Raw genomic sequence first — 142621 nt, 5'->3', positions numbered from 1 at the left:
AGTTATGCGGATCTTCCCAAAGTTGACACAGTTCCTTATACAACATGAAATAAAAAATCACATTTGTTAATATCACTAATCTCATTAGAAACATTATTAAGAATTGGAAAGCTCTCAAGCTCAGGGTATCCACAGGTTTTCCAAAATTTTAGTTTTCCCTTGAAAGCTCCAGTTTAAAAGAATCACTGGTAACAGACACTATAAGCTATTTTCTTGAAGTGACTGGTTCATTTCATTCATTTTTGAGAAAATATCTACCAGATACTTGTGTCTGAATGGCTTCTCTATCAGTTGTTCTTTCCAGTTAAATAGATGTTCTGTGAAGAAAGCAGCTGGTACAGCTCACAACTTAAATAAAGCATTCCAGTCCTTTCTAAGTTCTTCTCCAGGAGACAACCATCTTACATGCGTCTGCAGCACAAGTGCTTTGTATGTGTTTCCATTTGTATTATTATATATATTATATAGAATATTAGAAAGATGTACACCCAAGAGTTATGATCTAATCAAATAATCAATTTTTACTGCTTTATTGAGATCTTATTAATGGACTTGAAAAAAGAAAAAAGAGTGCATGGTGGTGAGAAATAAAATCATCACAGTCTGGTGCCTCTGTCATGACTCAGGCTAAATTGTAAGCAGTTATCCCACTGTTGCTTTTGCATCATTTGGGCAAATGTTAGCACAGTGAGAAATATAACTGACTTACTATTAGGATCACAATTTAGATCTCATGGTCCCCCCCTTCCTCAGGGTCCGCAGACCATACCCTGAGAACCGTTGGTTGCTGCTAGGTTGCACCATCTTGTCTTAACCTCCACCTAACTTTATATTCATTGAGTTCTGATCTTTCCCTCTCGGGTGTCCCCAGGAAGAGCCCAGCACCTGAGCTGGCGGCTTCCAGTCGGAGCCAGATCCTCGGGGAAGGCGAGGTGGGGGTGTGTGTGTGGGTGCCTACATACGTGGCTCTGTGTGTGTGGGGGGGGGGCAGCAGGGCACCGAAGCTGTACCCAGCTGCCCTCGCCCCTCTTTCCCTTACCTCACTTCCTCTTTCCCTCCCCTAGCCCCTTTAACCCTTTGCTTTCCTCCAAGGACGGAGGAAAAGCTTCAATTTAAAGAAAGCTGCCAGAGTGAATAATTCTGGGATGAGGCACTCTGCACAGCACATAAACTACTGTGACAATTTGTTTCAAAATTAAAAAGAATCTAATTAGATCCCTAGATATCTTTTTTTAAAATAATTTATTATTTATTTATTTGGGCTGTGCTGAGTCTTGCGAACAGACTTTCTCTAGTGTGGGGCTTCTATTGTGGAGCACAGGCTCTAGGCACCCTGGCTTAGCTGCTCTGCAGCCTGTGGGCGCCTCCGCGCATGGCCCCTGGACCACCAGGGAAGCTCTATCTACAGATATCTGGATTGTTCTTTTTCTGGTTTCATATTTTCTTGTTATGTAATTGTCAACCACCACAGAACTGTATGAAGTAAAAATCGAGAGTCTCTGACTATACCCCTCTCCCAGACTGTCCTTGGTATCTGTGCCTCTAATTTTTCCATATATGCATGTATGTTAAGATAGGATACATGTGTGCGTGCTAAGTCACTTTAGTCGTAGCCTGTCAGGCTCCTCTGTCCATGGGATATACCAGGCAAGAATACTGGAATGGGTTGCTGTACCTTCCTCCAGGGGATCTTCCCAACCCAGGGACTGAACCAGTACCACCTCAGTTCAGTTCAGTCCTTCAGTACTGTCTGACTCTTTGCGACCCCATGGACTGCAGCACTCCAGGCCTCCCTGTCCATCACCAACTCCCAGAGCTTACTCAATCTCATGTCCATTGAGTCAGTGATGCCATCCAACCGTCTCATCCTCTGTTGTCCCCTTTTCCTCCAGTACCATCTGGGAAGCCATAAAACAGGATATTTATCTGCAACTTTCTATTTTCACTTAATATGTCACAATGTATTTTTCTATATCAGCAAATATCTACTTCATCCTTTCTTATTTGTTCATTTATTTATTCGGCTGCGCCAGGTTTTAGTTGCAGTACTCGAGATCTTTAGTTGCGGCATATGGGATCTTTTTATTCTCTCTCTTTTTTTTAGTTACAGCATGTGGGATCCAGTTCCCTCACCAGGGACTGAACCTGGGCCCCTTGCATTGGGAGTAAGGAGTTTCAGCTTCTGGACCAGCAGGGAAGCTCCCATTCTAAGCGTTTTATCTGCATGAATTTATTTAATCTTAAGAATCTACCTACAATGCAGGAGACAGCCTGCAATGCAGAAGAGCCGGGTTCAATCCTTGGGTTAGGAAGATCCCCTGGAGAAGGAAATGGCAACCCACTTCAGTATTCTTGCCTGGTATATCCCATGGACAGAGGAGCTGGGAAGGCTACAGTCCATGGGGTCGCATGCTAAATCGGACACGACTTAGTGACTAAACCACCCACAACTGCGGGGAGTAGGTACTGTTATTATCCCCATTTGCAGCTGAAGCAACTGAGGCTCAGATTTGAACAGGCAATGAGAGAATCATAACAAAAGATTTCTACAAACAGGGAGAAAACTTTATGCTCTGGGACTCTGTTGCTGCTGCTGCTGCTCCTAAGCCGCTTCAGTCGTGTCCGACTCTGTGCGACGCCATAGATGGCAGCCCACCAGGCTCCCCCGTCCCTGGGATCCTCCAGGCAAGAACACTGGAGTGGGTTGCCATTTCCTTCTCCAATGCATGAAAGTGAAAAGTGGAAGTGGAGTTGCTCAGTCGTGTTTGACCCTCAGCGACCCCATGGACTTCAGCCTTCCTGGCTCCTCCATCCATGGGATTTTCCAGGCAACAATACTGGAGTGCCGGGACTCTGTTACCAATAGAGTAATGAAGCATCTGGTTCTTTTTAATGCCTTTCAATCATTTCACCTTCCTCCAACTTTGGAACTCTGGTTTTATTAGGAAGTTTAAGGATTAATTTAAGTAATGCAAGAGAAAATTTCCTGAAATTAGTGTTTTACTGTCCATAGATTTATTTTACAAAGCTAAAATCAGAGTAGTCCTTCATGTTCTTTTTTTAGGAGGCAGGGGTCTGTTTACCTTTCAATATGATTCAAGTGTAAATGAATGTTGTGCCCCTCCCCCTTATCCCCAAGGGACAGTGCAGGCTTGAGAAGTTGAACTTGTACTTGGCCAACAAGGATGAGTTGGGTCTGTCTATTGAGGGGGGGTGGTGGCGGCGGCAGTGGAAAGGACCCACTTGATGGAAGGAAGGGACGGTGCAACTGCTCAGAGCCAAGGACTACTCAGGGGAATGGCTAAATCTAGGGTTTGTGTGGAGCAAGAAAAGTAGAAGAGAAGGGTGGAGAGGTAAGTGAAGGTTATGAATTGCTGTAAGCGCTTCAGATTTTATTGTATCAGGCGGTGAAGAGCTACTTCCCTATTTGAGTGGAGAGACTGCTCAGGCCTGTGCTTCAGGATGACAAGGCTGGAAGTGGCTGGCGGGGAGGGCAGATGGGAGGGGGAGTGAGCACAGACTACTGGCAGGGAAATCACTTTAGAGATGACCATAAATAGCTCTGCTATCAACACCTCCCCCACAACCCTCCCCCTTCCCATTTTCTGACTTCTAATAATGGCCTCACCATTCTCCCAGTGCCAGCGATGGAAGTCTGAGTCACTGTGCCTCCACCCCCGGCCAGCAAGCTGCAATTCCTGCAGATGCCATCTCTAAACCGCCTCTACCCTCTTGCTCCTTCTTGAGGGTCCTGCCTGGACCCCATGTCAGGCCTGTCTCTGGTTCAGGAACCCTGGCCTCCCTTCCCTAGGCTTGCTCTCCTACTCTCTGACATCCCCTCACTGCTGGGCCAGATGTTCCCGGATGTTACCCTTCTGCCGACAAACAGAACATGAAACAAACATAGGGTGAAACGAAACCCCTGCAGTGTCCACCTGGAGGAAGTGCAAGGCCCTCGCTCTCCTTGCCTGCCTGGTCAGCTTCCTCCCTGTCTTTTGTTTCTTTTTAATTTATCTATTTATTTGACTGTGATGGGTGTTTGTTGGTGCGTGGGCTTTTTCCCTGGTTGCAGAGAGCAGGGGCTACTCTGTAGTTGTAGTGCGTGAGCTTCTCATTGCAGTGGCTTCTCTTGTTGAGGACTTCCCTGGTGGCTCAGATGGTGAAGCGTCTTGTCTACAGAACCCGGGTTCAATCCCTGGGTTGGGAAGATCCCCTGGAGAAGGAAATGGCAATCCACTCCAGAACTATTGCCTGGAAAGTCCCATGGACAGAGGAGCCTGGCAGGCTACAGTCCATGGGGTTGCAAAGAGTCGGACATGACTGAGCGACTTCACTTTCCTTTTTCACTTGCTCTTGTTGCGGTTCACTTTCCTTTTTCACTTGCTCTTGTTGCGGAGTGTGGGCTCCAGGGCATGTGGGCTTCAGTAGTTGCTACAGGTGGGCTTAGTAGTTTCCATTCCTGGGCTCTAGAGCACAGGTTCAGTAGTTGTGGCCCAAGGGGCTAGTTGCTCTGCAGCTTGTGGGATCCTCCCAGACCAGGGATAGAACTGGTATCTCCTGCATTGGCAGGAAGGTTCTTTACTACTGAGCCACCAGAGAAGCCCCTCTCATGTCTTAAAGATCAGTGAGCACACACGTGATGGGTGTTTCTGCCCTGAGCTCACCAGGGTCTCCTCTAGCAGAGGTGGTTTTCTGTTCACCGGATGCCTGGTGTGTCGTCTAAACTCCTCTTGGGACACTTCACTTTCCTGTTATGTTTGGTTTGTGCTTGATTTGTGGCTTCCTAAGGGTAAAGACTGAGTGACATGCATTTTTGTGCCTCCACGGGGAACTGTGGAGAATAGCAAGGAGACATAAGAAAGGCTTCCTCAGCGATCAGTGCAAAGAAACAGAGGAAAACAGTAGAATGGGAAAGACGAGAGATCTCTTCGAGAAAATTAGAGACACAAAGGGAACGTTTCATGCAAAGATGAGCTCAATAAAGAACAGGAATGGTGTGGACCTAACAGAAGCAGAAAATATTAACAGGTGGCAAGAATATGCAGATCTTCATGACCCAGATAACCACGGTGGTGTGATCACTCACCTACAGCGAGACATCCTGGAATATGAAGTCAAGTGGGCCTTAGAAAGCATCACTAGGAACAAAGCTAGTGGGGGTGATGGAATTCCAGTTGAGCTATTTCAAACCCTAAAAGATGATGCTGTGAAAGTGCTGCAGTCAATATACCAGCAAATTGGAAAACTCAGCAGTGGCCACAGGACTGGAAAAGGTCAGTTTTCATTCCAATCCCTAAGAAAGGCAATGCTAAAGAATGCTCAGACTACCGCACAGTTGCACTCATCTCACACGATAGTAAAGTAATGCTTTACTAGCTTTACCGTAAACTTCCAGATGTTCAAGCTGGTTTTAGAAAAGGCAGAGGAACAAGAGATAAAATTGCCATCATCTGCTGGATCATGGAAAAAGCAAGAGAGTTCCAGAAAAACATCTATGTCTGCTTTATTGACTATGCCAAAGCCTTTGACTGTGTGGATCACAATAAACTGTGGAAAATTCTGAAAGAGAAGGGAATACTACCTGACCTGCCTTTTGAGAAATCTGTATGCGGGTCAAGAAGCAACAGTTAGAACTGAACATGGAACAACAGACTGGTTCCAAATAGGAAAAGGAGTACGTCAAGGCTGTATATTGTCACCCTGCTTATTTAACTTACATGCAGAGTACATCATGAGAAACGCTTGGCTGGAATCAAGATTGCCGGGAGAAATATCAATAACCTCAGATATGCAGCTGATATCACCCTTATGGCAGAAAGTGAAGAAGAACTAAAGAACCTCTTGATGAAAGTGAAAAAGGAGAGGGAAAAAGTTGGCTTAAAGCTCAACATTCAGAAAACTAAGATCGTGGCATCCAGTCCCATCATTTCATAGCAAATAGATGGGGAAACAGTGGAAACAGTGTCAGACTTTATTTTTTTAGGCTCCAAAATCACTGCAGATGGTGACTGCAGCCATGAAATTAAAAGACATTTACTCCTTGGAAGGAAAGTTATGACCAACCTAGATAGCATATTAAAAAGCAGAGACATTCCTTTGCCAACAATGGTCCATCTAATCAAGGCTATGGTTTTTCCAGTAGTCATGTATGGATGTGAGAATTGGACTAAAAAGAAAGCTGAGCACTGAAGAACTGATGCTTTTGAACTGTGGTATTCGAAAAGACTCTTGAGAGTCCCTTGGACTGCAAGGAGATCCAACCAGTCCATCCTAAAGGAGATCAGTCCTGAGTGTTCATTGGAAGGACTGATGTTGAAGCTGAAACTCCAATACTTTGGCCACCTGATGCAAAGAGGTGACTCCTTTGAAAAGACCCTGATGCTGGGAAAGATTGAAGGTAGGAGAAGGGGACAACAGAGGATGAGATGGTTGGATGGTATCACTGACTCAATGGACATGAGTTTGAGCAGACTCCGTGAGTTGGTGATGGATAGGGAGGCCTGGTGTGCTGCAGTCCCTGGGGTTGCAAAGAGCCGGAGATGACTGTGTGCCTGAACTGAACTGAACAGGGAATTTGCACATGACCTAGACTCAACAACTTAGTTGAAGTTTGACTAAAAATGTGTAAGGGTGGGAGTTTCCAATTCTGCTGACCCCAAACTGGAGGATCTAAGCACCTTTCCTTGAAACATCATCTTTCTCTGAGGTGGTTTCAAGGCTAGTAGTTATCACCACCAAAAATTCCAAACAAGTACAATAAATAGGGACTCTGGTTCCTCCTCTTCTTCCTTAAAAGAATGATGGACTATTAGCCAGGTATATGGATGTGAACTGGCACCCCACTCTGGTACAATTGCCTGGAAAGTCCTATGGACAGAGGAGCCTGGTAGGCTGCAATCCATGGGGTCGCAAAGAGTCAGACATGACTGAGCGACTTCACTTTCACTTTTCACTTTCTTGCGTTGGAGAAGGAAATGGCAACCCACTCCAGTGTTCTTGCCTGGAGAATCCCGGGGACGGCGGAGCCTGGTGGGCTGCCATCTCTGGGGTCGCACAGAGTCGAACACAACTGAAGCAACTTAGCAGCAGCAGCAGCATGGATGTGAACTGGCTTCCCTGGTGGCTCAGACAGTAAAGAAGTTACCTGTAATGCGGGAGACCCAGGTTTGATCCCTGAGAAGGAATGACTACCCACTCCAGTATTCTTCCCTGGAGAATTCCATGGACAGAGGAGCCTAGCAAACAAAATGCATATCACTCAGTCTTTACCCTCAGGGTCACAAAGAATCGGACATGACTGACACTTCAATTTCATGCATATGAACCAGAGTTCTGCTACTTCCCAGCTGTGTCTTTTTGAGCAAGTGTACTAACCTTCTTTGAACCAATGGAGCTGACACCAACTGCCTCACCAAACGGATACTGGATGGACAAGGCTGCCATGGAGCTGGAGCCCTGGCAGGTGGGGCAGTGAGAGGAGTTTAATCTGAAGATTTTGCCTTGACTATCCTGGGCTGCTGCTGTGCTTGCAAAGGACCCACGTGTTCCCACCCTGATCCCTCTACAGGTAAGGGCCAGACTCTGGAATATGCTGAGACTCTAGTACTGCCTCTTGTCAGGCCTCTGATACCCTGGTCCACAGTATAAAGAAACAATATGTGGAGAGCAATTTCTTTATAACCATTTCAGAAGTGGCAGTACAGAACAGAATCTGCTCTTTTGAGCCAAAAGGAGGCTAGGGGGAGGGCATTCTCCTAGTTTATAGGTATAAACAGTGAGCCCTTTGTACCTGATAATACTAGGATGGCATGAAAGCCAAATACCAGAGGCTTCCACGGTCTCTGCTTGTGGGTTTTTGTTTTTTTTCTTTTCTTTTTTCTACTTGGGTTTTGAGCAAGACAATTGGGAACAAAATGAAAGGGATGATGGGTTATTCTGGGACATGCTGGCTCGAGATCAGGCCTCTGAATAAGGCCTTAGACTTTGGGGGGCCCCAAACAGCCCCGCTTTGGTCCCAATCTACTAGATGTCTGGGCCAAAGCGGTAGCTCTGCCTGGCTGAGACAGGGAGAAGGAAACTTTGAAGTCAGTAATTCAAGGTCACTTTGCTGGCCCAGCTCCATCTGGCAATGTTGACTCTGAGGCAATGAAGGGGAGAGCTGGGAACACAGGGCAGAAAGAGGTGGCTAGCATTGGAGGGAGCTGGTGTAACTGGGAAAGTGGGGGACTGGCCTCAGATGTTTCTAAATAAAACCCAGCCCCAGCTGAGGCTTTGGTTGTTTATGGCAGAACCGACTAGTATTGTCTTTTGTATGAAAGCAGGCAAAAACGTGCCTGGTAGATTATTCAGCCAGGCTGCCTGAGTACTGCCTGATAAGCATCAGTGGTTGCGCAGGGTGTGTCAAGGCTTTAACATATGTTTTTTCACCCAAGTCTTCTGGCAGCCCTGTTACTGTTATCGCTCCCCTCTCGGAAGGGAGGGTACAGACTCTGGCTACGCTCAATGACTTCGATGACTAGCAGCTTGACCTGCTGAAGCAGTGGGACTCCAGTTCTTGAGTCGGGTCAGTCTACCTAAGGCGTAGGAGGATCTGGGAGCGAATCCGAGAAGATCCGAGGTGGCCATGATCTTAGTTCAAAAACGCGGAACCCGCACTGGTTAATGCGCCCGGAAATTTCAGCCCAGCCAATGCGAAGGGTGCAGCTGTTTGTTCAAATTTGCCTTTTTGGGCTTAAGCTGATGCGTCAGCAATTGACACTCTGGTTTAAATAGGGCATCCTGGAATGAGAGATATTCCTCGCTAACGGCTCCCCCAGTCCTCCAGCTCCCATCCCCTGCTCCCGGGTGCCAGTCGGTCTCAGCGTGTTCCAAGGTCTGGCCTTTACCTGTAGACGGATCACGGTCTCACTCGCCTCTCGCTCCAGTGGAGCTGAGCCTCCTCCGGTGCCCAGCGAACCTCGGGCTGGGTGTGGGGGCGGAGCCTCGGCTGGTGCAGGGCCGGGGGAGGAGTCCCCCCGGCCGGACTCCGCCTCCTCTCGGTGAGGCCCAATAGGGTGGCGGCCCCCGCAGCCCCGCCCCGGTCCTGCCCGCGCAGCCCGCGCTTCGCAGGCCTCCGCAGCCCGCCACCAGGCAGCCGCCGGCGCTCGGATCTCGCCTACCCGGGTTCCTTCGCTCGCTCATCCGCCAGTCCGACCGCCCACCCGCTCGGGATGGCTGGTTACCTGCGGGTCGTACGCTCGCTCTGCAGAGCCTCTGGCTCCGGGTCGGCCTGGGCGCCAGCAGCCTTGACAGCCCCCAACTTGCAAGAGCAGCCGCGGCGCCACTGTGAGTGCCACGAGGAGGGTCCGGGCGGGGTGCGCGCCCGACACCGCGACGTGGCGGCCTTCCGGGCGGGGACCAGCAAGCGCGACCCGGGACGCCCGCGGGCCAGGGACGGCGGGGTAGGGCACACAAAGAGCCGGCGCACTGGGGCTTGCTCCCCTGCCCCACCTTCCAGGCCGTGCCAGTCGCAGGGGTGGGGACTTGAAGAAAGGTGGCAACTGGTGGCCCGGGCGATCTCGGCCCTTGCAGCCCTGTGCCCCCAGATTTTCCCACAGTGGGGTTCTAGGGGTATCCCGGGCTCAGAGGGTATCCTGCCCGCCCTGCGCTCCTGGAGGGAGACAAAGCAACCGAGTGGGTGCCGGAGCGCCTGGCCCGCTCCCCAGCGAGAGGGAGGGTCGCGGCGCGGTCCCTGATCAGACAAAGGAGGGGAGGGAGGAGGCAGCCACTTCCCCTTCCTTCTCACCCTGGGCGCTAGGTAATCCCTGCTCGCTGTCAGGCGCTTGTCAGCTATTTTTGGAGCCTTTTAGGCTACAGCTGGAGGAGCGTCCTTTTTATTTTCGCTTTGTTTGGACGCCCCCGTTCTCCTTGTCGACGCACTTGAAGCTCCATCCTGGGGCCTGTCCTTGGCTTGACCAGCCTCTTCTCGCCAGCCGGCTCCCGCACCACTCCTGGGCCCTGCCCAGCTCACCCGACCAGGAGACCTGGCAACCGAGCCAAAATGTCACTTTCCCAAATCGTGCGTCATAACTTCTGTGGTACCCTTAGTCCACTGCTTCGGACAGACGGCAGTAGTCTTTTTTTTTTTTTTAAACCGTGCCAGGTCTTCGTTTCGATAAGGATCTAGTTCCCTTATCCGGGATCGAACTCGGGTCTCCTGTATTTGGAGCACGGAGTCTTAGCCACTGGACCACCAAGGAAGTCCCGAAACGAAAGTAGTCTTGATAAGCAGGGTAATAAGCAGGGCGTCCAGGGACGGGGGAGCCTGGTGGGCTGCCGTCTGTGGGGTCTCACAGAGTCGGACACGACTGAAGTGACTTAGCAGCAGCAGCAGCAGCCTGAACTTCCATTACCGAGGCAGGCTTGCCCCTCTAACATTGGTCTGCCCCCTGGCTCTCCTTCGCAGGCTGCAAAAGGCAAGGAACAATGTGGGTCCTGGCTACTGCCTGTTGCCATGGAAACCCCTCTCCTGCCTGGCCTGCACGCAGCCCCTTGGAGTGATGACAAGGGGGTGGGGCCCAGGCAACTTGGTTTTACTGCTGGAGTAGGTAATCTTTAACCTAGTGTGGGAGCAGCTGACCAGAACCTAGAAAGGCCCCAGCACCCTCCCTCTCCTTTCAAGGAGAAAGGGACATTTCTGTTTTTGTATACTCATGGAATTTGTCTTTAAGGAGCCAGCCCTGCAACTCAAGGTTCCATGGGTCCCCAGACCCCAGACAAAGTTTCCCATATGACACCAGCTTCAGCAAAATATGGCAGGAGTTAGATACATTCTCCACTTCTCCCTTTTATTTTTTCTTCTGCACATATGGTAAAAAATAAAATTTAAAAAAACCCCACATAAACAAGAAAACAGAGCCCCTTTGGGGGGCCTGAATTTTGGTAACACATAAAAAGAGCAGCCAGTGGCAGGTCCTTTCAGAAGCCCCTAAGAAGGGTTTGGTTATTAATGAGGAGAAAGCCTGGTGTTTGAGTTGGATATGCGTGCGACTGTACAGTTGTGACCTCTGCTAGCTTGTTACTTGGCAACGCTGCTGGAGACAGAATACTTGGCATTCCCCTTGATGACAAGAAAAGAATATGCTTTGGCTGAAATACTCTTGTGTTTTTGCTGCCGGGTAATTCCCACACGTGTCTCTTTCTAGTTTTGCGACTCATAGGCCTCCTGCGACTGCTGGTGGTGGTTCTGATAAGTTGGCCTGGGGAAGTGAGGGTGGGTGCTTCTCAACCGCTCAGCCGGACCTTTATCTGGCCTTCCTTAGCTCCTAGCCTGGGAACTTCTTAATTTCCTCACCCCCCTGTTCCTCAACTCTTCAGATCTCCGTGACCTGCTTCAGATCTTGGTGACTTGTTTGCCCTTTTAGATTTCAGAGGAAATTATTTAACGATTGTTCGAAGTTGTGCAGACCTATCAGTAGTGTTCTTATGTGTTCTCCACCGAGCCTTGTTTCAGCTGCATCAGGTAAGACCATAGCTACCCCATCAGACGTGGAGCTGCTGCTGCTGCTAAGTCGCTTCATTCGTGTCCGACTCTTAGCGACCCCATGGACTGCAGCCCACCAAGTTCCTCCATCCATGGGATTTTCCAGGCAAGAGTACTGGAGTGGGGTGCCATTGCCTTCTCCGCAGATGTGGCGCTAGGGGTAAAGAAACCGTCTGTCAATGCAGGAGACATAAGAGACCCTGAGTCTCTGAGTCGGGGTTGAGTCCCTGAGTCGGGAAGATCCCCTGGAGGAGAGCATGGCAACCCACTCCAGTATTCTTGCCTGGAGAATCCCATGGACAGAGGAACCTGACATCCATAAGGGTGCAAAGAGTTGGACACACTGTAGCGACTTAGCATGCACATACCCCATCCGGGGTGTTCTGGATGGTCATGTTTCGGCCCTGCAGGTTTTAAAGAAAAACTTCTGGAAGGGCCTGGGCCCTGTCCCCCAGATCCTTTATGGAAAGCTGTGGCCTCTTTTACTGATTCCAGGATGGGGTGTTGGAAATTGCTCTCTGATTACTGGAAGTCAGCCTTGTGACTTGCTCTGGAGTTTACACTTCTGTAAACCCATGTTTAAAATGCCAACAAATGGCAAATATTAAGACGATAAATTGTGAGCTACTCCAGCCCATTACCTGGCCACCCAAGTACATTCGTGATGGTCTGGTGCCATTTCGTGGTGAGAACTCACCCGCCTCTGTGTGGTAATGCATCCCGGGATGAGGGAGGGAGTGGAGTAACTTTCTATCCAAAGGGTAGGTTATGACAGGGCAGCCCTGACCAGACTGAACTGACCGTAGCTTGACATTCATTCATGGACTTCAGCAAATATTGTGCTTCTACTCTGTGCCAGGCACTGTGCCAGGGACACTCTGGGGACAGAGCTGGACATAAGGGACGAATATTTCTGCCCTTATGGAGCTTAAATTCTAACGTGAGGAAGGACAGTGGGCAAGGTAGAAGTTGGCTAGTGTGATGTACGGTGACAAGAGCCGAGGAGAACAAATAAGGCAGAAAGATACGGGTGAAGGTTTGGGTAGGGCTGCCGGATAAGGCCCCAGTGAATGAGGGAGAGTAAGTCCCCTACATACCACCTAGTTCTGTTCGGAGAGTACCTTCCTTAGACCCATTTGTTCGTAAGTCCAACAAAGTTAGCTTAGATACCCAGCTAACACAATGGGCTATTTAGTACTGTACTGTAATAGGTTTACAATACTTCTCCCATAAAAAAATAAAAACATTTTTAATCGTACAGAACAGTGGCTTGAAAAGTACAGGAGTACAGTACAACACTGGCGTACAGGTGCTGGCATCGAGCGAAGCGGCACCAGGAGTGACTGGCTGGAGGTGGGAGATGGCAGAGCGAAGGGTCGTCAGCAACAGGAGAGGAGGGCAGGCTGCGCTGTCACTCATGCCCGATGCTGGTGCCACGGGTTCCGGTTCCTTGCTGGAACCAGATGCGTGTTCGCATCTTGGAAAGGTTGCATCTGGAAGGTTCATATGTAGGGGACTCACTGTACTGAGGGAATAAGGGAATGAAAACAGGCTGTTTAGTCTTCAGGGGAAGAGGGAATGTCGATGCCAAGGCCATGATGCAGAAGGGCACCTTTGCTTGTTGGAGGAGCAGAAAGTCAGGCTGGCTCAGAGTGCAATATGGGAGATGAGGTCAGGGTTGGGGGTTGCTTGTAGGCCACTTTGGAGGATTTTGTCCTGAGTGAAAGAGGAGGCTTTTCAGGGCTTTGAGAGGAGTGTAACTTGATTTACATTTTAACAGGAGCGTTGCTAGCATCAGGGACCTGGTAGGAGGGTTGCTTGGACCTTGGTGGCAGTTGGATTCTGGGCTTATTTTGTAGGAAGAGCCAGTAGAATGTTTGTGATGGTTTGGACGTGGATGCAGGAGAAAGGAAGGTGTGAAGGATGACACCAAAGAAAATGCTAGAGCCTCTTCTGGGATTGCTGCCCAGCCTTCTTGAACCCTCAGGAATTGGGGGCTTCCTCCCACATTCTACTAGGTCTCTCTGCTGACAGGAGCGTGGGTGGGAATGTGGTGAAACCAGTTACATAGACAGAGGGGGGCGAGGGGGTGCCCGTCTTAGGAGGGCCCTTTAGCCCAGAAACTAGATCTCTTTACTCGAGCAGCAAGTAGATGCTGAAACCCGGGCTGGGTTTTGAAATCCTTACTCCATTCCCCGTCTGGGCCTTGGCCTAACGGACCTCTTGGGACTGGTGTAATTCCATCCCACACTCGGCCCAAGAGGACAGTGTTTGTGCAGCAGGTCGTCTGAAGCTTTCATGGTGACTATTACTTGGATTTCAGGTCACCTGTCACCACCTGTCTCCCAGAGAGGGGCACATGGTGGGGCTGTCTCCACCATAGTGGCTAAACAATAGGCAAGGTTTCAAACTCCAAATCCTTGGGGTGCTCTGGAGGGCACGTGGCAGGGCTGGGGTGGAGGGAGAGGCTGACCTCTATCAGCCTGTCCTTCATCCTTGCTGTGGGTGAGCAGGGGCTCAGTGGGATGAAGTGACTCTTTCTATAAGAGGGACTGGATTTTTATGTATAATCTTCTGTTGTTATTTTTTTTTTTTAAACTGGTTTAAATTAGGCATTAAAGCATTTTTAAATTTCTTATTTTTTACGGTGGTAAAACTGCACAACAAAAACTTCCACCTTAACCACTTTTATGTGTGCAGTTCAGCGGCATAAAATATATCCACCTTGTTGTTCAGCAGTCTGCACAGCTTTTTCATGTTGCAAAACTGAAACTCGGTACCCATTAAATAACTCTGCTTCCTTTCCTGCCCCCCAGCCCCTGGTAACCACCATTCTACTTTCTGTTTCTATAACTCTGACCACTCTAGGTACCTCATGTAAGTAGAATCGGACGATATTTGTGTTTTGTGTGACTGTCTTGTTTCACTTAGCAGAATGTCCTCAATTTTTTTCCTTGTTTAGCACGTGTCAGCATTCCTTCCTTTTCAAGGCTGAATAGGCTTTCATTGTCTGTATATGGCACATTAAAAAAAATATTCAGATTAAAATTTATTGTTCTTCTGAGTCAGGTATAGGAATTGTGAAAAGCTTAGGTGATATAGTTATTAAATCCTTACACTCAATACTGTTTCTAGTTTATTATAAGTTACTTCCCAAAAATGTTAGTCACGGCTGGACTGAAAAAGTCTTTCAGTAATACATAAAGTTTCCATAGGAGCAGGCATGTAAGGCTTTGTCATATGCTTATGGAGAACTGTTGTAGGTGTTACAGTTATGAGGTCTCCAGTTTGACTTAATGGGTTAAATAAGTCTCTGTTACTAGCTGCATTGTAATTTCCAAAAGTAATAATGCATGTAATTAGAAATAAGAAAACTTTTTTTTTAACTTTTTATTTTGTGTTGGGATATAGCCGATTGACAGTGTCGTTTAGATTCCACATATAAGGGATGTCATACGGTGTTTTTCTTTCTCTGTCTGACTTGCTTCACCCAGTATGACACTGTCTAGGTCCATCCATGTTGCTGCAGATGGCATTATTTCATTCTTTTTAATGGCCGAGTAATATTCCGTTGCATATACGTACCACATCTTCTTTATCCGTTCCAATAGAGAAGCTTTTAAAATTAAAGATCTTCTTCTCAAAAACAAATAAGTATTTGGGAAAGGTGGTGATGTTGTTTCTATAAGAACACCACATTGTAAGTCTGATCCAAAGGGAATTTACCATTGTGGAATTTGAAACAAAAGAACCAGTGGCAAAGGCTATTGAGGTAGGGCCAGATCCATCCCTGAAACTTGGAAGCGCTTCCTTTTTTAGTTTGAAAGCAAGTACATCCATGTTTAAGTGGTGTGGGTCCCTGTTTTGGAAAAAACTCAGAATCATGAACATAGTTTACCTTTTTGGCGGAAAGTTTTTTCTTAAACATCCTGGATTAGTTTCCAAAGGGTTCTTTTCTCCTCTTGAACGTTCATATCACACTTTATTTCTCCATTCATCTGTTGCTGGACACTTGGGTTGCTTCCACCTCTTGGCTATTGTGAATAATTCTGTTGTGAACATGTTTATACAGATAACTTTTTGAGACCCAGCTTTTAGTTATTTTAAAACATTTTTTGAGGAAGCGTCATACTGTCTTCCCATAGTGGCCCCACCATTTTACATTCTCACTAGCAATGTACACGGGTTCCAATTTCTTTACATCCTCATCAACACTTGTTACTTTATGGCTTTTGTTTTTGTTTTGATAGTAGCTATCTTAAGGGGTGTGAGGTGGTATCTCATTGTGGTTTTGGTTTGCATTTTCCTAATGAGTAGTGATGTTGAACATATTTTTATGAGCTTATTGATGTTTTTTTGAGAAATAGCTATTCAAGTCCTTTGCCCCTTTATTAATCAGGTTTGTTGTTGTTGTTGAAAGGGCCTGTTTTTTAAGCCTTGGTCACCAAACAGCATTAAAAAAAAAAAAAAAAAAGACCCACTACAAAATGACCCACCCCACAAACAAACAAACAAGAAGACCCACCCCACAAACAAAATGAGCCTCGGCTGCTGTGGCTCACACCTCCGATCCCTGTTCCCAGCTCCTTTGGGCAGTTGCTTTGAGGAAGGCTGACACTTGACTTTGATAATAATGCCTCTTGCTCTCTCTGTTATCAGTGGTGATAGTGATAAGGTTAGTCACTCAGTCGTGTCTGACTCTTTGTGACGCCATGGACTGACTGTAGCCCACCAGGCTCTTCTGTCCATGGGATTCTCCATGCAAAGATACTGGAGTGGGTTGCCTTTCCCTTCTCCAGGGGATCTTCCCAACCCAGGGATCAAACCTCGATCTCTTGCATGACAGGTGGATTTTTTACTATCTGAGTCGGTTTTCCTTTCCATACTCACTCTTTAAGGATAGGCACTGTGTGTTGAGGTGTTTCAGGAAAGGCCATTTACCCGTGACACCTGGTTGTAAATAAGCGGGCCCTGTGGTCTCTGAGGGTTTGACATTTGCATACACAGCTGGGAGGGCTGCCTGCTGCGGTCTTGACATTGAACTCCCCCACTGAGGTGTGCTGTCCACAGGCTGCTGTGCCTGAAGCTCAGAGCTTGAGTGGAGCCCAGGCTGAGGCCAAAACCTTTAGGACTGGCCCCAAATGGACCTCTCCTTAGGGATTCAGATTATGGTAGCTTTAGTTCATTTAAAGGTCTTCCCCTGGTAGCTCAGCGGTGAAGGTTCCACCTGCCAAGAAAGAGACATGGGTTTGATCCCTGGGTCAGGAAGATCCTCTGGAGAAGGAAATGGCAACCTGTTCCAGTATTCTTGCCTGGAGAATTCCATGCGTGGACAAAGGAGCCTGGCAGGCAACAGTCCATGAGGTCCCAAAGTGTTGGACATGACTGAGCGACTGAACAACAAGTACATTAAAAGAAATTGATTGGCTCTCATCACATTAACTCATAGAAGATACATCTGAAAATTAAGCGAGCTGGCTCTACAACAGCCCAACAGGTCCAACAGGTTTCTACAGGGCCACTCCTGCTTTAGACTAGGCTTGGTGAAGGTCCAAAGTACCCACTGCACCTTGGAAAGAGCTGGAGCGGTGCCAGCCATGTTCCATCTTGTTCCCTGGGGGAAGAAATATTTGGAGCCTGTGTTTGCTTTCTGCTTCTCTCCATCTGGCCCACAGGGGCATCCAGAGGCTATGCTTGAGCCAAGGCCCTGGGATCTATCCTGACCCTGACACAAGCCATGCTCCCTGGGTCTCATTTTTCTTCCTTTTTAGATTAAAAAAAAAAAAATCTGTTTGCACATCTTTGGAGAGTGAGTCATCAGCTGCACATAATTCACTTGCTGCTTCTGCAGGAGGGGAAGTGAATGCTGGGCAGTGGGACCTGGCTGACACTCCTCCCTGCGTGGTGAAGGGTGGGTCTGGCCAGGAGGAGAAGAGCTCTCCCGCCAACCTCGTCTCGTGGCTGTGATATGCTGTGCGTGTGTCTGGTTCTAGATGCCGACAAGAGGATCAAGGTGGCGAAGCCAGTGGTGGAGATGGACGGCGATGAGATGACCCGTATTATCTGGCAGTTCATCAAGGAGAAGGTAGTTCCCTCCCAAAGTGGGTGGCCTTGCACGTAGCCGGCTGGGCTCAGTGATCAGTCCCAGCTCCCGTCTCCTGAGCCCTGCCTCAGGTCCCTGGGATTCACCCATCACCCTGGTGGGCAGGAGCAACCCTGTTTGTCTCCTTCTGCCCACCCTCCTGTCATGTCCAGACCACTCATGGGCCTTGCTATTTTATTTATTTTTAAAATATTTATTTATTTGACTACATTGGGTCTCAGTTGTGGCTCTTGGGCTCCGTTCCACAGCCTGTGGGATCTTATTTCCCAGACCAGGGATTGAACCCACATCCTCTAATTTGGAAGGCAGGTTCTCAACCACTGGATCACCAGGGGAGTCCCTGCTCTTATTATTTTTTTAAATACTTATTTATTTGGCTGTGTCAGGTCTTCATTGTATCATGGGAGAGTTTTTCCTTTAGGCCTATGGACTTTAGCTGTGTTGCAGGCTCAATAGTTGTGGTGCGTGGACTTAGGTCAGGCATGGGACTGTCCTCAGCCATCTTTGTCTTGTACCAAGTTTAAAGCATTTTAAAGAATGTGATTAAACATAATCACATATCATGTTTTTTTTTTTTTTGCTGAATTAAGCTTTTGTTACTCCAGGTGTTTCTTGACTTCCTACTTTTGCATTCCAGTCCCCTATAATGAAAAGGACATCTTTCTATTTCTGCTTTATTGACTATGCCAAAGCCTTTGACTGTGTGGATCACAATAAACTGTGGAAAATTCTGAAAGAGATGGGAATACCAGACCACCTGACCTGCCTCTTGAGAAATCTCTATGCAGGTCAGGAAGTTAGAACTGGACGTGGAACAACAGACTGGTTCCAAATAGGAAAAGGAGTATGTCAAGGCTGTATATTGTCACCCTGCTTATTCAACTTTTATGCAGAGTACATCATGAGAAATGCTTGGCTGGAATCAAGATTGCCGGGAGAAATATCAATAACTTCAGATATGCAGATGACACCACCCTTATGGCAGAAAGTGAAGAGGAACTAAAAAGCCTCTTGATGAAAGTGAAAGTGGAGAGTGAAAAAGCTGGCTTAAAGCTCAACATTCAGAAAACTAAGATTATGGCATCTGGTCCCATCACTTCATGGGAAATAGATGGGGAAACAGTGGAAACAGTGTCAGACTTTATTTTTGGGGGCTCCAAAATCACTGCAGATGGTGACTGCAGCCATGAAATTAAAAGACGCTTACTCCTTGGAAGAAAAGTTATGACCAACCTAGATAGCATATTGAAAAGCAGAGACATTACTTTGCCAGCAAAGGTCCGTCTTGTCAAGGCTATGGTTTTTCCTGTGGTCATGTATGGATGTGAGAGTTGGACTGTGAAGAAAGCTGAGTGCCAAAGAATTGATGCTTTTGAACTGTGGTGTTGGAGAAGACTCTTGAGAGTCCCTTGGACTGCAAGGAGATCCAGCCAGTCCATTCTGAAGGAGATCAACCCTGGGATTTCTTTGGAAGGAATGATGCTGAAGCTGAAGCTCCAGTACTTTGGCCACCTCATGCGAAGAGCTGACTCATTGGAAAAGACTCTGATGCTGGGAGGGATTGGGGGCAGGAGGAGAAGGGGATGACAGAGGATGAGATGGCTGGATGACATCACTGACTTGATGGATGTGAGTCTGAGTGAACTCCGGGAGTTGGTGATAGGGGGGCCTGGTGTGCTGTGATTCATGGGGTCGCAAAGAGTCAGACACGACTGAGCGACTGAACTGAACTGAAGCTTTTGTTTTATTCTTCAGATTAATTAACACATATATACAGATACAGGAAATACAAGAAACACAGTGGAGGACTTCAATCTGTGTTGCAGATTGAATATTTATCTCCCTTCAGAGAGCTGGCACAGGTTGACTTATCCTTCAGGAATTTCTTTTTTGTTTTTAATTTATTTTCTATTGAAGTACAGTTGAGTATGTTGTCTTGATCTGCTGCATTCCGATGCAGTCCCTTGAGGGAGTGAAAGATGATCAGGGATCATGAACCTTTCCTTAGTGGTCCGGGGATGTCATCGTGAGTTGTGGCGTGGTGTCTGTTGGGGACAGTGATGTGTTTGAGCCACCACTGCAGGTGGTTCCCAGGGTGGCTGCTTGACTTCTCCAGAGTCTCTGTGGGCTGGGTCTGCCCGGGGGAACACATGGTCCATGTGAAGACTCCCACCTTGTGTGTCTGTCCCCAAGAACAAGGTTGAGAATTGCCACTTCTGAATGGGGGAGGAGAGGGAACCCACTGTTTGGAGAACTCTAGATGTGTTTGGAGTGGGGTTTGGCTGAGTTGATCGGCCACCGTGGGGGATCGGTGGTGTTTTATGTGATCCTCGCTGGGAAAGAGCCCTCCAAGGGGCTGCAGCCTGATCTGCCAGCCTCTCTCCAGAGCCCCAGCTTCCTGCCAGCTTTGGCCAGCCCTCCAGAGGTCTTTCCTCTTCCCCTCCCAGATGGGGTGAACCTAGATGCCCCTGAATCCCAGTCAGTCTGGGCTGATGCCTGGCCCCGGCCATCTGTTTCTAGCTCATCCTGCCCCACGTGGACGTCCAGCTCAAGTATTTCGACTTGGGGCTCCCGAACCGTGACCAGACCAATGATCAGGTCACCATCGACTCTGCGCTGGCCACCCAGAAGTACAGCGTGGCTGTGAAGTGTGCCACCATCACCCCCGACGAGGCCCGTGTGGAAGGTGCGAGGGGGTGGGGGTGGGGACCAGGAGTCAGAGGGTCGCCGTCTCAGGAATTTCGGCTCAGCCTGGCGGGTGGGGCTGGAAGCACAGCGTCTGAACTGAGGCTGGGTGTTGCCAGGTTCATCAGACTGACCTCCGCCCAGTGTGCCGCAGCAGTGTATCGGCTGACAGAGTGCTTACCACGTGCCAGCCACTGTTCTGGGCACTTTACACACAACGTGCATTGAAGTCTCACAGCAACCCAAAGACCAGGCGTTTTATCAACAGTTTTGTTTTACGGGCAGTTGCCTGAGGGGGCACAGCTGGATCTTGAAGCTAAGAAATGTGATTCAGGAGCGCCACTCTCGACTCCGCTGCTTCCCCAGGGTAGTTTTGAGGAGCCCCCTTCTAGCTACATTCTTGCTTAGGGTTCAGATCCTGGTCTGAAGGTTTGGGCTGCAGTGGGGCCGCTTCACCTTTGTCCTCATAGAGTTCAAGCTGAAGAAGATGTGGAAGAGCCCCAATGGAACCATCCGGAACATCCTCGGGGGAACTGTCTTCCGGGAGCCCATCATCTGTAAGAACATCCCGCGTCTCGTCCCTGGCTGGACCAAGCCCATCACCATTGGCAGGCATGCCCACGGCGACCAGGTTGGCCCCGGTGGGAGTGGGGCTCCGAGGGCCTGGGACACCCCGCCCCTAGCTGGAGCCCTGGGCCTGAGCCATCTTTTCGTCTCTGCAGTACAAGGCCACAGACTTTGTGGTTGACCGGGCTGGCACATTCAAGGTGGTGTTCACCCCGAAGGATGGCAGTGGCCCTAAGGAATGGGAGGTGTACAACTTTCCCGCTGGTGGCGTGGGCATGGGCATGTACAACACGGATGAGGTGAGCAGCGGCTCCTGGGCTCCCTCCCCCACCCATGTCTCTGACTCCGGCCCCATCGGGTTGGTGGTTCTGACTCTTCCCGTGTCGGTGGCCTCAAGGTCTGAGGCCCGAGAGCAAATGCATCTTTAACTGTGTTCAGGGGGTCCTATGGTATGCCTAACATCCTGTGCTCATTCTCGGGTGCATCTTGGGGCATACTGGTTGTCAGCTCTTGGTTTACAGCAAACTGGGTAAGTGCTTCTTTCCCTCCCTACCCCCATTTCTTGGCTTTCCTTTCCTCTGTGGTTGGCCTCATTCTTAGGCCGTGAAGAAATGGCCAGTACTGGCTCCGGGCTTATCCCTGCCAGCCTGGCTATCCTGGCAGAAAAGAGCCTTTTTGGCTCCTGGTTCCAGCAAAAGTAGATGGCTTGGGTCACATGGCTATCTCCCAGCCAATCATGAAGGCCTAGGGGAGGAAGGGCTCTGATTGGATAAACCCAGGACATAGGAGAGACAAGCAGGTGGGCTGAGGGCATGGCCCCACCCTAGCCATATGGTTTAAGAAATGGGGAAGGGGATAGCTTTCCCAGGTAAAACTGGGCATCTGCTTTCTCCCAGAAATTGGGAGCAGGGTGCTGGGCCAGCAGCAACAGCAGATGCTCACTCCAGGAAAAGAAAAAATGTTCGTCGCTCAGTCGTGTCTAACTCTCCGTGTCTGTAGCCCACCAGGCTCCTCTGTCCATGGAATCCTCACTCCAGAGGGGCTGGGTAAACCCTGACTGCCTGGGTCGAGTGTGGGGAGGGGAATGCTGTTCCCAGGGCTGGGCCTGCCCTGGGGGACCGCTCCAGAGACCTCTCTCTCCCTGCAGTCCATCTCAGGTTTTGCACACAGCTGCTTCCAGTATGCCATCCAGAAGAAGTGGCCTCTCTACATGAGCACCAAGAACACCATCCTGAAAGCCTACGACGGGCGCTTCAAGGACATCTTCCAGGCCATCTTTGAGAAGTAATGGCTTCTCCCTTCACTGTTTTCCAGGGAGTCCATGACCCTCCTTCCTGGTCCCCTCCGCCTTGCCCCCCTGGGGAGGCTGTCCTAGTATGTCTGTCTTGGCCCTGAGGATCAGGGCGGGATTCCCCAGCCTGTCAGCCTCCTGCCCTCCCCTCACCACAAGCCCCTTTGCTCCCAGGCACTACAAGACCGAGTTCGACAAACATAAGATCTGGTACGAGCACCGGCTCATTGATGACATGGTGGCTCAGGTCCTCAAGTCTTCGGGCGGCTTTGTGTGGGCCTGCAAGAACTATGATGGAGACGTGCAGTCGGACATCCTGGCCCAGGGTGCGCTCCCCGCGGGGATTGGGGGTGGACCGTCAGTTTTCCCTTGCTGGGAGAGAGGGTTGGCTGGGAGTGGGGGTGCTGGTTTGCACATCCTTTTGGGAGGAAACTGCTCCAGTGGAGCAGCAGGACTGGGGGTTGCCTGCTCATTGCAGGGTCTGCCGTAGACACATGCACCAGGGCCTCTCTGGTGTCTGAGTGAGGAAGGGCCATCTGTTATGTTTGGACTGGGGTATTGCTAAGGCTGCCGTTCCAGAGGAAGTAGTACACAGCAATTTAGGTCCTAAAGACCAGGCTTGTTAGCTCTGAGGTTGTTCCCTTCCGTGAAATGGCTTGTCCATGCAGGAGATGTTCCTGTCCATGCAGGAGACTCAAGAGACACGGGTTCAATCCCTGGGTTGGGAAGATCCCCTGGAGGAGGGCATGGCAGCCCACTCCAGTATTCTTGCCTGGAGAATCCCATGGACAGAGGAGCCTGGTGGGCTACAGTCCATGGGGTCACAAGGAGTCAGACACAGCTGAAGTGACTTAGCACAGCACAGCACATGGAAGGGCCAGGTGACTCTGCTTGGCTCCAGATTTGGATGAGGTTTGGCTCTAGCAGAAAAACGGGAGTAAGTATTCGGTTGACTGAAAAGTTTGTTCAGGTTTTTCTGTAACATCTTTGGCCAAGTTTTTAGCCAACCCAGTACAACCAGATGCTCTTTAAATTGCAAAGAATTTGTTTTGCACAGTAAACCTTTCGGATATAGGAGAATATTGGGGGATGATGGCAAACCCCCCAGACCTAGAGCATCCTAAAAGACAAGCTGAGTTGCAGCAGAAAGCCATTAGGGAGGAACAGAAAGAAATAACTCAGTTGTAATGGGAACGAGGGGCTTCCCAGGTGATTCAGTGGTAAAGAATCTGCCTGCCGATGCAGGAGACGATGGTTCGATCCCTGGTCCAAGAAGATCCTCTGGAGAAGGAAATGTCAACTCACTTCAGTATTCTTGCCTGAGAATCCCATGGCAGAGGAGCCTAGGCTCTAGTTCATGGGGTCACAGACAGTCAGATACAATTGAGCACGCACAGATACATTCATCTTATTGGGACTGAGAGCAAGAAAGATAGTGGGAAGAGGCAACATGTATGCATAGGGAGTGGAAGAGAAACCAGGCTCTGTGAGCGAGCGGGCTGAGGTCTAGCTCCCATAAGGAAAAAGTGAAGCCCATGCAAGGCTGCAGTGAAAAGGCAGAGGGTCGCCATACTTCATAAAAACCTTTGCCTTCATTTTGAAAAGTTCAGTGTGATCCTCTCACTAGAACAATTCCTATCTAGAATGGAAGGATGACAAGCCCTAGCACACAAGAGAAAGGCATGAAGTGTGTAAGGACTAGTGAGTGTGAAGGTCCCAGGTGAAAATGGAGAAGGGATCCCCCTTTCTCTGCCCCAGCAGCAAAAATTCTCAGGCAAATAACTTCCCTCTAGAAGTTGCCCACTTTTTCTTTCTTGGGCATTTACAGTTCTTATTATGGTGCTGTGGGGTGCTTTTGAAGCCCAGGAGGCCTTTGATCATAGTAAACGCTGACATCTGGATTTGAAAAAATTTGGAAGTAGATCACAAAGCTCTTTTAAATTTTTAAATATTTATTGTTTATTTGACTGTGCCAGGTCTTTGTTGTGGCATAAGGATCTTTGATCTTTGTTGCCGCCCTTTGGGATCTTTAGTTTCATCATGTGGGATCTAGGTCCCTGACTGGGGATCGAACTTATGCCCCCTGCTTTGGGAGTAATGAGTTTTATCCACTGGACCACCAGGGATGTCCCAAATCGTAAAACTTTCAAGTGGCCTAAAAGAGCAGAGAGCTTCCTGGGTAGCTCAAACAGTAAAGAATCTGCCTGCAATTTGGAAGACCTAGGTTTGATCCCTAGGTTGGCAAGATCCCCTGGAGGAGGGCATGGCAACCCATTCCAGTATTCTTGCCTGGAGAATTCCATGGAGAGAGGAGCCTGGCGGGCTACAGTCTGTGGGGTTGTGAAGAGTCAGACACAACTGAGCGACTAACACACACATACTCAAAAGAGCAGATAAAGTGATGACTGTGAAATAGCTGCCCGCAGGCTTTATTCTTCCTGCTTGAATGAGCCTCTTGGTCACCTGCCAGGGTGCCCTGGGGGGCCATAGATTCTGGAGCATCCGGAGGTAGGGGATGTGGATGTATGCCAGCAGGCGGATGAGAACCACCTCTGAGTGCCACCTGCCCTATGCTGGGCCCTGGAGACCCAACACTAGTGCCTGAGGAGAGGTGCTGGCACTGAGGGGGGTCTTCCTGCTCTCCAGGCTTTGGCTCCCTTGGTCTGATGACGTCCGTGCTGGTCTGCCCGGATGGGAAGACCATTGAAGCTGAGGCTGCTCATGGCACAGTCACCCGCCACTATCGGGAGCACCAGAAGGTGAGTTCCAGGGCGGTGGCCGCGTGCCCTTCTATCCCCGGAGCCCGAGCCCACTGGCCCTGAGGGCTGGGAGCATGGGCCTGGTCCTGTCAGTCTAGAGGGGGCAGCTGTGTCCAAGGGGCCTTATCATTGGCTGCTTGGCTCTTCATCCCCCTGCGACCTCTTCCCCCAGGGCCGGCCGACCAGCACCAACCCCATCGCCAGCATCTTTGCCTGGACGCGTGGCCTAGAACACCGGGGCAAGTTGGACGGGAACCAGGACCTCATCAGGTGAGCTGGTTCTGGGCAGGTTCCGGGCCCAGGCTCCATGCAGCTGGGGTCTCACTCTGCCCTGTGCCCTGCAGGTTCGCCCAGACCCTGGAGAAGGTGTGTGTCGAGACAGTGGAGAGCGGAGCTATGACCAAGGACCTGGCGGGCTGCATCCACGGCCTCAGCAAGTGAGTGGTCGGCGGTCAAGGCCGGTCTGGGCTTCCGGGGGCTCAGGGTCCTTTGTAGAGGCTTGTTCCTAAGTCAGCTTGGCTGCCAGGGGACAAGACAGGTCCACGGCCCTGAGTGATGGCTGGGGCTAGCCTCCCCACACCAGGCCCAATGAATGGGTCCCTATCCCTAGGCCAGCTGCTCAGAACCTTCCAACCCCTGCCGCAACCACCTCCCGGCTTCTCTTAGAAGAGCTTTACTGAGCTGCCTGGAAAAGCAAAGCCAGGCCTCGCTGGGTTCCTGCTGAGTTTGCTGTGGCCCCTCCCCCCTCTTTTTTGCCCACACCATGCTGTATGGAGGATCTTAGCTCCCTGACTGGGGATCGAACCTGCACCCCCTGCAGGCACTGCAGGATTCTTAACCACTGCACCACCAGGGAAGTCCCGCTGTGGCCTCTTGACAGTGGGCTCCAGGTAGCCTCTGGTCTGTAGTCCTCTGCACAATTGCACGAGAGGCCTACTGTCTGGATGCTGCCCTGGATTGGGCGGCGGCCGGGGGAGGCGGGGTGGGTGTCTGCCAGAACCACCCTCACATGCACATGCTCTCTTGACAGCGTGAAGCTGAACGAACACTTCCTGAACACCTCGGACTTCCTGGACACCATCAAGAGCAACCTGGACAAAGCTCTGGGCCAGCAGTAGCGGGCCAGGGTTGCTGCCAGCTGCTGAGCTGGCCGGGCCGGAGGCGAGTGGGCAGCCAGGGGTCCCCCTGCCCCCCCCGACCGACACGCCCCGCGGCGGAGGGTGAGCCTCTTAGCCCCTGTTAGGAGGCCTTTCTAGGGGACTTTTTTTTTTTTTTATAAGAAGTTTTTAAAAGTATCTGTGTGTTTCCCCTCATGGTGACATGAGGCAGGAACAGTGTGTTTTACCTCAGCCGGTGGTATGTTTTGCATACTGTAATTTATATTGCCCTCGGGACACATGGTGCCATATTTAGCTACTAAAAAAGTTCTTCACAAAACAGGTCTGCTGTGTTTGTCCCTGAGGGAAAGGAGGCAGCCAGGGCTGAAGAGGCAGACGCCTTCAAAGGGCTGGTGGATTCCAGCAGGGGCAGACTGGGATGCCCAGGCTGCTGCAGGCCTCTGTGGTCAAGGGGCCAGGTGAGGGGGTGAGGGTGACCGGGCAGCAGGTCTTGGGGGGGTGTTCACTGGGATTTCCCAGCATGTTCTGGTTTCTATATCCTCTTCTCCTTTTTGAGAGTAATCACTTCCCAGTTGATTCCGGTTATATTTTTTTGTTTCGTTGTTGTTGTTATTGTTGGTTTTAACCAACAATATTTTGTTATCGTTGGTTTTAACCTTCTAAATGTCTGCAGACCTCTTGATTTGCCTGTTTCTCAGTGCTCAAAACAGGTCCCACAAAGTAACCGCTTCAGTTTTCTTGCTCACGGCTGCTTAGAGCTTGAGCCTGGGAGTGTGTGTGGGGCTCCTGTGTGGTTGGTCCAGGCCACTGAATCCCAGACTTGGGCTCCTCTTCACTATTCTTTGGCAAAACTAGAACACTAAGATGATAGAGTTGTTACACATGCTAGTGGTAAAGAACCTACCTGCCAATGCAGGAGATGTGAGAGATGTGGTTCGATCCCTGGGTCAGGAAGATCCCCTGAAGGAGGGCGTGGCAACCTTCAGTATTCTTGCCTGGAAAATCCCACTGACAGAGGAGCCTGGCAGGTTAGAGTTCATAGGGTCAGAAAGAGTTGGACTGAAGCGACTTGGCAAGCAAGCAAGCAATATAGCTAAACAGGTCCAATTTAAAGGGCTGTGCTTTATGCAGGGATTATATTCTACTTTTGGTGTTAAATGTCCTGGGGAAGAGTTGTGACATTTTTTTTGCCATCCTATGTGGCTTATGGGGTCTTAGTCCCGTGACCAGGATGGTACCCAGGCCCTTTCCTGTTAAAGTGCAGCCTTGTGCTCAGTTGTGTCCAGCTCTTTGTGACCCCATGGATTGTAGCCTTCCAGGTTCCTCTGTCCATGGGATTTCCCAGGAAAGAATATTGGGTGTGGGTTGCCATTTCCTCCTCCTGACCCAGGGATCAAACCCGTGTCTCCTGCATTGGCAGGCAGATTCTTTACTACCCCACCTGGGAAGCCCATACCTGGTCTCAGGTCTTGACTTGAAAAAAGTAAACACTTGGCAACCGGAAGTCCATTTCCCAAATTCGGGCGGGCTCTTGTAGGCTCCTGAAACCCGATACCTGGAAGCTTTGAGATGGGCTCCTAGGCGCCCACCTCCATGGAGGTGTTTTAAGCCCATTCTTTTCCAGTCATTACTGGAATCCCAGGGCTGGAGGAGGAAAGGCTGGCATTCTGGCTGTGCCCGGACCAGCTCCTGGGGGAAGCTTAAGGTTTCTAGCCCTTCTTCCCCATCAGCGAACAGCCAAGGGCTGGCAGCTCCCCAGAAGACAGCCTCTGAAGCCCAGTCTGGCACCAGGAGCTGGCTTCTGTCCTGGAGGCCTGTTGGTGGGAAAGCGGCTTTTCTCTACAAGTGGTAGGAATTCTGGGGTCTTGGCCAGCACCCCTTTCTCATGGGCTCAGAGGCCTGGAGGTGGCCATTCTAGTGGGAAGGACGGTCAGGTGCTCCTCTGGACCCCCTAGAGAATGAAGTACTTGTAGGGGGTTCCTTTCCAGGAAGGGGCGAGGACCAGTTCCCCCAGAACCATGGAAAGAAGCACTCGCAGTCACCTCACTAAAGAATATTCATTTATTTATAATTATTGCTAAGTAAACTTCTCTTTGAAACAGGAACATAAAAACACAGTAGGGCTTTGCACGAGTGGAATTTCTAAAACAGTTGGTTCGTATACATGTCAAAATAAGTTAGAATGGAGTTCATCCAGGAGTTTCCAAGTCACGTGAGAGGCCTCGAGAGCCTCTTCTGAACAGGTTGGGGCAGGGTGGGGAAGGGTGAGGACATGAGCCTTGCTGAGACCACCGCCCTCGCCCCCCCCAGCTCAGATTGAGTTGTGCTGCGGCTTCCTTCTCTCAGCCTTGCCCAGGTCCAAGGCATGGGGCAGGGGCGGGGGGGGGGGGGTTTGTTCAAGTATGGAACCTCTCAGAGGGCTGGTGCTGATGGCGGGGCTGGGGGAAGACAGGAGAGCGCCAGCCTGGGGGCTGGACCTTGTCCTATGGGCTTCCAAGACCAAGGCCACTGGGTGGCTGGAAAGAGGAGGAGGAGATACGGGGTTTTGTTTTTTGGTACCTGGGGTGGGGGGAGAAGATGTGGTGGGAAGAGGTAGTTTACAGGGGACAACGCTTCTGCTCAGCAGGAGAAAATGTCATCTACAGTGACGGGGTCACTGCCACCTGAGGGTCGTCATGGCGGGCACCTGGGAGGCTGGGGGCCTCGGGGTCTAGAGAGTCACACTTGGGGTGAGGACCCCAGTCCTCTCATTTGCTGCTCAGCATGAACTCTAGTGAAGAAGGAAGGGGCACCTGGCTGCCTGATCCTGAGGCTTCTGTGTCCTCCCCTCCCCTCCTCATCCTGATCTCAGCCACCCTGAGGCCTGGCTTGTGTGCGTGTGTGTGTGTGTGTGTGTGTGTGTGTGTGTTAGTCACTCAGTTGTGTCCGAATCTTTGCCACCCCATGGACTGTAGCCTGCTGGGCTCCTCTCTGCATGGGGATTCACAGGCAAGGATGCTGGAGTGGGTGGCCATTGGTCCTTCAGGAAAGACATAGCTCTGGGGGCACCTCCCAACTGCTCCCTGGGGCCCGTGGCCTCACCTCCTGTGCCTTTGCGGATGGCCCTGCCTGCCCCGACTCCCAGCCCATCACGGAGGCCTCAGGGTGCGAATGGGTGGGAGTCTGGGCCCTGGCATTCCTCAGTTCACCGCCCCGGGGCCGCTGCAGTCTTTTTCAGCTCCGAGGCAGGAGCTGGGGACAGAGGGGCTGAGAGTGGGCAGGCGATGGGAGCTCCGGCCACTGCTCTGAGCGGGGCCGAGTGAGTCACTGGCCAGAGGGGCCAGGCAGGGGTGGAGGGCCTGCCAGGCTTCGCCCCCTCCTGCCTCTCGCCCTCACCTCCTGAGGCTTCCTGCCCACAGCTGCATGCACCCTCCAGGGCCAGACCAGCAAGTACCCCCTCCATCCCCACCCCGAGTCCCTGGGCTGCTCTCGGTTGGTTGGGGAGCCACAAACCACGCACAGCACACAAAAAAGCTTCCGCTGGAAAAAGAAAGTGATGTCCATCAGAAAAGAGAACAGGTGACGCAGATTTGGAAAGAGAAAGAAATAAATTACCTTCAAAATACCCCCCTTGCTCAAAAAAAAAAAGGTGTTTCTTTTTTCTCTGTGGTCTTCCTTTTTAAAATACGTTGCTCTTCCTAGGACTCCGGTGACTCTTGGCTGTCCCCGTCCTCAAAATGCATACTTATTAGACCTTAAATAAGAAACTCCAGTCCCCCCTCCCCCCCACAGGCCATCCTTGGCCTCCTTGAGGACAGCCCCTCTGTGACCCCCCGTGACCCCCGCCCTGCTCCCCTCACTTGGGGGGCTGCCACCTTTCTTCGTTAGCAAGTGCCTCATGCACTGCTTGTCCTGGCTTTGTCGGGGGACCCTGGCGTGCTGCCCTGGGTAACAGTTTGTTGGAATCCACTTTTGGGACACCCACTTCCAAACAGGGCTGTGAGATGGGGGCTTTCTGGAGAGGATGGTAGCCACAGTTGGGGCTGCACCCTGCTTTCCTAGGGGCCGCATGCATGCCTGGCTGGCAGAGAGTGTGGAGGGCACCAGGAGGTAGAAGGCAGAAGGCCCTGCCTGGCTGTCTGGACCGGGGGGGGAAGGGGGCTCTGGGCCTGGGCTTTTCCCAGTCCATGGGCTGATGGGAGCGGGTGAGGGTGGGGAGCAGGGCTGACCAACCGGCATAAGAGCTCAACCATCCCTAGAGGCAGGAGATGGTCCAGAGGAAAACACAACATGGCTCTAGAGATCTCTTCCTCCAGTGACAGGGCCCTTGAAGAGCCATCAGGACGGCCCCCCAACACTGGCCGCCGCAGCTCTGCTGGGCCCAGAGAGACAGAACCTCTGCCCTAGTGGCCTGTCCCCAAACGGCCCCCATCTGCATTTCTCCCGCAGCAGCAGGCCAAGGAGATGGGGACCTGGGGCTCCCGGGTCATCCTTCCTTCCCCACCATGCCTGGGGCCTGTGCTGGGCTCATAGCTGAGGCCAGTAGTACAGTCTCCATTTGGTCTCCAAGTCCCTAGTGGTGCAAACGACCAAGTGGGAGGGCAGGGCTCAGGACAGTGGGGCAGCAGCTCACTTCTCAGCTGCAGGGAGGCAGCCCGCACGCCCCACGCCCTCCTTGCCCTGTTCCGGGCGGCCGGCCTGTGCTATAGCACGTTGTAGTAGGCCATCTCTTTCATGGCCTGCTCGGTGAGGACGCTGGCCTCGGCGCTGCCATCCACACCGGCATAGGCGTAGGCGTTCTCCTCGAAGTCCTCCATTTCCTGCTGGCTGTCGAGCTCAGAGGGGTCCGTGCCCGTCAGCTCCATCATGGGGTCTGCAAGAGAGGGCACAGTCAAGCTTGGCTGCTGCCTGTGGGAATGGCCGGTCACTCCCACACAGGAAGAACTAAAGCAGTGGTTCCTAGTCACGGCTTCCAGAAGACTCAGTGGTTTCCTCTACTGCCCTGCTCTGGGGGGACCTGACTGACTGCTGTGGCTTCTCAAATGTGTGCCGAGTGAGTTCAGGCCTGGATTTGAACTCGGGGGGGGTCTCCTGTACCTCCTGAGTTACGAAAGTGAAAGTCGCTGTTTTCTCCGACTCTGCCACCCCATGGACTGTAGCCCACCAGGCTTCTCTGTCCATGGAATTCTCCAGGCAAGAATACTGGAGTGGGTAGCCATTCCCTTCTCCAGGGGATCTTCCCAACTGAAGGATTGAACCCGCATCTTCCGCTTTGCAGGTGGATTCTTTGCCATCTGAGCCACCAGGGAAGCCCCCTAAGTCACTAAGCCCTTATTTATTCTTTGCAACATGACTCAATCCCCTTTCCCATATGAAAGGTTTCCTGTGCTGTACCATGTTGGCCACACCACTTATTTGGCACCTACTGTATGCCAGGCGCTTCACATGTACCATCTGAATGCTCACAGCGACCCCATTTAGGAGAGCAAAATCACGTTCATAGAGGTTAATCAACTTGCTCAGGGGCACCCAGCAAGTGCTGTTGTTTTGATCTACTTGTGACTATCTTAAAGGGCTGTTTCTCCTGGTGCCAGCTGTATCCTCTGGCCCTGCTTTCCAAGGCCAAACACTCAAGGTAGGTAAACAAAGATGATGAGATAAAAACTCTTTTAAGAGGACTTCTGTCATTTTATCAAATTGAAATCTTTTATAAAGCTCTTACTGTTGTAACAAAGCCAGATAGAAAACTCCACAGAGGTGGAGGCCTGGGTGGGGCTGCCTTCTGATGAGTTTTGGAGGAAGGGAGGGAGGGAGGCCCAGAGGACACTGGGAGGCTTGCTGGCAGGGACTGTGGCCGAGTCCCAGTGTGCATTCTGCCCCATCTACCTAGGAGATGCGACGTGTTTGGGAAGAAATAGAACCCAGCCCAGGGGTAGCCTTGATGAGTCTAAGGCATGGTTTTTCAACCTTGGCATTATTAACACCTCGGGCCATGATTCTTTGTATTGGGGGACTGGCCTGTGCATTGTAGGATGTTTCGCAGCATCCGTGGCCTCTGCCAGCTAGATACCAGTAACATCACCCCAGCTGTGATACCCAAATGTCTCTTGTGTATTACTTGCTCAGTCGTGTCTGACTCTGTGACCCCAGAGACTGCAGCCCGTCAGGCTCCTCTGTCCATAGGATTCTCCAGGCAAGAATACTAGAGTAAGTTGCCATTTCCTCCTCCAGGCAATCTTCCTGACCCAGGGATCGAACTGGAGTCTCCTGCATTGCAGGTAGATTCTTTACCGTCTGAGCCACTAGGGAAGCCCCAGATGTCTCTTAGACATGGTCAAATAAATGTCCCCCATTGAGAACCACTGATTGAACAGTAATCTCACTCCTTGCCAATGAGTGGCTCAGGATGAGGAATGGGACCCAACTCAGGCCAATGAATCATGAGGAAAGGCCTACTAGTGAGTTCTGAGAATGTTCTCATTGGTTTCATAGAGCAAAGGACAGCAGGCTCTTGCTCTTCCAATGGAGGTGAACAGAGAAGCATGTTGCCCTAAGGCCACTGGCAGCTTTTTTGTGACCATGAGGAAAATCACAGCCAATGCTGTGGAGAGAGTCTCACCCTGTCATTGCTGAGGGGCTGAATCAGTCAACTTTGCAGATAACCTGGACTGCAAATCATTTCTTAATTTATTTCCTTATTGTTTAAGCTGGTCTGATTGGGGTGTCTGTTACTTGTGTCCATGACATTTGACACACTGAGTCTTCTGACTATAAAACAAGGTCAACTGCACCACATCTTACAGACCCTAGGCTTTTTCTTCCTCAAATCCTAGTGGCACACTTTCCTATCATATAGCTGATTAAAAATAAGCTACATAAAGGCTGAAGAATTGATACTTTCAAATTGTCATGCTGGAGAAGACTCCTGAGAGTCCCTTGGACTGCAAGGAGATGAAACCAGTCAATCCTAAAGGAAATCAACCCTGAATATTCATTGGAAGGACTGGTGCTGAAGCTGAAGTTCTGATACTTTGGCCACCTGATGCGAAGAGCTATGATGCTGGGAAAGATTGAGGGCAGGAGAAGAGGGGGACAGAGGATGAGATGGTAAGATAGCATCATTGACTCAGTGGACATGAATTTGAGCACACTCCAGGAGATAGTGGAGGACAGGGAAGCCTGGTGTGTGGCAGTCCATGGGGTTGCAAAGAGTTGGACACAACTTAGCAACTCAACAACAACAACAACAAAATAAAGACCCAGGAAAAATTTCTACCTTTGAGTCTCTTGTTACCCTCCCAACTTCTTTTATTAACTCTATTTGGCAGTTCCAGTTGGCCCCAGGGAACAATTTGTACTATTTTTTTTTTTTTTTCCCAAAACACTAATCTACCTCTTAAATTACAGTCCTATGGTTTATTGGATAGCTCTATCTAGAATGTATGCTGCCTTCTGCCTGCACAAAATCAAGCCTGAGCTTCTCAGACCAAGGTTATATATGAGTGACTTGGGCCCCAGCCATTCCTATGTCAATCCTTGCTGTACTGTCTGTCACCTGGTACAATCAGGAAGAAAGCCACCGTAGGCCTCCTTGGTTGCTGACCTCAGATGGAAAGAGCTTATGCCTTAGCCATACCCTGGGAGAGAGGTTTGTAGGGACAGCTGCTTTCAAAGGACCAGTCCTGCTCTGTCCTTCCTGGTGGGTTTGCTTCCCAGCAGATGCACTAGAGCACCCGCTCTCAGACTCTACTGCGCATAGAATTACCTAAGGTGCTTAAAAAAAAAATCCGGGTCCTGGGCCACACGCCAGATCAATTACATTTGAATCTCTGTGGTTGAGACTCAGGCATCAGCACTTTAAAACTTCTCTAAGTGATTTCAATGTGTAGCCAAGTTTAAGAACGGTTCTCTAGAGCTTAGATCAGAGGTTCCCAATGTGAGTTTCTTGACCGGTAGCTTCCCTTTGACTTGAGAACTTGGAAATGCAAATGGTCTGACCCCACTCCAGACCTACAGAATGAGAAGCTCTGGGGGCTGGGACTCAGCACTTTAACAAGCCTCCAGTGATTCTCATGCTCCCTGGCTCAAATTTGAAAACCATCACTTCATTCGATGCCTCTCAAGTTTTCCAGTGCAAACAAATCACCGAGGGATCTTTCTGAAATGCAGATCCCGATTCAGCAGGTCTGGGGTGGAGGTGAGTCTGCAGTTCTAGCAAGATCCCAGGTGATGCCAACACTGCTGGTCCTAGAACCACATATTAAGGAAGAAGGTGTAACAGAGCATCTATATGCAGCCAGCAGCATTTCATCCTCACTCAGAGAGAATGGAAAACTGAGGACACTTGTTTCTACCAGAAAACCCCAGGCCGCTCACTGTTCCAAAGCTAGAGCAGGGTTATTGCCATCACGCCCCAGCATCTGATTGGCTCCTCCTGAGTAACCTCACACAGCAAGTCAACCCACGCGGTGATTGTCGACACACATTCCTAGCTATGCGTCTTGGAAGGAACTCCAGAAAGTCAAACAGCTCCAGACTATACAAGGTACCTTCTGAAAGTGTGGCTGTCTACTCCTTCCTGTAGGATGTCTAAAGTGTCTCCTCCCCATGAGGCCAGAAAGAATAAGGTGCTTCCACTACTGACCAGTGTTGAGGGGAGAGGTCATCCTAACACGTGGGGATGTTATAACCAACAGCCAATGAAACCTCCGCCAACTGCAGAGGTGAGCAAGTCTCCTGAGTATGTGGGCTGCATTCGTTCCGCCAGGCACTAGGAAGAGTGTGACTGACTGTATTACCCTTTTTGCCTTGGCCACTAGGAAGCTTAGGGCTCCCTTCTGCATGCCCACAGAACCTCCCACTTGTACTTGGGATTGTGACCTCTACCTGGCTCTCCCTTATCTTTCAGTTGGCATTTTCCCTTTTGTTACTTTCCTTCCCATCCATTTTTAAACTCATTATCAACTGGGGGATTTTTCCAGAAACGAATGCCTTTGACCAGTGATTTTTATTTTGGCCAGTCAAATATTAATTCTGTTATTTCACTAACACTTTGCAGATTATCACATTCAATAGTTATACCTGACACACCTATAAAGTCTTCTCCAGCACCATGAGTTTCATTTTCACTTTGAGTATCCCAATCAAACACTAAGGTTTTTTTTTTTTGGTCTGTTGGTCTAATACATCGTTTGAATCAGAACTATATCCTGAAGAACTATCATCTTCTGAGACACTAGTATTTATGTTGCTTAGACAATCAGAGGAAGTAACTGCATAAAATTCACCGAAAAGTTCTTGTTTTACTCAAAATTTCATAATGCGTCATTTTTGAAATTTTATGGTAATAAACTTGCATCTATAATATACACAAGGTTGGAACAAAAATCTAACAGAGCAAAATGTGAATTATGACAGTCATAAGTTGTATAATGAACCCTTGATCAATTTTAAGCTCTAATAACTGCATGGTGACGTTAATTGTATCACTCTCTAAAAACATATTGATATGTCTCCAGTCAATAACGTCTGGGCAATAAAAGACATATTAACACATCTCTGGTCAAATAATGTGTTAAAAATGCCCTGTCTCAGTGATGATCTTGCATGAGTTCCTTAACTTCTCTATCCTTCAGTGCCTGCATCTGTACAATGGTGATAATAAGAGAGCCAACCTCGCAGTGAGGGTCACATGAGTTAATAAAGGCTTGGCACACAGCACTCAACAAATATTCTTTTTATTATTGTTTATGTGAGCCCACGTAAGTCCTTTGGAGAATACATAAACGTCCCATCGTTATCACGCTGATGGCCCTCCGGGGAGCCCCCTCTCCAGACCTGAGCCCACCCCAGTGAGGTCTCAGGCCTGGCCAGCCTCCCCGCTCCCCTCACTGGACAGGAGGCTCCTGAGTGCGCCATGACAGGACCGCTCCTGCTCCGTCCTCGGCGTGTGGCCCACCCACCTTGGCTGTCCAGGCCGATGTCCATGACGCCGTGCTTGACCTTCATGTGCCGGCTCAGGTTGCCCTTGAGGTTGAACTTGCTGGAGCAGTAGGGGCACTTGAAGGGTTTGCTCCCCGCGTGAAGGTGCATGTGGCCCAGTAGGTTGTACATGCGGTTGAAGGACTTCCCGCACACCTGGAACACACCCGGCCCCAGCCCGGCCTCGTCAGCCTGGTGGCCTGTCCTCCCCCGGCCCCTAGCCGCTCCCACCTCCATGGCTGGGCCCGAATCGCATCCCCTTTGTCCTTTCCTATGTGACCCCAGAGGCCGAGGACACACTCCCCGAGCTGAGGCTGAGACCCAGGCCTGGGAGCTCCAGCAGCACTGAGTCTCCGGCCTGGGCTCCTTCCCTGAGGCTGCACCACGACCTTCACCCCCGCCCTCAACTCTCAAAAAGCAACTTCGGGGAATTCCCTGGTGGTCCAATGTTTAGGATTCTACACGTTCACTGCCAAGGGCCTGCGTTCCATCCCTGGCTGGGGAACTAAGATCCCACAAGCCTCAGTGCGGCCAAAGAAAAGCAGCCAATTCAGTAGCTTGTAGGACCTCAACCCTCACCACCTACCCCCCAACCCCCCAGAGCCCAGCAGTTTCAGCCAACGGGGGTGGGGTGGGGGGAGCGGCCCCCCTTGCCCAGCCTGGGTCCCGCCTCCTGCGATCACACGCTGGGGCCACTTGTGAGCAAGTGCTGCCCCGGGGCCCGAGGATCCGGTACCTTGCATTTGAACGGCTTCACGGGCGAGTGGACAATCATGTGGGTCTTGAGGGTCTGCTTCTGCACAAAGGTCTTGAAGCAGATGTGGCACTGGTAGGGCCGGACGCTGGTGTGGATCAGCATGTGCCGCTTCATGTTGGCCTGCAGGGTGAACTCCCGGCCGCACACCTCGCACTTGAACTCCTTCACGCCCTGTGGGGAGGCGGGGGGTGGGCGGGAGCCACGGTCAGGACCGCACGATGGACACGGGTTCTGGGCGTGTGTTCGTGCGGACCCGAGCATCAGGGCTTCTGGGAAATGACTTCCTGTCGTCTGCTGTTTCTTAGCCTCTCAGTCACGTCTGACTCTTTGTGACCCCATGGTCCCAGTGTCTACCTCTGGGCAGACAGACCGTGTCTCCTGTGTGTGCCGGCTTGACACAGTGAAGATGACGTGTGTGACCACCAGGGGGCCCTGCCCGTGGGGAGCTGACTTCGCGCATGATGTGTGCCCTGCATACACTGAGGCTGATCACGGGAATGTCTGCAGTTTTATCAGCCTTTGATCTTGATTTTTTTCTTCACAGTATTATTTACTTTTTTTTTAAAACATTTTGTGGTCTTGTGGATATTTTAAAGTTTAGGAAGAGAGGAGAAAGATGGCAAGCACACAGCACGTGTACTTATCGCTCTCTATTCTCATCACCCAAACCCCCTGCAGGCATGAATAATCAATCATCTGGTTTTATGGCCAAGGCCAGATTCAGCTTCAGAATCCTTCTTTACAGTCTAGGTAGCTACACCAATTGAATGGAGAAGCACCTGCAATGAAATCTGCAATCATATCTGCTGCAGCAGAAAAAGTTCCCCAGGGGACTTCCCTGGTAGTCCAGTGGCTAAAACTCATCGCTCCCAATGCAGGGGACCCTAGTTCGATCCCCGGCCAGGGAACTAGATCTTACATGCCATAACTAAGACCCAGTGCAGCCAAATAAATTTTTAAAAATATATTAAAAAAAAGTTCCCAGGGCTGGGACAGGCTGGATTCTCGGCTTGGCAGGATATTTCTCCCCTACTCACTGCAATGTCCACTGTGAGAGACAAGGACACGAGTTCAACCTGGAGCCTCTCTAAGGCCCCAGGTTGGAGAGTGGTAGCTCTGTGCACATGCGTGCTCTATTGGTCAGTCATGTCTGACTCTTTGCGACCCCATGTACTGTACTGTAGCCTGCCAGGCTCCTCTGTCCATAGGACTTTCCAGGCAAGAATACTGGAGTGGGTTGCCATGCTCTTCTCCAGGGGATCTTCCTGACCCAGGGATCGAATCGGAGTTTCTTACGTCTCCTGCATCGTAGGTGGGTTCTTTACCACTAGCGCCACCTGGGAAGCCCCAGCTCCATGCACATTCTGCTTCAAAGTGTGAAGCTGGTTGGATTTGGTTGGAAACCACCGCGCAGGCCAAGTGCCAGAGTGGGATGGTGGGACCCGAGAGGCCTCATTCAGCCTGTCTGGACGTAAAGGCCCCTCAAAGGAGGTGATGCTGGCTGAAAGTCACGGAGGCTAGCAGCCTGCAGGGAGGGAGGAAGGCAGGGGAGAACTGGTCAAGGTGATGTCTAGAGACACAGCGGACAAGATGGTGTTGCTCTATCATCTGTCTCCACAGGCCACTTTGCTTCATTTTAGAGTATCTGGAACCAGCTGTACTTCTCTATAACAAATATTTTCCCTTACATTCATTCCCTTTTTAAAGCTTTTTTTTTTTTTTTTAATTTATTTGGCTGTATCGGGTTCATGTTGTAGCACGTGGGCTCCAGAGCACACAGGCTCAGTAGTTGTGGCCTGTGGGCTTAGTTGCCCTTTGGCATGTGGCATCTTAGTTCCCTGACCAGGGATCAAACCTGTGTCCCCTGCATTGGAAAGTGGATTCTTAACCACTGGACCACCAGGGAAGTCCCTCACTCCCTTCTACAGTGAAATATATTTAGTATTTGCTTAAAAGAGAGGCACACGCTTTTGATAGACTCGAGTAATTACGAGAGGCAAGAGGAGCCCTTTGTGTTCTTGGGCATCTCATGTACTTCCCTACGGCATCCTGGCCTCTCTCTGGCCTCGGTCCTCCCAGCTGTGAGATGGAAAAATCAGCAATTCTCCAACTATGCTCCTTGGGTCCTTCAGGGATTCTTCAAACACTTCAGTTCAAATGTTTTAAAATGAATAAAGTTTTACTATTTAGAAAACTGATTTCAGAGTGCCTGAGACACTGGGGCTGAAGCCCCTGCAGAGCTCCAGGCTTGCGGCGCAGCAAGTGCCCCAAAGTGTTTGCAGTTGACCTAAGGGGGCCCCAGGGTGGCAGATGTGTCCCCTCTGCTCACCTGCATCTGAATTGCAGGTGTCAGGATTACGGAGGAGAAACCACATTCAGAAACATATCTTTGGTTGTAAAAAAAACAAAAACAAAAAACGGTTCATATCTTAAAAAAAAAGAAAAAAATCCCACAAACCACACACACAAAAACCAAAATCCAAATAAACAAAAACTAATTTCAATTACATCTTTTCCTAACACTCATCAAAATAAAGCAGAGACATCACTTTGCTGACAAAGGTCCATCTAGTCAAAGCTGTGATTTTTCCAGTGGTCATGTATAGTCCCTTAGACAGCAAGGAGATCAAACCAGTCAATCCTAAAAGAAATCAACCCTGAATATTCACTGGAAGGACTGATGCTGAAGCTGAAGCTCCAATGCTTTGGCCACCTGATGCAAAAAACAACTCACTGGAAAAGACCCCGATGAAGGGAAACATTGATGGCAAGAGAAAGGGGTGACAGAGGATGAGATGATGGGATGGCATCATTGACTCCATGGGCATGGATCTGAGCAAACTCCAGGAGATGGTGAAGGACTGGGAAGCCTGGCGTGCTGCAGGCCATGGGATGCAAGGAGTTGGACACAACTGAGCAACTGAACAACAACAACATCAAAATAAATATAACAATAAAAAAAAGAACCATTTGGGAATTCCCTGGTGGTCTGCTGGTTAAGAATCTGCCTGCAATACAGGAGATGCTGGGGACAGGGGTTTAATCCTTGGGTAGGAAGATCCCCTGGAGGAAGAAACTGCAACCCACTCCAGTACTCTTACCTGGAAAATCCCATGGACAGAGGAGCCTGGAGAGCTACAGTCCATGGGGGTTGCAGAGTCGAACACGACTCAAGTGACTGAGCACACAAATATTGAGAAAAGAAAGAAAAGAACATTCACCACCTAAGCGGTCTCATCCAGCACTATGGGAAGCCCTGGATGAAAGCTTGGCAGGAGGAGAGAGACTCAGGAGGCCCTGGGCGGTTGTGGCCGGTGGGGAGGTTCCAGGGGCCAGGTCTGGCCAGGGTGCGGGGTGGTGCAAGGGGCCCTTACCTTGTGGGTGAGCGAATGCTGCTTGAGGTGGTGGATCTGGCTGAATTCCATGCCGCACTCGGTGCACACGAAGGGCCGCACGTTCTGGTGCTTGAGCATGTGATTCTGCAGCTGGCTGCGGTAGTGGAAGGACTTGTCACACTCCAGGCACTGGTAGAGGGTGGGGCCCTGGTGGGAAGCCAGGTGGCGCTTGAGCTGCGTCAGCGTGGAGAAGTCCAGGCCGCACTCGACGCACACGTGGCAGCGGCCGCTCTCGTGCTTCACCTCGTGGGCCTTGAGCTCGCTGGGGTAGGCGAAGCCGCGGCCGCAGAAGTGGCAGCTGTAGGGCTTGACCTCCGAGTGCAGCAGCATGTGGCGCTTGAGGTGGCTGGTCTGCGTGAAGGCCTTCTGGCACACCTGGCACTTGTGCGGCCGGGTGCCCTGGTGCGTCAGCAGGTGCGTCTGCAGGTGGCTGGGCTGCTTGAAGAGCTTACTGCAGTGCGGGCAGGAGTGCGGCTTGATGCCGTTGTGGCCCAGGATGTGCGTCACCAGGTTGTACTTGGACGTGTAGGACTTCTCGCACATGCGACACTGCCAGCGCTTCTGCCGGTCGCCGGCCTCCACCAGGTACGAGTCGTCGATCTGCACGTTGATGTCCAGCCGGTCCAGCTGGGCCTTCTTGTGGCGCTCCACCGTTGAGCCGGCTGTGTCCGCTTCGAACTCGCCCACCTCCTGCCACACGAAGCCCTGCTCTGGCTTCACGGGCTCCGGGGACTCCATGGTCGGGGGCTCGGGGTCGCTCAGCGGGGGCAGGTGCGGCGGCTCGAAGCTGCACTCCACAGACAGGGCCTCCGGCCTGGGCAGCGCCATGCTGGGCTCGGCGAAGGCATCCCGGGCCGGGTCGGGGAAGTGGGGGTCGAAGGGGGCTACGTCCAGCTCCGGCCGCGGGGTGCGGGGCAGGTGTCGCAGCGTCCGGGGCTTGCGGCTGAAGACGCTGAGGTCGATCATCTTGACCGCGCTGCTCTGCACCAGGGCCTCGCAGCCGCCGCTAGCTGCCTCGGCTGGGGCCTCTGCTGGGCCAGCATCCTTGTCATCGCCGCCGGGCACCGACACCTCGTAGACCTCCTCCTCCTCCTCCACCTTCTCAAACTTGACCTTGGGCACCAGGCGCACAGGTGGCCTCGTCTTCCGCCGGGTGTGCTTCTCGAAGGCCGCCTCCACCTCCAGCACCTCCTCCTCGGCCGGCTCCTCCAGGGCCCGCCCGTTGCAGGCCAGCTGGTAGACGTCGGGGCCTGGGGGCCGGGGCTCCCCTATGGCTGCCCCAGACAGCTCCGGCCCCAGGTCCGGGTAGAAGGCTTCGGCGCTTATGGTGGCTCCAAAGAGTTCATTTTCCGAGACCAGGCCCAGCACGGCGGCCTGAGCCAAAGACAGCACCACCACAGCATCAGTCTGTGTCCCTGAGTCCATGAAGCCCTCCATCCCGTGGCGGCTGGCTAGGAGGGCATCGCTGCGGGAAGAGAAGGGAGCATGAGCACCACCAGCTCAAGGCTGCCAGACCGACGACAGACAGACACACGCTCAGCAAGGGCTCGCCCAAGTCTGGGTGTGTCTGTCCCTGACGTCTTTCTATTCCTGTCTTGGGAACAGGGCACAGGGTAATTATGGGGAGCCAGGACACCCTCTGTGTATGTGATCTTTGTTTGCCATGGCCTCCATCTCCCTGTGGGGGTTCTGGGTAAGCCCTGCCCCCTTGCTGGCCTCAGTCTTCCCATCTGTGAAATAGGGAGGCTGGGTTTCCCCAGTGGTACAGGAGTTCCCAAAAGAATCGGATCCAAAATGGCAAACACTAAAGATTCTGCTCTTTTAAAAACTGATGTTAAAAAAACCCATCTTTATTCAAATGAAATATATACCTTGTTCCCACACAATGGCTTTGTGGCCAAGGTATAATTAATTTTACACTGACCTTGACTGTACAACTGTCACCATTTGCTTAGCCATGTGAATGTGGTGTTTGGGGTTTTTTAATATATTGGGCAAGAACAAGGCAACACATAAAAATAAATTAGGTGCCGAGGCCAAGCTCAGACAGCAGTTACCACCTGTCAGCCCTGATGCTAAATGACTGTGCCTTGCACAACAGGTCATTGCTCTTGATTAGCTAAATGTTGCACATTTAACGACCTAAGTTTACACCGATTAAAATATAGCGTGTGTCTGATATGTACCCTGGAATTTCATGAAAGATCTGATTTGAAAGAAGGAGTCTGTGATGGCTAACAAGCTGGAGAAAACTGACTGAAGTGAATGCTAAAACTAGCTCCCAGCTTCACAGCCACGTTCTCTGATCCAACAGGTGTTTCTACAAAAGCCACTGAGCCCACCTGTCTGGGTCCAAAGCCGGGGCATCAGCTTCCTGCCTTCCCTAAGGGATCCGCCACACCAGTGCCCTCTGTGTAGCCCGGCCTTTGCACAGGGTTATCCCACAGGGGTGCCCTTTCCCCAACCCCACTGAGTTCCTGGCTCCTCCCACCAGCTCCCCAGGCTTCCCTGAAATTCCCCCAGTTCCCAGTGCTTCCCAGCTCTCCCTGGCGGCAGGGATGTGGGAGGGCCTCCTCCCTGGCCTGGGGTCCTCATCAGATTGCACCCTGCTCCCCTGCTCAATGTCTAGCACAGCACAACAGAGGCGCTCCATACAGAAGGGGGAAGACAGGACTGGGGTGGCTCCTGCCTGAGGCTTCCTCCCGGGCCAGGGTCAGGTGCACGGCGGCGGCGGCCCTTCCTCAGGAAGCAGGCTCCCGGCCGGTGTCTCCCTGCCCCCAACAGGCCAGAGGAGCTTCCCCTTCCTGAAGCCGGCTAAAAATAAAATACCCCAGAGAGGAATTTTAGCCTCCTTGAAATGGACACTAAAGATTAAACTATTAAGCTTAAAGCAGGGCTCTCGTGGAAGGGGTAGGATGGAAGGAAAACCTCTGGAATAGGCTGGGGGTTGTGGGGAGGGGGTGGCTAGCCCTGATGGAGAGAGCTCACCCTCCCACCCTGCGTTGGAAAGAACACTCAGCTGGGAGTCAGGCAGCCTGGCCTCAAGTCCCAGCTCTGTCACATACAAGTGACTAAGCAAAGTCACTTCTGCATCTCAGTTTCCCCATCAAAGAATGGGGGAGAGGGACTTCCCTGGGGGGTCTAGTGGTTAAGACTCTGCATTTCTAATGCAGGGGGGAACTCAATGCAGGGTTTTATCCCTAGTCGGGGAACTCTAAGAGCCCCCATCTGCCTGGCATGGCCAAAATAAATAAATAAATAAAATTAACTGGACAGCCAGGGAAGTCCTCAAAGAAGCAGACTTTTTGGATGAAAACCACAGACCTGACAGATTTCTCCATTCTGGGGTCCCAAATTCATCAAAGGTTTGGGTGATTCTACATCAGGCTCTAGAGACTAAGAACGCATTTGATCAGTGCAACAAATAATCTGCTAAGTCCCTGGTCTGGGTCGGGCCCTGTGCTTGGAGATGAAAGGCAATGAGGTCCCCTGTGGTGTCCAGAGGGGACTGCTGTGCCCACTGCAACCCCCCTGCCTCCCCGCATGGGGAGCCTCACTGCCTCGGAGCACAGCGGCCCATCTGACCCAGCGTCCAGCAGCGCCCAGCAGCAGCCCTCGTGTCAGCTGTGGGCTTGAGAAAACAAGCAGCTCAGCACTTTTTCCAGACTTCCCCAAAGGCAGGGCCAGCAGAGGGGAGGGACTGGCCCTCAGCGGCGGAGCCTGTGCTGGGACTTGGCCTGGATTCTGAATTCAGATCTGGACTTTGCCCCTTTCTGGCTCAGGCTCATCCTGTCATGCCCTGAGCCTCAGTCTCCTCATCTCTGCTGAGAGGGAGGTGATGTCTGAATCCTGGGGTGCTGAGGACATGAGATGAGTATGTTGGCAGAGATGTCAGTCCCTCCCCGTGCTTTTCTCCCCTTCAAATCCCATCTAATTTATTTTTAATTGGAGGAAAATTGCTTTACAATGTTGTGTTGGTTTCTGCCATACAACAACATAGATCAGCCTTAAGTACGCAGATGTCTCCTCCCTCCCACCTCCCCACCCCATCCCACCCCTCTAGGTAGTCACAGAGCCCAGGGTGGAGCTCCCTGCATCATATAGCAAATTCCCACTATCTACCTGTTTTACCCATGGGGATGTATATGTTTCCAGGCTGCTCTCTCCAGTCATCCCACCCTCTCTCTCCTTTCGACAAGTCTCTATTGCATCTCTATTGCTGCCCTACAAATAGGTGGATCAGTGCTACTTTTCTAGATTCCATATCTCCCGTGCTTTTCTCCAGGCCCCAGTCCCTGGCAGCACCCCTCTTCTAGCATCTGAAGGGAATGGGAACAAAGAAACCCATAACACATCACTCTAGTGGCAGATGAGGGCTTCTCAGGTGGTGCAAGTGGTAAAGAACCTGCCTGCCAAACCAGGAGACGTGGGTTCGATCCCTGGGTCAGGAAGATCCCTTGGAAGAGGAAATGACAACTCACTCCATATTCTTGCCTGGAAAATCCATGGATAGAGAAGACTGCAGGGCTACAGTCCATGGGCTCACAGAGTCGGACATGACTGAGCACACACACACTCATTGGCAGATGAGCGCCTGCCTATGGAAGCACGTCTGGGGCGGCCCCCGACAGGGAGGGTGGTCATGTAACATTCCAGCCCTGTTAGGAGGACCTTCTAAGAGCAAAAGGGCCACTCCCAAGGCTCACACCAGGAACCCAGGTGCAAGCTGAACTTGCCCCTGGCCACCGTGCATCCCCCTCCCACAGGGACAGGCTGGTGCTTTATTCTGGGGCTGAGGACTACAGCCCGTGCCTGGGTGTAGAAGGGGACCTGCCCACAGCCCTTGCTCTCAAGGGGTTTGTGCCCAAGTGTGGGGACACAGAGCTGCCAACAACTAACCACAAACGTGGTGATTGAGCGCTCAGCAAGTCCTAGGCAAGCCTTTTAATCCCAAAATCAACCCTGTGGAGATGGGCAGTAGCGGGCACCACACTCCACGGCCTGGGAATTCGAGGTGTAAGTAGCAAGCTCAAGAGTGCCCTGGCAGGGACTTCCCTGGCAGTCCAGTACTGAAGACTCTGTGCTTCCAATGAAGGGGGCATGGGTATGATCCCTGGTTGGGGAACTAGAAGACAAAACAGTGCCCCAGCTGCGAGGGCGGCACTGGGTCAGCACCTGGGCCCACCCAGGCTCGGTACCTGCAGCTCCGCCCCGCCATCTGTGCAACCTGGGAGGTCACCTCTTGGCTCTGAGCCCTCCCTCCTCAAGCTCCTGTGAGCCAGCAGGAACGCATGGGCAGACCCAGGACCTACTCCTGTCTGGCTGGTCCAAGGCTCCAGCTGGACTGGGCTGCCCTTCCAGGCAGCCAGAGCCCCTCTCTCCTTGGGCATCCACTCAGAAAGCACTTCTTTCTGGGAGCCTTGATTGACGTACCTGCCGGTCAGGCCCCTGCTTAACCGACACATATCACTCTGTAAACACAGGCTGAAGGGGCTGAGTGTTCACTGGGGCAGCCAGGCAGGCTGTGTGTGTGTGTGTCTGTGTGTGTGTGTGTGTGTGTGTAGGAGGAGCTGTGTTTGTTGAGACAGAGGCCCAGAGAAAGAAGAGAGGGAATCTAATTCTCCTGCATTTTACATGCGTGTTTGTCTGCCTATCGCACATGGGGCCGGGGTTGGGAAGCTGGGGGCCTCGCAACGCGGGTGCCGTCACTCCTCTTCCTCCTGGGCCATCTTTTTGTGCTTCCCCCGCCCCAGCTCCTTCTCACAGGTCACAGCCCTCCTGTTTTAACATCTTGGCACGGGCTGCCCAGGGCAGGAGGTGCACCCCAGCGGTGCGCCAGGGCGGGGTCCCCACACCACAGGGCCCCTCTTGTCATCAGCCTGGGCCCTCTTGCGGCACGTGGCTTCTCAGGGCAAGGCCTCTCTCCTAGCCCTTGTGCTGTGGGCTCAGAACAAAAGCTCTCTACAGTGTCCCGGAGAAAGGGCAACTCAGACCGCCCTGGGCTCCGCACTGCCTGGGCTGTGAGATGAAGGGCCACCGGGGGAGGGGATGCGGCTCAGCCTCCTACCAGGACACCCTGGTCCCCCGGGGGTGGAGAGAAAGGGAATGGAAAAGGCAGGGAGACAGAGGAAATAGAATCACTGCTTAATTGTAGTGTGAAGACCTGCAAGGGGAATTGCGGGGAGGGGGGCCACAGCAGAGAGAGGGGGAGAGAGAGAGAGGGAAGGAGGGAGAGGCTGTGGAGGCCAAGAAACAAAAGCAGGGGAGGGGAGGGGAAGGAGGCGCCTGCAGAGGGGGAGGGGACTGTGCCAGTGACACCAGAAGCCCAGGGCTGTCCTATTTCCCAGCGCTTAGCATCACCCCCTCCCAGGCCAGCCCCTGGGGAAAGACACATCTCATTTCCGGAGGCCCAGCAGGAGGCCTCCCCAGCCCCAGCAGGGCCCCAGCAGGGCCCCCAGAGCTCTCACTGCTGCTTCACCTATTGTTGTGCTAAGGTCCCTGTAAAACACTGACACAAGCTTGTCAAATGCATTAATGAGTGACTTGCTCGGTGACCCTGGACAAAGTCACCCGGTCCCTCGGGGCCTCAGTTTCCTAATCTGTAAAATGGGCACAAGCAGCTTCTTGGAACCTTGAGGGCGGGTTAATCCTTGGCTTACCTGCCTGCCTTCTGGGGTCCCCTCCCCAAGACGGGAGCCCACTTCTCAGCCACGCTGCTTTAAAAGCTCCTTTCCTCTCATGGAGACCCCCACCTTCATGCACCAGGGGAGGGTCACGGAGCTCAGGGCCACCAACGTCCCTGGGAACCAGACAGTGGGGCAGAGCAGTTGAGGCCTGGTCTTGCTTGGGGCTGGCAACACAGGAGTCATTTGAAAAGGAAGAACCAACAAGACTCCGTGACCATCTGGCTATTCTTTGCCTCCCTCTTGCCACCAGGACATCTCAAAAACCAACTGAAGACACAGGAATACTCCGGGGCTTCTGCCCAGTCTTGGGACATCACCCAGTACCCTGTGATCTGTCACCCTCAGCATGACTTTTGGGGGTCTGCTCCCTGACACAGGCCCCACAGAGCTCTGGGCTCCTGCTGGGGAGACAGGTTCATCCCTTCGGTACTGCAGCTGAATCACTGACTCAACACACCGGCCAGGCGCTGGGTGCCATTCTTGGTTGTAAAGATATAGTTGTTGCTGTTGTTGTTCAGTTCCTAAGTGGTGTCCGACTCTGTGCGACCCATGGACTGCAGCCCGCCAGGCTCCTCTGTTCATGGAATTTTCCAGGCAAGAATACTGGAGTGGGTTGCCATTCCCTTCTCCAGGGAATCTTCCTGACCCACGGACTGAACCTGGGTCTCCTGCATTGGCAGGAGGGTTCTTCACCACTGCGCCACCTGGGAAGTCCAAGGATACGGTAAGAAGCGTAAGTTCCCACGCCAGGGGCAGCTGCTCTGAGCAAGCTCAGTCTAAAACCTGAGGCACCAGGAACTTTGGGAGGTGAAGCACTGGGCTCAGGTGGGTACAGGGCCCCCACAGAATAGCCGCTGGATCCTGAGGCTGAACTCTGAGTGGCAGGGACAGGACCAGTGTCTGTGCCCAGGGAGGTGGGTAGGGAGTGTCAGGTATGAAAACGACTGTTTAAAAAGAAAAAGCCACTCATGGGACTTCAACTTAGAGCAAAACCACCCTTTTTGTTTCCTCTGTTGTCCCCTTCTTAAGGGTAAACCCTGCTCACATCCCATGAAAGGAAAAGGAAGCGAAAGTACAGGCTGGAGGTTTGTGCAAACCTCAGGGCTCCTTGCCACAGTCTCACTTCTGTCCAGCCCACAAGGTCTCATTGGACTCTGGAGCTGACGAGGCGGCTGGGGTTGGGGTGGGGTGGCCCAGGGGGAAGTGTCCGAGGCTCTTCCTTACAGGAGTCTCTCTCTGCCTCAGCTTCCCCTTTTTCCTTGGACAGATTTGCTAAGCTCTGGCTCCAGAGGTCAGAGTGGCTGGGCCACCAATACAGGGCCACCAACCCAACACAGGAGGGCCCGATGAGGGGAAAGGACTGGTCCAAGGTTACACAGTGAGATGCTGGTGAAGCCCAGAAGCCCATCTTCAGCCAAAATCTACCTGACCCTCTTTTAAAGCTTCCTGTACATCTGCATCTTACACACACGCACACACGCACACACACGCATACACGCACAGTGCTGTTTCCTACCTCAGGGCCTTCGCACGGGCTGACTCCCCTGGCAGGACTTGCTCCTTCCCTCCCACTGGGTGAATACCCCTTCTTTCTTTAGGAATCAGGCTTCCTAGGTGGCTCACTGGCTAAAAAAAAGAAAAAGGAAAAAAAAAATCCACTTGCCAATGCAAGAGGCATGAGAGACTCAAGTTCAATCCCTGGGTCAGGAAGATCCCCTGGAGAAGAAAATGGCAACCCGCTCCAGTATTCCTGCCTGGAGAACTCCCTGGAGAGAGGAGCCCGGTGGGCTACAGTCCACAGGGTCACAAAGAGTCGGACACGACGCAGCCCACACGGCACACAAGCAGGCATGGCCTCCCAGGAGACACTCCTCTGCCTGGGGGCATGGCGAAGGCCTCTTCCACAGCCTGAGAACATCAGGTTAATTTTACCTGGGTCTAGGCTGGGTGCCCAGTTGTTTGGTCAAATAGCAATCTGGATCTTCTGATGTTGTGATGTCATGGTTGATGTGATTAACATCTACAATCAGCTGACTTTAAGTAAGGCAGATTACCCTCCTTAATATGGGCAGCTCTCATCTAATCAGTTGAAGTTTTCAGAAAAAAACCCTCAAAAGTTTCCCCAGAGAAGAAGGGGATTGCATATCACAGAAATCCTGCCTGGGTCTCCAGCCTGCCAGCCTGCCCTGCAGATTTTGGACTTGCCAGCCTCCACAACCGCATGAGCCAATTCCTTAAAATAAATCTCTCTCTCTCTCTGTGTATATATCCTGCTGGTTCTGTTTCTCTAGAGAACGCTGATACAGTTGTCGCGATTCACAATGGTATCTGTTGATGGGCCCTCTCCCCCACCAAAGGTCCACCCTGTAGGAGGGTGACTGCAGGGGACTGTCCGGAGAGAAAGACACCAGGCTCCTCTGTCCATGGGATTCTCCAGGCAAGAATACTGGAGTGGGTTGTCATTTCCTTCTCCAGGGGATCTTCCCAACCCCGGGATCAAAACTGTATCTCTTACATCTCCTGCACTGGATGGCAGGTTCTTTACCATTAGTGTGACCTGAGAAGCCCCAGAAGCGTTAGTCCACTCAGTCGTGTTCGATGCTTTGAGACCCCATGGACTGTAGCCCACCAGGCTCCTCTGTTCATGGGATTCTCCAGGCACAATCTTGGGCCCTCTCTCAATTCAAACTCTTCCAAGGGCAGAGGTCCTGGCTTCACAGGGTCCAACTGGCACTGCCTGATGAGAGCACCGGTGCCTGCGCCAGTTAAACCAGAATCTCTGCTTCTGGGGCCTGGATATCACGTTTCTCCAAATCTTCCCAATACACTCTGATTCTCAAAATGAATTAGGAAGAGCTGATGAGCACTCACATGACCTGGGCCTGAGGGTGAATGAAGAGTGCCCTCCCATGGATGTTGTGACGCCTGCACCTGATGGGCCCTTCCTCCTCACTCTGAGGGGTCCCATGCCCAGGCCAGGGCCCCCACACAGCACACCCATGCCTATCCCCCACCACAGGTGGTTCATACAGGAGCTGAGACCACCGGTCTGCTTCTTTTCACATCCCAGATGGACTTAGGCCACGGAGGTTCCCCTCTTGGAAGCACAGCTATGCATCAAGCCTTACACTCTCAAGCAAACTCTTCATATACAAACGCGCATGGGAGGTGGAATAAGGCCAAAACTCAGGAGCAGTGACACTAAGCCAGCTGGAGCCAGCCCTCCGAGGAAGAGGGGGTGAGCATGTCTGCAGAAGCAAGGCCATGCACTCCTGGGGAATCCTGGTTCCTGAAAGGGGCCAATCCCTGCCGTCAGCCTGGGGACCCTCAGTCACCCTCTTGTCCTGAGGAAAACTGAGTGGGTTCCTGATTCTTGTAGAGCGTGCCTGTGACTCTTTGCGACCCCATGGACTGTAGCCCGCCAGGCTCCTCTGTCCATGGGATCTTCCAGAGAAGAATACTGGCGTATTCTTGGTTGCTATGCCCTCCTCTAGGGATTTCTCCTGACCCGGGGCTCCAATCCCTGTCTTCTGCGTCTCCAGCACTGGCAGGCAGATTCTTTACCACTGAGCCACCTGGAAGCCCTTCTAGAAGTGAGCCCAAAATAACAGGGCATCTAATTAACTGCCAGGAACAAACAAAGCTGCTTACAGAGCTGCATACAAAGCACACGGCACCCTCCTCGGGTACAGGGGTGATGTGTGCCTCTGATCCCAAGTCACTGCGGCCCTAGAAGGCCATGAGCTAGGGTTGCTCCGGCCTGATGCCTTGCTTGCCACAAAGAAAGCAAGCTGGGTTCTCCTGCAGCAGGAAAGTAGCCTCGCTGAAGACTCCTCACCTTCGAGGCTGGTCTTGGAATCTTCATCAGTAGGGTTGGAAGGGCCTTTGGGGACACTCCTGTCCAATGCTGTCATTTGACAGATGTGGAAACTGAGGCCCCAAGGCTCCCACCCCGCAATGGGCACCAAACTGAGAGCTCTCGATTCCCAGTGCATTTCCATCCACAGCAAACACGGCAGCTGCCCCACACACTCAGGCCCCCCACCAGGCTGTTGGCTGCATCAAGTCCAGACATATCACTAAAGGCTATAAGAACTTGCTCTATTGGCCCTAGTTTATGTGGGAACTTCATAGCACTGCTTGTCCCCTTTGTCATCACCCTCCAGCCATGTGGCCTTTCCTTATTTAACAGATTCACATGCTGTTCCTGGGGTCTTGAATACTCTCTTGTCCCTCAGCCTCCAGCCTTCAACTCAGGCATCACTTCCTCAGGAACCTTCCCTGCCCACCCGTCTCCCCAGCCAGGTCTGGTCCCCCAAGTTCTAAGGAGTTACAAGTTTACTACTTTTCTTTCCTGGACTTTACCACAATTTTTAAGGACAGGTCTAATTGTGTAATTATTTGCTCAGTGTCTGGTGCCCCAGTTAGATCACAGACTATGAGAGGGCAGAGAGCATGTCCGTGCGCCCACGGTGCAATCCTCGAAGAACACACTTCTAGGATGGATCACTGCGCCTTTTGAGAATATCCATTTCAAGTGTGAAGAAAAAAAAAAAGAGAGAGCCCCTTGCCGAGCCCCAGGTGGACACCCCCAGGTCTGTGCTTCTTTTCCCTGAGCTCCAGGACTAGTCTCTTTCCCCAGGAGAAGGAATGGCAGGCTTCATGTTTCTGCAAGGCTCTGTGTCTTTTCTCCAATTCCAGAAGCAAAAAGCAAGTCTATTCTTGAAACAAGGACACTCATCTGGACCCAAAGATCACCAGCGTGATGTAACAGGGAAAAACAAACAAAACTTGGGCTCACAAGTTCACGGACAAAGATAAGAATCACAGCTGAAGGAACATCGGGAGACTTTATTGGGCTTGACCTTTGTCAGGTCCTGTGATGAGCGTGTGCAGTTTCCAGGCTTCCAAGCAGCCCTTGTAGGGAGGAGAACCATTTCCATTTTACAGCTGTGGAAACTGAGGCTTAAAGAGAGGCAGTCCCTGACGGGTAGGGCAGGACAGACCCCAGCTGCAGGGCAGGGCAGCCCCAGGGGCCCAGGCCCAGCTCTCTCCACCCTGCTACCTTTGGGTGGGGATGAGCTTTCTGGGTTGGCTCTTATTTCCTTGCCAACCTCGGTTTCTTCACACTGGGGCCCGATTCGGACCTGGGAGCCCCTCCTGGCTTCCCTTCCTCCTCCCCAGCCTTGTCTCAGACCCCTCCCGCACTGAGCCCTCAGCCTTCTCCATCCGTCTTCCTCTCCCTCCTTCTGTTTCCGTGGCAACCCCATCCTCTGCTCTGCCACTCGGTCCTGCGTTCCCATCTCTTTCTTTCCTCTTTCATCTCTCCCCTCATTGCGGTATATAGCCCAAATCCCCCTTCGTCCTTTGCTTCTGGTCTCTAGTCCCTTTTACTTGCCTTTTTATCTCTTTCAATATTCTCTTGTCATCTCAGGGCGACATTTATTTATCTCTTGCTAAAAAGAAAGAGAGAGAGAGGGAAGAGGGGAGGGAGGGAGTGAGAAAGGGAGGGAGGAGGGAAGAAGAAGAAAGGAGAAAAAAGAAACCCTATTTCATCAGCTCCAGCCATCTTTCTTTCCAAGGGCTAGAGTCAGACAGATCCCAGAATGGACCCCCTGCTTTGCCACCATGCAGACCCTCTACTGACCCTGGAGAAAGAAATGGCAACTCACTCCAGTATCCTTGCCTGGAAAATCCCATGGACAGAGGAGCCTAGCGGGCTACAGTCCATGCGGTCGCAAAGAGTCAGGCACGACTGAGCGCCCACGCAACCACAGGGAGGAAGTAAACACAGGTGGGGGGTGTCCAGGGGACGAGGGCTCACTGGGAGACGGGGCACCCTAGTGGGCTTGGCCCTGCTTCTCTGAGGTCAGGTTAGGGGAGGCACCAGAGGCCCCTTCAGGAGAGAACAAGGCTGGACCCAGACTCAGGGTTAAGCTGGGCCCAGCATCCCTTTGCATCCCTGTGCCAGCAGGAAATCACTGCAGTTCAGGAAAAGTCCACACATACGCTGCCCGACGTCCCACACCTCCTCCAGGCCCCACCTTGCCTCGTGTGCACATATGCATGAGACACAGGGCCTGTCCCAGTCTGGGGCCCACAGCGATACTGAGGTACCCAGCTCCCCTCACTCCAAACACGACAGGGAGATTCACAACCACTCTTCATAATTCACTCTTCCTCCTGATCCTAAATGGCTTCTGAGCAAAGGCGGCACCGACCGGTGGGGACTCTCTGGCGCACATCTCCGACTCTGCAGTTTTTTTGACCATGCCGAGTGGCATGCAGGGATCGAACATGTGGCCCCTGCAGTGGAAGCACAGAATCTCAGCCACTGGACCGCCAGGGCAGTCCTGTCCCCACAGCTGAAGACAGAAGCAAGGGTTGTCAGTTTTTCCCAACTTCTTTTTAGCTGCCATTAGTTGAGCTGATACTACCTTCCAGGTGCGCAATCCTAGCCACCCCAGTGAGATAGGCATCTTTATTTTCATTCATTACAGATAAGCCAGCTGAGGCTTGGGAAAGCCTGTTACTTGTCCAAGTCACCAAGGCAGTGGGAGGTGAAGGTGCGATCTGAGCAGGTTACAATCATACCCCTTTTTCTTTTCTTCTTCCTGTGTTCCCGGGAGGGAAAGGTCATGTGACTCCCGGCCCAGACACCCCAGTCCCTGCCTTCAACACAAGAGAAACAGATTTACCACCTAAAACAAAGCAAGCCGATCATAGCTGGGCCCGTGTCTCAAAGTGACAGAGAAAACACGGGAGCTGGTGGAAAATGCTATCAAGTCCCCTGGGAAACCAGAGCCACATGGAGAAGAAAGGGGCCCTGGACCCCTTCGGGAGTCCACAGGCAGCTTGAGCGCCTGCTGAAGCTGAGCTGTGTTGTGGGCCAGGGAGGAAGTATTGGTGGCCACGAAGTTCTGGGGCTCAAAGGCCCTTCCGGAGTAGCTCCCGCCTGCCCTGTGTGAGCAGCTGGCAAGGCACGGCCTCAGGACGCAGCAAGGCCCAGTGATCCAGGCCTGCCAAGCCCAAGGAGGTGTCAATGACATGACCTCTCTGTTTCTCCCCTAAAAGGCGGGCTGAGCACATCAGGAAAACCAGGAGCAGGGCCAAGGAGGAAGAGATGGGCAGCAGCAGACGGGGAGGGGAGGCATAGAAGGACAGCCCCTCAAGACTTCTTCCCCAGTCAGTGGCTCAGCCGCTAAAGAGTCCGCCTGCAATCCAGGAGACCAGAGTTCGATCGCTGGGTCAGGAAGATCCCCATGAAAAAGGAACAGCTGCCCACTCCAGTATTCTTCCTTGGAGAATCCCACGGACATAGGAGCCTGGTGGGGTACAGTTCATAGCATCACAGGGAGTGGACACGACTTAAGTGACTGGCACACAGAGGGGAGAGGAACCTGGCTCTCGGTCTGGCAGGCCCAGCCTGCACCTCCATCTCTGCCACAGATGAGCTAGGTGACCTTGGGCAAGTTCCTCAACCTCCCTGGGACTTGGTTTCCTTGTTGTAAGACAAGGAATAGTGACATGAAAATGATCCACCACACACTGAGCCCTTCCTTCAGGCCAGGCTTTTTTGCCTGATGAGATCACGGGCAGAAAGCATGACTCCCTTTTTTCTTTTCCCTTTGGCCACACCATGCTGCATGTGGGCCCTTAGTTCCCTGGTCCTGAATTGGGAAGTGTAGAGTCTTAATGAATGGAAGGCCAGAGAAGTCCCAAGCGTGACATCTTGAAACAAACCCACGTTACAGAGGAGGCAACCAAGGTATAAAGGAGTAACTCACCCAGCTCACCTCATCTAGGATACACACGAGAGGAGTAAGTGAAGCCTGGGTTTCATTCTTGAGTCTAACTTAAGTGCTTAAAAAATTTTTTTATTTTGGCTGTGCTAGGTCTTAATTATGGCCTGTGGGATCAGCTGCTGTGTATGGGCGCTAGTTCCCTGACCAGGGATAGAACCCAGGCCCCCGCACTGGGAGGGCAGAAGTCTTAGCCACTGGACCACCAGGGGAGTCCCTTAAGTGCTCTTTCAGGCACAGGAAAGAAGGGAAATACAGGTATCCATGGGGGATGGGCTCCAGGACCCCCGTGGAGACCAACACGTGCAAATGTTTGAGCTCCTTACATAAAGTGGGCAGTACAGTCAGCCCGCCTGTGCCGTGTTTGATAACAAGACTGGTTGCACACAGTAAGGACTCGACTGCCAGGAGCTGTTGCTGCTATTATCATTATATTCCTCATCCACGGCCTGGGCCAGGCTGGTAATGGCGGCTGGTGGGAAACACAGACCCCATTTTCGGGGACCTCACATTTTGGTTTCAGAGATAAGACGAAGAACCACGAAACAGAAGAGGACAAAAGCATAAAAGGCATGGGATGCCACAAAAAGACAAACTTTGCTTTTTTTTTTTTTAAAGGTGTCAGGAAGATTCTTCCAAGTCAATGGGCACTTTGGGAGTCAATGGAAACTCCACTGGCTCTGGGGTCCGGCTTCACCCCCTTATATATTGGTTCGGGGGAGCCTCAGGCCCCTCATCTGTGACACAGGATCCCAGTTTCCACTTCCCAGAGCTGAGCCCATCGGTCCAGTGAGCATGATCTATGGGGGGCAGTATACAAGACAGGGGCCGGGACAGTCTAGGAAGAAGAGAACCGTGCTCGGAAGCCCCCACCCACTTCCCCATCTGCTGCAGCAAGAGATGAAGGGAAGGGAAAATGGCAGAAGAGCAGCAGGCAGAGAACGTGCCGAGGGCCGAGGACGGCCGAGGAGGGTGGCCTGGCTGCAGAGCCCTCCCCTCGCTCACGGCAGCCGGCGTGACTCATCCCGGGCCTCCAGCCCAGCGGCGTCCCTGGCAGCGTCCACCGATGCTGCAATCAACATTGATTTTGCAGTCACCCACACACCCAAGTCGAGACCGGATTTATGCCAGGAGAGGAGTAAAGAATGCCTCTCTCATTCACGTAATGCCTCTATGTATCTCCGGAGGGGAGGGACAGCTGGGGAAACATTCAGCCCAAGAGTGTACACACACAGACAGGAGACGCACGCGGCTGTCCACGCAAGTCATCGTCAGCGGCAGTGCCGTGCCAGCTCTCTCCTTAGTCACCTCACGACCCGCACTGTCATGTGGTGAGTCGTGGGTCAGAACCCACGTGAGGGGTGGACGCCTGCAGTCCAGCCAGGAGGATAAAGGTGGGGCCAGGGGGCAACCCCGAGACACGCAGACGTGAGATGAGAAGTTCAGGGCAGACTGCGGACAGAAAGCAGGGGAAAGAGGCTGGAGCCCCAGGACAGGGGTGAGGCAGCCAGTCCCCGAGGGGTCTGTATGCTCCGGGGACTAGTCGGGGCTGGGGAACCTCTCACCTGAGGGAGGAGAGGAGGGAGGAGGACCAGAGGGCAGAGACCGGAAACCTCTGGGGTGGCCTGGCCGGAGGGCAGGCGGGTCCACAGACATCAGAGGAGAAGGTGGCCAGGGCGGCCGGCTCAGCCAAGAGTGTATGCCAGTTTCCTCTGATCTGGATCATAAAGGACGACACTGAGGCCCTTCAGAGCAACAGTCCCCATCTTTGGCACCAGGAACTGGTTTTGTGCAGGGTGGGGTAGGGTGGGGGCGTGGTTGGTTTCTGGACCATTCAAGTGCATTACATTTATCATGTACTTTATTATTATCATCACATCAGCTCCACCTCAGGCATTAGGTCCTGCAGGGTGAGGACCCCTGCTTTAGAAAACCTCACCTGCAGAGTGCTAAGCTGTGGACCACCTGTCCCCAGGTGCTAAAATTCAAATGCATGTGGTACGCGACGCAAAGGCCAAATAAGTTTAGTGGAGGCGACTATTATAAACCAACCAAACGTCTGGCCTTCACCAGAGGTGTTTGCGGTGGACTTGAGGGTTTCCTCTGCACACCACCTGCTGTGGGGACAGCCTGTGGCGTTGAGGTTCCTCAGAGAGGGCCGTGGTGACGACCGAGGGCGGCAGGAGGGCCTGGAGTGAGCCAGGCCACTTCCCGGTTGTGAGCCCGTGGGGCAAGTTGCTTCATCTCTCAGACCCTCAGTTTCCTTAAGTGCAAACGGGAGGGACGGCTGCCTTTCCTACAAGACGGCTGAGAGCATGCGAGTGAAAGTACCTGGCACAGGTGCTATCATCTGATGAAAGGAAATTCTCTGCTTTACCCTTGCAATATATATAAACACACTATGGGATTCACTCGCAGCCCCCAAATATTTGATATTTTCTTTTGAGTTCAGTCATTCAGTCGTATCCGACTCTGCGACCTCTATGCACTCTAGCCCGCCAGGCTCCTCTGTCCATGGGATTCTCCAGGGAAGAACATTGGAGTGGGTTGCCATTGTCTTCTCCAGGGGATCTTCCCAGGAATTGAACCCACATCGCGTGCATTGCAGGCAGATTCTCTACCGCTGAGCCACCGGGGAAGCCCGATACTTTCTTAATATCACTAAATATATCTGCAGTAAGACCTACAAAGGAGTGGTAAGTGCATGAACATTTGGAAAAAGCAGCTACTATTTTGAGGGACAAAAAGTAACCAAATCAGGTACATGGGGAAAGATGCTAGAACTGAACCCAGCATCTTCAAGGAAGTTTCCAGCTGCAGCTTTGAGCCACACAAGAGCCCCTGGGTTGCTGGACAGGGGTGGGGTGAGGGTCTCTTGGGAGGTACCATTAAGCCCTGGGGAGGTGGGAAGTCCTTTCCCGGTGCACCTGGAGAAGCCCTAGTCAGACACCAGATGTTTTCTCTTTTCTAAAATTTCACAACTCATCGGGGTGGCTCAAAAGACCAAATTTCTGGGAATTCCCTGGCTGTCCAGTGGCTAGTGCTCTGTGCTTCCACTGCAGGGAGCCTGGGTTTGATCCCTGATGGGGAAACTAAGATCCCTCAAGCCGCACAGCACAGCCCAAAAAATAAACAGATAATTTTAAAGAGAACACGCTTCTAAAAGAATGACAACACCCAACTCTCCTCTCACCAGAATGTAGTGTCTCTTTCTGGGACCACTGGGCACATTCTTAGTCTCCATGTTACCAGCTGGGATGACCCACACTCAGCAAACAGCCCCAACAGGTCACAGGGTGAAGGGGAGTGTCTAAGGCCCCCCAGGCTGGCCTCGATTCCTTGAAACTAAAATGTCCCGGAGGCTTCTTGGGTGAAGACCGCGCATATGCACGCGCACACGCACACGCACACGTGTGTGGGCCAGAGCCACGGGCCACACTTCCTCCTGCATTGTGGCCAGGACTGTTCAGGGTCCTGGTTCAGGAACACGCGGGGCCTCCTCCAAACACCCCCAGATCTGAGTGCCAAAGCGCACGATGAAGCAAGTTCTTTTGGGACCCAGAAACACAGGCGGGCAGCGAATAAGCACACCCGCTCGCCCAGGCAGAGCCCTTGACGGTTTACAAAGCCATTTCCGGGCACGATGCCACTGGGTCCTCCCTGCCCGGACTGAGCAGCCGTCTGTATGGGCAGCACCTGTGTAGGCAGTGTTCTTATTCTTGTTCAACTGGTGGCATAATCCTGGTGTTAGCAGACTGGCTGGCGGTCCTGAGAACTCCAGTGCCAGCCTGCGCCAAATCTAAGAGCGTTATCTAATTTAATGCCGACCACAGCCTGCATAGCATACCACGTACTCTGTGTGGGGCTTACCAGGTGGCACTAGTAGTCAAGAATTCGCCCGCCAGTGCAGGAGACACAAGAGATACAGGTTCGAACCTTGGGTCGGGAAGATCCCCTGGAGAAGGAAATGGCAACCCACTCCAGTATTCTAGCCTGGAGAATCCTATGGACAGAGGAGCCTGGAGGGCTACAGTCCATGCGGTCGCAAAGAGCTGGACATGACTGAGTGACTAACTCTCCTCACTCATCACTATATAGCCAATTGTGTTAGTTGGGTACCCAGACTAACTCTGCCGGATTCACGAACAAAGTGGACTTAAGGAACACGCTCTCCGAACGGAACTTGTTCGCATGTAGATTTACTGTAATTTAAAGACAGGCTGAGAAGTGCTGGTTTAGAGCTGAGACTCTGGAATCTGAAGGCCTGAATTCAAATCCCACCTCTGCTTCCTCCCATCCCCTCGACTCGCTCCTGACTAAGTGGGGCTGGGTGCCGACAGGACCTGCCCTCAGAAATGAAAACATGTCAAGTGTGAAACCAGCAGCCTGTTTGCTACTATTATTAGCATCCGGGAATTGGCCTGGGGCCACAAAGCGACTTCCTAGAAGAGCCAGCTCCTTGCACCAGGTCTTGAGGGGAGGACTGACCATCGGGCCCTCTGCCACCCTGGAAAAGGGGGTGGCTGGGGGCGCCAGGAAACCTGTCTGTCTCTGAAGCCCGATCACTTTCTTGCCTCTGCCAGGAGCGAGCTGCCTTCCCGGGCTCCCCTTTCATCTCCAGGCCAGGTGCTGTGGGAGCCTTAATGGGGTGTAAGGAGATGTTCTTGCTCAAACTGGAAAAACCCGATGGGCAGCCACTCGCCCTGGCAGGTGTGAGTTTGGCAGAGGGTAGTCTTAAGAGGCGGGCGGGGCCAGGGGGGCGGTGGTACCCTTTGTGGCCTGGCCCCAGGATCTCGGCTCTGGGAGACACTGCAAGAGATGCCGTCTGCTCGCTGGGTAACTCCATCCCTCCACTGGAGCACAAACGTACTGTCCCCGGAGGCAGGGTCTGCCATCCCCACCCACAGCTCCCCCATCTCAGTCACCCAGACATAGAGGCAGGACACAGCCCAGCCCTTCGGAGCCCCAGGCTGTCCTCCTCCTGAGGGTATGTCGCCCACTGAACTTGCACACAGTAGGTGTTTCACCGTGTTTCCTGGATAAATCATCCTTCGGGGGCGTTCAGATCCACTTCTCTGATGTTCCTCCTCCAGTGAGCCTGCTCGCTGTCCTGCCCTGCTCAGGCCACTGCTGTGCCTGGTGGGACTGGCTTGTCCTTCCACCTTCCTCCACGGATGCACTGGGTCCCTGCCCTGACCGGCAGCGGCGGCTCCAGCCAGTCATGCTTCCCTTGAGTCTCTGTCTCCTCCTCCCTAGAGATGCCGGGTTCTGGCCTTGGCCTCTGCTTTCTTATCCTGCAGGGGGTTCCCTGAGAGAAACCCTCTTTTCACATGCTTCAACACTCCATCAGGCCCTGCAGTGCTCTGGAGCTGTCAGGCCTTCCATCAGTCACACCTGTCTAAGCCCCAAGGCTTGCTCAGCTGCCTGGAGCAGTCCACTGTGGCCAGACCCCTCCTTTCTGCCATTCCAGGTTTCCAGCCTCCTGTGCAGGACTCCAGGGCCAGCTGAGGCGCCCCGCCGGCCCCGAGGCCAGGACGACCCGGGGCCAAACCAGAAACCCCGTGATGCTGTCTGCAACCGCTTGGCCTTCCTCCTCGCGCTCAGCCCTGGCCAAGGTGCCCACGGCCTCCCCGAGCCCTCCCCCGGCCAGGGGGGCCAGGCTCCCACAGAGAAGGGAGGTCTAGCGGCTCTGCGTCCACCTCAGGTCCTTCCCTCCGCACACATTAAGGCCCACTCTGGGGCCAGGCAGAAAGGGAGACCATCCCCAGGGCTGTGTCTGCATCCTGGTGACCAATTCAGGGTTTCTCAGCGAGAACCGCCTGACCTATGATGAACAGCTCCCTCTTGTCTGACGGAGACACTTCCCTCTCAGAACACCCTTCCCTCTCAAAGCGAGACCCCAGAGGGAGCCAGTGTCCTGCGTCGTGGTTCTTTTTCACACATCTAGAGCACACGGGGCGGGGGGTGGTGGTGGTGTGTGATTAAAACCTCCACACTCTCCCTTCCTCAAATAAACCGACTTCTCTGCTCATCCCGGTTCTTGAAAACAGAAGCACTATTCAAAACTAAAAAGGAAAAAAGAATTTTTAAAAAAAGGAGGGGGGCAAAAAAGAAAAGGAACTGAATAGAAGAAGAAGAAGAAAAGGGATGAAAAAAGAGGAGAAGCCGGCGGTCCCCGAGGGAGCGGGTGAGTGCTGAGAATGAAAGGCAGGAAAGTGAAGGGAAGGAAAGCAGAGATACAAAGGGGGAGAGAAAGACAGAAGCTTTGAAAGAAAGAACGTTCCAGCGTGAATGCCGCGTGCAGGGGAGAAGGGGGCGCTTGAAAAGGAACAGCCCCAATGCGGTGACCCCTCATTCACAGAAGGTGCCAATCACTGGGACAATGCAGACCCTTTATTCTTTCTCTTTCTCTCCTTTCCGGGAGAGAGGGAGGGGCTGGGAACCGCAAGTTAATTCCTAAAAGTAACAAAAAAATAAATGCAGTTTTCCTGGAGAAGCATCAAAGGGTTGCTTTAAATGCTTCCCCCCAAAACTCACTACACCCACAAGAGAAGCGCTTCTTAGGGAAGTAGGAGGCACAGGCCAGCAGCCATCAGCTTGATTTCAGGGTCAGCCTCCCCTGCCCCAGCCCTGGGTGAGCCCAGGCCGGGAGAGCCCTGGGCCATGGCGCTGTGAGTGAGGCCTGGCCTCTGCAGTTCTTGGCCCTCTGGGTTCTCCCGTTTTGGTCTGAGAGTTGAGAGCCCAGGTAGGAGGACCAAGGAGGAGGGTCTGAGCAAGGCGGCTGTTCTGGCTGGAGGCCAGCCTGGGGCCAGAGTCTGCTCAGGAGGCGCTGGGTACCAGTGGCGGGAGGGACACTTTGAACAGGCCCTGGGATGGGGTGTCCTCTCCTGGGGCTGTCTCAAGGAAGTGGCTGCCTGCTCAGGAGGGTGAGAAGTGGCAGCTTCTCCCTTTTCACTGGCTGCCAGCTGTCGGATCAGTGTCCTTCCAAGGGTGGGGCCCCTGTGGACATCACAGATCAGCAACTTCCCTGGGCTGGCTGAGATCCAGACTAAGAGCCAAGCAGGCGCCCCGGACACTCCCAAGTCCCCCTTTCGAAACAGGCCTGGATGTGGGCTCTGTCCTTGCCTCCTTTCTGAAGACAGACATCAGCTATGACGGGGTGTCTACAGTGTGTGGGACTCGTGCTGAGCTCCGGGGAGAACGCAGTGCACAGGACAGTCCCTGACCGCACACAGCCCTCAGTCTAGTGACCAAACATCTCCCCGAAGGTCCCCCCGAGAGGGTGGGGCGGGTGAGCATCCCTGGCCCCCCTCTTCATATTCCCTTCTCTGGCTCTTCCTGTCTCTCAATACTCAGAGTCACGGCGAAACCTGAAATGGGGTCACCTTTATGCAGAGACTTCTTTTTCCTTCTAATCATCCAGACGCTGGATAATGAGAAATGCCTGGGAGCAGAGAGGCTGAGTGGAGGAAGACTGACTGGTTTATTGATTGATTGACTGAGCGAGCCTCAACCTCACTCATCTATGGAGCCATCAGTCTGTGGGGAGCTGGGCAGCAGGGGCTGGGATTGCAAAGTGACGAGAACCAATCCAAGGCCCCGAGATGCTTGAGGCCCATCTGGGGGGAGAGGGGGCTGCGATGCAGCACAGACCCGGGAATGAAACCCTGCCTTTGCTAGCTTCACCTGGGAAAGACTGTTGTTCAGTCCAAACAGGCCCAGAGAACCCAAGGAAGGAAGCTGAGAGAAGGGGCACGTGGAAGATGCCAGGGAGCACAGGGTGAAAGACATCGCTGAAGTACCCGGACTGTATCATCACACTGGCATTTCAACCCAGCACATGCAAAGTCCAGTGAATATTTATTGAGCACCTATGTGCCCACCAGCCCCTGGGCATTCGTAGGGAGACCACAGTGAACAAGACTCACTCTGCCCTTGGAAATCCCAGGGTGGGAGGAGTGACAGGCAAGAAAACAGGCGACTGAGTTCAGTGCACTAAGGTCTGTGTGAGGGCGAGAGCAAGGGACCACAGTGGGGGGCGGGGGCCGCCCAGAAGAAGGGCAGCCTTGGCGAGGTGGGGGGGGGTGTCCGGAAAGCCTTTTCAGAGGAGGTGGCACAGTCATTATAATAGATTAAAATGAACTAAATTTTCATTTGCTTTCAAGAAACTTTAAAGAAGTTTACGGGTGAGATAACCCAGTGTCCAGAAAACAAAAAAGGAACCTGTTAATGAACTAATAGATAAAATACATGATAGAGGGACTTTCCTGGTGGTTCAGTAGTGAAGACTCTGGGCTGCCAATGCCAGGGAAGAGGGTTTGATCCCTGGTCGGGGAACTAAGATCCTGCATGCCGTACAGTGGGGCGAAAAAATTAAAAAAAATCTGATAGATGTTTTCTTGATCTTTTGGTGTACTGAGAAGAATCAGAGCTAGACAGAGAAAAACCAAGCAGGTGAAGACAATAATGAATTCTTTTTAAAGAATAGGTCAGTGCTAAGCTCAGCAGAGAATGGTATTTATATTGTGAATTTAACCCCAAATTGTGATAGAATGATATTAACAGGAAAGGCAGTTACATGGAGGCAATAGGTAATGTCCAAAATTGGTAAATTGAGAAGTAGTGGGATAAATGTACTTTTTTTCAGAGTATGGAGGTGAATATCAGAAAGGAGAAGCGAAAGGAATTGAGAATAGTGAACCGGTCTGGAGGGCTGGAGTGAGGGGAGCAAGGTGGGCAGGGGGTGGTGGCTGCTTTATCTGTGTTAGCCCTTCAGTATTGTTTGACATTAAAAAAATGCATATGCATTACTTTGATAAAGACAAATTAAATGCAAGCAAACAAGCAAAACAAGGCTTGGCTAAGGAGTCACTGTGAAGTCAACCTGGGATCCCTCTAAGGTCCTTGGAGGACTGGGCCAAGCAACAGAAAGGGCGTTGCGTCCTTACACACTTATGAGGATAGAAATTTCTTTGAGAAAGAACAGAATTCAGTGGGCTCCTGCCCAAGATAACACAACTGAGGGGAACAAGATGGAGGGAAAAACCTTAGGGAAAGAACATGCACAATACTGGCATGTGGCTTTAACAACAAGACCCCAAAGCTAGGGACCCTTCCCCCAGGAGACCAGGAAACCCAGAGACCAGGGTGCTGCTACCTAGCGCCCTCAGGCATGGGCCCAGATCCCCAGGAACACCAGGGTACATTCATACAGCCGAGTTGGGCCAAGGCAGCATGATCTACATGCAGGGAGCGGGGTGGTCAGAGCGCACCAGCCTGAGCCCGGGGGATCCTTCACCCCGCTCCAGCCCCTGCTGACCCTCGGTATCATGCACACCCCACCCAGAGCACCCTCAAGCTCTGGCACTCACACATGTGCTCACTGTTCTCACCAGTCACTCCTGCCATATTCTGGTCTTTTCTAGGCCTTTTAAACTGGAAACGTGTGGAACTTGCCTGGTGGTCCACGGCCTAAAAAACCACACTCCCAATGCAGAGAGCCCAGGTTCAATGTCTGGTTAGGAAACTGGATCCCGCATGGCCCAAATAAGATGTGGTACAGCCAAACAAACAAATAACTTGAAACATGGAACAGCAATACCCCACTTGCCCAGAGGTCTCCTCTTTGGTAACCACAAATTCTCCCAAGAATAGAGAGCATAAGGTTTTATTCCCAAAGCACAGGAAATCTATTAATACAAGTAAACCTGACGTGGGCACCTCCAAGAGGGGCCTTCGGTGTTACAGTCACCCCTCGAGGGGACAGAGCCCCTCGTTCACAGCCTCTGGACCCGGTCCTAAAAAGCGTCTTTCTCTGGCTTCCCAGACCACAGCAGATGCAAGCTGCAAATCAGGAGGAGGAGCGAGGCAGTGTGAGGTGCTCTGGTGAGGCTGTGTGGGCTGACAGTGAGGGTGTAGGATAAAAATTTTAGCCCTGGTGGTCCAGTGGCTAAGACACCATGCCCCCAATGCAGGGGCGCCAGGTTCCATCCCTGGGCAAGGAACTAGATCCACGTGCCATAACTAAGAGTGCCCACGCCTTCACTAAAGATCCTGTGTGCCGCAACGAAGACCCGGCACAACCGTGTAATAAATAATAGTATGTATTAAAAAATGATGACCAAATGGCAGCCTGGGGCTGTTGAGGGTAGGGCAAGCAACTACAATACCTGAGAGCACCGTCCAGTCACTAGATTCAGATCCATGACCTAGAGTCATCCAGACAGGTGAGAGCGTATCTGAGTATATACAACAGGCGCTATCTAGCACTCAGGGTCTAGCACTGCTGGGTCCAGGGTTGAGGTTCAGGGGCATTACCATGTAACTTGACACGACAAAGGCATCAACTATGCCCAGTCTCCCAGCTGCCACTGCGGCTGTGAGTCAGCAGGGCCGGGCTCTGGGCCACTTCTGCCCATGCCATGCTCCTGGGTACAGACTCAGCCTCTCAGAATCCCACCCGCTAAATAACACCTTGCCCAATCAAGCTAGGCTTGAATCAAGTGAACCATTCTTTCTTTAAAGAAAGTCGAAAGTCAGCTGAAGCATTTTACAAATGTAATGTTACTAAAGCCACCTCTTTTTGTGGGTGGCTGGACAGGACACCCCATGACTCACACGGGCATAGGGGACAAGGGAGTTACCCCAACTCTACCTTCTGCCTTGGGCTTCCCTAGTGACTCAGACAGTAAAGAATCCGTCTGCAATGCAGAAGACCCAAGTTTGATCCCTGGATGGGGAACATCCCCTGGGCGAAGGGAATGGTTACCCACTCCAGTATTCTTGCCTGGAGAATCCCATGGACAGAGGAGGCTGGTGGGCTACAGTCCACGGGACCACAAAGAGTTGGACACGGATGACTAACACTTTCACTACCTTCTGCCTTAGGACGTTTTAGACACAGCGAAGCAAGTCTCAGGCAAGTTTCAAAATCGTGCAAACTTCCACTTGAATGTTCTCAATCAGATAAAGCCAGAATCCACTCTACAAGGCCCGCCTGGACTCTTCAAAGCCAGCATCACACATTCACACACACAAAAGAGGGAGATTGTTTCCGATAAAAAGAAGCTAAGGATATATGACAACCAAACGCCACACACGAACCTTTTTGGATCAAGAACCTAAAAAACAGTTTTGGAGGACAACTGGGAAATTTTGCATAGGACTGTTTATTAGATATTATTGACTAATTGTAGTTTTTTAGGTATGATGGTACTGTACTTACGTAGAGGAAACCCTTGTCCCTACTAAAGACACCTGATAAAGTATCTTTTCAAGGGTGAACCAGCATATTGCCTATAACTCACTTTCAAATGATTCAGCAAAACCATTTGAAAGAGAGTGAGATAAAAGATAAAACAAATGTGGCAAAATGGTAATGATCGTGACTCCAGAAGCAGCCTCTTAGCTTTCCTGTTAGGCTTGACATTTTCAAAATAAAAAGTGGTGAGGATACAGACCACGCAGGCGAGTTGTCACTTGTTCTTTGCATTTGTTGGGCCTATCTTGGTTTGGTACCCAACCTGCCCAATGAAGAAAGTGATGTGCTCGTGATGAAGAGATAGGCCACTGGGACTTTCCTGGTTGGTCCCGTGGCTAAGACTCTGACCTCTCAATGCAGGGGGCCCAGGTTCGATTCCTGGTCAGGGAACTAGATCCCACATGCCATAACTAAGAGCCGGCAGAGCCAAATTAATAAAAAAGTTTTTCTAAAGAGAGATGGGCCACTGCAGTGCATCCCAATCTGTTCACGGAGGAAATAATGCTGGGACTGTACACGGGGGTACTCAGCCCCGCCCTACCTAGCTACCTGCAAGCCGAGGCAGAGCTTAGTGGCTCCAGCACTCAGCCCAGCATGTTAGCAGGCAAGCCAGGCCTGCAGTCAAGGAGGGTGGAAACCTTCAGGTCCTACCTGTTTCTCTGTCTCCTCATTGAATCCTCCCCTGGCAGAAGAGGGGGCCCTTTGCTCCCCTCAAACCTATCTCCTTTACAGGTCTGGAAACACAACATTCAGATTTGAATTCTTTATGCCTGAACCCATCCGCCCCCAGGTCCCCAGTTCTTTGGGGGCTGAAGCTCTGCCCCCTCCCCTTCAAGCACAGATTCCTCACTTGCAGGTGAGAGAAGGGACTTCCCTGGCCGCCCCGTGGTTAGGACTTTGCTTTCCAATGCAGGGGGTGTGGGTTTGATCCCTGGTCGGGGAGCAGGGATCCCACACACCCCTCAGGCCAAAAAATCCAAAACATAAACCAGAAGCAATACTGTAACAAATTCAATAAAGACTTAACAAAAAAAAAGGTCCACATTAAAAAAAAAAATCTGAAGGTCAGAGAAAAGGATGTAAACTGTGGGGATTATGAGTGCCAAAGAAGCTGTCAGTCAGAACCACGGCACACCTGTTAGGGATCACTCTGACTGTCACGTTCTAGGCAGCTCTCACCTAGCCAGTTGGGAGGGCAAAGGTCTGAAACCCCAGGCTCTGCTGCCCAGAGGCAGTTCGCTGGTGACGGGGCCTGGGTCTGAATCCCCAGGCTCTGCTGCCCAGAGGCGGTCCTCGCTGGTGACGGGGCCTGGGTCTGAATCCCCAGGCTCTGCTGCCCAGAGGCGGTTCGCTGGTGACGGGGCCTGTTTCCTTCTGAAGAAGGTCCCTTCTATGGTTTCCCCTTCTGAAGAAGGTCCCTTCTAGGGCCCCACGCCCGCTTGTGTTACTTGCTCCTCATGTCCGGTTCTTTTGCGAACCCAAGGACTGTAGCCCATCAGGCCCCGCAACCCGTGGGATTCTCCAGGAAAGAATACTGGAGCGGGTGGGCATCCCCTTCTTCAGGGGATCTTCCCGATCCAGCGGTGGAATCTGGGTCTCCTGCAATGTGGGTGGATTCTCTACCATCTGAGCCACTGCAGTCTGCTTAGAGCTTCCCGGTTCATCCTGGCCCGGGACTCAGAGCTGAGTGAGCAAGACAGGCCTTCCCATGCACGGAGAAAAGTCCTAGCGCATTCCTGTCCTGGCATGTCTGCCTACTGGGTCCGGCCGCCTTCCCAAAGTGTTCGTCAAGAGCAGTGTTGGTGGTACAGTGGTGAACGTAGCTGCCTCCCAAAATGTTCTAAGAGATTCTTGGACCTGTGGCCTCGGGGGAGCAAACGCAAATCCCAGGATGGTTCACCCCCAGAGACTGGTGATTTTTAAAAGCCACTCCAATGATCCAAATGTGAGCCGGGTAGAGTCCATCTCCCAGGCACCAGGTCCTTGGAGCTGAGGCAGACTTTTACTTCTAGTTCAGCCCCGCAGCCTCTCCTCCCCAGCCTCTCCCGAAGCCCACCTTCAGAAGCCTGCCTGGGAACCAACCCTCTCCTTCCCTGCGCCTTCCCAGACCTCTTGCATTCTTCAAGATACTCGTGCCTCAAGTATCTCTTCAGAATCCCGGGCTGCCTGCCTTTCAGAGGGGCAAGGCCAGGGAAGGCCACACACGGGGCCGGGTGCCTTTCAGAGGCAGTGGGAAACCTGAGGAGGCTTTTAGGAGAGGACACATGAGCCAATGGCTGCTTTGAAGATCCTCTGGTTACTGGGCAGAGAGGGTGAGGAGGCCGGGACAGGGTCCCACCAGGCTTATTCATTTAACCCCTTGCACTCCGGCCCCCTGCACCTTGCCCCACCCCAACCCCTGCACTGGGGGCTCCAGGCCCTCCTGGAAGCTGCAGCCTTGAGAGCCACCATCAGGTGCATCCCCAGGGCTCAGCGGTGTCACAGGGGAGAACGGGACGGGCTTTCTTTCCACCATGGCCAGCAGCGCTGACAGCTGAACGTGCAGCGGAGGCGGTGAGTGCCGAATGCTAACAATGAGAATTCATTCCAGACTCCCAGTGGGCAGAGACCATCTGGACCCGACCAGAGGCCACTGGCGGGACACCCCCCGTCCCTCGGTAGGGGGCAGGTGCTCGCCTGGGCCACTCCGGAGAGAGGCTTCGGAAATCCGAAGGGGCGCCCTTCCTTTGCCCTTCAAAGGGCCGTGGAAATCAAACAGCACCAAATGAATGGGTGGAAAATGTTACACAGCAAACACGGGAAGGGTTTTGCCCCCAGATAAAAGGGATGGAAAGAGGAAGAGAGAAATGGAGGTGGAGGGAGGTGGGTAGGGCAGCAAGAATGGAAGGGAGGGGAGGGGAGGAAAGAAGGAGCGGAGGAGGGCCTCAGAGCTTTCTCAGGTTACAGAGAAACAGAGGGAGGGACAGAAAGGAGAAGCTGAGGTGGGGACCGCCCCAGCCCTTGAGAGGAGCTGCCCTGTGGGGCAGAGTGGAGACAGTGCCTCTCAGAACTCACAGCTGGGTTTGGTCAGAAAGCCCCTCCTCTAATGAAGAGAAGGCCACTGCTGCCACCCTTGAGGCCTCAGTCACAGGTTTACAAGGCTGTTAGGACTTCCCTGCAGCCCTGGGCGGTCCCGTGGCTGAGATTCTGCACTCCCACTGCAGGGGCCTGGGTTCCATCCCCGGTCAGGGAACTAGAGCTCACACACCATAACTAAAGACCCTGCATGCCAAGACCCATCACAGCCAAATACATACATAAAATATTTAGGGAGAAAGAAAAAACAGTTCACAAGACTGGGCAACATGGACCTCGGGACGCTGTCCCTTGGGGCCCTGGTAATCATGCTTGGCTGCAGCCATTTAGGAATTCACACTAATTTTCAGACAAAGGGGCCCTCACTTCCAGGTTGTACCAGGGCCCACACACACTGCGTGGTTGGTGCTGGCTGTCCTTTCCAGAGGAGGTTTTGCTAGACAGGCACAATCAGGAAGGCAGGGGCCGGCTCTGACTGCTGCTCCCTGTTTGCTAACCAAACACGTGGCTGGTGTGTTGACTTAGCCACAGGGTGGGAGTAAGCACAGGGCTCCCTGCCTCCCCCTCCAAAGAGCCAGCCTCAGATGACACGTGTGTGGAACTGTGCCCCTGCGTGTGCTGTACATGTCACCGTTCCAGAGGCGGTCAGGGCCGGCCATACTCCAGGCACCGAGTGGTACTGACCTTTCCAGCCCTGCATGTGGAAAGCATAGCCAGCCTAACGAAACCCGCCCAGTCCCGAGAGACCCGCCTTCCCCTGGTGCCCGATGAGGCTTCAGAGCCCACATTCTCAACCATCCACATCCTTCACTGTGTGAAGTGGGGATGTCACCCAGGATGGCATCTACCCCTAGAGATGTGGCTCCCACAGTGCTCGTGAGATCACCGTGAGGTCACCAGGTCTCCAAGTGATGGGCTGAGGCAGACCCAGCCTAACCCAGGCTCCCTTCCCTACGAGTGCCCCCCCAGGATGCAGGCTAGGGACCCTCAAATCCCAATACAATATGGGCCTCTCCCCCTGCCAGCACCTCCCTTCTGAAGACAACAGGCAGAGGCCCTGCAGACTACCCTTCCACCGGCAGGGAAATCTTGGGGTCCACTGCTCTTGCCTGGGGTCCTTTCCAAGATCCCTGGCAACAGGCCTCCTCCTCTGAAGGGGCAGAGGACCCTAAAAACATAATATCCCAGGGCTTGCAATCAGATCATTGTACTTCTCAAGCCCAACTTGATGGGTAACATGGAAGACACCTGAGTCCCCACAGATGCCAGGTGCACCAAGGATCACATCTGCCAAACCAGAGACATCTGGGTCCCAGCACCCCGCCCATGGTGAGAACAAAGCCAGGCTCAGCGGGCAGCATCGTGTCTGGGCCAAGGGCAGGCAGGCAGCTCAGAAGGGGCCATCCAGAGTAAGCGGAGGAAGCAGGCGGCCAGGCCTGCGAGGGAGCACCCGCCAGGAACTGAATTAATCAGCAGGAAACTGATGGCTGTTTCCTGACAACTCCACTCCACCACCAAGAGCACAGAAAACACACACACACGCACGCGCGCACACACACGCACAGGAATTCGGAAACAGGGAGGGCAGCTGGCAACTTCCTCGAGACCCACAATGCAACCACTTTTTCAAATACCTAGACAGAACAACACAAAGCACCCACCCTCTCCCAAGTGTGAGGAGCCCCTCCTGCATGTTATTTCTATCTTGCATGAAAACCTTTCCAAGAGGGGCTGTCATTTCCCGTTTTCTAAACTCCAAGTTGCAAAGCAAAGTGAGAGGACCTAGATCACAGCTAACGGTGCCCGAGTTTTCAAGGCTAGGCCTGGCAGGACGACAAAGGCCAGTTCTTAAACCATCTTACTCCACCCTGGACCAACAGATCTCTCCCACAGACTCCAAGACCAGGGCTTATAGGAATCCTAGGGGGACTTCCCTGGTGGTCCAGAGGCTAAGACTTCAAGCTCCCAACGCAGGGGGCCTGGGTTGGATCCCTGGTCAGGGAACTAGATCAGACATGCTGCAACTAAAGACTCTGCGTGCTGCAATGAAGACTGAAGATCCTGTGAGCCGCAACTACGACCCAGTGCAGTCAAATAAACATTAAGTAAAAAATAAAGGACTCCTACGGCATGAGAGGAAGGGCTCAAAAGTGAGGAACCAGCTAGTGCGGCAGGGGACGCCCTTCTGCATGAACTGACCCGTTGAGATTTGGAGGGTGGGGGCGAGCAGTCTTCCACTTCTCCCCTGACTCTCTTGCTTTCCACTTCTTCAGCTTAAGAGTACACTCTTAAACATACCACTACGGATGGAGGAGCCTGGCAGGCTATAGTCCATGGGGTTGCAAAGAGTCGGACACAACTGAGCGACTGAGCATATACATGCATGTGTTTCTCAAACTTCCTGCAGTTGAAGAGCCGTTTTATTTGAATCCCTGGAAGAATTAACACTAACAAGCAGCTCCTGGTCCCACCACCTGTCACATGAAGTCAGTGATGCCCATCTCAGTCCACTCTGATCAAGATGCAGCTGTCAATCATCCACTTGGATGTCATCATGGCAACATGAAACTATGTAAGTTTCTAAGCCTCATTTTCAATATTTCTTAGCTGGGTAAAGCTGCACAGACCAGCAATGGTCCATGGCCAGTCCTTTTACATGGCGCTGGCCTCAGAATGCATGAGAATGTTTATAAATTCAAGAATTTTAAATGCAGAGGGATATCTTTCTTCTTAGGCGAAAATTCTACTCATAGGTAATAGAGCCTCAAATCTGCCCTTAATATTTCAAACATGTGTTCGTAGTCACCACAGTTTAGGGGTGGTTGATTTTCCAGTCATCTCTCCTGCCTCTCCTCTCTTTTAAAAACAGAAAATAATACATTAAAGTTTCTTAAGTGTTCTTGGAATTTATACTCAGCAACACGTGACCCACTGAGCTCCATGAAGCTGAGATGTGAAGAGAATGTTCTGTCAATGAGAAATTCGTAAGTGCTCAGAACAGAGCACAAAATTTGCAGTTCTTAGGCAGGGTCACAGCGCCATTGAATTCCTGCAGATGAAAACAGGCTTGGGTTTAGATCAGCCCAAGCATCGCTGTAGGTTAAATCTCAGAAGAGAAAGGCTGCTGCAGTAGGTCATAGTTGGCCCACGTTGGCTGTAACAAGACTGGTAACTGGGAACCACCCAAAGGCATTGTAAGATACAGACTTTTGAGTCCCGCCCAGATCCTGCAGACTCGGGGCTGGACACAGAGAACTGCATTTTATTTTTTAATAATTATTTATTTGGCTGTGCTGGGTCTTAACTGCAACATGTGAGATCTCTTAGTTGCAGCATGTGGAACCTAGTTCCCTGACTGGGGATCAAACCCAGGCGCCCTGCTTTGGGAGTGTGGAGTCTTGGCCACAGGACCACCAGGGAAGTGCATTTTAACCAGTTTCCTCCAGCAGGGAATAACAAACGGTGTGGCCACCGAACCTGCCCTTCTGCCAAAGAACCAGGGGCTCAAAAGATCTGGTCTTGGTAAAGTAAAATGGGTCCAATTAAAACCAACTGGGTTTATTCCACTGGAGCAAGTGCTAGCGCTACAAAGCCCTGGCACAGAGAGACCCATGGAATAAATCCAATTTGCTTGTTTATTGAAGGTGGTCTCATATTCTCCACTTAGCTGGGCCCGACACAGAGCAGTGTCAACTAGCGTCAGCTGTTGTCCACAGACCAGGAAATCAAAGCCCAGAAGGCTTATGTTTGCCGAAAGTCAAGTTCTTAGAAAAACCAAGACTTGTCCTGGGGGCTCATGCCTCTTTTCCTCTGTGCCTCAGTTTCTTCATCCATACAATGGGGATAATACTCGCCAATTCTCATGGTTGTTGTGAAAATTAAATGAGGGAATGTCTTTGTAAGTGCACTTGGCCTGGTAGCTGTTCAGATAGTCATGATGAATTTTGAAAGTCTGAGATGACATAAAATCTGTTTCCATCGCTGGAATTTACTTATCCCAGATGGTTCTTGTTAGCACTAAATACCCTGGAGATGCTGATTGGCTAGAATTATCCTTGCACCTTGGTGGAGACTTTCCATTTGGGCCAGGAGGGCCAAGCACCCGGCAAATACCCCACCCTGGACACACACCTGGCCTGCACTTGTTCTCGGGGAGACCAGCTGGCTGGCGGAAGTTCCCTGCAAACACGTTCCTAGGCTGAGCCCCTCTGAGAGGTTTCACAGTGGGCACTCATTCAGAACATTTATTATGTCCATAATATGCCAGGCATGGGGCTGGGCACTGGAAAATAAAGGAACTGCAATAAATGAAGCAGAGTCTTCCCCTGCCATAAGCTTACAAAACTTTCAAGTGGGAATAAATTGGTTTTGATTAAAATTTTCCATTATAAAATTCATAAAACCACCCCCTGCAAAGAGTTATGGAAGTGAACAAAAAATTAATACTCCTCATCCTAACTCAACCATTCTTGTTATTTCTTTCTGGTCCTCTTCAAGCATATGGTTTTCTCACGGTTTTAATCATGGAGTGTATAAGCCTGGTGTCCTGCTTATTTTCCCTGGATTGGACACTAGCAAGTTTCCATGTTGCGTGTTCAGAACCAATGATCCGTACTCATAAACACAGAACATGTGCAGGAGTGCACAGATCACTGCTTGCCGGCCCATTCTCACAGTGAAGGACACTCAGGGTGTTTCCAACTTGTCCACCCTGCCCATTCAACACCTTCACGCATTCATGCAGAAAGACAGAGGGAAGCGGCAACTGGTGTGTAATGTGATGGTGTCAGACAGGCCTGGGTCGAATACTGCCACACTATGAACTTGGGCAAGTTACTGAACTAACCTCTTTGGACTTCAATTTCCCCCCAAATGAGCATAATACTTCCATCACACAGTTGTGAAGAGGATTTAACAGGAGACCATCAGTAGAACAACTCGCAAGGAGCCTAATGCTCAATAATTATGTGCCTTCTCTTTTCTTAAACATCACAAGGTCCTGACTGACTCCTTGGTGCCTTCTCAAGGACTGGGGCGATCAGCAGACACCCTCAGAGCACAGAGTGCCAACTTCCCCCACCTTCCATACAGATCGCCAAATCCTGGGAGATGAAGCATTTGCAAGCTGAGGTATCCAGGAGGGAAGTGATAAGTGCTCTGCAACTTACTTAAAAAATGGTTCAGGGGTTAAAAAAAAAAACATATACATGTACAGTTCAGTTCAGTTGCTCAGTCGTGTCCGACTCTTTGTGACCCCATGAATAGCAGCACGCCAGGCCTCCCTGTCCATCACCAACTCCTGGAGTTCACTCAGACTCACGTCAATCAAGTCCGTGATGCCATCCAGCCATCTCACCCTCTGTCATCCCCTTCTCCTCCTGCCCCCAATCCCTCCCATACATGTACAGATGTAGCAAATATGCCAAATGTCCACATCTGTTACATCCTGTCTTAGGTGTATGAGTATTTCCTACACTATTCTTTCAACTTTTCTATGTATTTGAGATTTTTCATAATAAAACCTTCAGGGAAAACCTCTTGCTAATTCAAAAGGTTAAAAAAAATGGTATCATGCTTTAAAAACTTGCATTATATCCATTTATTTGTTCAACAAATATTAATTCAATAGTTAACAAATATTAATTCAATACTGTGTCTGTCATGCGGTGAGTTGATCCAACCTCATAGAACATACCATCTGGCATTTCTTTGGGTTGGGTTTTTATTTGCTAATTATATATAGTTTGTTCACTTTGTCTTTTAGTTTAAATCTTGATTTTTAAAACCGGTATGTATAGGTTCTTGGTGGAATTAAAATATTAACCCCTTAAGTGTCTTAGGAGATGATCTTTTCCCTCTAGCTCTCAAGTGTTTTGTAGAATTGACACAGAAGTTAAAATTTGTAAAATGTAGTCAAATCTGTTGAATTTTGTTGATGACCTTTTTTATTTCTAAACTTTGGAAATCAAACTCCAGACCAAGATTTGGTATAAACTGTACATACTGCTATGCTTACTCTTTACAATATATTTGTTTCAGTATTATCGTGATGATTAGCATTTTAAAAGCCATATTAATCCGTGATGGTGATGGCAAGCCCTTATTTTGTTACTAGTTTTAACAGGAATGCCTCTAGTGTTTCTCAGTTAACTATAATTTTGGCTATTGGTTTGAAAGAGATATCCTTAACCAAGCTAAAAATACACCTTTCTACTCCTTTTTTGGTGTATTGATTAGTTAGAAATGGTTGTTCAATTTTAATCAATTATCTCCCTGCATATATTGGAATCAATCTGGTTTTATTTCCTTAAACCATTAGCATGAGGCAGTTACTATATTAAGCTTCTCTAGTATTGACAATTTCCCCCTACTTGCCCCATTGGGTTTTGGTGGATGACTTCTTTAATATATTATTGAATTCTATTTCTTCTTAGCATTTTCATTCTTTAACATGGTCTCTTTGCCATGTTTAATATCAGGCTGATTTTGCTTTGTGGAATGAATTGGAGAGCTCTCCATCTTTTCTGCTAAGACGTGGAATAGCTTAACATTAACAATATTATCAAATTTGAAACAATTACCTAGCAAAAACACTTGGGACTGGTGTCTTCTTATAGGTAGAGAGGGCAGCACTTTGATAACGATTGCAAATTTGTTCTCAATTAACACATCCATTTCCAGAAAAGCATTCATTTAATTGAGATTTTCAAATTTAAGCCTAGTGTGCACAGATTTTCATTTTTTAAAACCTTTCTCCTTACTGCAATGTCCCCTTTCTCATTTCTACTGTTATTTTCTTTTCTTTTCTCTTTTATTTTTCAAATAGATTTGCCGAAGGTTAAGCCACTTTACTGTTGGTTCAAACACAGAGTCAGCTCTTGAATATACTTGCTAATTTCACTGCATTTCTATTTTCTAATTCACTTATTTCTGCCTTTTACTTTTTTCTCCCTCCCACTTTCCTTAGGGGCTGTTTTTTATTCTTTTTTTCCTCCCCTAAGATCTCAGGCTGAATACTTAGTCTCTTTTTTCTCTTTCCCTTTTTAATAATAAAAATATTTAAGGCTATGAGAACAGTGCCAGCTGTCTCCCATAGGTGTGCTTATGCGGCACTCCGGTTTCCAATGCTTTCTACGTATTTGTTACTGTGTTCTTTATTTCTTCCTTGACCCAACAGCAATCTAGGAAAGCGTTTTAAATGTTTTTCAAGCAGTTCGGTTTTAGTCTGCATAAATTTACACTATTTTGTCGAGGTTTAACTGCATGGTGATCAAAGGACTCTCCGACTGACACAACTTCTGTTTTGGGTAGACTGTGAGCTCTTACATTCGGTTACTGGTGGCTGACAGAAATATTTGCGGAGCATATGCTCACTAGGAAAGCCCAAGTGCTTTTGAAAAGTTTCTGCTTGCCATAATGTTATGTCAAATCAAAGAGGGTATAAAGTTCAGTGTGCTTGTAACCAGTTTAAAAGAATATTTACCTATGTGGATGGAAAAAGACTGAAAAAATATATAAAGGTACTAATCAGTGCTTTGGCCACCTGATGCGAAGAGCTGACTCATTTGAAAAGAGCCGGATGCTGGGAAAGATTGAGGGCAGGAGGAGAAGGGGACAACAGAGGATGAGATGGTTGGATGGCATCACAGACTCAATGGACATGGGTTTGGGTAGACTCCGGGAGTTGGTGTGCTACGATTCATGGGGTCGCAGAGTCGGACACAACTGAGCAACTGAAATGAAATGAAACAGTGCTGGAAATTTTTCTTTTTCTTTTTTTAGTTTTGTTTAGTTTTTTTTTTTTTTTTTTAATGTGGACCATTTTAAAAGACTTTACTGAATTTGTTACAACATTGTTTCTGTTTCATGTTTTGGCTTCTTTTGGCCATGAGGCATGCGGGATCTCATGCACCCACTGTGGGTTCCCTGTGGGAACCTGCAGTCCCTGCATTGGCAGTCTCAACCACTGGACCACCAGGGAAGTCCCTATGTGGGTAATTTCTAATGGGTGAGAGTATGGGCAATTTTCACTTTCTTTACAATTCTCTGCATAAGATTTACTCTTTTAATAAGATTACTTTCAGTGTTTGGAAAGGAAAATGCTTGTTTCGAGCTTTATCTTTGCAAGCTCCCTCTGGCCAGATAGTTAAGAAGTCACCAGAAGAACTTGAGGAATAATTGGATTTGGACCCCAAACAGTGCCTACACCTGAAGACAGTGGCCCTGCGAGGAGCTCACAGTCACTCAGGCCGTGGAGGCCCCCTTGCTGGAGGAGACTCACTCCCCAGGGCCCCCTCCTCATCTCTCCATGCTCCTCATGCTTAATGATGGGCCCCCATTACTGTCACCGAGTTTTCCCTCAAAGGGACAAACAATGAAATCCAACTTCTGCAACTGATGCACGCAGGCTTTTACTTCCCTTCTACCTCTACACGATCTCTAAGGCCCACTCCAAAAGCTGCATTTTCAACCCAAAATCAACTGCAGAGCCCCTGTAAATTCAGGGAAGCTCTGGGCCCTGGAAACGGACAAGGAGGCTGTGCCTCCAGCTCGTGCCATCGCAGCCCAACACCAGCAACTCTGGAGAGAGAATAGCCGAGTTCCCATGAGCTGCCCACTCATGGAGTGGGATCGAAAACTCCAGAGAGGTTGAGAAGCCTGCTCCGTGATGGGGGAAGAAACAGGGACGGAAGGTAAGGGAGAGATGGCAGGGATGAGAGAGGGTGAGAGAGAAGAGGTGTGAGTGACAGCAAGCGTTAGGGGTGTGGAGTGGTGGTTCCAGGTGGTTCCTGGGAGACCCATGGTTTCAGAAGCATTTCATAAGCACGTGACTGGCGAAGCCCTGGCACTCCTAACAAGGAGTCATTGGACTTGCCTGGTGGTCCAGTAGTCAAGAATCCACATTTTCACTGTGGGTGGCACAGGTTCAATCCCTGGTTCAGGAACTAAGATCCCACATGCTACTCGATGCGGCCAAAATACCCGCCCCACCTCAAAAAAATAAAAACCCCAAACAGAGAGTCATTTTACACTGGGGTCTTTTCTGCTGTTTCTCTGTCCTCCATCCTTGCTCAGCCCTGTCCTGTGCTCGAAGATAAGATGTCTCAGCTGGCTTCCACTGAGTGCCCCCCCCGCCCGGGGAGTCTGGGGACACTCTTATAAAGTCAGGGAAGAGAAAAGACAGCTAAGCAAAGAGGGCAAGGGCCAGAGGAAGTGCAGCAACACAGGAGATGCGGGCGTGTGCCGAGCACCCCACAGGGGTGGCTTGTCTCCTGGGAATGTCTCTTGTCTCTTTCTCCATAAAGCTTTGCTCCCAACCCACAGTGGCTTCCTATATCCAGGCAGGTCTGCCCACCACCCTGACCGTTCTGGGCAGTGACCTTCAAGTATGTCTCTGTTTCAAACTTATGTCACTTACAACTTCGTGCCCCCTGCTCTGTGCAGTGTCTCCACAGTGGACTGAGTCACCCAAACCAGAATGCAGCCACTACCCTTTGGAAGAATGGTCCTCAAGGAAGTGTTTCAGCTCTGACTTTTATCTGGAAATCAAGAGGCTCTCCATCGGCTCATCTGACCCATCTCTGCACCTCCTGTTTTTCTTTTCCTTTGGCTGCACTGGGTCTTCACTGCGGCACATCAGCGTTCTTCTGTTGCAGAGAACGGGCTCTAGAGCCCGCAGGCTCAGTAGTCCCACAGCATGTGGGATCTCAGCGCCCTGACCAGGGACTGAACCCCTGCCCTTTGCATTGAAAGGCAGATTCTTAACCACTGGACCACCAGGGAGGTCCCCCACTTTACTCTTCTACTGTCTTGGAAATTAGGTGGCAGAGTGGTTCGATGAATGGAGTGTGAATTCGGGATTCACTCATACCTGGTTCAAATCCCACTACCATCTCTTACAGGCCCTGGGAAAGTAGCTGCCTTCATGAACCTCAGTTTTTCTGCCTCTAAAATGGGTCAAGAATGCTGTTTCTTACAGAGTCACTGAATTAAAAGTGCCTGGCCCAGAGCAGGTACTCAACAAACATTGGTCCTCCTTATCCTTCCCTTGCTGGAACTGGGGAAAAGTGTTAGTGTTAGTCACTTAGTCAACTGTGTCCAGCTCTGTTCGACCCCATGGACCCCAGAGGCCCACCAGGCTCCTCTGTCCATGGTACTCTCCAGGTAATACTGGAGTGGGTTGCCATGCCCTACTCCAGGGGATCTTTCTGACCCAGGGATCAAACCTGCATCTTCTGCAGCTCCTGTAATGCAGGCGGATTCTTTAGCACTGAGCCACAGGGAATCCCATTCAGTAACTATGAAAGTGAAAGTCACTCAGTCGTGTCTGACTCTCTGTGACCTTGTGGACTATACAGTCCATGGAAGTCTCCAGGCCAAAATACTGGAGTGGGTAGCCTTTCCCTTCTCCAGGGGATCTTCCCAACCCAGGGACTGAATCCAGGTCTCCCACATTGCGGGTGGATTCTTTACCAGCTGAGCCACAAGGGAAGTCTAAAAATACAGATCTTCCCAACCCAGGAATTGAACTGGGGTCTCCTCCATTGCAGGCAGATTCTTTACCAACTGAACTATCAGGGAAGCCCCTCAGTAACTATAAACATATATTAATAATACGTCTCAGTGGGGACTTTCCTGGTGATCCAGGGGTTAAGATTCTGTGCTTCCACTGCGAGGAGCGCAGGTTCTGTCCCTGGTCCGGGAACTAAGATTCCACATGCCGTGCAGCATGGCCAAAAAGAAAGCAACTGTACTCCAGTAAAAAATGTTTACAAAAAAAAAAGAATGCAACTCAGTGGAAAAATTTTACTTGGGATTATTTCCTGGTCAGTTTTAAGAAACACAGTCAAGCATAGAAAACATAATTTTATAAATGATCTGTAAATGGCTCATACAGAGCAGATATTTCAGGTTAAATGAAAAGGAATTCAAGCAAAAATACTGTATTTATTCCTCTGAAGGGTTTTTCAACCCTCAAATCAACTTTTTCAAAGGGGATTTTCCCACAGGGAATAACAATGTAAACCCCAAGTCCCCTGGCTTATACCAGAGTGATCTGTTAATGGCTTCTTTGCTCAGAACCCACTGGTGGCTCCCCCAGGTCTCTGAATGAAGTTTCAAGTCTTTGGACACATTCCCAATCGGCCTCTCCAGCCCCATCTTTTGCCGTCCCACCTCGACACCCTATCTCCCATCCGCAACAAACCACCTCTGACTCTTTGAATGCCCCTGTTCTTTCTGACTTGGTATATTCTAGTCCCCCAGTGGAATGCCTCTGCTTCCCTCGCCTGCTAAGACTCAGCTAAACACCACCTCCACCAGGAAGTCTTCCCTGAACTGCTCCCCAGCTTCACCACGTCTGCATATCCCATATCCCTCCAGTTTAAGGGCCTGCTGGGGACAAAGACCACTTTGTTTCCCCTTTATATCAGAGTTTACTAGGTGTTTGGTGTTTACCGACTGAACAAAGGAATAAAGAAAATGATGAGGTTTGTAGAGAAAAGAGGACTCTCCCTGACTTCACATGCCTGCAGTCCACAGGTGACAAAGATTACCACGTATCACACAGAACAGACAATGTGCATATAGTCAAAGCTATGGTTTTTCCAGTAGTCATACACAGATGTGAGACCGTAAAGAAGGCTAAGCACCAAAAAGAATCAATGCTTTCAAACTGTGGTGCTGGAGAATACTCTTGAGAATCCCTTGGACTACAAGATCAAACCAGTCAATCCTAAAGGAAACCAACCCTGAATATTCACTGGAAGGACTGATGTTGAAGTTGAAGTGCCAATACTTTGGCCACATGATGCAAAGATCTGACTCATTGGAAAAGACACTGATGCCAGGAAATATTGAAGTTAGCAGGAGGAGGCAGCAGCAGAGGATGAGATGGCTGGAGAGCATCACTGACTCTACAGACATGAGTTTGAGCAAACTCTGGGAGATAGTGCAGGACAGGGGAGCCTGGCATGCGGTAGTCCATGGGGTCGAATGGGACACAAGTTAGTGACCGAACAACAGCAATATAGCATAAAGCACACCTATTCAAAAGTAGGTACGTGAACCCACTTCGCAGGCCGTGAAATCAAGGCTTGCTGCGGAAGGCTGTGGCTTGTCAGGGCTGGGAGATGGCAAGCCAGGACAAAAGGCCGTGGCTCCTTGGATCCTGAGTCCCATGGCTTGAAGTAGGTCCTGCACTTGCCCTGTGATCCTACTTCTGTGGCAGACAACCCTTTAGATTCATCCCTGCCTGTGGGGAGAAGAACAATTCTGTGTTTCAGTGATTAAGCCCCTGCAGGGCTTCCCAAGGCCAAGAAGGTGCCAGGTCAGAAGTTATAACACAGGGACTTCCCTGGTTGCCCAGTGGTTAAGAATCTGCCTTCCAGTGCAAGGCACACGGGTTCAATTCCTGGCTGGGGACTGGCCAGGAAACTAAGATCTCACATTGGGTGAGATCTTGGGTGACCAAGCTCATGTGCTGCAACTACTGAGCCCAAATCCTGTGGAGCCCATGAGCTGCAGTGAAAGACCCTACATACTGCAACTGAGGCCTGATGCAGCCAAATAAATAGTTTTTAAATTAAATTAACAATTAATTTTTTATAAAAAGAAGTAGCAGCACACATGGGAGCAAACCATCAACTGCGTCTTGGGCGACCCAGAGCCAAGACCCTCACCCTTGGACCCCACTCTCCCATCCTGCTAAGGGTGGGTGCCGCATACCATCTCTCACTGGACACCAAAGCTGCCCACTTCTCATGCCTTTGCTGGGTCCACCATCACCAAAAGTGGACCCTGATTTTCTCCAAATCAATGAGCTAAGAAGCAAGGTGAGGAGTTTCACTGGAATCTAAGGTTGCAGAATGAGGCCTGCAACACTGTGTCTCAAACTGGGGAGGGGGGTAGAAACTGTGGGAAGGATGGGCCATTGAGGGATGAGAGGCAGGGCCGGGCAGATAAGAGATCGCATCCACCAGAGAGATAACGGGACTACAATGACAAAGGAGCTGGAAGCCGTGCTGGCACATTGAGAGAAAGAAAGAGCATATTAAATTTTAAACAAAGCCCACCCCGCGGGAACCTCCAGCCTTGTCTCCCAACCTGTGCCTCCCATCTCCAGCTCACAAGTCACCAAGTTCACAGAAACCGAAACATCCCTCATCTCTAAGGGGTTGGGTTTTGTTTTGTCACTGTGTCTCTGGGGGGTGGGGAGACTTGGGCCTCCCGGAGCCCCCGGGGTCTTCCCACCAGGCCTGAGAAAGGAGGGCAGGCTAGAAGCAGCTTCAGCTGGGACAGCCCTGCTTGGAAGGGGGAGCAACGAGGGGGCTGGAAACCAGAGCAGAGTGGGTACAAGAAAAGAGCTGGCAGTGCCAGGTCCAGATGGTGGGCAGCAGCAGAGACGTCACCAGGAGCCAAGAGGAGGGAAGAAACTAAGATGTAGGGAAGGTCCTGAGAGGCCTCGCCAACTGCCATAAAGACTGCGCTGGCGTGGAGGAGGAAGGGGACAGAAAAGGAGGAAGAGCAGGCCCCGAGCTGGAGCAGGAAGGCCCAATTTAGCCCAAGCACGTGCTACTTCCTCTGTAATTCCATCAAACCTCCCCCACCCAACCCCAGGGTGACGATTGGGGAATGGGGCTGCAAGGGCTGAAGGTCTGGAAAGAGGCACTCCCCTGGGGCAGGACCCGTAGGGCAGGGCCTGAAGCCTGCATACAGCATCCTCCACGCCAGCCCCACAAACACTAACCCAGCCCAGCCCCACAAACACTAACCCAGCCGGGCAGGACCGGCTTCGCGTCTCCGGAGTCAAAACAGGATGTTTGTTTCACAAGCATCATCTCCGAAGAAAGACCAGCCTAAGTCTGGAATCCTCAAAGCCAGCGCTGCCCTGGGCACCCTGAGGGTGGGCTTCTTGAGGACTCCCTGGGGAGCCACAGGCCTGCACTCAGAGAAAACAGGAAAGGCTCTAGTCTCGATGCTCAAGGCCCACTGTGAACACAGGGGCAAGGATCCGCGGGTTCTCTTTCAAGGTCAGCTGTGCCTGGGGTCAATCAGGCCGTGCCCGGGGCCAATCAGGCTGTGCCCAGGCCAGTCCCTCTTAATCAATGTGCGTGAAACAGGTGAAAAGCAGTATCTTAAAAACGCACAACCAAGTTCTATTAATAAAAGAGCAAGACTTAGTATTCACCTAAAAGGAACCAAAAATACTACATAACATTTCTGGAGGCCAATTTAACCATCTAAATCCAGGGCCATTAGAATGTGTCCTGGGCCCTGTAATTTCCTGCTAGAAATGTATGCCAAAGATTTAATCAAAAAATACCCAAGGTTGTTCACCACAGCATTCTTTACAAGAGAAAAAAGAGGAAAAAAGTTTAAATTTAGGAGACTGCTTAAATATATGGAAGAGTATATCATACACTGAAATATTAATAATTACAGGCATTTTAATTTTCTTCTTTTTGCTTGTTTCTATTTCCTAAATTTCTTGCAACAACCGTAAATCTCTTTGTAACAAGAAAAAAAAAATCAATAAAAGCTATTTTCTAAAAAACAAAAGGCAGAGATCCAAGAGACTGCATTCCTTGGACATTTGAACCTGAACTGGATTGGAACAAAACAAAACTGGACAGACACTTAAAATCACCTAAGAATATTTGTAAGGACTAAGAGGTGTTTTCCACTGAAGAGGAATTAAAATCCTCCGTGGTTCGGTGGATAAGAATCCACCTGCAAATGAAGGGGACACAGGTTCGATCCCTGGTCCAGGAAGACCCCACATGCCACAGAGCAACTAAGCCCGTGTGCCACAACTACTGAGCCCAAGCTTCAAAACTACTGGAGTCTGTGCTCCACAACAAGGGAAACCCCTACAGTGAGAAGCCCATGTACTGCAACTACAGAGTAGCCCCCAGTTGCTGCACCTAGAGAAAACCCAGGCAGCAGTGAAGACCAGGACAGCCACAAATGACTCTCAAAAAAAATAAAACCAAATCCTCCAAAAAGCCCAAGTGAGAGCAGGGAAGGCAAGCCAAGAGCAGGGAGCTAAGTCAGGACCCCAATTTTCTGTCCCTAGAGTGACGGCCACGGGGAGAACAGGAGGTGGGGATGAGAGTAGGCAGAGCGGCTGATGGGTGAAAAAACAACGCAAGTGTTCCTTTCGTCCTTGATCAAGGAAAGAACAATGACCAACTCCTCTGACAGCGAATTCAACCGGGGGAATTACAAAATGGCCAGTCTGAGACTTCCCTGGTGGTTCAGTGGTTAAGAAACTGCCTTGCAATGCAGGGGACGTGGGTTTGATCCCCGGTCAGGGAACTAAGATCTCACACACCACACAGTGAGGCCAAACAAATAAACAGACTATAAAAATCCTTAAAAAAAAAAAAAAAAAGAACTTAGCTGATGTTACGCAGAAATTTTCCAGATAATGAGCTAGGACACAAGAGGACAACAGAATCGGAAACTGTCGGGAAGGCATGAGAGGACCACGTGCACCATTTACAGAAATCGGCCTTTGTGTAAGAGGAGCCAGAGCCCAAGAAAGGGAAAAGCTCACCTGCCATGGACTTCATTATTCAAGCATCAGGAAAACCTGAGGAGCAGTGGGAGCTGTCTGGATTTCTCCATTCCTCTTTCTGATTGAAAGCTTTAAAGTCTATCTCAAAGATCACAATCTGTCCATTGGGAAAACGTTTATGGGGTGCCTCCTACGCATGCATGCATTCAGCAAACAGCCCAGAACGAACTTAATGTGGGTACCACTCTGTAATGCTCAAGGTGCTTCCACTGGCCTAACAAACAAAAACAGACAGCATGAACCCCTAGGACGCATCCTTTGTAAAGATGCCGAGTAGCACAGTGACCAGGGGCTGGACATGCCAGCGCCAGCCCATGGATTCCAAAGACCGCCACAAACATTCCTCAGCCCCAGTGGACCCTGCCTCCTCCTTCAGAAATGATGATTCCAACTTGGATAATCAATATGGCGCTGCCCATGAGGACAGCTGGTGCTGGATGATTCTGTGTCTCTTAAAGACATCAAATTCTCCCCCCAGGTGAAGCTGTAGCCTACAGATGACAGCCTCGTATTATATACGGCTGACACCTTTAGCTTTGTTCTCCGTAGAGAATTTCTCTTCAGCGAAGAGGAAGCAGTCAATACCCTACTTTGAAAACAGCACAGGTGTTTTCTGCCAGACAAAAACCAAAACCCCAAATCAAAAAACCACCTACCCTTCCTTTTAATTAAAGAGATGCCATCCAATTGCACCTGCGTAAAGAAAGATAGGAAAAGTTGTGCTTCCAGAATGTTCCGTGTTCCAAGTACCATCAGCCCTGAAAACCTCCCCACTGTAAAACAAAATGAAGGCACCAGGAAGCGTTCCCTTGGCACCTGGCAGCTGGGACCTACCCGAGGCCAGTTCACACAGACAATAATAAAAGCTTCCTTGAAATAACGTAAAGCTTCAGACATTCTGATAAAAGCCAGGAACTTCAAAGGTAGGACCGCAGAGCCCATCCCTCATCCTCCTCATTGTGTCTGATGTGGAGGGCTGGGTTCTGGTCTGACTCCACCACCTACTGCCCAAGCTTTGCCCAGTAGGACCTGTGAGCCAGCCAGCCAGGAAGTAGGGTGGAACCTCACTTTAAAAAAAAAAAAAAAAAAAAGCTTTTAGGGCTGTTCTTTTAATTACATTTTTATCTTTTAATTGGAGGATAACTGCATTACAATGTTGTGTTGGTAAAACAGACAGCTAGTAGGAAGCCTATACGTAACACAAGGCGCCCAGCTTGGTGTTCCGTGACAACCTAGAGGGGTGAGATGGGGTGGGGGAGGGAGGCCCAAGGAGGAGGAAAAAGTGAAAGTACTAGTTCTCAGTCTTGCTCGATGTTTTGTGACCCCAGGGACTGTAGCCTCCCAGGTTCCTCTGTCCATGGGATTCTCCAGGCAATACTGGAGTGGGGTGCCATTCCCTCCTCCTGGGGATCTCCCCCACCCAGGAACTGAACCTGGGTCTCCTGCATTGCAGGCAGATTTTTTACCACCTGAGCCACCAGGGAAGCCCCGAAGAAGGAGAGGATACATAGAAGGAGGGGATGTATACATATAATTATGACTGATTTGCATTGTTGCAGAGTAAAATCGATAAAATTTACTTTTAAAATATTTTCTTGTCTGTGCTGCATGAGTGACCCTAGCTCCTCGACCAGGGATCAAACCCGAATTCTTTGCATTGGAAGCATGGACTCTTAACACCTGGACCACCAGGGAATTCCCAGGATGGAACTTTATACTCACTCCTCTGCCCTGGGGGGGTCAGGGGAGAGGAGGGCTGTCTAGGCCATGATGCACAGCCTATTGGTCCTTGACCTATGAGAGGCTGGTTAAAAAAAAGGAAGGAAGCAAGAAAGTGCTGATCTACAGATATGAGCCCAACGATTCTTCAGTGAGAGCTGGACTCAATGCTAGCTTCCAGGGCTCTCTCCGTGAACTTGGGCAAGTCACTGCAGACTTTCAAGCTTCAGTTTCTTGGTCTATAAAATGGTAGCCTCCTTAGGGGCTGTTGAGCTGAATAACTAAAATAAACTTTCAAGCTTCAGTTTCTTGGTCTATAAAATGGTAGCCTCCTTAGGGGCCATTGAGCTGAATAACTAAAATAACCTATGTGAAAGAGCAGAGCAAAGGTGAGATCCTCCTTCTCTTCCTCCTTCCCACCCTAACCCCTTCTTTGAAAAAAAAAAAAAAAATATATATATATATATATTTTTTAAATTAGGTGGCATAAGGAATTCTCTGGTGGTTCAATAAACAAGGAAATCAACCCTGAATTTTCACTGGAAGGACTGATGCTGAAGCTCCAACACTCTGGCCACGTGATGCAAAGAGTTGACTCATTGGAAAACACCCTGATGCTGTGAAAGATTGAAGGTAGCAGAAGGGGGTGACAGAATGATATGACTGGATGGCATCACTACCTCAAGGGACATGAATTTGAGCAAACTCCGGGAGATGGTGAAGGACAGGGAAACCTGATGTGCTTCAGTCCATGGGGTCAGAAAGAGTTGGATGTGATTTAGAGACTGAACCACCACCACCACCAGTGGTTACAACTCTGCACTTTCGCCGCAGGGGGCACAGGTTTGATCCCTGGTCGGGGAAGTAAGTTGCTGCAAGCCACATGGCATGGCCAAATAAATAAATTAGGTGGTATATACACAAAGTGCAAAATTCAAGAAGAAGGAGGAACACACTGAAAAGTCCGCACCTGATGTCAGTCGCTCAGTTCAGTCGTTCAGTCGTGTCCAACTCTTTGCGACCCCATGAATCGCAGTACGCCAGGCCTCCCTGTTCATCACCAACTCCTGGAGTCTACTCAAACTCACGTCCATCGAGTTGGTGATGCCATCCAGCCATCTCATCCTCTGTCGTCCCCTTCTCCTCCTGCCCCCAATCCTTCCCAGCATCAGGGTCTTTTCCAATGAGTCAACTCTTCGCATGAGGTGGCCAAAGTACTAGAGTTTCAGCTTTAGCATCATTCCTTCCAAAGAACACCCAGGGCTGATCTCCTTTAGAATGGACTGGTTGGATCTCCTTACAGTCCAAGGGACTCTCAAGAGTCTTCTCCAACACCACAGTTCAAAAGCACTGATTCTTCGGCGCTCAGCTTTCTTCACAGTCCAACTCTCACATCCATACACAACCACTGGAAAAACCATAGCCCTGACAAGACAGACCTTTGTTGCCAAAGTAATGTCTCTGCTTTTGAAAATGCTATCTAGGTTGGTCATAACTTTCCTTCCAAGGAGTAAGCGTCTTTTAATTTCATGGCTGCAGTCACCATTTGCAGTGATTTTGAGCCCAAAAATATAAAGTCTGACATTGTTTCCACTGTTTCCCCATCTATTTGCCATGAAGTGATGGGACCGGATGCCATGATCTTCATTTTCTGAATGTTGAGCTTTAAGCCCACTATTACCAGTCGCCTAAGTATCCTTGCACCATGCCACACAGCAGTCATTCTGTCTCTTACTTTCTTACTTAATAGCTCAGCAACCACATCCACATACAGGGAGCTTCACATTCCTTTTTACCGCTGAACTGAATTTTCAGTGCATGGACATAGGATAATTTATTTAACAGTTTTCAACTGATGGACAATAAGGTTGTTCCCCTTGCCTTTTTTTTTTTTTTTTTTGCTTTTACAAGCAATGAAGCAATGAACTATCTTGATAAATGCATCATTTCGCATGTATACTCATACCTGTGAAAGGAATCCCCAGAAGTGGAGTTGCTTGTGCAATTTTAATAAATATTGTCAAAACACTCTCTATACAGGTTGTACAAACTTATACTCTTTTAATAATTTGGAGAGTATCTGTTCCCACTGTCACTTCTTCATAGCAGAGTTAACACTTTTCTTAATACTGGTGGGCTGAAAGAACACTTCATATGGTTAAGAACCATTTGTGTTTCCTTTTCTGTGACTGGTCCATTAACCCATTTAAAAAATTGGGTTCATGGGACTTTTCTGGTGATCCAGTGGCTAAGACCCCACACTCCCAATGCAGGGGCCCAGGTTTCATTTCTGGTCAGGGAACTAGATCCCACACGCCACAACTAAGAGCTGGCACAGACAAAGAAGTAAGTGTTTTTTAAACAAATTTGATTGATGGTCTTTTTCTTACTGATTTCCTCTTCAGATATTAAGAAAATTAGCTCTATCTCTGATATACGTCATGAAAACTGTTTTCCCAGTTTTGAGAAGTAGGAGACTCTTTGGACTGTTTATGATGATTTCTGCCTCATAGAAATTTACTTGTGTAGGGTCAAGTATAATCAGCTTTTCTTCTATGGCTCCTGGGTTTTAAGTCGTACTTAGAAACTATTTTCTCTGAGTTCGTTTTTAATATCTAACATCTCTAATCCATCTGAATTTATTTTGTTATAGAGTGTTCTTTTTTTTTAACGTAGCCATCAGGTTGCCTCACGGAGAAGGCAATGGCACCCCACTCCAGTACTCTTGTCTGGAGAATCCCATGGACGAAGGAGCCTGGTAGGCTGCAGTCCATGCGGCCGTCAAGAGTCAGACAAGACTGAGTGACTTCACTTTCACTTTTCAGTTGCATGCATTGGAGAAGGAAATGGCAACTTGCCTGGAGAATCCCAGGGACGGGGGAGCCTGGTGGGCTGCTGTCTATGGGGTCGCACAGAGTCGGACACGACTGAAGCGACTTAGCAGCAGCAGCAGCAGTAGGTTGCCTCAAGTCACAAATTTTAAAATGTCACCTTTCATATTAACTTACTTTTGAGTCCCTTCTCTTCCTTCTCTTCCATATCATGCCCATTTTCTCAGAATCATACTCTTTCTCTCCAAGGCCCTCCCATCCCTCCATTCCATTTGTGAGCCAAGTGCTGATCCATGTTATCATGCTTGACAGTGATACAAATTATGCTGAATGCCAGTATCTTAGAGTAGGCAGAGATTTCAGAAGCATCCTTTTATTTTAAAGCTCAGTCACTGGGTAAACTGGGCTTCCCTGGTGGCTCAGTGGTGAAGAATCTACCTCCTAATGCAGGAGAAACAGGTTCAACCCCGGATCTGGGAAGATCCCACATGCCACAGAGCAATTCAGCCCATGTGCCTCAGTTACTGAGCCTGCGCTCTAGAGCCTGCGCGCCATGACTGCTGAAGCCCACGTCTTCTAAAGCTTGTGCTCCACAGCAAGAGAAGCCACTGCAATGAGCAGCTCGAGTACCACAACTAGAGAGCAGCTCCTGCTCCATGCATAGCAACAGAGACCCTGCACAGCCAAAACATAAATAAACTGAAACAAAAAAACAAAGAGGTAAACTGGACTTGTCCAAGAGCACAGGGTAGGTTAATGCTTAATGCTTGGGATCTGATTACTATTCAAGAAGAACAGAAATATTGATTTTGCCACAAATTCCATTCAATCAATAGATATCTATTAAGTAACTACTCTGCCCAACAGTGAGCCAGGCACTAGGGCTCCAGAAATAAATGACACAGCTCTGCACTTTTAAGAAGTTCAGAGTCCAGCGTGGGGTCTGAACACACATCCCCACAGCCTAACAGGTAAGGTGACAAGGGCGAATGAATGTACAAGGATGGGTTAATTTTGCGAGGGACGGCATGAGGAAGGCTCAGAAGATGTGCAGTCTTCAACTGTGCCTGACATAATTAGGCCTTGGTCCAAATACGGAGAAAAGGCATTTGGCAATACAGGAACAATAGGACAAAGTGGGGTGTCTGTTGGTACATAGTCAGGTAGGAAGTCATCTGGCTTAGTGTTAGTGGTAGGCAGAATTTTCAATGAAAAGGCTCCTCTGACAATCCATGGTCATTAGCCAGCCTGCATGTGGGTTTGGGCTCTGGTCCCCAAACTATAAGCTAAGAAATGTAAATAATGACTTATCTGTAAGACCTTAAGGTGTCTGGCAGAAGGCAACACATATTCTCCCAGGAAGAATGTACTCTCATCCCACACCTTAAAGAATTCTCACAGATGGAATTCTAACAAACATAAGCTCACAACAGAAAATCACACATAAGGAAATAAGCCTTTATGAGTGGGAGTGAGCAGAACCATAAAACAACAGAACCATATCTGCAAATACTGCAGATACTAGAATTACTGGATACAAAAAAAAGAATGGTGTGTATAACATGATCAAGGGAATGAGGATTTCAAAACCCAGGTAAAGAGTAAGAGATTTTTAAAAGTTACACATATTTGAAAAAATGATAAAACAAGAAACACGATGCTCATCCAGATTATAAACTTAAAAATGAACATCAAAGAAAATAACTGCAATGGATTAAAACACAAAAAGTATATTAAAACCTGTGAGTGAATACTGATATTAAAAATACATCAGTAGAAGGGCTGAACAGAAAATCAGAGATAACTGAAGAGAGAATTAGTGAACTGGAAGACAAATAAGAAATTACCCAGAAAACACTATAAAAGTGTTGAAATTAAAGAGAAGTTAAGAGACGAAAAGGACAGAACCATATCTAGCATATATCTAATCTGAGTTCTAAAAGAGAAACCATAGAGAGAATTATAGGTAACAGTCAAAGAGATAAAGGATAAAAATTTTCTAGAACTGATAAAAGTCACTAATCTTTGGTTTCAGGAAGTCTTATGAATTCTTAGCCAAACAAAATATAATCCACTCCTAAACACATTAAGCTGAAAACAAACAAACAAAAAAAACAACAACCAAAAAAAAACCCACAGACTCATGTGCACGTGTGTGAACACACACCACCACCACCACCACAATAACAAAACAACCACCAGAGAAGAAATTGCCTGAAATCAATAACTGGGCTTCTCAATATCAATAAGGAAAGCCGAAAGACTGCAGAATACCATCTTTAAATACTAAGATAAAATAATTGTCAAGATAAAGTTTTATACCCAGTAAAACACTCTAATCAAATAGGAGCTGGAAGTTAATCATTAAAACACCTCCACCACAGATGTTCTGATTTCAGAAAGAAAGCCTGAGATGTGGGAAGAAATATGAGTAAACAAAATGGTAACTATGTGGAACTCAAAAGTTAACCAACCATATAGAACAATGAAAAGAAGGTCCAATTTGCGGTATTAAACAGTGAAACAAGACAGAGCTAAACCACTGCAAGACAACTGAACGTAAGCAGGGGCAATGGTGACTTTATATAAAGCATCCTAAGAGCTTTGAATTGCTTGGAAAAAAGATACAAATACCAACTAACTTTAACCTTATACAGTCTTCATGCATCAAAAGAATAGAAATAGAGTGTATAAGTTCCAAAGCAATAAACAGGAAAAAAACAAAAAACAAAAAACGGAGAAGAATGAATGAGGAAAAGAAGAAACTTGATGCCTTCCAACTGTGATGCTGGAAAAGACTCTTGAGAGGTCCTTGGACGGCAAGGAGATCAAACCAGTCAATCCTGAAGGAAATCATCCCGGAATATTCACTGGAAAGACTGACGCTGAAGCGCCAATACTTCGGCCACCTGATGAAAAGAGCCAACTCATTGGAAAAGACCATGATGCTGAGAAAGATTGAAGGCAAAAAGAAGGGGGCAACAGAGGATGAGCTAGTTGGATGGCATCACAGACTCAACGGACATGAGTTTGAGCACACTCTGGCAGACAGTGAAAGACGGGAAGCGTGGTGTGCTGCAGTCCATCACAGGGTGGGCTTAACCAACCAGCACTGCCAGCCTCTGAAGCCTCCCTGAGCCTTACTGAGAGGCCAGCTTGGGCGTGTCCTCATGAGGACATTCTGACATGGCACATAAAACAACCATTATTAAAGTCTGTATGATTTTTTTAACACCAAACATGTACAGGACAACCTTCCCCTTTCAAAACTGCATCCCACTGCAGCCCCAGTGGAGATAAGATGGGGTTGGGGATGGTGTTTAGGTACTACTCAAAAGACAAACCACAGAGAACTAAGAGTCATCACAGAAGTTATAGTCTCCCACATAAATCTGCAGGGTGGGCATTCCTGCTTTCTCTAATTTTTAGAAAATTATTTTTAAGGTGATTTTAGTATTTAAAAATATATACTGGATTTATTACAATATTACTTCTGTTTCATGTTTTCTGTTTTTTGGCCACGAGGCATGTGGGATTTAGCCCCCCGACCAAGAATCAAACACACACCCCTGGTACTGGAAGGCGAAGTCTTAACCACTGGACCACCAGGGAAGTCCCCATTCATGTTTTCTGCAGTGATCATTTTTACCTGATTTTGATTCCCTATTTGTTATAACCTGGGAGGCAGAGAACGCAGGTGGGCCACAATGTGATCTCCTATTCTCAGCTTCTGACTACACCGAAAACCCTCACGTTTCCAACGGTTCTCTTGGTACTCCCAAAATATACACATGATGTTTGTGTGCTCAGCTTTGTGACCTTATGGACTGTAGCTCCTCTGTCCACAGGATTCTCCAGGCAAGAATACTGTGGTGGGTTGCCATTTCCTTCTCCAGGGGATCTTCCCAGACCAGGGATCAAACTCACGTCTCCTGCACTGCAGGTGGATTCTTTACCCACTGAGCTATCTGGGAAACCCACACATGATAGAGCATAGGATTTAATAGCAGAAACTCCTTTACCACGATGGTGGTAGAAGACAGAACCAAAACCCCCTCTAGAGATCAACCTGCTTCTAATAGTCCTTTTACTCCATTACAAATATACAGATTATAAAGATAATACATAGCAATAAATATTCAAATGGGACAGAAATGAGTAAGAGAGAAGACAAAAGGCCTCTGTACTTAGGGGCCTAGGGATGCAGGAAGGGTCTGGTCTGGGAGCTATATACATTAATTAGTAGGTAATAAAAGCCAGTTATTTCACCTTTTGAAGCTGCTGATTCAGCATACATTTAGCCCCACTTTGACCTCTAGCATTCTTTGATCCCCCCTTTCAGAATCTACCCCAATTTCCTGCAACCATTTCACCTCCCTTATTTGACTGTGTTCAAGCACCTTCTATCCAATTCTAGAATTTTTTAAAAACACAGTATTAATTGTATTTTTTTAAGTTTTTTTTTTTTTTTTGGTAGAGACCATTTTAGTTAAAAGTTTTGAGTTTGTTACAATGTTGCTTCTGTTTTATGTTCTGGATTTTTTTTTTTTTTTTTTTTTTGGATCCACAAGGCATGTGGGTTCTTAGCTTCCCAACCAGGGATCAAAAGTGCATGGCCTGCACTGGAAGGCGATGACTTAACCACTGGACCACCAGGGAAGGCCCTGGACTCTAGAATTCTTAATTTTCCTTGAAGTACTGCTGCAGTCTTGTTTTCTAATTTTTTTTTTTTGCAAACTATCATGAGTTGAGTCCAATAGTGACACAGGCTCTCACTGGCTAGCCTGGCAACTCTGTGCCATTTGTAACACATTTCCTTGGGAAAATCCTTGCAGTTTTATGCATGAACAATTGGGAGACGCTTACTTGTAAAGTGGAGGCTTCCATAATCTCAATTTCTATTCCTACTGAAAACGGCAAGCCCCTGGTTTCACCTGCCCTGTTTCTAAGGTAGGCTTTGCTTGCAGGGACTCTGGGGCCTGACTGCCTGGGTGCCAATCCTGGTTCTGAAACTTACTAGGTGTGTGACCTAGTATTCAACATAAATGGGCTAATACATATATGGAAAGTGCTAATACATATATGAGAATAGTGCCTGGGACATAGCCAGCGCCGCATAATAAAAGAGCTGGGAGGCATTAGTCAAGAAAGCCCTTTGTCCCTAGTTCTGGGAGGCTACAAACCCCTTTGAGGCTGGTGAAAGCTATAGCCCCTACCCCTAGAATGTAACCCTCTGAACAGCTGCAGATAACTGAAGCCCCCCCCCATGGCTGTGAAGGTCAAGAAGGTCTGGTTCCAGCCCTCTGGTTCTCTCTACAGTGATGTGAAGATCTCAGGGTCAAAACACCATGGCAGTTCTTGAAGTTATTATGTTCACATGCACAGCAGCGAAGCAGGTCCCTCCCGCCCTCAGTTTAGGTAAGAAACGTTACACCTTTCTTCCTCAAAGTCCCTTTGACCCTGCTCATTTTTCTCTTGCTTCAGGTCAACTCATCCCTGGGTCACCTTAAGACAGTCTCCCAAGAGTTTCCTGGTGGTCCAGTGGTTAAGACTGCATGCTCCCAGTGCAGGGGGCCTGCCTTCTATCTCTGATCAGAGGAACTGGATCGCACGTGCTGCAACTAAGAGTGTATATGCCACAACTGAAGACCCCCCTTGTGCTGCAACTAAGACCCAGTGCAGTCAAATAGATACATACATATATAAATATTAAAAATAAAAAGACAGTATTGTATGTGCCACGAAGCTCCACATGCTTTTTGTGAATTATTCTCATCTTTCCCCTAAGAATGGTCTGGCCCCTCTTTAGTGCTCACTGAAGTCAGACTAGAGCATGGACTAGTATCCACTGCTGGCCCTCCAACCATGAGCATGGTACAGGTGGCTGCTGTGTAAGCCCAGGTCCTCTCCCTTCATAAGCTTGGAGACAGCACCCACCAGCAAAAGCCAAAGATCTGAGAAGCCAGAAGCAAGCTGTGTGTGAATGTGCTGTGTACTCAGTTGTGCCCGACTCTTCGTTTAGCACACCGGGCTTCTCTGTCCATGGGATTCTCCAGGCAAGAATACCGGAGTGGGTTGCCGTTTCTTCCCCCAGGGGATTCCAGACTCAGGGACCGAACCCGCCTCTCTTGTGTCTCTTGCACTGACAGGCAGATTCTTGACCACTGAGCCACCTGGGAAAGAACTTATGGGATGATCTAATTCTCTTGTTATTACTCCTTCAAGTCACTTCAAGGTGGGTGACTTGCCTGAGGTCACCCAACTCACTTGCAGCAAAGCTGGGAACCTCCCAGTTCGGTACTTTGATTCCATCAGCATTTCTTAGACTCTACCACGCACGGGAATCTTAAGATGCAGATTCAGCAGGTCTGGGGCAGGCCTGAGATCCTGCATTTCTAACAAGCTCTCAGGTAATGCTGCTGCTGCTGGTGCCTTGGCCACATACAGAGCAGCAAAGGCTTACATCAAGGCTGACGGACTGTCCCACCTGGTTAAAGCCTCTTTGCCCACCCTCGGTGTGGCCATTTAAATTCCTTTTCTTCAGGAAAGCCTCCCTTCCCCCGTTCTCCCTGATTATCAGCTCCCGTGGTCTCTGTACTTTTTCCTTTGAAGCATTTGTAACAATTGTAATTAAAGAGTATCGGTGTAATTATTAGTTTAATGTCTGTCTCCCAGGGAGACTGCAAACTCCACGAGGACGGGACTGGCAGACTGTCAATAAAAGGGCAGCTGTTGTGGGCTTTCCTGGTGGCTCAGTGGCAAAGAATCTGCCTGCCAACATAGGAGACTCAGGTTCAGTCCTTGATCAGGGAAGATCCCACAAGCCTCCGACCAACTAAGCCCGTGCGCCGTAACTACAGAATCCGGGAGCTGCAACTGCTGAGCCCATGTGCTGCAGCTACTGACGCCTGTGCGCCTCAACAGAAGACACCACGGTAAGAAGCCTGCATACTGCAAGTGATGAGCAGTCCCCGCTTGCTGCAATAGAGAAAAGCCAGAGCAGCAATGAAGACCCGGCATAGCCGAAAATAAATAATTTTGTTTAAAGGGCAGCAGATGTGGGCTGAGTAGCCTGGACCAGCATACTTGGAGTAGGAAGGGAAGGCTTGAGCAGGTGGGAAACACTTTCTAGAGGCCTCATGGACAAAGGTGACACTTCTGGCTTTAAAATTCCCATCAGTTTCAAATACATGTGGACTAAAACGTAACTTGAAAAGCAACCTTAAAAAAGAAAGTCTCCTAAATCTTTTTATCAAGCGCAAAACAGACCCAATCTTGTACTAGCCACTGTGCCTGGGAAATAGTTAGGTCCCCCAAATAAATATTCCCTTACAGGGGACTTCCCTGGTTGGTTCAGTGGCTAAGACTCTGCACCCCCAATGCAGAGGGCCAGGGTTCGATCCCTGGTCAGGGAACTAGATCCCACAAGCAGCAAGAAAGCATTCACATGCCACAACTAAGACCCAAAGCAGCCAAATTAAAAAAAAAAAAAAAAAAACTTTTATAGTGTCTTCAGACACCTTGAGGGCCTTGGCAAAGGAAGCAGAGGGCCATCTCCCTGACCAGCCTCACTGCATTGCAGACCAGCAATTTCTTTTTCAATATTTCCGTTGCTATCCTTTCTAGCAATCCCAAAGCTCTGAATGCCCAGCTCCTTGACAAGGGCAGAAATACCTGAACTCATCATCATTCTAGGGCAGCCAAGTCTGAAGTCAGTCTGCTTGAGCTCAGACACCACCAGCTTTGTGCCCTTGAATGAGTTACTGACTCCTCTGTGCTTCAGTTCCCCAATCTGCTAAATGGGAAAAACCAGGCAGTGGTAAAGAATGTGCCTGCCAATTCAGGCAGTTCAATCCCTGGGTCAGGAAGATCCCCTGGAGGAGGAAATGGTAATCCACTCCAGTATTCTTGCCTGGAGAATCCCATGGACAGAGAAGCCTGGTGGGGGCTACGGTCCATAGGGTGGCCAAGAGTCAGACACGACTGAGCAACTCAGCCTGAAGGCAACAACTAGTACCTGTGAGGACTCTTAAGGGAGAGGATACACATAGAGCGCTTACACAAGCCTGACCCAAGACCCATGGTTATTATTATCCTCCCCATAACCAGTCCAATTCCACATCTATTGTTTCACAAGTCTCCACCCAGTGGCTCCACCCCTCGTGAGACTTGCTCTTCCCAGCCCCTCCTGCCTTACCTGTCTGGAGCTTGTTCTAAGCCCTGACTCACAGCAAAACTCTGCAGCTCCCATCAATTACCTCCCTGTCTCTGCCTCCGTCTGTCATCTGTCGGTCCCTTCTGGGAGGGAACTCTTTTTCCTAACCCCCAGTACATTTATTCAACAAGAATTTATGGAGGGCCCACTATGCGCCGGGCCCTGTTGTAGGCACAGGTGATCATTAGCAATTAACAATGGAAGACCTCATGAACGGAAGGTAGTAAGAGATGTAACCCAGGAAGAGATACCAGTTTGGGTCTCTGGCCTTTCCTTTCCATCCCCATTCTTCTCCCGGACCATGTCTAAATAAATCACACACAGGTACAAAGCAGAAAAAAGCATTCTAGATAGAAAAAAAATACTCAGTGGGACTTAGGCACAAGCCGATGACTAAAACTGCTGCCCCGCTGAACTGGCAGACTTTGAAGAAGTAAGTGTTAAAACACCCCGAAACACGCGGTTTCCCCATGTAGTCACACTGGCCATCAAATCCTCCAGAACAGTATGCGGAACACAACCGGAAAATAAGGTCCTTCATTTACTTATGTCCTGAGCACATCTCAGGTTTTCATGTTCTCACTGCCACAGTTTTTGGATGGAGCGTTAACTCAGGTGCTCCAGCAGGCATACAGGCAGCAGCTTTGTGCTAAGAGCCCTTGGGGGACTTACTTCCCTGGTGGTCCAGTGCCTGACTCCACACTCTCAATGCAGGGGACCGGGGTTCAATCCCTGGTCAGGAAACTAGACATCAGATGCCACAACTAAGACTGGGTGCAGCCCAATTAATAGATACATATTAAAAGAGAGAGAGAGATCACTGGAAATGGACTCTGAAAGCCTGTGTTTGAGTGCTGGCTCTGTCAATCACTGAGTGATTTCAAGCATAAAGTTTTTCTCTTGTCTCTATCTTTCAGACAAGCTCTAAGGTCCTCTTCCAGTTTTGCAGTCTAAGGGCTAGGATCCACCACCATTAACAGGAGACTCAGCAGATTCCTTAATTCAACAAGGTGAGCCCCTGCCCTCAGATTCTTGGCTGAGCAAGTCAGATGAGGAGCTGTAAACAGCATCCTGAGATGCGCTGACTCCTCCTTTATTTATTTACTCCCTTCCAACTTCAAACCTGAGATTTCCAGCACAACTCTGATAGAAATATCCCTGGGCCACAAGGCAAACCTAAAATAGAAGGTATGCAAAATCTCTGGTGGGCCCATTAGTCTCCCTTCCTCCAACTCAAAAACCATGCCAGACCTTGTCCGTCTCCTTGTCTCCAGACAGAGAGCCTAAAATTAGTCTCCCTGGTAGAAAATGCCTGGTTGTAATGGAAGTGCCTCAAGTTCAGAAGAAATGGCCCGATGGCCACACACCACAGGTCAAGGACTCACCCAGAAATCTTCTGTGAGAAGGGGGAACCTCTGTTCCCACTTCAACTCACAGCCTCTCCCTCCATGGGCATACAGGCAACCAGGTGAGCCTGGAGGAAAGAAAACCATGACCCACATGGCCAACTCACCCTACCTCAAAGAGAGCAGCTGTACCCCCACTGCTGTCAAGCAAGAAGGCAGACTCCTGCAGGTTACCAGAACACTAGAGCCACTAGAGCTACAGGTGACCAATTAGAGGTCCTGTTCCCAGACTGGCAGGTGCCTGGCACACAGTGACGTGGCTGGAGGGTCAGCTGACAAAACCACCACGAAAGTTCTAGAGACTAATATTCGCTTTAAACGAGAAAGGGACTACCATACTACCATAAATCTCAAAAATCAAAACCAGACAGGCCCATGGCTTTGATTACAAATACTAAGAATGCCTTTTCTAAAGTCTAAAGACAATTAGGAGCGGCTCACCTCCCCTCCCCCACCAGGCGGGTCCCTTGAAGGCCCCTGGTCTCCGGGCAAAACCAGGGATGCAGGCTCCAGGCCCTCTGCTTGGCAGAAATGAACTTTGACTGTTTTACTTACACGTGTACAAAGGCAGCACTGAAAGACCAGCTTCGAAGTTGGCTGGGTGACCCCCACAGTTCAAAGTCCCTCTCCGCACACCTGTGGGGTAATCTTGTGAGCTTCCCCGGCGCCCTCCGTAACTGGCTATATCCCTTCCAGGTCTACGCCGGCTGGGAGTTTCCATTTTGCACAGAAATCAAGGCGTTCTGGGTGCCCTTAGCACTTAGGGAGACCGGCCCGCAGCTCTAGGGTGGGCCTCCAGGCGGGTCCCTCATTGGACCGCTCAGACCGGTAAAGGACCAGCACCTCGTAGTGACCCTGTGAAAACGCATCCGGGCTCCGAGTACGCCTTGCCCGATCCCTCGCAGAACTAAGAGATACATTAATGATCGTTTCGGGTTAGTTAAAACCCACGCAAGCACCTCCCTGGCCTCTTAAATCTTCCCAAACTACAGCACAGACTGGAGGGAAGCAGTTGCAGCGACCATAAAAGTCATCTTAAAAGGCAAGTTGGAAAAAAAAAAACACCCGATACGCACTAGTTAGCAAGTCCGTGGTTAGGGGGGCGGTGGCACCAGGGCCGGATCTGTGGGCTCTGCACGCTGGCTGGGGCTGTCCCGTCGGTCCCCAAGTCCCCAGCGCCCACCTGGCAGCCTCGGGGGGCCCCCAATCTGACGCCAGCGATCACACCCCACAGCTCTGTCCAATTAGGAAAATGACCGCGAGGAGACGGAGAAGGGTGGGCGACGAGGAAGGGGAACCGAGACCGACCAAGGAGGGCCGTGGGGACCCGGCCGGACGGCGAGCGCCTTCAACAGGTCCCCGGCCCCGAGGTGGGGGGGCGCGCGGCGGCCCCGGGCGGGGCGCCCCCCGGCGGCGCGCCCGGCCCTCCCCCACCCCGGACAGCGGGGACGCGCAGCCACCCCACTCGCCCGGAGAATAAAGTTTGTGGGCAGCGGCGGGGCGGGGCGGCGCGGCGAGGGGGTGAAACTTTGAGTCCCGGGCGGGCGGCGGGGGGAGCGCACCGGGCGCCGGGACACCCACGTGCGGGCCCGCGAGCCGCCGCCGCCGCCGCCGGGCCTCCCGCCCCGCCGCCGCCGCCGCCGCCGCGCTTTCCTTTCATTTTTGCTTCTCTCTCCCCTCCCTTTCTCTCTCTTCCTCTCTCTCTCTCTCTCATTCGCGCGCTCTCCTCGCTCTCGCCCGCTTTCGCTCGCCCGCTCCCTCATTCCCTTCCCCCTCTACACCCCCCTCCCTCCCTCCCTCCAGACGCCATCTCTCTCTCTTTCCCCGGCTCTCCCTCTCTCCCTCCAGCTCTCCGGCATGAGGGAATGTGGAAGTGAAAGGAAAAGACGACATGTTTGCAGCGCGGCGAGGGCCTGCGCGCCGCCGTCCCCGGGGAGAGGCGGGGGGCGGGTCGGCCGCGGCCGCAGCGACCCACCCCCGCGCCCCCCGCGCCCCCGCCGGCGCGCCGCCCGGGGCTGCGGGGCTGGGGGCCGGGGGCCGCGCGGGACACTCACCCTGGGTCCGGGCGCGGCTCCTGCGCTGGGGCCCGTGGCGGGCCAGGGCCGGGGGGGGCTCCTGGCTGCCCACCGCCCGGGCTGCTGCTGCGCGCCCGCCGCCCGCCTCCACGCGCGCCCGCCGCCTGCTCCTGCCGCCCTCCCTCCGGCTCCTCTCTTTCTCTCTCTCTCTCCCCCTCTCTCTCCCTCTCCTCTCTCTCTCTCTCTCGCTCGCTCGCTCTCTCTCCCTCCCTGGAAGAAGGGAATGAGGCAGGGCTGACGTGAAGGGATGCAAAACAGCTCCTCCTAACCCAGCTCGCGGAGGAAGAGAAAGACAGAAAAGCAGCCCTTTTATCTCTCTTTTGTTTTCTCACTTCCTTCCACCCCCCCCAACACCCCCCTCTTGTCAGCCCAAGTTTTCTTTTCTCTTTCTACCGCAGAGAGGGTTTTTCTTCCTTTCTTTCTCTTTCTTTCGGTTCAACTCTCCCACTCAAATTGAAAGCCTGGAGGGGTTTCTCTCTTTTTTTTCCCCTTCCCTCTTTTCTTCCTTCTTCCTCCTTATTTCTCTAAAAGGGTTTTGTTTGCTGTGGGAGTTTCGTTTGAGAATCAAGTCACGCCTTTTTTCCTCCTTTTCTTTCTCTCTCTCTCTTTTTTTTTTTTTTCTCCTCAGCAGAAAAGGGGAACAAAGATTAACTGAAGCGGGGAGAGGGGGAGCATAAGAACCTCGCATGGAAATGGGGGGCCCGGTCCTGCCTGGCGCAAAGGGGGCCAGGGGACGCCCCCCCCCCGTGGGAAGCATGGGACGTCCTCCTGAGAGGAGTCGGTGGGGGTTGGGGGGACGCAGCCGCGGGTGCTGGGTGCGGGTTTCTTCCGAAGTGCGGGCGGGGGCCGCCGAGTCCGCCCCTCCCCAGCCAGAGGTGGAAGGTTGGGTGTGTTCTTCACTTATGTATTTTTAAAGTAGGCAGATGGGCTTGGAACAAACATCCCCGCAGAGCACTGAACTGTAAAAAGCCTTTGAACAGCTGTTTGCAGAGCCCTGGACGTCCAGACTCGAGGGAGCGGGGAGTACTGCGAGCGCCTGGGCCGGGGTGGGGTAGGGGCTCGGAGGAGCCGCTGGGATCCGGCCCCCGCAGGCTCGCCCAGCGCAGAACCTGGGCCTCCGCCCCCGGGAGCGCTGCTGGGGGGCGCCGAGGCGTGGCCGTTGGCCGTGCGGGGGTCGGACCCCCGGCTCCTCCCTGCAGGGCTGCGGGGCTTGGCGCAGCTTTGCCTTCCCCCGGCTCCCGACCGGCCTCTAACATCCAGCCGCTTCTCCACTCCGAGCCCTCGGACCGAACGCGGCAGAGACCCCACGAAGGGTCAGTTATTCATGGGGCGCCTGGGCGTGTTCCTAAGAACCTGCTCTGCCTTCTTCTCCAGAGAAGTGGGGAGAAGGGAGGGGAAAAGTTCCCAGAGCAAACTTGGGCCACATGTCTGTTTTGCCCAACTATGTTGAGCACCTGCTGGATGCCTGGCCCTTGGACTGAGGGCTGCTGCCAGGGGCTGGGGAGAAGCGTGAGTCTCTATGGGCCCCCCACGTTTCCGCAAGAAACAATGCGAGAGGAGGCTGCGGCTCCGGACCAGGTCACCGGGAGGAAGGAGAGCCTGGATCCTCTCCCCTCCCTCGGCTCTTCCTTCCCCTTCTCTTCCTTCCTCCCGGCTGCGTCTTCTTGGCTCCACCCCTTCTCCTCATCAATTCCTCCCACACTTCCCTGCTCTCCCTGGCTTTTCACTGGAGGGTCCCTTCTCCCAGCGAGGAGCAGATGCTGAGCCCCATTGTCTCCCCCCCTGCCCGCCCCCTACTCACACACAGGACCTGCCACTCTGCACCCCTCCCCCCAGCCCGCAGGCCTGGGCCTTTAGACACGAGCCCCAAGGCCACTGCCCCTCACCCCACCCTAAACCAGCTCCCGGTGCTGTGAGCAATGACTCCAGTCACTCAGAACATGATTTGTTTCTGACTGGGAGTGAGAAAACAGTAGCCTGGGACTTGCTTCAGCAAGGAGGACTGCGTGGTTTTTAATATCACGGCAACTGAGCCCTGGATGACCCCAGAGCATCCATCCCCCACCCATTCTGCCCTCTTAATGGGGTGTCCAGGGAGCCACATTTCTGTCATCTTAAAGTCTGCTTAGTGCACCTAAATTATTTCCTCCAAATAAACAGCACTGACAGTGGAGCATTCGGGTAACCCATGCTTACTGAATACCTACTCTGTGCCCACTCCATGCTGCATGCTAAGGACCTAACAACCATCCATGCCTGTGGTTGTCACTTAGGCTTTAGACTGGCGGGAAGAAACCAGAAGACAGGCAACCACAGTGCCGCATGTTACACGTAAGGATGAACCAAGGAAGCACCTAGGAAAGGGGTGCTTGGACTAGGATGGTCAGGAATGGCTCCTGGAGGAAGTTATGTCCAGATGTCTAGGTAAACGCATGTGATGGCACAGCCTGTCTGAAGATGCCAAGGCAAGAGAGCACATTCTTCTGGATTCTTGGAGCCTCCACAAATATTGGCTGCAGTGGAGAGTACAGTGGCAGAGCAGGGACACACGGGTGTCGGAGCACGAGTTGGGCAGGGGCACGATAGCAGGGAGATTTTAAAACTTTCGCCTCTCCCACTTGCTCACCATGAACTTGGGGGGTTAATAGCCTTAGTTCCCATCTTTGTAAGATCAGGGTAAGAAGACCTATGGGCTTCCCTGGTGGCTCAGTCAGAATCCTCCTGCAATGCAGGGGACTGCCTGGGTCTGTCTGGGTTTGATCCCTAGGTTGGGAAGATCCCCTGGAGAAGGAAATGGCAATCCACTCCAGTATTCTTGCCTGGGAAATCCCATGGAACGAAGGAGGCTGGTGGGCTTCAGTCCATGGGGTCTGAAAAGTTGAACACAACTGAGCGATTAAACCACCAAGAAGACCTATGGGCCACAGAAACGGTGTTTTATGTTTAAGGGTCCAGGTTGACTTGCTGCATATTCCTGGGTCAATTGACCTCTCTGAATGTAAATTTTCTCATCTGTAAAATGGCGTAAAAACAACTGACTCACAGGGTTTCTGTGAGGCTTAAAAAAGCCTGTGCCCAGCTCAGCATCTGGGACATAAGCTCCAATACATGATAGCTTTTATTCATTGTCATTATGTGTTAGGGAGTGACGGGAGGTGCTCTTACTAACTGAAGATTTATGTTAAGGGTTGAAACTTGAGTGAGTCACCATACCTGAAATGTGATAAACTGGCTGTGGAGAGAGCATTCCTTCAGAGATGCCCTGTGTCCTCATGGGTGGCTGGGAATGGAGATCACCTACAGCCAACTAGGATGGCCAGGGTGTCAACTCAGGAATGAGACCAGAATGTGACAGCTGTGGTTACCAAGGCCTGGCCTGATGGGTGGAGATGTCGCCTGCCTGAAGAGCAAATAGGAACAGAGGAGAGTGGGCCTTGTAAAATCCCAGCGAGCCCCTAGGAGTAGGTGCCTGGCTGTTTGCTCAGTGGAGAAAAGTGGACCGAGAAGTTCACACTGGGGAGAAGGGAGGGGGAGAGAGTGATTTTTGACTCCTCTAGAGCCCACATTAAGTCTCTTGAAACCTCTTAGTCCTTTGCTTGGGTTCCTCATTCTCCAGGCAACCTGCAAATGAACTTGGCATCAGCAACCTGCCCCCTGGATCCAGGCAGACACCAGGGTTCCAGTTCCTGCGTTGTAAACCTTTTGCACTTCTACTGTTTCTTTATGACACAAGTTCATTGTGAGAGAATTTGATAACCAGCTAAGCAAACCTGAAAAAGAACTCCTGTAGAGACATTACAGTTTGGTATATAACCTTGGACATTTTATAGGCACACATCTGCACATAAATGCATAGTAATAAAACTATGCAAAGTAAATATTGTTAACCAGATGAATGACTAGACATGTAAACATATTATTTTAGGAAAATTAACAAAAATGACATAATGTTATTCCTACCAATAGCAACCACTTTTACTTGATAATATGTCACCAATATCTCCCCCTGTCTGTAAACATCCATTGTCATTCTTAACAAATGGCATTGTCCCATAGCATGTGTTTATATTACTTGTTTAAAAATAAAGCACTGGACTGGCGGGATATTCCCAACTTTCCACTTTTATGGACCTGCTGTGATAAACATACTGTACAGGCAGTCACCTTTGTGCCAGATAAATGTCATATTCTGGTCATCATTTTATAGCTGAGGAGACCGAGGCACAGAAAAGTTTAAAAGCTTTCCAAGAAAAAAAGCTTTCCAAGGTCACAGCTTTGGAGTGACTGAGCCAGAATTTGCAGCCAGAGTTTCTAGGTGGGAGTTCCTTTCAACATCTCTGTTTTCTTCTTTTCTTTCGCATATCCCCTCCTCATGTGTGTGTATGCGCGTGTTAGTCTCTCAGTTATGCCTGACTCTGTGACCCCATGGACTGTAGCCCACCAGGCTCCTCTGTCCATGCGATTCTTCAGGATTCTCTGGAGTGGGTAGCCATTCCCTTCTCCAGGGGATCTTCCCGACCCAGGGATCAAACCAGTGTCTCCTGCGTTGCAGGTGGATTCTTTTACTGTCTGAGCTGCCAGGGAAGCCCATCCGCCCCTGATACTTCCTTTTCTCTCCCAGATCACCTCCCTGCAAGAACCTGTCTGGGCAGTGACCCACTTCCTTCTTTGACACCTGAGTAGCTTCGGTAATGGCTATCCCCTGAGATTGTGGGCAGGCATGAAAGCAGGTGATGCATGACGCGTGACGCGTGATACTTCATTTGGTAAACGGTGAAGCCTGTGTGAATGACCGTGAGGAAAGTACTCGCAAGGGCCTACACTCACAGACACCATCACCTTTAGTCCCCTGATCCTCTCAAACCCAGAAAGGAAGCCTTCAGATTCACTCACACGAGAGAGAAAGAAATCAGCTGTTCCGATGCAGAAGCAGTAAAGGAAGCCTCCCCTGGGCTTTTCAGGAGCCCCATGGCGGGAATGGGAGGGAATATTTGTTAGTATAAGGTTTATTATTGGGAGGATGCAGTCATGTCACAGACCTTCAAGAATGTTCATAACCATCTCTGAAATCTCTGAAAATCTGAGGAATCTAGTAAGCCAAATAAAGGGATGAAACACAGCTCTTCAGTGTTCCAATTGACATATTCACCAGAGTAACTGCTGGGAGATCAGCAGATGATTATTAAAATTTGTTGTTTCATTGGCAGAACCAAACAAACATTAAAAATTTATATCAAGGACTTCCCTGGTGGTCCAGTGGCTAAAGCTTCGTGCTCCTAATAAAGGGGGCCTGGATTCCATCCCTGTTCACGGAGGATGATACCACATGCCGCGACTAAAAGATCCTGCATGCCACCACTAAGACCCGTACAGCCAGATAAAGAAATACTTTTATAAATACTATATATCTTTTTGCCTTTTCATACTGTTCATGGGGTTCTCAAGCAAGAATGCTGAAGTGGTTTGCCATTCTCTTCTCCAGTGGACCACGTTTTGTCAGAACTCTCTCCACCATGACCAGTCCCTTGGACCGAAAGGAGATCAAAGCCGTCAGTCTTAAGGAAATCAACCTTGAATATTCATTGGAAGGACTGATGCTGAAACTGAAGTTCCAATACTTTGGCCACCTGATTCGAAGAGCTGACTCATTGGAAAAGACCCTGATGCTGGGAAAGACTGAAAGGCAGGAAGAGAAGGGGATGACAGAGGATGAGATGGTTGGATGACATCACTGACTCAATGGACGTGATTTTGAGCCAGCTCTGGGAAATGGTGAAGAACAGGGAAGCCTGGTGTGCTACAGCTCATGGGATCACAAAGGGTTGGTCACAACTGAGCAGCTGAATAATATATATGTGTATATACATATGTATATATCAGTGACTTTGCAATGTCTAATATTCGGTTTTGAGAATCAAACCTCGCCACTGGATGGATTCCAGTCAATAGAAGATGCAGGACCCTGAGGATGGATCTTCAAGGGGTTTCAGAGAGCAGAAGCAAACCTTGACTTCCTGAAAGAGTGGGATGTAGGAGATGGCAGGAGGACCAGAACTGGAGAGTCACTGAGAACCAAGTCAGGGACCAGAGTCCTACAGAAGTTGTATTGGGCAGCAGCTCAAAATTCCCAAAAGTGTAGTGGCAATTTAGGGAGACTCAGGGGGGACCTCCCTGGTAGCTCAGCTGGTAAAGAATCCTCCTGCAATGCAGGAGACCCTGGTTCAATTCCTGGGTTAGGAAGATCCCATGAAGAACGGATAGGCTATACCCACTGCAGTATTCTGGCCTGGAGAATTCCATGGACTGTATAGTTCATGAGGTCTCAAAGAGTCGGACACGGCTACACAGCTAAACAGCTTTCAGGGTTTGTAAGAAAAACCCAAAGAAAGCAAGTCTTTGTAGCTAGATAGATGGGGTAAGCGTCTGACCTTTGTGTGAAACTTCCCATCCCCCTTATGACCGAGGGTGCATAGTTGTGTGGCTTTATTCCCATCATTGTTTGGACCAGTAAATTAACTGGCCTTATTTGCATAAATATAAGACTAAAAATAAGCTAAAAGAAACATGGGCCACCTACCATAAACAGGAAACTGCTAGCTTCACTAAACAGTTAAAAACACATAAATACATAAAAACCACAATGATGACATGTATTGCTATGAGAAGGCCGATGGATCAAAGCCTGGAAAATAATTTGATATTGTAAGTCAAGAGAAGTTGAAAAAGTTTATGTCTTTTGATTAATAACTTTAGTTCTAGAAATCTATTGGAGGGGGAGTCATCAGTGTGGACAAAGATGTGAGTTAAGGATGTTTATCAAAATATTATTTATGTTGGCAAAAATTACAGCCAATAAAAAGGAAAAGGACAGAAGGAAGAAAGGAAATAACCCAAGTATTCAACAGTGAGGAAATGTTTAAAGAAGTTACGGCATGCATGTTTGATGTAACTGCATTGCTATTAAAAGCCATGTTTTTGAAGAATATTTAATGACCTGAAAAATGTTTCTGATGTAGTGAGATACAGAATTGCATATGCAATTGTAGTCTTGCCCAGTTTTGTATATACATATATATTGAATATTTATCCTGAAAAGTACATATAAAAACTTGGAAGGAAATACAAACAAGTTTAAAAGTTACTTGTAGGACTTCCCTGGTAGTCTAGTGGTTAAAACTTCTGTTGCAGGGAGCATGGGTTTGATCTGTGGTTGGGGAACTAAGATTCTGCATGCCACACAGTGTGGCCAAAAATTTTTAAAATTAATAAAAAGTTATATGTGTTTGTTGAACTATTAGATAATTTTTATTTTCTTCTTTGTCTCAAAGTATTTGTCAAATTTCTATAATGACTATATTATTTTAAACAATAACCTGTATATTTAGAGAGCAAGACCTGGGTTTCTCATTTATTCCATAGTCAATAGTGAAAAGACCCGGGCCAGGCCTTCGAGGACGTTCCAGTTTGCAGGAGAAACAGCCAAGCAAATAGGGACAGGAAGTTATGCTACAGAATGCAATTATTCCTCCTCCCCTGGAAACTTTTGAAGACCTAGGAGGAAAGAGGAACCAAGCATTTTGGTTGCTGATGATTTGGGCTCTGGGTTGAATAGACTATCTATTGTGAAAGTGTATTGTGCAAAAAGAGAATGGGGCTTTTTGTGAAGGGAGATAAAGAGGGTGTGGGGTGGGAACTGGGAGGGTGGGGGAGGAGGAGGCAGGCCTGGAAGCGGGGTGAGTGGACTGTGAGCAGAGCTGTCCTGAAGGTCCCCCTAAGTCTTCCTCCCCACCTTAACCTGGGTCCCAGTGTCCAGGGCTAGCAGATTACCTGGCTTTGCATTCTTAACAGGGGCTCTTAATGCTCTGTCAGTGTTTATCGTCCATAAGAACAGATGAATGAATGAGCATGTAACATCAGGGATGAGCCTCATGAATTTCCTTTAAGGCATTAATTAAACATGTTGTTTGAAGAAGAAAGACTCCATTGTGAAACCACAATGATGAGCGAGGCCGGAGGGGAATTGAACGTCTCCTCCACCAAGGCAGCAAGGTATGTTTGTGCGTGAGCGCGTACGCGTGTGTCTGCAGGTCTGCTTTAGCATCAGGAGGGACCTGGGTTCAAGTTTGAATGTGGCATTAAGTGGAGTCTGAGGAGCTCTTGGTTATGGCGAATTGCAAGCTGTATGACCTTGTTGTTCAGTTGCTGAGTCAGGTCCAACTCTGCGACCCCGTGGACTGCAGCATGCCAGGCTTCCCTGCCTGACCTTGGCCAGACTCAGTTCCTAAATGCTTCACTATTATACCTAGAAAATGGGGCTTAGGACAACCCATTCTTGGAGACCAAATAAACTAGTGCAGATAGGATAATGCTGTGTAGGCAGCAAACATTTTGCAAACAGATCGAGCTATTAATGCCAATATTATTACTTGTAAACCCCGAGGCATCGCCATTTGGCAGGGGTTGGAGAAGGGTACCTTAGGCTAATGGCTTGGCTGACGGCTTTGCTGTGTTCTTTCTTCATACAGGAACTCTTTTTTGGTCCTTTACTTTGGTCCTTTTGCCTGTATTCTTCACTTCATAGCAAATATTTATTGAGAACCCCCAATGTGCTGGCTATCCTTACAGGTCTTCCAGGTAACCAAGGGTGGCTGATGTGACTAGCGACGACTTCTACACAAGCAGAAGAGGGGGACCCAACTTTTCTCTTTGAGAAAAAAGGTGATGTTTAAACTGAGTCTTGAAAGTGGGAAGCTGCTCAGCATAGCGAGGCGGACAGGACGGTGAGCAAGGAACAGACTTTAGGAAGTTACTTAACCTCCCCGGGGCACCATTTCCTGCTCTGAAGAATCCTGCTTGGCCTCAGAATGAGACAATACATTCAAGGCACCCAGCACAGTGCCTGGCCCTTAGTGGGTACTGAAAAAAGTCAGTCCTTTGTCTCCTCTGTATCAAAATCACTTCCTCTTTGAAGCTTACTTCCTGTTCACATTTTGTTCTTTTTCCCAGTTCCTGAAGATATACTGACTTTTGGCTTGGGCAGTAAGTTACTCAGCCTGTTTCCCAGGATCCAGAAAATAACTTTAAAAGTGGATCACAAAGAAAAGCCCAATGAATTCAAAGTACAAATGTCATGTGGATCATATCCTTTGTTCACAATATGCTAACACTAGAAATTATTGTTAGAAATTGACTATTTAAAATTCTCCCAAATAAGCTTTTGGATAAAGGAGAAACTCAGGAATGAAGTGGAGTTTGTGTGTGTGAGCTTCACTGCCTTTATTTTTATTTTTTATTTTTGCGTGAACAGTTTTCTTTGAGGGGGGCGTGTGTGTGTCTCTTTTTTTTTGAAGTGTAGTTGATTTACAATATGGTGTTAGTTCCAGGTATACCACACAATGATTCAGTTATATATACTAGGAGTTGTGTTAATTTAGAAAGAAAGATAAAGAGTCACACCTAGGAAAACCAACAATATGTACACGAATCTTTACTCAAAAATCTTAGTTTTTAAAGTGATTTTAATATTAAATCCAGGGAAATTTAAACAAGCAAAATACTCATTAAATACTTTAGAAATACATGAAAACAAAACCCCAAATAAAGATGAGGAAGGAAGAGATCAGAAAAGAAACAGAAAAAAAAATTAAAAAAATAGAAAAACAGTGCATAACACGTACATCCTTGAGTTGATTCTTTATGTAAAAAACGAGACCTAAATAATACAATGGACAAATATAATGAAGGGAAAAAAACAGAAATAAAACTTAGGGTGAAATGGTAGAAATGACAAAAAATAGACTTAAAAAATATAAAAGAATATGTGAGATTGTAGACAAATTTGAATACTTCTGAGATAATTTTCTGGGGGAAAAAATAGAGATGTTTCTCTGACAGAAGCAGAAGCAGAAAATTTAAGCCACCTCCTTCAGCTTCTGTTCAAAATCAGCGGACAGAGCGTCTGCCCCTGACCAGCTTTCTGAAACTGCACTTTTTCTCGGCAGCATTTCGCACCATCTGATATGACATATGCCTAATTGCTTACTTGTTTCCCTTCTTCTCTTCCCACTAGAATACCAGCTTCCTAAGAAGAGAGAACTTTAGTGTTTTTAATTAAACTTTTTGAGATAATCATGATTTTTTTAAAAATAAGCATTATATTTTGAGATGACTGTATGAAAACTTTCTGGGAATTCCCTGGCAGGCTAGTGGTTAGGACTCTGCCCTTTCACTGGAGTGGCGGGAGTTCAGTTCCTGGTGGAGGAACTAAGATCCCACAAGGCGAGAGGAGCTGTCAAAAGGAAAAAGAAAAACGAAAGCTATTTTACTTGCTGCTGTATCCCTATGCACAAACCTGGGCCTGAAGCATATCAGGCACTTGAAATAAATACTAGTTTAATGAATAAACAAGTTGAGGAGGAATTTAAGACAGATATCAAGAATGCTGTGCCCCAAAGTTGTGAGTTCCAATGGTTTTACTGGGGAAGAGGGTTTATCTTCTAAAGTTTTGAAGCATGGGATATATAAACTAATCCAGAATATAGCATTTTCTCTATGAAGAAATCTATAATTTTTTTTCCTAAGGTTAAAAGAAAAGATGACTAGGGAGAGACATTTTTTATGCCTAGTGCAAAGGCTAAATGAGGTAAAGATGGAAAGGTCAATTTAATTTACAGGCTTAATGAAAATCCAAATGTGATTTTTAACTTTTCAAAAAAAAGGAAAAGATTATAAAATTCATTAAATCATTTAGCAGAATAAAGAAGTAGAATTTCAACGAAAGTTTTGTAAAATGAGAGTAAGGATGAGGGAATAGAACTTCTAGCCACAAAACATATTAGGAAATTGTGCTGTTTAAAATTGTGTGGTATGAGGACAAAAATTTGTAGTTGTCTTAGTAGCTTAAAATAGGACTTTTAGAATGAGACAATGCAGGAAAAGAAAGGGTAATTTAGAAAATTATTTTGAGCTAACTAGCTGGCCATTTGGGGAAAAAATTGTATCCTCATCTCACATAATACAACAAATGTATTTTATTTGGACATAATAATAGCAATAATAATAAAGACCAAAGATAAAAATGTTGTGAGGGAAAGAAAATAGATAGTTTCAAACACCTGGAGAAGAAATGACTCTCTAAGCTTAGAACCAAAGGGAGAAATCAAGGAAAAAGAGAACATTTTTTGGTTGTATAAATAAGTCAAACTTTACATGGTAAGAAAACAAAAATTATCTCTAAATGATATATTGGGGGTTTCTTGTTTGTTTTTGAAAAAGACGTATTTATTTATCCGTGTCAGGCCCAGTTGCAGCATGCAGGATCTTCGTTACGTCACGTGGAATCCTCCTGTGGCACGCGGACTCTGCTTGTAGTTGTAGCTTAGCTGCTCTGAGGCATCTGGGATCTTAGTTCCCTGGTCAGGGATCGAACCAGACACTGTCCGCTGCATTGGGAGGCAGATTCTGAACCAGTAGACCACCAGGGAAGTCCCTCTAAGATGTATCGTTAAGCAAAGAAGGCAAGTTGCAGTTAGTATGATGTTCACATAAAGAAGAAAAATGTACACAAAACAAAACTGTATTTTTGTAAATGTATTAGGTGTGTAAATACCTAGAAGGTGGTCAGGATGAATGTACACAAACTGATACATTTGGAGAGGGCTAGCAGTGCCCACAGGACTGGAAAAGGTCAGTTTTCATTCCAGTCCCAAAAAAAGGCAATGCCAAAGAATGCTCAAACTACTGCACAATTGCACTCATCTCACACGCTAGTAAAGTAATGCTCAAAATTCTCCAAGCCAGACTTCAGCAATACGTGAACCGTGAACTTCCAGATGTTCAAGCTGGTTTTAGAAAAGGCAGAGAAACCAGAGATCAAATTGCCAACATCCGCTGGATCATCGAAAAAGCAAGAGAGTTCCAGAAAAACATCTATTTCTGCTTTCTTGACTATGCCAAAGCCTTTGACTGTGTGGATCACAATAAACTGTGGAAAATTCTGAAAGAGATGGGAATACCAGACCACCTGACCTGCCTCTTGAGAAATCTGTATGCAGGTCAGGAAGCAACAGATAGAACTGGACATGGAACAACAGACTCGTTCCAAATAGGAAAAGGAGTACGTCAAGGCTGTATATTGTCACCCTGCTTATTTAACTTCTATGCAGAGTACATCATGAGAAACGCTGGACTGGAAGAAGCACAAGCTGGAATCAAGATTGCCGGGAGAAATATCAATAACTTCAGATATGCAGATGACACCACCCTTATGGCAGAAAGTGAAGAGGAACTAAAAAGCCTCTTGATGAAAGTGAAAGAGGAGAGTGAAAAAGTTGGCTTAAAGCTCAACATTCAGAAAATGAAGATCATGGCATCCGGTCTCATCACTTCATGGCAAATAGATGGGGAAACAGTGGAAACAGTGTCAGACTTTATTTTGGGGGGCTCCAAAATCACTGCAGATGGTGATTGCAGCCGTGAAATTAAAAGACGCTTACTCCTTGGAAGGAAAGTTATGTCCAACCTAGATAGCATATTAAAAAGCAGAGATATTACTTTGCTAACAAAGGTCCATCTAGTCAAGGCTATGGTTTTTCCAGTGGTCATGTATGGATGTGAGAGTTGGACTGTGAAGAAAGCTGAATGCCGAAGAAATGATGCTTTTGAACTGTGGTGTTGGAGAAGACTCTTGAGGGTCCCTTGAACTGCAAGGAGATCCAACCAATCCATTCTAAAGGAGATCAGTCCTAGGTGTTCATTGGAAGGACTGATGCTGAGCTGAAACTCCAATATTTTGGCCACCTGATTCAAAGAGTTGACACATTGGAAAAGACTTTGATGCTGGGAGGGATTGGGGGCAGGAGGAGAAGGGGACGACCCAGGATGAGATGGCTGGATGGCATCACCGACTCGATGGACATGAATTTGGGTGAACTCCGGGAGTTGGTGATAGACAGGGAGGCCTGGTGTGCTGTGATTCATGGGGTCGCAAAGAGTTGGACACGACTAAGCGACTGAACTGAACGGCACATTTGATTTATTTGAACTGTAAGGGTTTTAATATCATACAATAAGAGCACACTCACTTTGTTGTTGTTCAGTTGCTAAGTCATGTCCGACTCTTAGCCACCCCAGGGACTGCAGCACGCCAGGCTTCCCTGTCCTTCAGCATCTCCCTGAGTTTGCACTAACTCATGTCCATTGAGTTGGTGCTACCATCCAACTATCTCATCCTCTATCGCCCCCTTCTCCTCCCCATACTCATAAATCACTTGTATAGTTTTAAAAGAAAAAGTGATGACAAAACTAAAAAGACAGTATTGAATATGTTTAATACCTTAAAAAATTACATAAAGATATTTTTAGGTAAATGATTTTTTAAACTGTAAAATCCCAATAGATAAATCATTAAAAGTTACATGAGTCAGGTCACTGAACAGAAAATACCAGAAACAAATCTAGAAGAAAATGTTTGCACTCATGTCATTCAAATAAATCCAGAGTGAAACCTGGCACTGAAGATTAGGATTCCAACTTCTCTTCTGGACCAAGGACCTGCTAATTTTTTTGGGAAACAGGCAGCTTAGGGGAATCTGCAGCAGAGGGGAGAATGGGAGACCCAACTTACATTCTCTCAACTGGACATTTTGTTGGTGTTGGATGCTAACCCTTTCCTCTGGGGTGGCTGGTCCTACTTTACCTCCTTGCCTTTTCTGCAAGAGAGTGCGATTCAGGGGAAAGGAAGCAGAGAACTGGTGGCACGGCCTAGTCTGCAGACAAAACTGGGGATATTTGGTCTAGTGCCCTCGTGCAGGTGCCCTTCTTGGGGACTGAGCTCCAGAGCACAGGGGAAAGGTTAGCTTTAGGACTTCCTTAAGCTGAGAAGAAACCATGGGAAGAGGTGAGCAGGACTGATGAACACAAAGGGATTTTGAAGCACTTGGGTAGAGTGGAAACCCTCACTTTTACCCCTTGGGACCTTCTCTTTTGCTGTTTAGATCCTCAGCGCTGGTTCCACTCTTGAGCCACACAAGTCTACGCTGTGTGGGCCCGCGCACACTGGAGCTGCTTGTGGACCTGCCCATGGTGACCTCTTTTGCTGCATCAGTATAACCTGGGTTTCTCCTTGGAAGAAAAGCTATGACAAACTTAGGCAGTGTATTGAAAAGCAGAGACATTACTTTGCCAACACAGGTCCATCTAGTCAAAACTTTGGTTTTTCCAGTAGTCATGTATGGATGTGAGAGCTGGACCATAAAGAAGGCTGAACGCTGGAGAATTGATGCTTTTGAACTGTGGTGTTGAAGAAGACTCTTGAGAGTCCCTTGGACTGCAAGGAGATCAAACCAGTCAATCCTAAAGAAAATCAACCCTGAATATTCACTGAAAAGACTGAAATTGAAGCTGAAACTGCAATACTTTGGCCACCTGATGCGAAGAGCTGACTCATTTGTAAAGACCCTGATGCTGGGAAAGATTGAAGGCAGGAGAAGGGGCAACAGAAGACGAGATGGTTGCATGGCATCACCAACTCAATGGACATGAGTTTGAGCAAATTCCAGGAGATAGTGAAGGACAGGGAAACCTGGTGTGCTGAAGTCCGTGGAGTCGCAAAGAGTTAGACGTGACTTAGCGACTGAGCAACAACACAACCTGGGTTGAAACCCAGCTCTGCCTGCTACCTACTTGACACTGGGAAAATAACCTAACCTTCCTGAACTCATTTTTCACTTTTTAAAAAGCATTCTTTATTCATTATTATTATGATCTAGTTTATGAGTTATTTGGCTCTGTCAAGTTTCAGTTTCGGCACGTGGGTTCCTCCTTGTGGCATGTGGGATATTTTGTTGCAGCTTGTGGGTGTCTCTAGCTGTAGCGTGTGGGCTTAGTTGCCCTGCAGCCTCTGGGATCTTAGTTCCTCAACCAGGGATCAAACTTGTGTCCCCTGCATTGGAAGGCAGATTCTTAACTACTGGACCACTAGGGAAGTCCCCCACTTTTCTAAATGAAAGGCCAGAACAGAGCTCCGCTTAGGGTGTGCGGAGGGTTGAATGAGACCGTGAAGCATCAGAACCGGGTCAGGCAGAGTAAAGGGCTAGCAAATGATAGGTGGTCCATTGTTGGCTACAGGCCTGGCCTCTTACAGCACAACGCGGGTCGTGGATTTGAACTTGTGCATGTCCTGGCTGCTGCCCGTCTCTACTTACATGTGCTCTTTACGTGTCACTTGTCCGCAATAGACAAGTCTCCACACCTAACCTGTCCCACGCACTGGGCTCCTGTCAATGGCACTGCATCCAAGACCAGCCAGAAACCTGGCTTTCGTGCTCAGTCTCTTCAGTTGAGTCTGACTCTTTGCCACCCCATGGACTGTAGCTCACCAGGCTCTTCTGTCCATGGGATTTCCCAGGCAAGAATCCTGGAGTGGGTTTCCATTTCTTCTTCCAGGGGATCTTCCCAACCCAGGGATGGAATCTGCATCTCTTATGTCTCCTGCATTGGCAGGCGGGTTCTTTACCACTAGCGCCACCTGGGAAGCCCAGAAACCTGGCACTCCTCTTTAAACCTCAGTGCCCCTCAATGCCCAAGACGCATGGATTCTACCGTGGAAATATCTTTCAGGGGTTCATTACCCTACTCGCACAAGTCTGATTTGGCTGCTAGTATTTCCCTCCTCTGTCACAGTCTTCTTATTCTTTTTAGTATTTTTATTTATTTACTTATTTGGCTGCACCAGGTCCTAGTTGTGGCACACAAGATCTTTTAGTGGCAGGATGTGGGATCCTTAGCCTGGCATGCGAACTCCTAGTTGTAACAGCCTTCTAATTACTCTCTCTGCATCTACCCTGGACTCCTCAGAGCCATTCTTTAAAAAAAAAAAAACATCCTCTTAATGGCTTACAGCCTTTTAATGGCTTCCTGCTGGCCTTAGGATAAATCAAAATAAATAGTAAAAATTATTGTGCAGTCACATTGTTCCCTCACTGTCTGTGGGGATTTGTTTCCACGATGCTCAAGTCTCATATACAAAATGGCATAGTCTTTGCATTAACCTGGTGGGTCAATCGGTAAAGAGTTTGCCTGCAAGGTAGGAGACCCAGGTTCAATCCCTGGGTCGGGAAGATCCGCTGGAGAAGGAACTGGCATCCCACTCCAGTATTCTTGCCTGGAGAATCCCACGGACAGAGGAGCCTGGTGGGCCATAGTCCATGGGGGTCACAAAGAGTTAGACACGACTGAGAGACTAACACTTTGCATATAACACAAGCACATTCGCCTCTGTACTTTAAGTCAATTGTAGATTACTTATAATATCTAAGAAAATGTGAAATCTATGCAAATAGTTATCAATACAATGTAAAAGCTACATAAATAGTCACTGGGTTGACAAATTCAAGTTTTGTTTTTTGGAACTTTCTGGTGTTTTTTTTTTTTTTTTCAAATATCCAAGGTGGATTGAATCTGGGAATGCTGAACCTGGAGATATGGAAGGCTGACTGTGTTGTGTGCCAGGCACTGTGTTAAATGTTACACTTTATTTATCTCTTTCAACTCTGGAAACCCTGCCAGGTAGATACCTAACAACATGCCAGGTCACCTTCAACAAGTTAATTTAGTGACTCAGTTTCATTATCTGCTAAGTGGTAATACCTTATCTCTTAGGAATATTGTAAGGATTAAATTTGTTATGTCCTGTAAAGTTCTTGGAAAAAAATGCCTGGCTTGTATTAAGTGCTTATTAAATTCAGCTAGGTGTTGGAGAAGATGCCCCATTTGCAGCTATGAAAACGGAAACAGAGAAGTTAAGAAACTCACCCAAGGGACTTCCAGGTGGTCCAGTGGCTAAGACTCTGTGCTTTCAATGCAGGGCCCTGGGTTCGATCCCTAGTCAGGGAACTAGATTCCACATGCTGCAACTAAAGATCCTGCATCCTCCAACAAACATTGAAGATTGTGAGTGCTGTGACTAAGACTCAGTGCAGCCAAATAAATAAGTATTAAAAACAAAAGAAAAGATATTCACCCAAGGCCCCACAGAGAGTAAATGATCCCATCAGGATTCATACCCAAGCCTCTTGAGGCCCATCCCTGAGCTGAGTCTTCGAGGAGACTCGCAGACCATTTCCTGTTACTCACTGTCCTCTTCCAAAGTCCCCCTACCTGCTGTACTCACTGCAGCCCCTAAATGCTCCTCAATTCCGCACCTGTGTCCTTCACATGCTGTCCCGTCTCTTGTGGGCCTTTGTCTCCTCCAGGAGGCCCTCCCTGGACACCAGATCAGGTTGTTGCAGGTGTGCATGCTCAGTCACTCAGTCATGTCTGATGCTTTATGACCCCATGGACTGCAGCTCACCAGGCTCCTCTGCCCATGGAATTTCCCAGGCAAGGGTACCTCCAGCTACTGCTCCTCCTAAATGTGCAGTGGCTATAGTGGCGACTGCCAGAGCATGTAGGCAGACCCTCCTCGCCTTCAAGGGATGTGGTGTGCTGGCCCAGCGGTGTTTCTTTTCTTCTTCTAGGCTTCCTAGGTGGCTCAGTGGTAAAAGAATCTGCTGGCCAACGCAGGAGGTGCAGGAGATGTGGGTTTAATCCCTGGGTCAGGAAGATCTCTTGGAGGAGGAAATGGCAACCCACTCCAGTATCCTTGCCTGGGAAATGCCACGGACAGAGGAGCCTGGTGGGCTACAGTCCATGGGGTTGCAAAAAGTCAGACATGACTGAGCGTGCACGTATTATTGCAGGAAAGATAATGGGGCCCAAGAGGTTGGTCACATCCCAGTGTCTGGGAACAGCTGCCAAGTATTGGTTCTTGGCTTCCCGCAGGAAAGAATTTAAGAAGGAGCTACAGAAGAGTGAAAAAAGGTTTATTCAGGGAGAAAACACACTCCCTAGACGGAGTGTGGGCCATCTTGGAAGGCAAGAATGGCAAGAGACCTCTGGGTATGGGGTTGTCAGTGTTTATAGGGGTGGGTTAGTTCATAGGCTAATGAATAGGAGCTGAAGCTCCAGTATTTCGGCCACCAGATGTGAAGAGCCGACTCATTGGAAAAGACCCTGATGCTGGGAAAATGAAGGCAAAAGGAGAACGGGGTGGCAGAGGATGAGATGGTTAGATAGCATCATCAACTCAATAGACATGAATTTGAGCAAACTCCAGGAGACAGTGGAGGACAGAGGAGCCTGGCTTGCTGCAGTCCATGGGGTTGCAAAGAGCTGGACAGCACCTAGTGACTGAACAACAACGAGTGGGAGGAGTGTTCCAGCTGTTTTGGGGAAGGGGTGGGGATTTTCAGGCATTGGGCCACCGCCCGCTTTTTGGCCTTTATGGTCCTGGCATCTGTGGGTGTGTCATTTAATGTTTTGATGTGTTACAATGAACATATACTGAGCGCCATCTGGGACCTAGCTGGTTCTAATCAGCTTATGTCATGTCCTTGGGCTATGCCATTCTCTCAAAGGTTGTGCCCTGTCCCTTTCCTGTCTCATTCTGTCCCTCTCATTGGCCCATTGCCCCCACTTCTTGGCAACACTTTGCACATTAGCAGTTATTGAATTGATCATTACACTGTGTTTCCTGTCTGTCTTCCCTGGCTTGCGGTGAGGGTGGGACCACGTCTATCTTAAAACCTCCAGTGTTTAATCAGTACTTATAGAATGAATGAATGAACCCCAGAGATCTCAATCATCCTTGTCAAGTAGATGCTGCAAAGCTCTTTTCTAAGAGGGACATTGGCAATGAGGGGAAATTTGATTAAAGACCCAAGCCAGGGAGAGGTCTAGGACAAGGGAGAGGGGGCTCATTGGTACAAGGGACTGTGGGGGCCAAGTGGAAAGAGGTATCAAAGCATAGAAGGCAACAAAGTCATAGTCAGCATCTTGCTCCAGTGCCAAAGCCAGGGGCCTGAGTGGGGAAAGCTGACTGGAGAGGGTCTGGCACATGATAAGTGCCCCTAAAATGGGGGCCATTCCTTTAATAAAATAATAATCTGCATGGAGCTCCTGAGAACGGTTGTTTTATTTAGAAAAATGAAAAGGGAAGAAAAGGGGAGTAACATGAACCAAAATATAGAGACAGTGCAAAGCATTTGTGTATGGTCAGAGTGGTGGGAACTAGGGTGTAACCATGGAAAAATTTTGGGTGCTGAGTCTGGAAAGGGAGGTTGTGGCCAGAATGGAATGGTCTTGGATGCTGTGTTGAGGTATCTGGGCTTTATCTTGTAAATTAGTGATCCCCCAAATGCGTTTGTTAAATGACATTGGACAAGAAGAGCTTCAGTGTCAAATAAGTGAAATTGAAAGTCACTCAGTTGTGTTCAACTCCTTGTGACCCCATGGACTCCACAGTCCATGGAATTCCCCAGGCCAGAATACTGGAGTGTGTAGCCTTTCCCTTCTCCAGGGGATCTTCCCAACCCAGGGATCAAACCCAGGTCTCCTGCATTGCAGGTGGATTCTTTACCAGCTGAGCCACAAGGAAAGCCCAGGAATACTGGAGTGGATAGCCTATCCCTTCTCCAGCAGATCTTCCCGACCTAGGACTTGGATCAGGGTCTCCTGCATTGCAGGCACATTCTTTACCAACTGAGCTACCAGGGAGGCCCAGGGTCAAATAACGTTACAACAAATACTACATGATATCACTTATACAGTAAGTCCCCTGCATACTAACAAGTTCTGTTCCAAGAGGAGAGCATGTTCATAAGTCCAATTTGTCTGTAAGACCAACAAAGTTAGCCTTGGTACCCAACTAACACTGTCAGCTATATAGTTCAGTTCAGTTCAGTTGCTCAATTGTGTCTGACTCTTTGCGACCCCATGAATCGCAGGACACCAGGCCTCCCTGTCCATCACCAATACCTGGAGTTCACCCAAACTCATGTCCATTGAGTCGGTGATGCCATCCAGCCATCTCATCCTCTGTTGTCCCCTTCTCCTCCTGCGCCCAATCTCTCCCAGCATCAGGGTCTTTTCCAGTGAGTCAACTCTTCACATGAGGTGGCCAAAGTATTGGAGTTTCAGCTTTGGCATCAGTCCTTCCAATGAACACCCACGACTGATCTTTAGAATGGACTGGTTGGATCTCCTTGCAGTCCAAGGGACTCTCAAGAGTCTTCTCCAACACCACAGTTCAAAAGCATCGATTCTTCGGTGCTCAGCGTTCTTCACAGTCCAACTCTCACATCCATACATGACCACTGGAAAAACCATAGGCTTGACAAGACGAACCTTTGTCGGCAAAGTAATGTCTCTGCTTTGAATATGCTATATAGGTTGGTCATAACTTTACTTCCAAGGAGTAAGGGTCTTTTAATTTCATGGCTGCAATCACTATCTGCAGTGATTTTGAGCCCCAAAAGATAAAGTCTGACATTGTTTCCACTATTTCCCCATCTATTTGCCATGAAGTGATGAGACCGGATGCCATGATCTTAGTTTTCTGAATGTTGACCTTTAAGCCAACTTTTTCAGTCTCCTCTTTCACTTTCATCAAGAGGCTCTTTAGTTCTTCTTCACTTTCTGCCATAAGGGTGGTATCATCTGCATATCTGAGGTTATTGATATTTCTTCCAGCAATCTTGATTCCAGCTTGTGCTTCTTCCAGCCCAGCATTTCTCATGATGTACTCTGTATATGTTAAATAAGCAGGGTGACAATATACAGCCTTAATGTACTATTTCTCCTATTTGGAATGAGTCTATTGTTCCATGTCCAGTTCTAACTGTTGCTTCCTGACCTGCATATAGGTTTCTCAAGAGGCAGGTTAGGTGGTCTGGTATTCCCATCTCTTTCAGAATTTTCCACAGTTTGTGATGATCCACACAGTCAAAGGCTTTGGCATAGTCAATAAAGCAGAAATAGATGTTTTTCTGGAACTCTCTTGCTTTTTCCATGATCCAGCAGATGTTGGCAATTTGATCTCTGGTTCCTCTGCCTTTTCTAAAACCAGCTTGAACATCTGGAAGTTCATGGTTCACGTATTGCTGAAGCCTGGCTTGGAGAATTTAGAGCATTACTTTACTAGAATGTGAGATGAGTGCAATTGTGCGGTAGTTTGAGCATTCTTTGGCATTGCCTTTCTTTGGGCTTGGAATGAAAACTGACCTTTTCCAGTTCTGTGGCCACTGCTGAGTTTTCCAAATTTGCTGGCATATTGAGTGCAGCACTTTCACAGCATCGTCTTTCAGGATTCGAAGTAGCTCAACTGGAATTCCATCACCTCCACTAGCTTTGTCTGTAGTGATGCTTCCTAAGGCCCACTTGACTTCACTTTCCAGGATGTCTGGCTCTAGGTGAGTGATCACACCGCCATGATTATCTGGGTCGTGAAGATCTTTTTTGTATAGTTCTTCTGTGTATTCTTGCCACCTCTTCTTAATATTTTCTGCTTCTGTTAGGTCCATACCATTTCTGTCCTTTATCAAGCCTATCTTTGCATGAAATGTTCCCTTGGTATCTCTAATTTTCTTGAAGAGATCTCTAGTCTTTCCCATTCTGTTGTTTTCCTCTATTTCTTTGCATTGATCACTGAGGAAGGCTTTCTTATCTCTCCTTGCTATTCTTTGGAACTCTGCATTCAGATGCTTATATCTTTCCTTTTCTCCTTTGCTTTTTGCTTCTCTTCTTTTCACAGCTATTTGTAAGGCCTCCTCAGACAACCATTTTGCTTTTTTGCATTTCTATTTCTTGGGGATGGTCTTGATCCCTGTCTCCTGTACAATGTCAAGAACCTCCATCCATGGCTCATCAGGCACACTGTCTACCAAATCTAGTCCCTTAAATCTATTTCTCACTTCCACTCTATAATCATAAGGGATTTGATTTAGGTCATACCTGAATGGTCTAGTGGTTTTCCCTACTTTCTTCACTTTCAGTTTGAATTTGGCAATAAGGAGTTCATGATCTGAGCCACAGTCAGGTCCCGGTCTTGTTTTTGCTGACTGTACAGAGCGTCTCACTCTTTGGCTGCAAAGAATATGATCAATCTGATTTTGGTGTTGACCATCTGGTGATGTCCATGTGTAGAGTCTTCTCTTGTGTTGTTGGAAGAGGGTGTTTGCTATGACCAGTGTGTTCTCTTGGCAAAAGTCTATTAGCCTTTGCCCTGCTTCATTCTGTACTCCAAGGCCAAATTTGCCTGTTACTCCAGGTGTTTCTTGACTTCCTACTTTTGCATTCCAGTCCCCTATAATGAAAAGGACATCTTTTTTGGGTGTTAGTTCTAAAAGGTCTTGTAGGTCTTCATAAAACCATTCAACTTCAGCTTCTTTAGTGTTACTGGTTGGGGCATAGACTTGGATTACCGTGATACTGAATGGTTTGCCTTGGAAATGAACAGAGATCATTCTGTCTTTTTTGAGATTGCATCCAAGTACTGCATTTTGAACTCTTTTGTTGACCAGCTATATAGTACTGTACTTTAATAGGGTTATAACAATTTTCACAGACCTTACAAAGGACTGGGAAAAGACTCCTGGAGGGCACACACAGAACCTTGTGCGCACCAGGACCCAGGAAAAAGGAGCTGTGACCCCACAAGAGATTGACCCAGACTTGCCCATGTGTGTCCAGGAGTCTCCAGCGGAGGCGTGGGTCTGTGGAGGCCTGCTGCAGGGCTGGGGGCCGTGAGTTTAGCAGTGCATGCATGGGACCTTTTGAAGGAGGTTGCCATTATCTTCATTACCTTCTCCATAGTTTGGCCCCAGGTAAACAGCAGGGAGGGAACACAGCCCCACCCATCAGCAGGAAATTGGATTAAAGATTTACTGAGCATGGCCCTGCCCATCAGAACCAGAGCCAGTTTCCCCCTCAGTCAGTCTCTCCTATCAGGAAGCTTCCATAAGCCTCTTATCCTTCTCCATCAGAGAGCCCACAAACTGAAAACCACAGTCACAGAAAACTAACCAATCTAATCACATGGACCACAGCCTTGTCTCAGTTCAGTTCAGTTCAGTCGCTCAGTCGTGTCTGACTCTTTGCGACCCCATGTATCGCAGCACGCCAGGCCTCCCTGTCCATCACCAACTCCCGGAGTTCACTCAGACTCACATCCATCGAGTCAGTGATGCCATCCAGCCATCTCATCCTCTGTCATCCCCTTCTCCTCCTAGCCCCCAATCCCTCCCAGCATCGGAGTCTTCCAATGAGTCAACTCTTCACATGAGGTGGCCAAAGTACTGGAGTTTCAGCGTCAGCATCATTCCTTCCAAAGAAATCCCAGGGCTGATCTCCTTCAGAATGGACTGGTTGGATCTCCTGGCAGTCCAAGGGACTCGCAAGAGTCTTCTCCAACACCACATTTCAAATGCATCAATTCTTCAGCGCTCAGCCTTCTTCACAGTCCAACTCTCACATCCATACATAAGCACTGGAAAAACCATAGCCTTGACTAGACAGACCTTAGTTGGCAAAGTAATGTCTCTGCTTTTGAATATACTGTCTAGGTTGGTCATAACTTTTCTTCCAAGGAGTAAGTGTCTTTTAATTTCATGGCTGCAGTCACCATCTGCAGTGATTTTGGAGCCCCCCAAAAATAAAGTCTGACACTGTTTCCACTGTTTCCCCATCTATTTCCCATGAAGTGGTGGGACCAGATGCCATGATCTTTGTTTTCTGAATGTTGAGCTTCAAGCCAGCTTTTTCACTCTCCTCTTTCACTTTCATCAAGAGGCTTTTTAGTTCCTCTTCACTTTCTGCCATAAGGGTGGTGTCATCTGCATATCTGAGGTTATTGATATTTCTCCCAGCAATCTTGATTCCAGCTTGTGTTTCTTCCAGCCCAGCGTTTCCCATGATGTACTCTGCATAGAAGTTAAATAAGCAGGGTGACAATATACAGCCTTGACATACTCCTTTTCCTATTTGGAACGAGTCTGTTGTTCCATGTCCAGTTCTAACTGTTGCTTCCTGACCTGCATACAGATTTCTCAAGAGGCAGGTTAGGTGGTCTGGTATTCCCATCTCTTTCAGAATTTTCCACAGTTTGTGATGATCCACACAGTCAAAGGCTTTGGCATAGTCAAAAAAGCAGAAATAGATGTTTTTCTGGAACTCTCTTGCTTTTTCCATGATCCAGCGGATGCTGGCAATTTGATCTCTGGTTCCTCTGCCTTTTCTAAAACCAGCTTGAACATCTGGAAGTTCACGGTTCACGTATTGCTGAAGTCTGGCTTGGAGAATTTAGAGCATTACTTTACTAGCATGTGAGATGAGTGCAATTGTGCAGTAGTTTGAGCATTCTTTTGCATTGCCTTTCTTTGGGCTTGGAATAAAAACTGACCTTTTCCAGTCCTGTGGCCACTGCTGAGTTTTCCAAATTTGCTGGCATATTGAGTGCAGCACTTTCACAGCATCATCTTTCAGGATTTGAAACAGCTCAACTGGAATTCCATCTCCTCCACTAGCTTTGTTTGTAGTGATGCTTTCTAAGGCCCACTTGACTTCACATTCCAAGATGTCTGGCTCTAGATTAGTGATCACATCATCATGATTATCTGGGTCGTGAAGATCTTTTTTGTACAGTTCTTAAGAATGTACAGGCTTGTCTAACTCAATGAAACTATGTGCCACTCCATGTATGGCCACCCAAGATGGACAGGTCATGGTGGAGAGTCCTGAAAAAACGTGGTCCACTGGAGAAGGGAATGGCAAACCACTTCAGTATTCTTGCCTTGAGAGCCCCATGAACAGTATGAAAAGGCAAATAGATAGGACACTGAAAGATGAACTCCCCAGGTCAGTAAGTACCCAATATACTACTGGAGATCAGTGGAGAAATAGCTCCAGAAAGAATGAAGAGACAGAGTCAAAAACAACACCCAGTTGTGGATGGGAATGGTGATTGAAACAAGGTCCGATGCTGTAAAGAGCAATATTGCATAGGAACCTGGAATGTTAGGTCCATGAATCAAGACAAATTGGAAGTGGTCAAACAGGAGAGGGCAAGAGTGAATGTCGACATTTTAGGAATCCGCGAACTAAAATGGACTGGAAGGGGTGAATTTAACTCAGATGACCATTATATCTACTACTGTGGGCAGGAATTCCTCAGAAGAAATGGAGTAGCCATCATAGTTAACAAGAGAGTCCAAAATGCAGTACTTGATGCAATCTCAAAAATGACAGAATGATCTCAGTTCGTTTCCAAGGCAAACCATTCAATATCACGGTAATCCAACTCTATGCCCCAACCAGTAATGCTGAAGTTGAATGGTTCTATGAAGACCTACAAGACCTTCTAAAACTAATACCCAAGAAAGATATCCTTTTCATTATAGGGGACTGGAATGCAAAAGTGGGAAGTCAAGAAACACCTGGAGTAACAGGCAAATTTGGCCTTGGAGTACAGAATGAAGCAGGGCAAAGGATAATAGAGTTTTTGCCAAGAGAACACACTGATCACAGCAAACACCCTCTTCCAACAACACAAGAGAAGACTCTACACATGGACATCACCAGATGGTCAACAATGAAATGAGACTGATTATATTCTTTGAGCCAAGCTCTATACAGTCAGCAAAAACAAGACCGGGAGCTGACTGTGGCTCAGATCACGAGCTCCTTACTGCCAAATTCAGACTTAAATTGAAGAAAGTAGGGAAAACCACTAGACCATTCAGGTATGACCTAAATCAAATCCCTTATGATTATAGAGTGGAAGTGAGAAATAGATTTAAGGGACTAGATTTGGTAGACAGTGTGCTTGATGAGCTATGGATGGAGGTTCTTGACACTGTACAGGAGAAAGGGATCAAGACCATCCCCAAGAAACAGAAATGCAAAAAAGCAAAATGGTTGTCTGAGGAGGCCTTACAAATAGCTGTGAAAAGAAGAGAAGCAAAAAGCAAAGGAGAAAAGGAAAGATATAAGCATCTGAATGCAGAGTTCCAAAGAATAGCAAGGAGAGATAAGAAAGCCTTCCTCAGTGATCAATGCAAAGAAATAGAGGAAAACAACAGAATGGGAAAGACTAGAGATCTCTTCAAGAAAATTAGAGATACCAAGGGAACATTTCATGCAAAGATAGGCTTGATAAAGGACAGAAATGGTATGGACCTAACAGAAGCAGAAAATATTAAGAAGAGGTGGCAAGAATACACAGAAGAACTATACAAAAAAGATCTTCACGACCCAGATAATCATGGCGGTGTGATCACTCACCTAGAGCCAGACATCCTGGAAAGTGAAGTCAAGTGGGCCTTAGGAAGCATCACTACAGACAAAGCTAGTGGAGGTGATGGAATTCCAGTTGAGCTACTTCGAATCCTGAAAGACGATGCTGTGAAAGTGCTGCACTCAATATGCCAGCAAATTTGGAAAACTCAGCAGTGGCCACAGAACTGGAAAAGGTCAGTTTTCATTCCAAGCCCAAAGAAAGGCAATGCCAAAGAATGCTCAAACTACCGCACAATTGCACTCATCTCACATTCTAGTAAAGTAATGCTCTAAATTCTCCAAGCCAGGCTTCAGCAATACGTGAACCATGAACTTCCAGATGTTCAAGCTGGTTTTAGAAAAGGCAGAGGAACCAGAGATCAAATTGCCAACATCTGCTGGATCATGGAAAAAGCAAGAGAGTTCCAGAAAAACATCTATTTCTGCTTTATTGACTATGCCAAAGCCTTTGACTGTGTGGATCATCACAAACTGTGGAAAATTCTGAAAGAGGTGGGAATACCAGACCATCTAACCTGCCTCTTGAGAAACCTATATGCAGGTCAGGAAGCAACAGTTAGAACTGGACATGGAACAACAGACTCGTTCCAAATAGGAGAAATAGTACATTAAGGCTGTATATTGTCACCCTGCTTATTTAACATATACAGAGTACATCATGAGAAATGCTGGGCTGGAAGAAACACAAGCTGGAATCAAGATTGCTGGGAGAAATATCATTAACCTCAGATATGCAGATGACACCACTCTTATGGCAGAAAGTGAAGAAGAACTAAAGAGCCTCTTGATGAAAGTGAAACAGCAGAGTGGAAAAGTTGGCTTAAAGGTCAACATTCAGAAAACTAAGATCATGGCATCCAGTCCCATCACTTCATGGCAAATAGATGGGGAAACAGTGTCAGATTTTATTTTGGGGGACTCCAGAATCACTGCAGATGGTGACTGCAGCCATGAAATTAAAAGACGCTTACTCCTTGGAAGAAAAGTTATGACCAACCTAGATAGTATATTCAAAAGCAGAGACATTACTTTGCCGACAAAGGTTCGTCTTGTCAAGCCTATGGTTTTTCCAGTGGTCATGTATGGATGTGAGAGTTGGACTGTGAAGAACGCTGAGCACCGAAGAATCGATGCTTTTGAACTGTGGTGTTGGAGAAGACTCTTAAGAGTCCCTTGGACTGCAAGATCAAACCAGTCCATCCTAAAGGAAATCAACCCTGAATATTCATTGGAAGGACTGATGCCAAAGCTGAAACTCCAATACTTTGGCCACATGATGAGAAGAACTGACTTATCTGAAAAGACCCTGATCCTGGGAAAGATTGAGGGCAGGAGGAGAAGGCGTTGGCAGAGAATGAGATGGATCGATGGCATCACCGACTCAACGGACATGATTTTGAGCAAACTCTGGGGAGATAATGAAGGACAGGGAAGCCTGGCATGCTGCAGTCCATGGAGTTTCAAAGAGTTGGACACAGCTGAGTGGCTGAACATAGAAAACAAACTCAAAAGATAAGGAAATCATTTTTGTTTGTTTTTTATTTTTAAAAAATGTTTAATTTTGTCCGCACCAGTGTTCACTGTGGTGGGCAGGCTTTCTCCAGTTGCAATGGCCCGGCTTCTCATTGAAGTGGCTTCTTTTGTTGCGGATCACAGGTTCTAGAGCTGAGAGTCAGTAGTGGTGGTGCAGAGGCTTAGTTGCCCCGAGAGTTGTGGGGTCTTCCTAGACCAGGGACTGAACCTGAGTCCCCTGCATTGGCAGGCCGACTCTTCACCACTGGACCACCAGAGAAGTCTAAGAAAGCATTTTTAATCTTACAGTATAGTAAGTAACCTTACAGTACAAGAAAGCAACCTTGAGAGTAGAGTAGAGTACCAGCTACATCAGTAGCACTGCCGCTCTTTTTGGACATCCTGGGCTTGAAATAAGGATGCCGTCCTACTATATGCCATACAGTACTGTTCAGTAAAGGGCACAAAAGCACAGTCACTTCTAAAGGACGCAGGCAGGTGACATTGTAGGCCAGGTACGTGAACTATTGGACATGTGAACTATCTTATGTGATCGGACATGGCACATTCAAATCTTTGAAAGTTCAAAGAAGCTTGAAGATTCATACATAGGGGACTTACTGTATGTGGAATAAAAAATACAACAAAGGAATAAATATTTAAAAAAAAAAAGCAAAGCAGACTCAGGGATATAGAGAACAAACTAGTGGTCCCAGTGGGGAGAGGGAAGGGGGACAGTGACATAGGGTTAGAGGATTAAGAGATACAAACTACGGAGTATAAAATAAGCTGCAAGGATATATTGTATAGCGCAGGGAATAGAGGGAATATTTTATAATAAGTATAAATGGAGTATAACCTTTAGGAACTGGGACTCACTCTACCGTACACTTGTAACACATAACATTGTACATCAACTATACATCAATAAGGACTTCCCTGGTGGTCCACTGGTTGGGATTCCGTGCTTTCACTGGGCCCAGATTCTATCCCTGGTCAGAGAACTAGGATCCCATAGGCTGTGTTTGGCACCACCGAAAGAACAAAGTAGAACAACTACAACAAACAACCATTTCCAACTAAAAAGAAAAAGGCAGGGTAAAAAAATGAAGCAGCTTTTTACCGAAAGACTACTTGGGGCCCTTAATTTGTCATTTTGTGTTTGGATTCTCTACCATGGGTATGCTATAGAGAATTTCTTAAACTTATTTGATCAAAGAATGAAGGTTCTAAGGAAGATACTTGGAGAAATATTGCTGTAGGCATTGGGCAACCCTGAAAGGTTTTGAGGGGTATAAAGCAATGGGGTCAGATTTATGTGTTCTTATTTCTTAAATAATTAATTACTCAGTTGGCTGTGCCGGGTCTTAGCTGCGGCTCATGGCGTTTTTTTGGCTATGACATGTGGGATCTAGTTCCCTGATCAGGATGAACCCGGGTCCCCAGCTTTGGGAGTGCAGAGTCTTAGTCACAACCACCGGGAAGTCCCCAGATTTATGTTTGAGGCCAAGAAATTCTGTGGCCCAGTTGCCAGTGGGGGAAGAAGCACAGGGAAAAGGAGAAGAAGGCAAATATACCATCTACCAGCTTCATGAAAACAGAGGCTCACATGCCTGTCAGAGAATTGATTTCACCCACGGACACAGGGAGCACTGGGCTTAGGCTTGGCTTGGTTGCTGTCTCCATACATCTAGAGGGTCTGACATAGGAAATGCTGAGTGCTAGAGGGAGATGGGTTTCAGGGCATCTGGTGTTGTGATAAATAAGGGGAGCCTGGTGGCTTTCTCCTCTACATACTTCCTCTGCAGGCCAGGGCCTCTCACGTTCACTGTCCAGCCTCTCAGGCCCTCCCCGCCTCCCGCCTCCACCCCTGGACACTTCCTGCCCAGCTGCAGTGCGACCATCCTGCTCGCCTCTCCTCCCTTGGATTCCATGTGTGAGTCCAAAATGGCCTAAGTCGTGGTGGAGCTGCAGACTCAGGTCAGTCTTCCTTGTACACCTGTAAAAATCAGATGTAAGAACGTTCTCCTTGACACACCTCTATCAAGAAAAAAAAACAAAAACCCATAATATATGAAGAGACATTCAGCCTAACAGAAAGCCCTGCCGTCAACCCCCTGAGCCCTTGGAAACGCTCAGAAGCCCCTTCAGTTCCCCACTGGAATCTCCATCTGCTAGATGATTCTCATTAATTAAGCTTGCTTTTTCTCAAGCACCAGCTCTTCTAATAAATCAAGTCCAGGTTTCAGATCCAAAATCTTTTTTATATGTCATCCGCGGTTATAAGTTTTGCTTTCTAATTTTTACTGCAAATATCCAAGCACTAAAATTTTCAGGTTAGCCTGGGAACTTGACAATTACATATCTCTCCTCTCCTCTCTTCACCTGAGTAAAAATGTGTCTGTTGTGGAGGGTGAAACTGATTTACAAAAGACCTTTTCCAGAAAAACCTATCTGGGAGCTCTGAGGCACTTTTCCCTAACCATATAATTGTGTATTTGCTTGTGCATTTGGTCACCCCAGGTGGACTTTCACCTTACTCTTTCTCGATATTTCTGACATCTAACACCCACCTCTCCTGCTTCTTAAAATGTATCCCAATATGGCTTCGAGGGCTCGACCCCAAGGCACTCGCAGTTCAGTTCAGTTCAGTCGCGCAGTCGTGTCCGACTCTTTGCGACCCCATGAAACGCAGCACGCCAGGCCCCCTGTCCATCACCAGCTCCCGGAGTTCACTCAGACTCACGTGCATCGAGTCGGTGATGCCATCCAGCCATCTCATCCTCCGTCGTCCCCTTCTCCTCCTGCCCACAATCCCTGAGTCCGTGCTATTGCGTGGGTGTTGACTCCACCCCTGAAGGCCCAGCCAATGAACACATCCTATTTCTGTGCGTCAGTGTTGAGCCAAGTCAGGCCTGCTAGAGTCAGTGAAACTCAACTAGTTATTTGACTTGTTGGGTTTCCTTTTTCTTTTTTCTGAGAGGCTGTTAAGGATGGGTGCCATGGCTGCCATCTTGCTGTTTCAGGAAAGTGAGGCCAACGTGAAGGAGGGCAGAGCTGAGAAACGGGACTTGGAGTTAACCGTCCTTTGATCCTCTGATCAGCGGCACGGGAAGCTCCACCTACACTGAGGTTTTAGTTCTATGCATCAATAAATACATTTTGGTTAAATCAGTTTGGGTAGGTCTTCTGTCACTTGGGAACCAAGAGTCCTCTTTCTAATACCCGTTTGCTTCTGCATTAGTGAGCTCCAAGGCAGACTCTGGGATCCTGCACTGTTGATTCAAACACCCCACTCCTCTCCCTGTCTTTGGAGGCTCAGCACTGCATACACGTCTTGCTGAAAGAACGGGAACAATTTTTAAACAGTGTGAGCTCCAATCTCCTCCGTACCTCCAAATAGGCAAGTCACATATGTTCCTAGGGCTCCAGCAGACACTCTGGTTGATATCTGGCAGCGGTCCTGAAACCCAGAGCAGTTTTCCTGCAGGGAGAGACAGCCAGCCTCAGGCAGAAATAAGGTGACAGGGAGCTCAGGGCGCTCTGAATCTCCTCATGGGCTAACTGAACAGGTTTACCTCTTCCTGGCCCATCTCCAAAGGCAGACAGAATTCATGCCGTGTTTGGAAGAACTGTCAATCTGGTGGGCAAGGTAAGGAGAGGTGGTTAAGGCAAGGGCTCAGGCATCAGCCAGGTCTGGGTCCAAATCCTTATCTTAGGACACACAAGCTATGTGCCAGTGGCAAGTAACTGAGCCCCTGAGCCTCAGTGTTCTCATCTGTAAAATAGGGATAACAGTAATGCTAAAGCTGAAACTCCAATACTTTGGCCACCTCATGCGAAGTGTTGACTTATTTGAAAAGACCCTGATGCTGGGAGGGATTGGGGGCAGGAGGAGAAGAGGACGACAGAGGATGAGATGGCTGGATGGTATCACCGACTCAATGGACGTGAGTCTGAGTGAACTCCGGGAGTTGGTGATGGACAGGGAGGCCTGGCATGCTGCGATTCATGGGGTCGCAAAGAGTAGGACACGACAGCGACTGAACTGAACTGAACTGAACTGAGGGCTTCCTAGGTGGCTCAGTGGTAAAGAATCTGCCTGCCAAGCAGGATATACGGGTTCAATCTCTGGGTTGAAAAGATCCCCTGGAGAAAGAAATGGCAATCCACTCCAGTATTCTTGCCTGGAGAATTCCATGGACAGTGGAGTCTGGTGGACTGCAGTCCCTGGAGTCACAAAGAGTTGAACACTTAGCTACTAAACTACAACAGCAACAAAAACAGTATCCACCTCAAAAGTATTGATGGGAACTGACTGACAATAAAAGACACAGCCTGAAGGCAATACCCACTATATGGGAAAAAATATTTATTATTTTCATCTCCAAGCTTGGTCTAACCTCTAAGCACGCTAAAACATTCTGTTAACTGGAAGAGTTCAAAAGACAGAAAAAAGGACTTCCCTGGTGGTCCAATGGCTAAGACTCCAAGCTGCCAATGCAGGGTGCCCGGGTTCGATCCCTGGTCAGGGAACTAGATCCCACATGCCACAAGGAAGATTTAAGATTTGGCATGCTGCAGCTAAGACCTAGGACAGCCAAATAAATAAATAATTTTTAAAAAAGATTTTAAAAATATAGGAAAGGCCAAATCGGGCTACAGTTTGGTTACCTCTCAATAGGAACCATGGGACGAAGAACATGGACTTTAGCTTTGGGTAGACATAGGTTCAAATCGGGCTCTGTCACATAAAGTTGTGTGACCTTGAACAAGTCATGAGTGACCATTCTGAGCCTCCACTGCTTCATCTGTAAAATAGGCAAATGAAAACCTACTTCAGAAACTTGTGGTGAGGATGTAATGAGCACCTGTATGGTGCATTGTTCAAACCTCCGTAACGGTGGGTGTACCTCAGCTATGTCTATGGGCAGGCTATGCGAGCGATGATCCTTATTTACATGAAGAGAGGAGTGAGGCTGCTGTTACTTTATTCAAGCAGCATTAATTATTCCTTAGACAAGGGCTGTGATTTATGATGAGAGAAGAGGAAGAGAAGAAAAAAGAAGAGGAGAGAACAGCCTGTGCTGGGGATGAAGAGCTCGGTGGAGAGATGTTGTCATGAGACCATGATGCAGACTGCTGTTCCTGGAGCTGATGGCAGGAGTGCTGATCCAGGTTTCCTGAGACCTGGGTTCTAGCCAGTGCCTCTCCAGCCAGGTACTCAGACCCATTCAGTCCTGGCCGAGGTACCTTCCTTAACTGTGTGACCTTGGAAGGGCACAGCCTCTCTGAGCCTCTTGTCCTATTAATAAGATGGGGCTGTGAACACTGGTCTCTTTCACAGGATGGCTGTGGGCATTGAATGAAATGTGGAAACACTTTAAAAACTCCAGAATCCTCTTACTGCCCCCAGTGGCCCTCATATTCTATGGTTTAGGTTCTGCCATTTCCCAGTGTATGTTACACACTGTAAAAACACACCTTTTCGGGACTTCCTTGGCCATCCAGTGGTTAAGACTCTCTGCTTCCACAGCAGGGGTCGCGGGTCTGGGAGTTAAGGATCCCGCATGCCATGTGGCAGCAGCCAAAAAGACAAAGTACAAAAAAACTCATACTTTTTCTATATCTGTCTCATGCCTTGGAGGATGGACACGGTGGGGACCTGGGTGGGGCAGCAACAAAGAATGCGGGCTCCCTGATGGAGGAGGTGGTTAGGGTGGGGCTGTTAAAGAGGGCAGGGGCTGAAGGGGTGGAATGGAGTCAGGCTAATCCACTTAGGTGTCAGACAGACGTGAATCCGAATCTTGGCCCCCAGCTTGAGACCTTGGGCAGATCACTTACGAACTTTCCGGTTTCCCTCTGTTCATGTGGATGAGAGAGCTAATTGTGAGGACTAAAAGAGAAACATGTTTGCAGCACTTAGTATGATCCCCTGCTTGTTTTTGTTTTTGTTGATGAGTCGCTCAGTTGTGTCTGACTCTTTGTAACCCCGTGAACTGCAGCACGCCAGGCTTCCCTGTTCTTCACTATCTCCCAGAGTTTACTCAAACTCATGTCTATTGAGTCAGTGATGCCATCCAACCATCTTATCCTCCGTCACCCCCTTCACCTCTTACCCTCAATCTTTCCTAGCATCAGGGTCTTTTCCAATGAGTTGGCTCTTCACATCGGGTGGCCAAAATATTGTAGCTTCAGCTTAAGCATCAGTCCTTCCAGTGAATATTCAGGGTTGATTTCCCTTAGGATTGACTGGTTTGATCTCCTTGCAGCCCAAGGAACTCTCAAGAGTCTTCTCCAACAACAGTTTTTGTGCTTAGTCACTCAGTCGTGTCTGACTCTTTGCAACCCCATGGACTGTAGCCCACAAGGCTCCTCTGTCCACGGGATTCTTCAGGCAAGAATACTGGAGTGGGTTGCCATGCCCTCCTTCAAGGGATCTTCCCAACTCAGGGATCAAACGTAGGTCTCCCGCATTGCAGGTGGATTCTTTACTGTCTGAGCCACCAGGGACCCTTTGTAACCCCATGGACCTCAGCACACCAGTTTTTTGGTCTCCATTAATTCAGAAACAAAGCCTCCCAGGGTTGAAACCACACACACAGATTGGGACTCTAACTCAATTGCACTTCAGATGGCGTTTGAGGCCAGCTAAAACTCAGACTGGGACTTGAACCCATGGGCTGGAGCTTAAACCCATGGGCTGGAACTTAAACCCACTCGACTTACTGACAATCAGGTTCTGTCTGTCAGCACAGAAAGAATTCATCAGGAGGCAAAGTGATAGGTAAGAAGTAGCTTTATTAATACAGGATGCTTCTGAGGAATATGAGTAGGTAATCCAGGAGGAACTAAGTGGGAAAGTAGGTTTATTCAGAGAGACACACATTCCATAGGCGGAATGTGGTCCATTTCAGAAAGTTAGAGCAGACCCAAAACACAGAGTGGTTCGTTGTTATAGACTGGGTAATTTCATAGGCTAACAAGTAGGATCATTCCAACAATCTTGGAAAAGGGACAGGTGTTTCTAGGAACTGTTTCACCCACCCAATTTTTGGCGGTTTTTGGTCAGAGTTAGAACTGCCATTGGAGAAGGCGATGGCACCCCACTCCAGTCCTCTTGCCTGGAAAATCCCATGGATGGAGGAGCCTGGTAGGCTGCAGTCCATGGGGTCGCAAAGAGTCGGACACGACTGAGCAACTTCACTTTCACTTTTCACTTTCATGCATCGGAGAAGGAAATGGCAACCCACTCCAGTGTTCTTGCCTGGAGAATCCTAGGGACGGGGGAGCCGGGTGGGCAGCCGTCTACAGGGTCGCACAGAGTCGGACACGACTAAAGCGACTTAGTAGCAGCAGCAGCAGAACTGCCATAGTGCCTGTGGGCCTATCGTTTTGGATAGGCTAATGTATCACAATGAGGCTCACTGTCTACTGGAAGTCGAATCTTCTGCCCTCTTGGGCTAATCACTTCTAACCAGTTTCTGTTGTATCCTCAGGGGCTATATCATTCCTTAAGGGTTGTGCCATCCCCTCCCCCCTTCTGTTTCAAGGTGAGTCTGGGATTTTCAAATATGCTTGGCTTCCTTCATTTGATTTTGGTTTTCTATTTGATTGACTTAGAATGGTGAAGTGTGGACTTTTATGGTTGGAAGGGATATTAGTCAGGGCTTAATAGCTGTGGCCCTAGGAATCCTGGGCTCTGCAGAGCTGCCTCAGAGTCAGGAAGGCCTGCAGGCAGGGTTCCAGGACTTGGTGGCTAAAAGAAATGTGAAAACCCCATAGTCCAATGCCTGGATCCATTATGATGTTCTTTTAGTGTGAGGCTAAGGAATAATTCTATAGCAGTAGAATTCACTCTCTTTCTTTACTGGAGAATTGACTGTCCTCTCATGGCCATCTGTGTCCAGCTTTTATTTTTATTTATTTATTTGTCTGTGCCATGCATCTGGCAGGGATCTCAGTTCCCCGACAAGGAATTGAACCCATACCCTTGGCGGGGACAGAGAAGCCTGGTGTGCTGCAAAGGGTTGCAAAGAGTCAGACACAACTTAGCAACTGAACAGCAACCTGAGCAGTGAAAGCATGGAGTTCTAACCACTGGACTGCCAGGGAATTCCCTGTGTCCAGCTTTTAGATCAGAGTTCTAGAATTCTCTATCGTTAAGAAGCAGCTTCCAGCATAACCCACTAGGAGCCCCAGGGTTCTGCCTGATTGGTCCTCCTGAGGACAGGCTGGAGGGCTGAAGCCTCCTGTTGAGGAGCAGAAAGAGGAAGGAGTCCAGAATTCTGGAGAAGCCAGTCCTTTTGGGGGAAGATGTGATCCGGAAGGCCAGATGCCTCTGGGACAGAGAACTCTGTCCTGTATGAAACCTCATGTTGTTATACAAAGGCTGTAATTAATACCACCGAGGCTCCGAAAAGACATCCTATCTTTCTAATAAAAAATGAAAGCTGCTGGGCCCAACGCCCAAAGCGTGCAACCATTGCCAGGCCAGAAGCCTCCAGCAGAGGGCGTTCACAGGGACCGAGGTGTCCTGATGCCAACCACCCAAACTGCAGGAGAATGGAGCCCTGCGCCACCTAGTTCTGCTCAGCCAGAGCAGGGCAGGTACCAGGAGACCTGAGGCCCCAGGGGATATGAGTCATTCAGAGAGGAGGCCTCGGAGTGTGGGGGGAGGTGGGAGATGGAGAACACGCATCAGGGTTGATTTCCTTTGACCTCCAAATTGCACATCAATTTGTCACCCGTTTCGTACTGAACAGGCTTTCCACCCTGGCGCAGAGCACAGGCGCTCCGCCAGGACCTCCCCACACACTGCTTCCTCACCTGCTGAAAGCGCCACTGGAATATATCATGTAAAAGCTCCCCCTTCCATGGTATGTGAATGTCTCTGCCCGTTGTCAAGGCCTTTTACTATCTGCCTCCTCTCTTCCAGTCTGCCTCATCTCTACATATGCTGTTTGCTGCAGGCAGACTGGTCCCCTGGACGGCTGCCCCAAACTGCCATCCACTTTCCCTTTTGCAAAATGGCACTAGCAGGGCCCACTTCATAGTGGCTGTTGTGAGGATTAAGTGAGAGAACACATGTGAATCACATGCCTGGCACATGATGGATACTTAGCATAAATGTTTGTGATGATGATAATTGTGGGTTTTAAAAAATTTATTTATATATTTGGCTGCACTGGGGCTTAGTTGTCGCATGTGGGATATTTAGTTAGCAGCATTCGAACTCTTAGGGAAGTGGCAACCCACTCCAGTATTCTTGCCTGGGAAATCCACGGACAGAGAAGCCTGGTGGGCTACAGTCCACGGGGTCTCGGAAAGAGTCAGACGCCACTGAGGACTCACGCCGGTGCTTTGGGTGTCACGTCCAAGAATTTATTGCACAATCCAGTGTCATGGAGCATTTCTTCTGTGTTTTCTTCAAGTTTGGGGCCTTATGTTTAGATCTGAATCCGTTTTGAATTATTTTTTGCATATGCTCTAAAGTAAGGGTCCAATTTTATTATTTCGCACGTGGATATCCAATTTTCCCAGCAGCATTTGTTAAAGAACGGTTCTTTCCCCACGGAGTGACCTTGGCAGCCATCATTTGATTATATGTGTAAGGGTTCATTTCTGGGCTCTCTATTCCACTGGTTTGTGTCTATAGTATCACAACATTTTGATTGCTGTATCTTTGTAAAATGTATAGAAATTGAGACATGTGAGACTTTCAACTTTCTTCTTCTTTTTCAAGACTTTTTTTGTTTTTTCAGTTCAGATTCCTTTGAGGTTCCATGCGAATTTTAGGATAAGTTTTTTTCCTTAATTTCTGCAAAAAAGTCATTGGAATTTTGATAGAAACTGTGTTGAATTTGTAGATCACTTTGGGTAATAATGACATCTTAACAATATTAAGTCTTTCAGCCCATTAACATGGCATGTATTTCCATTTATTTGTGTCTTCTTTAATTTCTTTCAGCAGTGTTTTGTAGTTTTCATTGTACAAGTCTTTTTTTTAAATTCTGTTAGTGTGTAGAAATGCAACTGATTTTTATGTGTTCATTTTGTATCTTTCAACTTTGCTGAATTTGTTTATTCTAACACTTTTTTGGTGTTTGGAGTCTTTAGGGTTTTCTACATAGAAGATTATGTCGTCTCTGAACAGAGATAATTTTACTTCTTCCTTTCCAATTTGGACCTATTTAATTTCTTTATTTCTTATATAATTGCTCTGGCTAGAACTTCCAGTGCTGTGTTAAATAGAAGTTGTGAGAGTGAGCATTCTTGTCTTGTTCCTGACCTTAGAGGAGAAGTTTTCAGTCTTCCACCATTGAGTATGATGTTAGCTGTGGGCTTGACATACATGACCTTTGTTATGTTGAGGTTATTTCTGTCTAGTCCTAGTTTATTGAAAGTTTTTATCATAAAATTTTGTTAAATTTTGCCTAAAGCTTTCTCTGCATCAGTTGAGATGGTCACGTGGTTTTTGCCCTTCGTTCTGTTGATGTGTGATCTTTGTATGTTGGATCATCCTTTCATCCCAGGAACGGGTTCTACGTGGTCATGGTACATAATCTCTTTTTTTTTTTGGCTGCGCTGGGTCATCATTGCTTTAAGAGGGCTTTCTCTAGTTGTGGTGAGATGGGGCTACTCTCCACTGCAGTCCTCGGGCTTCTCAACACAGTGGCTTCTCTTGTTGCAGAGCACAGCCTCTAGGGGATGGGCCCAGTAGTTGTGGCACACAGATGAGCGGATCAGGGATTGAACCCATGTCCCCTGCTTTGGCAGGCAGGTTCTTATCCGCTGCACTACCAGGGAAGTCTGGTACAGAATCTTTTTAATGTGCTGTTGAATTCCGTCTGCTGGTATTTTGTTGAGGATTTTTGCATCAGCCTTCATCTGGGGTATTGATCCATGGTTTTCTTTTATTGCAGTGTCTTCGTCTTTAATATGAGGGTAATGCTGGCCTCATAGAATGAGTTTGGGAGTGTTTCTTCCTCTTCACATCCTGTTGAAAGATGATGCCTAAAGCTCAACTTCTCTGTATGCTGGCGCCAATTCAAATCTTGGAGACAAGAGTTTTGGATAAAGTAGAAAAGAGTAGCTTTATAGCTTTGCCAGGCAAAGGGGATCATAGTGGGCTAAGGCCCTCAAAACCAAGTATCCCAGCTTGGGGAAGACAGTGACAGGTTTTATAGTCATTGTTCAAAGAGGGCATGATCAGCTCATGAACATTCTTCTGATGGATTGGTGGCGAGGTAAGTAGGAGCCCACGTCATCAACCATCAGGTCCAGCTGGTCTGGCATCTACATATTATGGCCTACTATAATTAATTGTTACTTCTTCCACCTGGAGAAGATTTCAATATCTGCAGAATAGCTCAAAGATATTGTGTGTATCTATTGATGGGGCAACAGGACTTTGCCCCAAGGCTGCTCTTGGCTGTTTCTCCCTGGTCTCACATCCCCTCCCTTCCCTAACTAACAACTGCTTGAATCTGCCCATTGGAACTCAGGAAAGGTCATGGAGGATGAATGAATGTTGTTTCCTATAGTCAAAGAAATGGGGGACAGAGAAAGGCCTTGTGCCCAGGAGCCCCACAGGGCGCTGCATAGTATCAAAGAGTTTGAGGAGGATTGGTTCTGGTTCTCTAAATATCTGATGGAATTCTCCACTGCAGCCGTCTGGTCCTGGGTTTTTCTTGGGAGGTTTTATTTACTAATTCAATCTCCTTACACTAGTTATATATCTGTTTAGATTTCCTAGTTCTTCATGACCCAAGTGTGTATTTCTAGGAATTTATCTGTCTTTTTTCTAGGTTATCCAATTGTTGGTGCACAACTGTTCATAATACTCTCTTATAATCATTTTATTTCTACTGAGTCTGAGGGCTCTACAGCCTGTGTTCCAGAGCCCGTGGAACTGGAGAAAGCCTGCATGCTGCAGTGAAGATCCAGTGCAGCCAAAATAAAAATAAATAATATAAAAATTTTAAAAAGAAAAACAATAGAAAAGAATCAACATAATTAAGAGTTGGTTTTAGAAAAGATCAACAAACCCTTAGCTAGATTCACAAGAAAAAAAGGGAGAGGACACTCAAAAAACCGAAAACAGAAATGAAAGAGGAGACATTAGAAACTTGGTAACCAGTTTGATGAAAAAGTGAAAGAGAGGCATCTTAGTATATTGTTCAGTCTGTATGCTAGCGAAACAATCCCTATTAAAAAGCCTCTACACAGAGACTTCCCTGGTGGTCCAGCGGTTAAGAATTCACTTTGCAATGCAAGGGACCTGGGTTCGATCCCTGGTTGGAGAACTGTGATGCCACCTGCTACAGGGCAACTAAGCCGATGCTTCGTTAACAAGAGCCTGTATGAAGAGCCTTAGCATTGCACCCAGAGCCTGTGCGTGCGTGTGCCCAGTCATGTCTGACTCTTTGTGACCCCGTGGGCTGTAGTCTGCCAGGCTCCTCTGTTCATGGGATTTTCCAGGCAGGAATACTGGAGCGGGTTGCTGTTTCCTCCTCCAGGGGATCTTCCAGACCCAGGGATGGAACCCGAGTCTCTTGCATCTTCTGCATTGGCAGGCAGATTCTTTACCACTAGCGCCACCAGGCAAGCCCCTAACGAAGGCCCAGCACAACCAAAATAACAGTGGAATAAAATATAATCACAACCCTCCCCATAGCACTTCCCATTATTCTTTAAAAAAAAAAAAGGATGTGGGGAGAGAGAGAAGCCTTTATGCAAAGAAGATGTTGACATCTAAAGTCCACTGTTACTTTTGACAGAAAAAAAAAATTGGGAGCATCCTGAACTGTTTTGAGGTGTGTTTCCTGGGGTAAAGCCTGGAGATCTGTGGGACTAATTTATCTTAGCAGAAACCTGACATGGGGAGGCCACAATTACCAACTTCTGATGGAAGAAGAAGCCGTCTGAGGAAGATGGTACAAGGAGTGTAAGATCTTTGAGGACCAGAGACAGGCTTACTTCAGGAGGCCCCATCCCAGGTCACGTGAAGCATATTAAAATGCATTTGTATCCATAATTAAATATAATTTATGTCTAACCCCTGTGTAAGGATTGCATTGCAATAGTCTGCTGGACAAATATTACATTTTGTAGACAGTTAAACATTTATCACTCGTGACTGTAACTTTTTTGGATTTTGAAGTCCATCCTTTTCGTTTGCTTGTTGTTCATGTTTTAGGTTGCAAACATTTGACTGGGCCTCAACTCTGTGCCACAGGATCTGGTGGGTGCAGCAGCGTGGGGCATGTCAAGGCCAGCGAGTGACAGTTTCAGGAGCCTGGACGGGGAGCTCTCTACCCATGAGAGAGCTGCCTCCACCAGAAGAGTTTCCTGTTCCTGGAAATAATTTCCATTTAGGACAACTAAGGTCTATTTCGGAGAAGGCAATGGCACCCCACTCCAGTACTCTTGCCTGGAAAATCCCATGGACGGAGGAGCCTGGTGGGCTGCAGTCCATGGGGTCGCGAAGAGTCGGACACAACTGAGCGACTTCACTTTGACTTTTCACTTTCATGCGTTGGAGAAGGAAATGGCAACCCACTCCAGTGTTCTTGCCTGGAGAATCCCAGGGACAGGGGAGCCTGGTGGGCTGCCATCTATGGGGTCGCAAGAGTCGGACACAACTGAAGCGACTTAGCAGCAGCAGCAAGGTCTCTTTAGCACCTAGTACATGCCAGGTACTGTCCTGCCATCAGAAATGCTGCAGGGAGGATTTCTGGCTTTAATAGGAAGCAGGAAATCATGGTCTCTGGAGTCTCTTCCTAGTTTAATGATTTCATGGGCATGAAGGCCTGGCTAGCAGCTGCCACTCATCCTGAGATTCCTGGACTGGGAGCATCAGTCCGGAGCTTATTAGAAATGTGAATCTCAGGCCCCACTCCAGGTCTACTGATTCAGAATTTACATTTTCACAAAATCCCAGGTGATTCCCACATACATTGCCTTTTTAAAAAAAAAGACTGTGATTAACCTGTGACACAATGTTTTATTACGTGGGCTGGGAGCAGAGGCTCGGATGGGTGAGATGACTTCTCCATGCTTCACAGAGGGCTGCCCTGCACTCCTGACCCGAGAATGCCAAGGTCCAGGGCCTGGAAGCCCTCAGGGTAATA

The 142621-nt window shown here is 49.0% G+C and overlaps 2 protein-coding genes across 7 annotated transcripts; one reads left to right on the top strand and one right to left on the bottom strand.

Moving 5' to 3' along the window:
• On the top strand, window positions 9079–26726 carry IDH2 (isocitrate dehydrogenase (NADP(+)) 2, mitochondrial). The gene is made up of 11 exons (XM_018066021.1): window positions 9079–9324; window positions 17515–17606; window positions 20145–20310; window positions 20780–20940; window positions 21032–21175; window positions 22024–22160; window positions 22342–22493; window positions 24814–24926; window positions 25099–25196; window positions 25271–25363; window positions 25957–26726. Exons 1-11 carry the CDS (start codon window positions 9210–9212, stop codon window positions 26042–26044), a joined length of 1359 nt encoding a protein of 452 aa, XP_017921510.1. The 5' UTR covers window positions 9079–9209; the 3' UTR covers window positions 26045–26726.
• ZNF710 (zinc finger protein 710) lies at window positions 28604–101134 on the bottom strand. 6 transcript variants are annotated; one of them, XM_005694979.3, is made up of 5 exons: window positions 99286–99740; window positions 40136–41621; window positions 36741–36932; window positions 35986–36160; window positions 28604–30896 (listed from the first exon to the last, which is right to left on the bottom strand). In XM_005694979.3, exons 2-5 carry the CDS (start codon window positions 41591–41593, stop codon window positions 30727–30729), a joined length of 1995 nt encoding a protein of 664 aa, XP_005695036.2. In that variant the 5' UTR covers window positions 41594–41621; window positions 99286–99740; the 3' UTR covers window positions 28604–30726. The 6 variants fall into 6 exon arrangements, with proteins under 6 accessions (XP_005695036.2, XP_017921509.1, XP_017921506.1 ...); XM_018066020.1 differs by lacking the exons at window positions 28604–30896; window positions 99286–99740 and adding an exon at window positions 100785–101134 and having other exon boundaries at window positions 33384–36160; XM_018066017.1 differs by lacking the exons at window positions 28604–30896; window positions 99286–99740 and adding an exon at window positions 99807–100113 and having other exon boundaries at window positions 33384–36160.

The sequence above is a fragment of the Capra hircus genome, chromosome 21, assembly GCF_001704415.2.
Source record: "Capra hircus breed San Clemente chromosome 21, ASM170441v1, whole genome shotgun sequence".
NCBI classification, from domain to species: domain Eukaryota; kingdom Metazoa; phylum Chordata; class Mammalia; order Artiodactyla; family Bovidae; genus Capra; species Capra hircus.
The sequence above is the reverse complement of the archived record's forward strand: the minus strand, read 5'-3'. Positions and strand labels throughout refer to the sequence as shown.

What these genes read in the sequence shown, in the direction of transcription:
- IDH2 (XM_018066021.1), top strand. Translation starts at nt 9,210, where the DNA reads ATGGCTGGTTACCTGCGGGTCGTACGCTCGCTCTGCAGAGCCTCTGGC. An exon ending in GGCAGTTCATCAAGGAGAAG is followed by an intron (nt 17,607 to 20,144) that starts GTAGTTCCCTCC and finishes ATCTGTTTCTAG; the next exon opens with CTCATCCTGCCCCACGTGGA. An exon ending in CGACGAGGCCCGTGTGGAAG is followed by an intron (nt 20,311 to 20,779) that starts GTGCGAGGGGGT and finishes TTGTCCTCATAG; the next exon opens with AGTTCAAGCTGAAGAAGATG.
- ZNF710 (XM_018066020.1), bottom strand. Translation starts at nt 41,593, where the DNA reads ATGGAGGGCTTCATGGACTCAGGGACACAGACTGATGCTGTGGTGGTG. An exon ending in AGCATTCGCTCACCCACAAG is followed by an intron (nt 36,933 to 40,135) that starts GTAAGGGCCCCT and finishes GCCTCCCCACAG; the next exon opens with GGCGTGAAGGAGTTCAAGTG. An exon ending in TGAAGCCGTTCAAATGCAAG is followed by an intron (nt 36,161 to 36,740) that starts GTACCGGATCCT and finishes GGTGTGTTCCAG; the next exon opens with GTGTGCGGGAAGTCCTTCAA.